Below are 144,179 nucleotides of genomic sequence, written 5' to 3' on the forward strand. Positions count from 1 at the left end.
AAGTTGCGGTTTAAAAGTGCTTTTTTTCTTGCCAAAAATGACAATGGCTTCGCCAGACAAGACCCTCACGCCTCGCCTGAGATCATTTAGAGTCCTTTGAAACTGCAATTTTAAACTGCATTAAAACTGTTAAGTGTTGGGATCCATTAAAGTCCATTAAAATGTAAAAAAATCCTGGAATGTTTTCCTCAAAAAACAAAATTTCTTCTCGATTGAACAAAGAAAGACATCAACATTTTGGATGACATGGTGGTGAGTAAATTATCTAGATTTTTTTTAAGAAAATAGACTAATCCTTTAAATGTGTACTTTTTGAAAGGGTAACCCTCCGGTAACAGCTACACTATCAGAAAAAAATGATATCAAACTGTACCAAGTTTTGTCACTGGGGTACCCTACGTTTTTGGACCTTTACAAGTATACTAAACATAATACAATGTTGTACTTTTTTGGGTACATTACTGTACCTTAAGGATATATTGCAAACTACAGTTAACTGGTTTGTACCCTTAAAAGTTAACTGGTACAAAATTGTTTCTTAAATTAACACTTTTTTGAAAACAGACTCATTTTCCAGCTCCCCTAGAGTTAAAATTTTTTTACCATCTTGATATCCATTCAGCTGATCTCTGGGTCTGGCGGTACCACTTTTAGCATAGATTAGCATAATCCATTGAATCTAATTAGACCATTAGCATTGCACTCAAAAATGACCAGAGTTTCAATATTTTTCCTATTTTTAACCTGACTATTGAAAATTACAAAGGGGACTATTTTCAGGCACTGCGTAGTATCATTGCGCCTGCTGCAGCCATGGTAGGGCAGCAAAGTCCTTGATTATTACTCCAGAATGAGAGTATAGTTCCTAGCAATATAGGCCTAGAAAATTAAATAAATTTTTACACAGAATTTAACTACAGAAGAGTCAAGTTTTAAAAATATTAAAACTCTTTGGTTATTTTTGAGCGAATTGATAATGGTCTAAGGGAGCTGGGAGCTAGGGGAGCTGAAAAATGAGCATAAAGTGGAGTGTCCCTTTAAGGTACACAATAGGTCCTTCATATTGTACCCCAAAAGGTACAACATTTCAATGTGTTGTACACCCATAAAGGAGATAAAATGAACCTTTAAGGGTACCACCACAGCGACAGAAAATACAGTTTTTTATCTTTTCTTCTGAAAGGACCATTTTCATAACGTTTCTAACATTTAAACAAATTAACTAATAATCTGTTAAAATGTATATTTTAAATATATATACACTATCAAACTTATGTTATGTTATGTTAACTTTTTGACAAATCTTGGAGGCCTCCGGATTTGGTTGAATGTTTTTGTTTTTTGGTCTGATGATGATAGATTATTCTAACAACAAGAGTCTCTCTAAAGGATGAGCGAGAGGGCACTGATCCCTTTTTAAAGCTTATAAATAATAAGCAACCCAATAAAAGATGCTTAAATAATGCATGAGAGCCACTCGGATCACATATAAACTTCAGATGCTAAAAACAATACCAATGCAGCACACTGTTGCTCATGATGGACTGTAGATTGAGATACTATGGCTGCATAGTCAATTAACCCTAATAAAAACAACAACGTGGTTAAATAAGGAAAATGCAGAGTATTCATCTATGTGGTGTAGGAAATGTGATATTGTATCTGGCAAAGGGTCAGTAATTCCTCGAAGGTACACAATGTTCAGTGATGCAAAGTGTGTATGAATTGGAGTGGTATAAAATAGATTAGTGTATAACTGCTATTTCCTGTTATAGAGAAGCCACAATGATAGCGAAACTGTGATATTTTGTATTGTTTCTGATGGTATTCAGAAAAGATAGCAGGTTGGACAGAGTGTCAAAAAAAAAGGTCACTGACGCTGGTCCACTTTATAATTGATAGATCTGCAGAGTTGGGTTTCAGGGCTAATGTTACAAGACCAAGTTGGATCTCCGTCAGGTAGGGCTACACTATCATCAGAGATCAATTCATCTTTTTGTCTTTATATTTTTTTAAAAGTTAATCCACACAAATTGATCGATACACACGTTGAGGGAGGGGCAATCAGGCATTTCCAGTTTACCTAACCTGCACCTTTTTGGACTGTGGGAGGAAACTGGAGTACCTGGAGTAAACCCATGCTGACACAGAAAGAACATGCAAATCCCACAAAGAAAGGCCACCTGACCTAACCGCTGTGCTCTCCCGGAGTACTGTAATGTGACACTTTTGTTAGACACTTTGTACTTAGAAGTGCTCTTCAAAGTTTTTGAGTTAGTTGGTGGTGGGTTTTACGTACGGTCTCTTACCAAGACCAACAAGTCCACATAAAATCTTGGTTGTTGTTTCATACAGACCGCCCAATATAAAGCTAGCAAAGATCTTGTTCTTTATCATTTAAATGTATGTAAATGCATGTGTTTAAAAAATACTATCACTACTGTTGAATTCAACATTTGGTTTCCTTGTCATTAAAAAAAAATTTTTTAAAGGGGACATTTCACAAGACATTTTTAAGATGTCAAATAAATATTTGGTGTCCCCAGAGTACATACGTGAAGTTTTAGCTTAAAATACTATATAGATAATTTATTATAGCATGTTAAAGGTACAATCTACTATTAAAAAAAAATATATATACTCATTTTCCAGCTCCCCTAGAGTTAAACATTTGAACTACAGAAGAGTCAAGTTTTAAATAGGAAAAATATCTAAGCTCTTTGGTTATTTTTTAGCGTCATGCTAATGGTCTAATCAGATTCAATGGATTATGCTATATGCTCAAAGTGATAGTGCCAGACCCGGAGATCAGTTGAATGGATTCCAAAACGGTAAAAATCAAAATGTTTAACTCTAGGGGAGCTGGAAAATCAGCATATTTTCAAAAAAAGTGGAATGTCCCTTTAAAATTGCCACTTTGGTGTGAGCAAAAATATGGCTTTTTGTGTGTTTCCTTTAAAATGCAAATGAGTTGATCTCTGCACTAAGTGACAATGCCATGGTTGGATAGTGCAGATTAAGGGGCCGTATTATCCCCTTCTGACATCACAAAGGGAGCCAAATTTCAATTACCTATTTTTTCACATGCTTGCAAAGAATGGTTTACCAAAACTAAGTTATTGCGTTGTTCTTATTCACATTTTCTAGGTTGATAGAAGCACTGGGGACCAAATTATAGAACTTAAACATGAAAAAAGTCAGATTTTCAGCATATGTCCCCTTTAAATACAGAGTTGCTGAATTGTCCAAAATGGACAAAAAAACATTGCTTTTGCATTGTATGCCATTGAATGTTGCGTAACTATACAATATAAATAAGGCAAATAAAGACAGAATGCTCTGTGCCTTCACTGGTACTGAGACTGGTACTTTTGCTTAAAAGTTTTTTTTTACCAGATTAATATTTTATGAATCATCATAAACTGTTGTGATGCATTATGGAACAAACCAAATAAGCAGATATTTTCATATAATTTATGCAACCATATTTATTTATTCTCAGTGAAATATTAAATTAATTCTATCAGTCAAAAAGTGAATATGAGAAAAAGGTTTTCACCCTGATCCAATATTTTGTTTTCAAACACACTGAAAAAAATGATTCATTGAATTTAATAATTTTTAAGGTAAGTGGTTGCAATCAATTTATTTAAGCTACATTTAAACAAAAAAGATTAGTAAAGTAAAATAAAATATAAAACTTTTGTTTAAATGTAGCTTAAATAAATTGATTGCAACCACTTACCTTAAAAAAATTTATTACATTCAATGAATCATTTTTTTTCAGTGCATAAAGCACTCCTGTGATACTTTATAGCATTATAACTTGGTGAAATCAGAGACCGTCTCTAATATTTCCTTTAAATGTCAATGTGACCGCGTAACTGAAAAGGTATAAAGTATCAACTCACTCCACACTAACATTACTACCTGCAGTCACTTAAAGGTTGACAATATATTCGTCATTGTCAGAGAGATGGGATTTCACTGAATGTTTCATTGAGGAGTATAAGGTAACAATATACACACAAGAAACAGCCACAATGTCATATCACTGAACTAATGAGTTTATTTTTAACTCACTGATATTTCAATTGATCAAATATAAACAAGAGTAATATAATTAGAAGAAGATGCACAGTATATTATCAAGTAATCTGACAATTATCTAATATATGTATATTGCTGTTTTGAGCAAGTTAGTAGTGATAATAACAATTAGCAAAATATTAAAACATTTCAAACATATTAACTGCAAAATGCTAGTATCATGTTAGAACATGTTAGCAGCATCATAACTCACATTTTCTTTTTGTCTAGTTACTAAAATAATTATTTTACTGTAATCCCTTTAAACAACAATGAAAGCACTAACCCGTGCAACAACTACAAAGAATACTGCGACAAGCAGATCTCACATTTCAAAATCTTTTAATGCTCTCATAAAAGTCAATAAAAAACACAAAACACGACTTAAGGCTCCACATTTTTCTGTTCAGACTGAAACAACAAGCCAGTTTGGGGTGGAGCCGCTTTTATTATTGCGGCTACTTTTCTGTTGAATCAGCCCACGGGGTTTAAGGATGTGGTGTGTTTTGATTGTCAGTCTGTGTCAGCACAGCTGAAAGGCCACTTTTAAGGCTTTCTTTTACATTCCACATTTTCTCTGGGCCACTATAACCCCTGTTTCCTAACCATGTATACCACTTCAGTTTAAGTATATGTTTCTGTCCTGCACAAGGGGCCAATGAGATGTGGTGAGATGTTTATGTTCACTTGGATGTGGAATGGCCTATATGGTTTCAGCAATGAGAAGAATGAGAACTTTGTGCTGCTGACATAAAACTATGAATGCAAGACGCAGTATGAAAAAGTTTGCAATTGACATGACATATTGCAAATCATAAATGTAATTTTCCTTCTGGGAGATCTAATGTCATTCATATGCCAAACAAAGCTTTTTGAATGATATCAAACGCAGTAATGGGATCCATTAAGGTAAGACTGAGATTTTTATGATGGTTCAGAAAGCAATTAAGACATTATTGTGATCCTAATGTAGCTTTATCATCACAGTTTTATTGATTTTAGTCTCTTACTACTATAAGAGAGTGAACAGGAAGGTTACTGAATCTCAATGCATCTAGGTTTTGACAAGGTATGTTTTGGACACCGCAGATATCACAATGTTCATGCTGTTTATAACCAGAATTTGCATGTTTTTGAAAGCAACAATGCAAATATTATGGCTAAAGTCAAACTAGTTGATTTGTCAACACATCTGTTCAATGGCCATTGGATAGACTGTTCTTTAGATCAGTTGGTACCTTTTTACTTCATGTGCAGCTGGGTTTATTGTTACCAGACCCTTTGTTTACTTTAGATTTACATTACCTTTGTTTGATTCATACAATAGTCAGGTGGATTTAGGCATGAATATACTTTATAAACTGTTCATTTAGATAATAACGCATACATATGAAAAAGATTTTTAGGTTACACTTTTAAAAATAAAGGTGCTAAACGATGCCATAAAAGCATTAAAGAGCACCAATGGTCTGATTCATGATTTTACATTTCCTTTGGTGTGTAAGTGTGTATTAGTACAAACCCCAAAGCAAACAATGATGCAAGTTATTGTCTACCAACGTAAATCTCAAAACAAACACACGGATTGTAGGCAACAGTTTAGGATTGGTGATGGAGACAAGACCAACATTATCATAATTCCTCCCGCTTCGGACTCATAACCTGTAAGTTAACTCCTGTTAGCATTGCATAGTGAGCGAATCTTTCAAACATGGTAAGGAGCGTCACATTTCCGGCTGACGTTCAGGCCAATCACAATTTACAGATTAGCTGGCCAATCAGGGACACAGTGCTTTTCAAGTTTTGTACAAAATCCGTCCGTTTCAGGAAAAAAGCGAAATTATACCAAATACACAAAATAACAATTTTTTTAGCAATGAAATAGGGGCTCTTTAAACATCCGAAGGTTCTTTGTGCCAAATAAGGATCTTCAGATTATAAAAAGGCAAGAAAGAAATGGTTCTTTAAAGGTGCTGTGTGTAAATTTTAGTGACATCTAGCAGTAAGATTGTGAATAGCAATCACCAGCTCAGTCCACCATTTACCCCTCCCGTTCGAAACACATAGAGAAGCTACAGGACTAGGTAGCCACCACAGAATAAACATGATGTCATCAACGAAGTGATGAAATGAACTCTGTAGAGCAGTTTGTCCTTTTAGGGCTCCAGTAGGCGGCACAAAATGGTGACTTTCATGTAAGGGGACCCGTGTATGTAGATAAAAACAGATCGTTCTAAGGTAAAAAACAACAACAATACAGTTCATTATGCAATATAGTTTTGTATACTACGGGTCTGTTGAATGCTTGAATCTGATTAGTTGATGAGCGTTTTGAGGTGTGCAATTATTTTCTGGGAAACGCACGGGCAACGTAGTTCCAGGCAGCTCTCGTGACCGCATTAAGCCAAAAGTATACTAGGGACGTCCGCGTATGCGCGCCGTCCACATGACGTCATTTTCGTCATCAAGAGGGTCCGCGGCCGGCCGTGCGGACCGTCCGCGTGCAGCCCAAAATTTGAGACCGCGCGGACAGTGCGCGTACAGTCCGTGTACAACAGCGCATGCGCGTGAACATATTTAGACAGGACACTCCACTATAAACAATTTTACAAAGGAAATAGACAGCATTTGCACACACACTATCGTTTTTCTTCTTTAACTTTTACTTCTTCCAAGAACAGAAAGCCCTGGAGCATGTTTGTTTGATTCCTGTTCGTTGTTGTCTTATTGTTTGTTCTAAACTGTGTTTGCAATGGTGGATCAGTTACTTTTCTTCACCTATCCTAATGTTTTAATGTACTGTAAATGTCGCCAAATCAGTGCTGCCCTGACAGCCTGTTAGACTAATAATTTGAATAAGAAATCATTTGTATTGCGTATAGTGTCGAACACGGCCATCCGCGTGTAGCCGCGGGGAGTATACTCGAAAAGCTGCGCGGACACGTGCGCGCGCGAGCCGGACGCGGAGAAAGGTATACCCCGGCCTTTACAGTTCTATATCACTTCTCATAGTTAACTGTAATAACGGACTAACAAAAACAACATGACAGATGATTTTCAGAGGCAATAACAGCGCTGTTTAGAGACGCACAGAGGTAGCCTCTCACACAATCTCTCTTTCTCTAGCTCTCTCTCTCTTGCTTACTCGCCCTCTCGCTCTCTTTCTAATAACTTCATTAAAGGGATAGTTCACCCAACAAAGGAAAATTCTGTCATCATTTTCTCGCTCTCATGTTGTTATGAACCTGTATAGATTTCTTTGTATTGATAAACACAAAAGAAGATATTTTGAGAAATGTTTGTAACCAAACCATTCGTGGACCCTGTTCACTTCCATGGAAGGCAAAATGAATACTATGGAAGTAAATGGGGTCCACAAATGGTTTGGTTACAAACATTTCTCAAAATATCTTTTGTGTTCATCAGAACAAAGAAATGTATACAACATAAGGGTGAGTAAATGATGACAGAATTTTCATTTTTGGGTGAACTCTCTCTTTAATAACTGCATTAGAATGCTATTAGAAAGCATTAGAAAGCCTCCATTGCCAGCTTTAAAATGACGTTTTGGAACAAGCAAAGGAGCCGTTGGATGAGATGCGGAAGAAATAGTCTTACTCAATGGCCCGTCGTCAATTATTCCTTAGGTATATTATATTGCATTTCTGTCATAGATCCTTCTAAGATTAACATATTGCACCTTTAAGTAACTTTTGACTGAATGCTTTTTTGAGGAACCAAAAATGATTCTTCTATGGCACCGCTGTGAAGATCCATTTAAGCACCTCTATGTTTTAAAAAGTGTACATTAAAATACACAGATGCTATTATTTGCAAAATGCGATAAGCTTTTAACCATAAAATCACCATTATGTGGGCAATGAGTTTTGCTTATAATATTTTCGGAGTCAGAGCGGTCTCTATAGGGGGTGACCTTATCAATCCCTACAAAAGGAACTTCATAAGACAGTTTAAGCTTGTCTAAAAATTAGGATTTAATATGGGAAATCTTGATAAACATAAAATGTTTCGAACATTTTGGGATATGTCAGCTAATATGAAAACATAGTGACCTCATGCATGAGTGTTTATTTTTTATTGCTGTAGCCTTACGATCGGCTACCCGGTAAGCTGATTTCTGCAGTGGTTGTGCAAGAGCTCTATTTAAACTGGGACAGTGGCGCTGCTTAATTCTACTTGGCTGCTGGATTAGCGTGTGTCATTACAGTGAAGCCAGACTGTGATTACCTTGGTTTATAAAGACCAGTATTAACTAAACAAATGGATATTTGAAGGTCTCTGGATTATGAACCTTTTACCCAGAATGACCATATATCCATTAAGATTCTGAGGTTTAGGGTAGCTGCATTTTTGCACATCACTACACTCTCAAACAAAGGTACAGAAGCAGTCACTGGGGCATCCCTGCTGAAAAAAATAGCATCAAACCAGCATGGGTATTATGCTGGTCTATGCTGGTTTGAGGCTGGTTTAACTGGTGGTCACCAGCATACCAGCACCAAAACACTATGCTGGTCTTGCTGGTATGACCAGCATGGGATGCTGGTGCTAATGCTGGTTTGGTGCTGGTTTAGCTGGTGCTAATGCTGGTTTGGTGCTGGTTTAACTGGTGTTAATGCTGGTTCTGATGCTGGTTTGGCTGGTGTTCACTAGCAAACCAGCACCAAAACACAACATATGCTGGTCTTGCTGGTATGCTGTTTTTTCAGCAGGGATACCCTCTCAAAAAGTACACATTTGGAAATATTTGTACCTAAATGGTACATATTAGGATCTTTTTAAAGGGTACTATCCCAGTGAGAGCTTTTTTCCCTTTATTTTTGACAGTGTAGATATGTATCATCTATTACATGTGAGCTGACAAAATGAAAACAAATACTGCATGCTCCCGCCATTCCTAAATGGTTTTAGTAAAAGCCTCTTGTTTTACATGAGCTGAAAGATTGTGTGCTGAATACTGATTTAAAGATGTGAACTCTTCACAGCAATTCAGACAAAAAGGACATTCATTTCCTGGATTTCTGCGCTGAGAATGCACGCTGTAATGGGTTAAATTACATTAAACTGAAATGTCTTGTCAGTCGGAACATACAATACCTTGTTGTTACACCATTTAAAGCTGCCTCTGATTTATTTCCTTACCTAACAAGTGAGGACTAGACAATGTGTTACAAATGCTAAACACCCGGTTCCCCTGTGTCATTCCCCCGTCAAGCAGTTGCTCTGTCTGACCCGTGCATGACTCCTTAAAAGCCCTATGAGAAATCTGTGATGTCATGGTTTTCAATAATGGATCATGATATTTTGATCACATTAACAAAATCACACATTATTATTTAGCATAGTTTAGCATAAAAGTGTTTGACTACACATAGATAATACAGTTATGTTAATACAGGTGACCTAATTAAGTCACTTGACTTAATCACAAAAACATTTACACTCTTAAAAATAAACGTGCTTAAAGGGTCCCTTGCAAGCGATGCCACAGAGGAACATTTTTTTAGTATGTGGAACACTTTACCGTGGCAAAAAATCATTTTGTGTAAAAGTTTTGTGGATATTAAAGGTTCAACCAAGAAACTTTATTTGTAGCTATGTGTAGCTTTGCATTCTTGGTGAATCATAGTATAAGACACTATAGCTATAAACTGAGTGTTGAGGTTTTTTCACACTTAAAGCAATAATAATAATAATAATAATAAATGTATTTAAATGGCGCCTTTGTACAGACTCAAGGATGCTTTACAATCAGAAAAAGATCAGAGAGACGTAATCACAAACAACAAGAAACAAAGACATTGAAGATAGAAAACAAATGCAATGTCTATTTTTAAACTCGTAAGAAGGGCCATGATGGGTTTAAGACAACAGGTGGACATGATTTATTGCTGCTGGGTTACATCATTTTATGGGAGGGTTATCCCAACACCCCATGGACTATAGTTTTAGGCTGTTCTCTGAATCATTGCCCTAACCCTAGCTTATTAAAAATGACATATTTTAATACATTTTGTGTTGTTAGCCTTTTATTTTAAAATTACTCATTAAGGACAGTAAGTTATAACAGTATACAAATAACAAAGTAGGAACATTTATTTGGTCCAATAAAAATCCATTACCATTGGAAAAAAAACTTTTGTTGATAAATTTTGATGTAGTCACTAGGATTATTTTGTAATTAGTCATTGATGTTATTGCTTAATAATACTATAAATACACCACGGTCCAATTACAATCACACAGATATTAATTTCTACAGTTACTGACGGTGACTTATTTTTTCGAGGGTGCGCGATGCGAAGTTCGTCACAACATATATGTTGCCCATCATGTGTAAATATGTGTTCTGCGCATCGAGTGAACCTATGTGCATCACGTGTTTTGTCAAAATAAGTGCCTGCTGCAGACGCGTCTAAAGGGTTTATGACAAAAGAGACGCTCACGGTTGCCAGATACTCACATAATCTCATGCGTAATCAGAGTTTACCGTTAAGGGAGTGTCTTGCGTGTCTTGAACGTGAGCGTCTCTTTTATCATAAACGGCTTTGACACATGTGCAGCAGGTACTTATTTTGACAAAACACGCTATGCACATGGTTCACATGATGCAACAAACACATATTTTGAAAACACGAGCAACACACGACACTCCGAACACACATTTTGAATTTGCGCCCCTCGGAAAAGCAGTCATGAGCCGCCACTGTCTCTAATGTATCTTATAAAAAATCTGCTAACTTACTATAAATAACACCATTTTCTATAATACGAAGCATTCTGTGTTTCATAATTTTCCTTTTGTCTATTTCTTTTTTCTTTTCTTAAAGGTGTAGTGGAGGATTTTCTCAAATTTTAGAAAAGAACGGCCTTCTCCACTTTTTTTAAAAATGCAATTGCACAACACTCCTAATTGACAAATAGGAGGACCAATAGTCTTGATGATTCACCCGGAAAAAAAAATCCTTCGCAATACCTTTAATACTTTTTCTGGTAACACTTTATTTTTACAGTGTCTTTGTTACACATGCTACATGTAATTATTATAGTAATAACAGTTAATTATGCATAGTTACATGGAACTAACCCTAAACCAGACCCTAATCCTAACCCCAACCCTATAGTAAGTACATGTTATTAATGATTATTACTTAGTACTTAAATGTATAATTACACTGTAACAGTGATGGCGTAAAATAAAGTGTGACCCTTTTTCTTTGTGTCTTTTTGTTTGTTTTAATACACATTTTGTGTAAAGATGCTTTGCAACAATGCAAAATAAAATTCAAATTTAATTATTATTCAATTCAATTTATCATTTATTATTACTATATTTACTATAGCCTACTATACTTATAACAGAAACATATACTATAAACATATTTATAAGCTCAGATTTGTTGCTAAACACTGTAAAAAAAGATTTGTTGGTCTAACTTAAAAAAGTAAGTGCTCATGCTGCGTTAATTCAACTTAAAATATTAGTTTACCTCATAAAATTCTTGAGTCAATATTTTTAAGTTGAATTAACTTATAAGTTTCAACTTGATGTTAACCTTAAAATTGACTTTTGCTGGTGTAACCTTTTTTTGGTCAGATTAAATGATATGTTTGACATGATTAAAACCACTTATGTCACATTCAAGCATATTTTAAACACGTGTTATAGTGTAAATTACGTTTAACACAGCTTTAATGTCAAGTGGAAAGCACATCACACATCGCCCACCCCATGCATTATCTTGGCAGTGACATCATTGTGGTGTCCATAGGTGGAGCTGTGGGGGACAAAGAGAGGGACCACACAGCTGCAAGTTCCTCAAGCTCAGTTAACTCTCTGAAGAGACTCGCACCACACGACACGATGCTGCTCTAGAAAGCACGTTTCCCACATCTCTGCGATCTTTTAAGGCGTGACCACAGATGAAAGCCATCGGATGATGATCTGCGTGGATCTGGAGGACAGTGAATGAAGTATAGACGGGAGGAGGCGTAAGAAAAAGACACGAGAGCAACATCGTGCTTTTCTTCGCGTATAACGTTTCACGGGATTTTGTTACATTGTTGGAAACACATTGCGTATCAGAGGATCCGGATTTATTCAGAGCTTTGTTGTTTTATAGACATGAAGAAGAACAATTCGGCAAAGCGGGTAAGACATCGTGTCTCATCTATTGTCAGTGCGGAGTCTTTGTACAGCAGTATTAAACAATGCACAGTTAAACACGGTTTGTACTTACTTATAAACAATAATTGTACAATAATGCATGCGTTATAATCGTTACATTTCAGCCATATTGTATTCCTGCACTTAAAGTCTACATTATATTGGCTTCTCCTAGTCAAAGTACAAATTGACAGATAATGATGACTTTATATTGTGTGTTATGCGTTACTAAATCGCTCTCCGTTAGGTGTCAGCGTACAATTGTTAAAGTTAATCATTTGATTTAGTTTTGCATTTTCAAAACGTTTATAGTCTAGCTCGTACTCTTTTCATGCATTTATTGATATTGTTATTGTTATTGTTCGTTGTGTAAAATTGTTAGTATTTATTTACTCCATATATCGTCTTGAATAACACGCTGGTAAAAGTAATAGCGTTTCCTCACTCATTTTTTATTTGTTCATTATACTTTATAATATCATGAAAGTGACGTGTGTGCTGTGAGAAAAGTAAGCGCCAGGAATGTGATCTACATAACAAAGACATTGTCTACAAGAAAGTCTCCCCCTACTTGAGTCTGTGTTTCAGACCCTAGTGTGCTGCCTACCTAGAAGACATGGTTGGGCGTCACAGGCCTATGCACGTCCAGAAATGCTGTCTAGTTAATAGGCAGTTCACTAGGCTTTGAGACACCCCACTTGGATCTCTGGAAACCTTTTAAAATAATCCACACTGTTGTGTCTCTGATTTCATCTTTGTGCACGCGGGGCCCTCAGGACGCCAATCAACAGCATGCGCAGCCTGAAAAAACTGGGTGGATTCGCAAGTTTTGTGGCAGAGGGATTTTCAGGGAAATTTGGAAAAACAGATATGTTGTATTGAAAGGAGACCAACTGTACATTTCTGAAAAAGAGGTCAGTTTGGGACCGCTTATTCACCTACTTTATGATTTCATCATGACAGCATCATGATTTTATTGACGAGATGTTAAAGGGATAGTTCACCCAAAAATTAAAATTCTGATATCATTTTCTCATTCTCATGTTGTTACAAACCTATATAAATTTCTTTGTTCTGATGAACACAAAGGAAGATTATTTTGAGGAATGTTTCAAACCCATTTACTTCCATAATAGGAAACAGAATACTATGAAAGTGAATGGGGCTCATGAACATTTGTTTGCAAACATTCCTCAAAATAACTTATTTTGTGTTCAAGATAAGTTATTTATAAAGGTTTGTAACAACATGAGCGTGAGTAATGATGACAGAATTTTCATTTTTTGCTCAATTATTCCTTTAAATATATAACATATATAAACCCTGTATCACAAAATTATGTACATAATAATCACGTAAATTTGTGAGTTTTAAGCGTGACACTGACACGGTTTTCCACCTGTTGCGTGAAAATGTCGCGCATTTCTGTTTACGTGTCACTGTCATGTATTTGTTACTCAACTGTTTTATCCTATTTTCAAACCATTAGCCCCTTTCACACAGTAATTCTGGTAAATTACCATGAATTTACCAGAATAGAAAATACAAAAATGTGCTGTTCACACATGCCGTGACGTTCCGCCTTTTTACCAGTAAGACATCATTCACACATCGGTATCAAAATACCGGTAAACTCGGAGAGAAAGCGGAAGTTACCTGTGGCGCGCGGAAGGCGAGCTCCGTGTCTTATTTGTAAACAATGGTGGGTTATGACTTAATATCCACGGTCCGTATTTTGTTGTTTTCACATCTGTGGCAAACGGTCGCGAAGTTGCTCGTGACCAAACAACATTACGTTAGGCGATGTCAAACGGAACCTGCGTTGCACATTAGGCTTCACAGAGGGTGTGCTAAGGACGTCTGCAATTTGGCAAATAAATTATAAGCTGTTTTAAACAACTTTGGTGAAGAAATGTGGATGTGCTCGACTTTTAAGCAGCGTGTGTGTGGAATCATCCGTAAACAGTGCGGGGGTAAACGCGTCACCTGTTTAAAAAACTTTCTGATTGGCCCGATCTGTCAGCACGGTCTGACGTCGTCCGTTCTTAATGCCGGTAATCCTATATTTTTTGTTCACACATAGCGCTTACCGGTAAATTACTGGTAATCTTACAACCTGTCTTACTGGTAAATTGGGAGCACTGATTTACCGGAAAGGTTTTGTGCACACATGACCTGTTAACTGCAATATACCAGTAAATTACCAGTAAAGACCTATGTGTGAAAGGGACTAATGACTCTTCGGTTTAGGGTTAGATTTGGTGTTTGGGTTAGGATGTCACTTTAAGTATTGGTTTATACCTTTTTTCATGATTTTTTATATTTTCTAATTTTTAAACCATTGTCGCCTGGCGTTAGGGTTAGAGTTGGGTTTTGGTAAGGATGTCATTTTATGTATATCTAACCCTAAACCAAAGCGGCAATGGTAAGAAAACAGGAAAAAACAGTTGAGTAACAAATATGTGACAGTGACACGTAAAACAGAAATGCATGACATGTTCACGCAAAAAGGCGAGAAACCGCGTTAGTGTCGATGACACGACTCACAATTTTATGTGACTATAGGTCCGTAATTTCGTGATACTGGGTTGCATTATAATGATACAAATTGGTGTTTCTAACTGACTTAGTAAATTGACTTAGTAAATTAGTGCAAAATGTTTTTGTAATGTTTGTCAGAGTAGCAAGTCTTTAACTTACAGTTAGTGTAGGTGATTTTTATGGCACATGCCTGCTAAAGTCCCTCATCTGCAGTGTCTGGCATCCCAAGGGCCGCCCGCTCTCGCCCACTCTTAGACCAAGTTATTGCAAAGCACAATTTTTTCTATTTCCATTGTGGACATTAAGACAGAGAAGTTAGGTAACACTATGTTTGTGCATTTAAAGGCTTCTTGGTATCAGTTTTAAAACCAGAAAGTCAAACATAAACCACTATCTATGTATCTATGCATCTACGGTATGTATCTATGTATCTATGGTATGTATGTATGTATGTATGTATGTATCTATGTATGTATGTATCTATCTATCTATCTATCTATCTATCTATCTATCTATCTATCTATCTATCTATCTATCTATCTATCTATCTATCTATCTATCTATCTATCTATAGCAGCTTGATGAGTCAACTGAGTCTTACTGTGGTCTTAGTGCCTAACACCTTTATCCAATTGCAAACATAGTTCTGGGATTAGAGCCGGACATGATAAAAGATCATTGAATAAGCCGGACAATATTGTACACGATGTAACACTCATCATTTACCTTAAGCCACCATATGAGTGATATTGTGTTTTGCAATGTTCTCCTCATTTCTGGACCAAGTATTTTCTCTGTGGAGGAATATGAACATAGTCTCTTTGTTTACAAGCTCAATGTTTGTCTTTACTGTGGCTGAATTACTGCAGTGTGGGAGTATAAGAGAAGCAGGATTGAGTTTAAATCATGGTCACGCACAAGACCGGTTGCTGCGCTCAGCATCGAATCAAACAATGCAGAGGAAGCATATGGGCTCTGGCTCGCAGCTCAGAAGGAGGATTGACCCTTTTAGTGCCTAACAGACTGAGGTTTCATCATGCTGGTGTCTAGATGTTTCCCTCCAGCTGTCTAGACAGACAACCGTTTTAATGATCTAGTACTGTTGTGTCATTGTATCAGATAAACAGCAAAACGATCCTCATTTGTGTGGTACAAATAACCCAGCTGGAGTTGGTTAACATATTTCTTTAACATTTACCTAGGTACACTGTCAAAAAAATGGCGCTTTTTTTGAAATGGCATTGCACACTACGGTTGGGTTTGGGTCAGCTTACTTTTGGGGGCTTTTCCACTGGGTGCAGTACGTAGTACCCGATACTTTTTTTTAGTACCACCTCGGTTGGGGTTCCAAGCAACCCGAGCTGATACCAAAACGTGATGCGAAAACACTGTAGATCTCTGATTGGTCTGAGAGAATCGTCACTACCAGCCTCATCGCTATAATGTAAAAGATCAGCTTTACCTTCATGCTAGCTTGCGCTGTCTCGAGTAAACCTATTGTTATCCATGCTTTGCTGTATGTTCCCAAACTTCCTTTTAGTGATGAAAACATCCACACATTGAGAATCAGGAACACCATAACATATTTTCCAGACTTGCAGTTTGTGGCGGCACATTTGTGATGCGCATGTCCGCATATATGCTTAAATGCAACTTATAGGGCTCAGCGGAGCGCGTCGACTAACGCCACGGGTGTTTGTACAGAAACTGTCATGTGAGACAGAGGTAGTGATAAACGTTATGTGCAAACATCTATTTGTGGTGGTCAATTTTATTTTTGTGTTGAGAAATAAAAAAATGTATGGGAATGTACAACGACGCTCTCACTTGTATGATGTCACAGCAGTAGGCAGCGCAAATATGACGACACGCCTATAATCCCTCCCACTCCGAAGTGTTACTAAACTCGATGAAAAAGCTAACCAAGCTAAGGTGAGGTGAGATGACCCGACCTGACCCAAACCAAACCTTGGGGTACTATGCAATGGAAAAGCGCCAAAAATGGTTCCTAGCTGTCACTGAGGTAGTACTCTATCTAAAAGTACACCTAAAGTGTTCATATTATTAATACCTCAAAGGTACACGTTAGTACTAAATGTATACATATCTATACCTTTTTAAATTGTACTGCCCCATTGACAGTTTGGGACCATCTTTTTCTGACGGTGAATCTGATGTTATTAATCTGTGTTATGGACAATGTATACTCCTTGCAAAATGCAAGTATGAACGTTACAATATGAACTGATGGGTGTCTCTAAGCTTTAAAACGTCTCATAGGAGCAGATATCATGAGATTGTTGTCCGGTTTCCCAGTCTGGTCTAGGGATCAAATTCCTGGGAATTGATGTGGCAGATGTATAGAGTGTGCACAGTAGTGTGGGAGAGTCTAGTCTCAGTCGTCGTCTTAGCACATTTACCCGGTTATATTACTATCTCTCGCTGGCTGCAGGTTTTACGTATAACATACATGATAGCTCACAGTCTTATTATTATAAATAAAACTCGTATTCTGTCCTTGAGATGGCATCTACAGAACTTTATCAAAAAAGAGAACGATAAGCTATATGTCTTCTATCTACGCACTTAAATCTTAACGAGGAAGTTGCGGTCTTATCTATATTGAAACTGTCAGTCCTATATTTCTCTTCTGCTTTCATTTAGTCTGCGTCATGTGTAGGTGGTAGATCAGGGTGTAGTGGTCTTACTTTTTATTTGTTTTGCCTTCATTAGCTTAAAAAAAACTTTATCAGTCACATTACTAGTTAATAGCAAGATCTCCAATGCTGACTCTATACATTTCCATTTATTCCGTCCTTGAGAAATGAATGTTGTTTTTTAGACAGTAATATGCTTTATGTAAAAGTGTATAAACAGTATGAAAATATACCGTTCACATTTAAAGGAATACTCCACTTTCATAAAAAAAAAATCCTTCGGGTAATTTACTCACCCCCATGTCACCCAAGTTGTTTATGTCTTTCTTTGTTTAGTCGAGAAGAATTGTTTTTCAATTTAAGATACTTTATTGGACCCCAACAGTTTCAATGCAGTATAAAATTGCAGTTTTAACGCAGCTTCAAAGGGCTCTAAACGATCCCAAATGAGGCATAAGGGTCTTATGTAGCGCGACCTGGCATATTGCGCAAGCACGCGTCACATATGTAAAACGCACATTTGCGGGCCATTTTAAACAATAAACTGTAACAAAGACATTAATTAGTATCATTCCACATACTACAACGTCGGAATGGTCCTTTTTTCCAAACTTGTAAACACTGGAGTGGGAGTTTCGCATACGTCATGACGTGTTTACGCAATATGTAAGGTCACGCTGGCGCGTCCAAGACAAGAAGTTGTGGTTTAAAAGTGCATATTTTATATTTTTCTTGTGAAAAATGACAATCATTTTCCTAGATTAGACCCTTATGCCTCGGTTAGGATCATTTAGACCCATTTAAAGCCGAGTTGAAATTGCAATTTTAAACTGCATTTAAACTGTGAACTCTTGCGTCTAATAAAGTCTATTAAATTGAGAAAAAAATCCAGGAATGTTTTCCTAAAAAAAAAAAAAAAACGTAATTTCTTCTCGACTGAACAAAGTAAGACATAAACATCTTGGATAACATGTGGGTAAGTAAATTATTGTGATTTTTAAGAAAGTGGAATATTCCTTTAAAGCCCTTAATGATCGTATTAATGTTGCAGTTTCCACTGAGGTTTTTGCTATGGAAAAATTAGACAGTCAAGTATATGAGTTCATGCACAGTTTATCGCACAGCAACTGGGTTCTCATACTGGTACATGTGTATTGGATTTCCTAATAAAAGTAGCATCAGATGTGGCTGATATGGAGGGCCAGATGTCAGATGGGCCGAATGTTTCTAGCAGTATGAATTGGTGTAAATAGAAAGCGTAATGGAATGATGAGGTCATGCTGTGCAAATAGTAAAAGTTAGGAAACCCAATTGCACACTTGAACACATGTGCAATCCTTGCAGGCGTTACAGCAAATGAAATAGGAAAATGAATGAATCAATTTGCGCATCGCTTCCTGGCATGAGTCTGACTCACTTTCTCTAAAGAAAAGACGAGTTGATGATGTCGTGCCCTCTATGGTCATGTGATTGCTTCTGGTTTCTTTAGTGTTTCTCTTATGTTCTGGGAAGTTTCACAAGAAATGTTGGTCACCCTGTCAGATGCCTATTACTGATATACAATTGCAAGTTACATGGAAGTCAAAGGACAACAGGGAATGCAAGTTTTTGTTTTTTAAATAGGGATGCATAACGAATAGCAGAATAAAAGTTCATATATGTGTGTGAACTGTGTATAATAACTTTGTATAGATAAATGCACACACATGCATGTATATATTTAAGAAATGTTACATTTGTATTTGTAAATACATTTGTATATTTATGTATAATTTATATTATATATAAATATAAATACTTAATATATAAATATATTTTTTCTTAAAATTATACATGCATTTGTGCATATTTATATATACATAATACACAGTTCCCACACACACACACATATATATGATGTAAACAAAAACTTTTATTATGCTATAGATTAATCGGGATTAATCGTTATTCATCCCTAGTTTCAAATTCGTGTTTTACACTGGAACACAGTGTACAAAATATCTGTCAGTTTGCAAATGAAATGATAAAATGCAAACTTTTGTTGTTGATTTTGTCTGATAAGACTTGGTACTGGCAAAAATTATTGGCTGCCAAGAACAAGTCTTCATGGATTTAAAATCAGAGAACATATTAGAACAAACAAAACCTTGTAATGCACTGTAAGTAAGTCACTTTGGATAAAAGTGTCTGCCAATGTGTAAATGTAAAACAGATATTTAGATAACAAAATTGCCTAATTTCATAATTTCACATTAATATGTATTTTTATTTACTTTTTTTCTGCATAAAATTATCCTACATAATGTAAAGAACATTATATGAAAATATAACCTTGATATCTTTATTATTGACTAAGTAAGGTCATGTTAAAGTCTTGAATTTAAAGATGTAAAACCTAAACTCCTAACTCTTAATGATGCTCCTAATCTCAAAAGACTAGCCTGGATTTCACAGACAGGGTCAGGGGTCACATATAATACTGCATAATTTATTACAATATCCATAAACAACTTTTGAGTATATATTTTTATTAAATTTAATTTTGGTACTGTGTTGAGTCAAAACTTGTCCAAATCTTAAAGTAAGAACCATTTGAGCACTGGAAGCGAGAAAGGGAAACATCTTCAATGTTTTTTTTACTGTTTTTGTTTGTTAGAGTCACAAACAGATTTGTTGTGTCAGTGTGTCAGGCCTGAAAGTGAAGCAGATCATTTTTCATTCCTCATCTGCCCTTTCTGTTCCTCTGTTAGACTGAGCAAACATCATAAAGCACCATTGACCTCATAGCTGCCTCATCACAGATTTCTCTTTAAACATTTCATCATGTGGGCCAAGGGCGACTCTTTCCTTTGGAGTATTCGTTTCAAATTTCTGTTGAGGGTATTTGTCTTCTATAATGCACCCTGAAATGTTTTGTGACATTGATCAACATTTCTGAAAACGTTGACTGTTTAATGGGAAAGTAAATATGAAATTGAATAGCTGCATGTGATTTGGACTTGACCCGTCGTTAGTGAAACGTAAAACGAGACTCTGAAGGATTCACCTGGCCTTGTATTGAAACTAAATGAATAAAGTGACCCTTTATGAATAAACATTGGAAGCAGTGTTGTAGAGAAAATGTTTCAGAAGCAACCATTTTAACTGGCTTAAAAAATAGAAATTTTAATTTTTGCTAACGTCATTTTAACTTTTATAAAATTAAATAAAATTAAAACTTTTTTAACGTCTTAATGAATTGTTCAGGTTTAATGCAAGTTAAAGGAATAGTCTACTCATTTTCAATATTAAAACATGTTATTACCTTAACTAAGAATTGTTGATACATCCCTCTATCATCTGTGTGCATGCACGTAAGCGCTGGAGCGCGCTGCGACACTTCGATAGCATTTAGCTTAGCCCCATTCATTCAATGGTACCAATCAGAGATAAAGTTAGAATTGACCAAACACATCAACGTTTTTCCTATTTAAGACGAGTAGTTATACGAGCAAGTTTGGTGGTACAAAATAAAACGTAGTGCTTTTCTAAGCGGATTTAAAAGAGGAACTATATTTTAAGGCGTAATAGCACTTTTGGGAGTACTCTCATAATGGGAGAGGGAGGGTGTTACTGCGCCGAGTCGAAGTACTCCCAAAAGTGCTATTACGCCATAAAATATAGTTCCTCTTTTAAATCCGCTTAGAAAAGCGCTACGTTTCATTTATCAAAATATTTCTTCTTCACTTATCATAATACTTCCATAATATGTTTTCCTACTATGGAAGTCAATAGTTACAATTTGAGCATGAGAAAATGATGACAGAATTTTTTATTTTTGACAGAATTTTAACTATCACTAAGCAAACACTGTGTATGTTTAACATTTCCAGAAGTGACAACTTTTATTAAAGTTCATTACGGTCAACACATTTAGTTTGTTGTTTTCAGACTGTGACTAAATTACTTTCTGTGGTAATTGACAGCATGCCACAGATGCTCTTTGTAAAGTTTATTTAAACTCAGAAGATTACTTTAACATCACACATGACAAAAATACTGTTTACAGCTCCAGACAGCTTTAGTTATAAAAACAGAAAGTAGTCTGATTATAGCGTATATATCAGACAGCCTGGAAAGACTGTGAAATTATTTTCACAGTGGTACATTTTTTTACTTTTGTTTCTTCGTGGTAAAGAAAACAGTTTGTCAACCAATTTAAACTTTTCTTTTAGAAGTTAAGGATGCTATTTTGTTTGTTGATTTTTAATGATTCTGCTTAAAGTTTAATGGAAAACACATTAAATATAGATAACTATCTTTATTTACGATTAGAAAGGTTAGCAGCTTCATCAGCTCTTGTCAATTCTGTTTTAAAGAGATGAGTCTATACATGGATCCAAACATGTTAAATCCAATCCAGCACATTCGTTCAAGGAATTTAGCATGCATGCGTTTTCATTTGGAGGTTTTTCAGAATGATCTCGGATTACAAACCGTGCCAGATTTGGTGTCAAATATACCAGGAATCATTTTACAGGTAATGACAGTGGGAAACAAAAGCCCTTGATCTCCGAAAATAAAGCTTGAGGGTCTCCTTCTCAACCACTGTATGTGTGTGCATGAGTAGTGAGAGCAGCAAACTTCAATACAACCTAAAATGAGAACTTTCCAAAGTCCAGCATTGACTTCAGATGTACTGTGCCATAAGTGTCCTCGCGTGGAAAAAAGGATTGGATCAGATTGTCAGTTAATTGCTGCCTTTGTGCTGTTGGAACAGTAGATTATTGTTCCATTTCCATATTTCTAAAGCCATTGCCTGTCGTGACACCCATAGGGCACTGCGTGCCATGCCAATATTTTTAAGTACTGCACTGTAGACCGCGGTTTGTAGTGCACCAAAACCAGCAGTGGCCTTGCATGCATGCAGACAGAGTTTTATCTTTAGTGCAGCGCTAATGGAAATTGATTGTGATTTAATGAGAACATTTGGGAGGTGATGCCAAATTAGTCCATGTTGTTCCCTTTGAATCTGGGGTAAAGGTTCTGTTATTTGGCATGTCTGACTCAGCGCTGCCTTAAGTTGTTTGTTTGTTTGTGAACTTAAGCCATGCTTGAACCTTTAACATTCACAGAAACTTTCTGTTGCACAGATGGTTCTTTGTGGTGGAAAACGTTTCTACAGATTATAAAAAGGGAACAAACACGTACCTTTGACTTGCATCGCTGCAACAAAGAACATTTTGTTTTTGGCAAAACCAAGCATGACACAAGATTACAGACTTCTCTTAAAGGATTAGTCCATTTTCTTTAAAAAAATACAGATAATTTACTCACCATCATGTCATCCAAAACGTTGATGTCTTTCTTTGTTCAGTCGAGAAGAAATTATGTTTTTTGAGGAAAACATTCCAGGTTTTTTTTTATTTTAATGGACTTTAATGGGCCACAACACTTAACAGTTTTAATGCAGTTTAAAATTGCAGTTTTAAAGGAGTCTAAACAATCTCAAATGAGGCATACGGGTCTTATCTAGGGAAACCTATAAAAATATGCACTTTTAAACCACAACTTCTCTTCTTCCTCCGGTCCTGTGACGCACCAGCACGACCTCACGTAATACGTCATCACGTCAAGTGGTCACGGATGACGTATCGAAACTACGCCCCAGTGTTGACAAGTGTGGAGAAAGAAAACCATTCCAACGTTGTTGTATGTCAAATGATACTAATTAATGTCTTTGTGTCAGTTTATTGTTTAAAATGGTCTGCAAATGTGCGTTTCGTATATGTAACACGTGCCCTTTCGACGTCATTACGCAATTATGTGAGGTCGTGCTGGCGCGTCACACGGCCGGAGGAAGACAAGAAGTCGTGGTTTAAAAGTGCATTTTTCTTGTCAAAAATGACAATCGATTAGCTAGATAAGACCTCGTTTGTGATCGTTTAGAGTCCTTTGAAACTGCAATTTTAAACGGCATTAAAACTGTTAAGTTTTGGGGTTCATTAAAGTCCATTAAAATGAGAAAAATCCTGGAATGTTTTCCTCAAAAAACACAATTTTTTCTCTACTGAACAAAGAACGACATCAACATTTTGTTTGACATGGTGGTGAGTAAATTATCTAGATTTTATTTAAGAAAATTGACTTATCCTTTAATACAAATACAAGTTTCCACATTTTTACACAGATAAGATCGTAGAAGATAAACTTTTTGAGCAGTTTTAAACCACACTAAATAAACCAAATCTCTTCTTTCTTCTTTAGGTTAAAGATGAGAAGAAAATCCAGGAGGTGGTGGACCTCACAGACTATGAGAAGTCTGAGGAACTTCGCAAGGCCAAGAGCAGAAGCAAAAAAAACCACAGCAAGTTTACCCTCCTGCGGTGCCGGCAACCAGGAAACACGGTCAGTCTTCACAGGAAGTTACATTTTACCACACACACAAAAAAAAGGATTTTATACATAGACGCGAATGTAAACGGTCAGCCTTGCAAAGTGTAGTTTATTTGACTTGTACCTATACACATACGTTTGACGCGTGCGCATTGCGACAAATGCATCTCTTGAGTTACATACAGTACTGCATTCTCCTGTATAGGCGCATGCGCGAGCTATGTGTACAATGTACGCGTAAATTGTGGCACACGCACTGTACGCAGACCTTTACATACACGGAAAAAATGGATTACATTTTGGCCTTTAGACTAGAATACTGCTGGGCTAGTTAGTTCATTAGTCGGTTTAAAGTGAAACTGTTGGATGAGATACTTCTTGATTTTCACTCATTTGAGTGAAAATGAAAGTATATAGATTTGTAGGGAAATTTTACATTATTTTGTTGGGTGACTGAGATGCATTGAGTAAGGCACTTGTTGCTAATAGCTTGCACGTCATTGGCCTCTGAGCTCATACTTGGACTGACCTCTGCAGTTATCCTGTCCGGCCGTCCTGTGTAATTGGCTTTCAGTAAGAACGTCTCAGCTTAATGCGTTTTACTAGCACACCACAGGCATCCGTAAATATCCTTCATCCTGTAGACCAACACAAACAACATGTTTTTGAAAGTGAAGTGTTTATTTTAAAATGTTTAATGTTAAAATACTCTGTTGCCGCCCCAGTGTAGCAACAACAAGTAAGCTGAATTAAGAAATAAATGTAAACATCCTAAAACCCTCACCTCACTAAATTGTTTTAATAAACCATCCATATTTATTTTTCACTCTTTTTTAGATACAAACAGAACATACAGGAAATATGTATACACAAAAAAATGTACACAGTTTTCTAATGTCGTAAATCCTATTTAAAAAAATCCAGAATCTGAGGGTGCAAAAAAATCACCTTTAAAGTTGTCCAAAGCATTAGTTGTCAATTGGCAACTGCATTGCCCACCCAAATAAAGTTTTTATATATTTACAGTAGGAAATTTACAAACTATCTTCATGGAACATGATCTTAATATCTTAACGATTTTGATCCATACAATGCATTGCTGGCTATTGTTACAAAAATACCCATGTGACGTAAGATTGGTTTGATGTTCAGGAGCACAATTTACTGTTATTGTATTGAGGAAGCTGGTATCTCTACTTCTCATTAAACACATTTTTTTATCTAAAAGGGAACTCTCCTTTTAGAAGTCTTTAAGATATGTTAGATCACTTTTCTGAAAAACTGGACATGTTTTAGGGGATTTCTGAGAGTTAGGAAAAACATTAGGGTAACGTCAGGCCAATCCTTTAAAATCCAACACTGAGACGAAGGATTAATCCTCACGACACAAACATGGTGGGTCTTAGGAAAATCCAACAGTACCCCCCTTCCCGAACACACCCCTCTATACACAAACACACAAGCACATGGTTTAATATGTCACCCTGCTCCACTTACAACAGCTGTTGAACATGCAAAGCTCAGTGGTGGAGCAATGCTAATGTATGACCTCATGCAAATCATCAGATTTATTTGACCTTCAAGACCTTCTTGGTTTTAAAGTCTTTGTTTAGCACCCGATTTTTACATTTTTGCATTTGATGGACGCTTTTATGTAAAGCGACGTCCAGTTTTACCAGTATGTGTCTTCCCTGGGTAACAAACCCATAACCTTTTGCAGTTTACATCATTTTGTTGTTATATTGAATGCAAATAAAAAAAATTGTTTTACAAATTAATAAGATGTATTTCTCTGCTCATGTTTCATGAATGAGGCAGTGCGATTTCTCACTGTGTTAGCAGTGCAAAGGTTGTGGGTTCGATTCCCTGGAAACACATAGTAATAAAATTTAAACCTTAAAGGAATATTCCATTTTCTTAAAGGAAAAATCCAGATAATTTACTCACCACCATGTCATCCAAAATGTTGATGTCTTTCTTTGTTTAGTCGAGAAGAAATTATGTTTTTTGAGGAAAACATTGGAGGATTTTTCTCATTTTAATGGACTTTAATAGACACCAACAATTAACACTTAACTCAACACGTAACAGTTTTTTCAACGGAGTTTCAAAGGACTATAAACAATCCCAAACGAGGCATAAGTGTCTTGTCTAGCAAAACGATTGTCATTTTTGACAATAAAAATAACAGATATACACTTTTAAAGCACAATTTCTCGTCTAGATCCGGTCGTGATGCGCCAGGTGACCCCACGCAATACGTCATGACGTCAAGAGGTCACAGAAGACGAATGCGAAACTCCGCCCCAGTGTTTACAAGTGTGTTGAAAGAGGACCGTTCCTACGTTGTTGTATGTCAACTGATACTAATGTCTTTGTGTCAGTTTATTGTTTACAATGGTCCGCAAATGTGCGTTTTATATATGTAACACGTGACCTCCCTACGTCACTACGCATTTACGTTAGGTCGCGCTGAACCGGACCTAGACGAAAAGTTGTGGTTTAAAAGAGCATATTTTTATTTTTCTTGTCAAAAAAGACAATCGTTTCGCTAGATAAGACCCTTATGCCTCGTTTGGGATCGTTTATAGCTCTTTGAAACTCTGTTGAAAAAAACTGTTACGTGTTGAGTTAAGTGTTAATTGATGGTGTCTATTAAAGTCCATTAAAATGAGAAAAATCCTGCAATGTTTTCCTCAAAAAACATAATTTCTTCTCGACTGAACAAAGAAAGACATCAACATTTTGGGTGACATGGTGGTGAGTAGATTATCTGGATTTTTCTTTTGGGAAAATGGTATATTCCTTTAAACGCACTGTATGTCCTTTTGGATAAAAGTGAATATAGAAGCGAATGGAGAGGATATGAGAGCAACAGTTGATATGACATTAACAGAAGTGTTGTGGTCATCACATGTGCAGCAGACGCTGTTAGGAAGTCTCGCAGTGTTGTTGCCTAATATGGTGGTTTCTGACTCATGCTGTTGCTACATCAGCTGTCCGTAGGCAGAGCCATATGGCCATACCTGCTGACTTACACTTGGGCCATTACATTTTTGCGTCTGCTTTCTGCAATTTGTTCATTTCATCATTTTTCCTCAGCCAGAGGCAACACTATTGAAACATTAAACTGTTCATATTCAGACAAAACACCATACTGTTTTAAAATATATGATATCTCTCACCCCCTACATGCAGGTCCCAAATCTAGTGTTTCTGGCTGTCAGTCCGGAAGAGAAGGAATCATGGATCAGTGCTTTAAATGGAGCGATCACCAGGTCCAAGAATCGCATTTTGGATGAGGTAAGCTAGGCACACCCATCTATTTCCATCTTAAATATTTAATGAGAATATTAATGATTGCAATTACTGTTGCTTGTATATTGATTAACTAATCATAGAGCCTCAGTATAAATCAAAGAAAACAAGATGCAGAAATAAATGGGGAAAATGCATCGCTCAACATGGCCTTTCTAGTAGAAGTCCCGCCTTCCAATAAAAGAGCAAATTATCATTCATTAAAGACTGATGATTGGCCAAAGACCAATTATACCAAACACGTTTAAATGCTTGGAAACGCAAGGGGCTGCCTTTTTGGTCACTTTTTATAAAAGAGCAGTGCGGCGCGGCTTTTAATGTCACAGACAGTAACGGAAGGCCCGCCTCTCCCCTTATTCGATTGGACAATGGAAAAACGATTGGCATTGGGTGCGTTTCCGCTTTTAGAGCTGGTTCAAAAATGTGTGCTGCAGTAGGTAGCAAAAAAATGCAAGGCGCGCATAACGCTCACTGTCCATAGAAAATCATTCAAAAAAGGTGCCTGCAACTGCCATTAATGGGTGATTCTCACGAAATCCAGATTTAGGTGTCCAGCCTCAGAATTTTTAAAATGCCCTTGAAGCCAATTTTTTTGCACATATAAGATTAAGGTCTGAACTTAGTATAACCATTATTTTTAGAGGATTTAAAAAATATTTACTATAGAATTATTTACATTTTTTAGATTATTATTATCAAAAATTATCATTATCGCAACATGATATTACATTAAATATATGCATTTACAAACTCATGTTTCGGTAATGAGAACTAAAAAGTTGTCTAGGTACTATGACAAACAAAATTTTAAATTTTATCTGGAGAAAATAAGAATTGCTTACCTGGTAGCCATCTTGAGTGTCACAGTCAATTATGTCCCCTCCAAAATTTTTTTTTAAATGTTAGTTCCTTGAGGGCTTAAACAATGATTGAAAATTGTTGCGGAGGATGAGAAATTTGGTCTTGGACACATTTATATTCCTTATTATTGTCAAATACCACATGGTCTTTAGTGTAAATGTTTATAGTATAACATGCACTGAAGCTTTTTATTTTTTAGATTTTTTAATTATAAGTATTTCCATGTCAAAGAACCCAAATCCAGTCATGGACACGTTGCGGTAATGAAAATTTTGGTAAACAAAATTGGTTTGTATGATGTCATTTGAAATCATGTGCAAAATAGTACATGAAGAGATGTTTTTGTGATCAGCTCCTTATGATTCTCTTAGAGAGAGGCTTTGTACTACGTGGCAGTCTTTGCACATGCGCAGTTGCTGGAGTGACCTGGAAAAAACAAATTTATCGTATAGTTGATTTAACAGGTTTAATAGGTGGTTGGAAATATGTTTTTTATTGTATAGTCTTCCGTCATTCGAATTGATAGGACTTGAAAGGATAGTCTTGCATTGTCCGGAGGCGTTGCAAAACAGGCCGCTGAGGGTTGAGACTTCCCTAAATGACTTTCATTAAACTTTGCTCCAACGATACCATGAGACTGGGGGAGTTGAGGTGTGATATACTTTTGTAAAAGGTCAGACTTTATTTTTGAATCGTAAAAATCTCTATAGACTTGCATTGAGGAAGGGCCCTAAAATAGAAACAAAAAATATCACAGTAATGTCTTTGACTTTTTTTCATAGTATGCACCTATCAACCATTTAAAACACCCTAGCAACCACGTAGAAGACCTTAGGATTCATATAACAAGGCCTTCGCAACATTTAAACACATCAGTAACCACATAGCAATACAAGAATAACTCGGATTTAGGACTAGACAGTACATAATCAGGAAGTAGGTATTAAACAGTGAAGTATGTACTTTTAAAGTATACATTTTTGAATGCGGAGATTAGCAACCGCATATCAACACCCGGGCAAGCACCCAAAACACTTGCGCGCAATGCGCGGTAGTGTTGAGCTATGCACAGTTCAGCACTCTTTGTTTCAACCACAAAGATTATAGGTCATTCACGCCGTTGGAGAAGCCACTTTTATTAAAAGTTTTAATCACACAGACATCTGCCCTCTCCTTCCTGATCTTTTCACGGTTTGTTTGCAAAGGTATTTGCTCATTTTAAAAGCGGGTCTATAATCACACTCGGCACACAGTGGGAGAAAATGAATCACTCCACCAAAAATAGACGGCAGTCATGACTGAGAGTATATCCTCACCTTTAGTTTCCTAGTTCTGCAGATCAAATATTCAGTTCAGCATCTATGTCCATGCTGTCAGTTTCCTTTTAAAGGGAAAGGGATATTTGAAAATATGCTAATTTCCAGCTCCCCTAGAGTTAGACATTCGATTTTTACTGTTTTGGATCCATTCAGCTGATCTCCGGGTATGGCGCTAGCACTTTTAGCATAGCTTAGCATAATCCATTAAATCTAATTAGACCATTAGCATCGCGCTAAAAATAACCAAAGAGTTTTGATATTTTTCCTATTTAAAACTTGACCCTTGACTCAGTATCTTTCAATAGCAGGGGATTATTTTCAGGCGCTGCGTAATATCATTGCGCCTCCTGCAGTCATGTTACGGCAGCAAAGTCCTTGATTATTAAGCCAGAATGAGACTTAGTTCCTAGTCATATCTGTCTAGAAAATCACAACTTTTAATTTTGCGTCTGTCTTAGTACACGATGTAACTACAGAAGAGTCAACTTTTAAATAGGAAAAATATCGAAACTCTTTGGTTATTTTTTTGCGCAATGCTAATGGTCTAATCATATTCAATGGATTATGCTAAGTTATGCTAAAAGTGCTAGCGCCAGACTCAGAGATCAACTGAATGGATTCCAAAACGGTATGTTTAACTCTTGGGGAGCTGGAAAATGAGCATATTTTCAAAAAAGTGGAATGTCCCTTTAACTCAACATGTGACTCACGGCTGTATACACACACACACGCACGCAAACGTGCGCATAAGCCTGTAATATATACATTTACAGTTGTGCATTTGGCAGATGATTTTATCCAAAGTGACTTACAGTGAATTCAAGCTATACATTTTATCAGTGTGTAATGTATGTATCAGTATATAATACAAATGTATACCTTTACACTCTAAAAACAAACGGTGCTATATAGCACCAAAAGTGGTTCTTTGCTCGTAATCATAGAAGAACCATTTTTAGTGCCATATAGAACTGGTGAAGCACCTGTGAGGCACCCGTGTAGAAACATATAGTGCTATGTAGAACCATATGTGGTGCTATATGGCCCCTATATGGTTCTACACAGGTGCTTCAGCGTTGCTATATGGCACTAAAAATGGTTCTTCTATGATTACGAGCAAAGAACCACTTTTGGTGCTATATAGCACCGTTTCTTTTTAGAGTGTAAAGGTACATATGTATAATAAATGTATGTTATTTGTGCATATTGAAATATTAACATATGGACGTGGTTAACTTACAATTATTCCACAAATGCCTCCTTTTGTAGGGTTTGTTAGTTGATGTATTGTTATTTGCGCATGCATCTCTGTATTCACCAGCAATACACCAACAAAGTGCACAGACAGTTTTGGTTGCACTAGCAAATGACTACCTATTTTTTGTTTAAGCCGGACCTCCTTATCAGATAGTGTGTGTCTGTGTGTGACTTTTTTCACACGGTTCCTAAATATGGGCTTGCGGGGATCCGCGACACGGGAATGATAATTCACTGAATTTCATTGTCTCTGTACTTGTACTCTGCACAGTGACAATAAAGGTGAATCTAATCGTACAGTTAATATGATACATTATATACACACATAATAAATGCCTGTTGGGTTTATATTCTTTATCAGGGATCAGTATCAGCAGTGAATTCCCAAATCAATTCAGATTACATGCTCTCAATGCACTTCAATTTTGTACACATTCAATGTTGACTTTTAATGTTTTGATTTTTATTCAAATACCAATTTGTTTTCATTCTGTTTTAGTTTCTACATAATCACGTGTAGTGTGCGGTGCATACTGTGTATCTCTCACACTTTTGACTTATAACAAGTGAGATGGCTTATCAGACAGACACGAATCGAAGTGGGACAGGAAGTATAGCACAGGAAATAGCCTACGATTTATTTTTAATAAAACAAGTGAACGGTCACATAATTTAGAGAAGTTTCAAGCCCATTAAACTGATGTGATAGAGAAGTAAAGTGTGCGTTTGAGAGCTGTGCGTGGGGGTGGATACCAAGATCTGCAATTGACTCGAAAGCAATTGTGTGATTTGTTGCGCAGGAGGCACGCTATAAATAATGTTTAGCCACAATTTTCATGCATCCACTGAAAAAGCATAGATGTTTTATACTTCCGTCTTTGGGATTTTAATAAAAATCGAAACTGTTGGGTGTAAATAATGATTGCTATTAATAGACAAACCACATTTTCCACCTTTTGCTGCTCTTGTTGATTTTGCAAACTACAGCATGTCAAAGTGCAGCTTATACGATGCCAAGCACTGATGCATGATGTGTAGGCAGGTTAAGAAGCATAAGACTGGTAATATGCAATCTACATATACAACATCTAGCACAAATATACGCATTTCTGTTTTTTAGAAAAATGCACATAATTTGCCTGACTGTGTATCAGGGGTATGAACACTATAATAGTGATGCTTGTCTAAGCAAAAGATACTAAAAATGATGTGTGTGAAAGTAAGATGTATCTATGAAGTTTGTTGGATTATCTAAAAAAGTGTTAGATGTTCAAAAGTGGATTTTGTAAGAAACAAATGTAATCTAAAGCTCTTTGCAATGTCTGGTTTTACTGTGTGCCACCCTTTCCTTATTACATAAACCCTGACCAGTCACAGCAGGATTAGTTATAAGCTCTTAGCCAATTGCAAGCCATCACTAAACACACAGTCTTGAACATTACAGTTTACAGTATAAGCTTTCTTTTAAACGACATGCTTCGATTTGTGGCTTGAAGTGTCTGGGTAGCAAATTTTCCAACTGAGCTTGACTACCAGTACTGAAATCAAACCCATACATACACACAAATAATAAACAGCCTCATTGATTGGTTAATCAATACACAGGCCCCTCCTACTTCCCATGATGCCGCAGGCTGATGTAAAACATGCACTCTCTTATAGGTCCCATGTGATTTAAATGTTCAGTTTGGCTTAATTGTACATCTATATATCTGTAGGTGACGGTAGAAGAGGAAAGCTTGTTGGCACATCCGACGCGTGACAGAGCTAAGATCCCCCACACTCGCCGCCTGCCCACCCGTGGACACCTCATGGCTGTGGTAAGCAGTTCATTTGTTGTGAAGGTCACCTCGTTGAACATGAAGTGTGTCGCTTTTCTCTGCTTATTCATTAAAGAACTCCACTTTTTTGAAAATATGCTCATTTTCCAGCTCCCCTAGAGTTAAACATTTGATTTTTACCGGTTTGGAATCCATTCAGCCGATCTCAGAGTCTGGCCATACCACTTTTAGCATAGCTTAGCATAATCCATTGAATCTGATTAGACCATTAGCATCACACGCAAAAATAACCAAAGTGTTTCGATATTTTTCCTATTTAATACTTTACTCTTTTGTAGTAACATCGTGTATAAAGAATCGACAGAAAATTAAAAGTTGTGATTTTCTAGGCCGATATGGCTAGGAACTATACTCTCATTCTGGCGTAATAATCAAGGAATTTGCAGCCGTACCATAACTGCAGCAGGCAAAGTGATATTACGCAGCGCTCGAAAATAGTCCCCTTGGTAACTTTCAATAGCAGGTGACTCTTTTCGGGCACTGCGTAATATCATTGCGCCTCCTGCAGCCATGTTACAGCAGCAAAGTCCTTGATTATTAAGTTTTGAATAGGAAAAATATCGAAACTCTTTGGTTATTTTTGAGCGCAATGCTAATAGTCTAATCAGATTCAATGGATTGTGCTAAGCTATGCTAAAAGTGGTAGCGCCAGAACCGGAGATCGGCTGAATTGATTCCAAAACGGTAAAAATCTAATGTTTAGCTCTAGGGGAGCTGAAAAATAGGCATATTTAAAAAAATGTGGAGTGTCCCTTTAACATTAGAAAGTTAAACACCATGGCTAATTGAAATAATGGTAAAACATTAAAGTCGCCATGAAACGGAAGTAGCGTTTGCCTTATTTTCCCCGTGGTGACGTATATCCGAATGAAACGGCTTTTGAGATGAAATAAGGCAGGGCTGGATTTGAATTTGTCCATCGATTGGATCTTTTGAAGTTGTGTTGTGTTGCTAATTGCTAATCGCTGCGATCTTCTCCCGGACCCCGCCCACCAGCCATACTTATGACCGGAAGTGAAGAGAGATCATTTTGAGAAGGGTAGAAGATTTGCATTTTTGATTAAAGATTATGAGCACACATGAATTTTTAAAAAAATAATGAAGCTTACAAATAAGTCATTTGTTAATAATACCACAATATTAAAATATATATATATATTATATATATATATATATATATATATATATATATATATATATATATATATATATATATATTATATATATATATATATAGTTTTTTATTTCAATTTCATTGCGACTTTAAATGCTTGTGCATGATTAAATGCTTTATGTCAGGGGTTTTCAAACTTTATGATGGCAAGGACCCCCAAATATGATAAACCTTATGTAAGGGACCCCCATCCATTTATATAATCTTTGTATAAAATACATTTTAACTCTGTTAGATAAATATAAATTTTGATATTATAAAGACAGCATATTGCTTCCAAATAATTGGCTAGTAGATTTTTATTTCATTTTGCTTTGTCTTTTTTCCTCAAAAATTTTCCTTAGAGCCTTTTGGGGGATCTGTGGGGGTCCCCGGACCCCAGTTTGAAAACCCCTGCTTTGTGTGACTCTGACTGTGAAAATCCAGCTAATGTCATTTTTGGTGATTTACTACACAAAAGCCGAGCAGGGTCACATATTAATATAAATGAAACAATAAAAATCTTTTTGCCATGTTGGTTAAGCAATGGTATTGTAAAAAGTATTGTTTCAATTTAACGCTTTCCCCGCCATTGACGAGTTATCTCGTCAATTAAGAGAAAACATTTGCATAAAAAATATGTTTCTGAAGAATTTTTGTGTTACTCTGCAATACCGCGATTGTTCACTAGATAATTTATGAAAAACTGAAGCTAAAACGTTATTTACTAATTTTAAACTCTGTATGTTTTGATAATCGTTCTGAATCTGATCTCTTAACAAAATTCCTTCACAGAAAAATTCAATTATTTTAGCTTTTTGCTTAAAAAAATATTTTAAAGAAAATACCCATATTGAAGAGTTTATGATCAGAGAAAAAATATAGATGATATGAAACTTTTTTTTTCCGTTTTGTTTGTTGGTTTGAATGCAGAGGGTCTGTTCTTTCATTTGATATATTTGTATGTTTATATATTTTTTAAACAAAGTTTTCCTGAAAGGCATTTTGTGAAAAATGCTGGCGGGCAACTTTTCAAAAAATGTCTGGGGGGGAATGAGTTAACATCACTTGTTTTGCATATAATACACAGTTTATCTTAAAAAAATGTCAGAGCATTCAATAAAGTGGTTCAAAATCTGTCTAAAATGTCATTTTGTGTCACTTGTATCATTTATAGGCTTCCACCACCAACTCGGATGGTATGTTGACCCTTGACCTCATACAGGAAGAAGACGTCTCCACACCCGATGGTTGCGAAAACAACCTCGACAAAGCCGACTCGAAGCGAACCCCAGATTCCCAGTGCTCCAAAATAGACACTTCAAAGCTCTCGATCAGTAAGGAGACCCCTGGAAAATCCCAGAGCCTGCCCCGTAAGAATGAGATCTCTTGGGACTGGTCTGAAAACCAGGCACAGACGCCGCAGCTTCAAAAGAAAAAGTCAGAGAAAAATCGCTGCGCTTCCATGGACGAGATCCTCACCCATTCCGAGACGCGGGCCATCCCCCACTGCTCGACTTCGGCACCCGTGCAGCCCGTCAGCCAGCTGCAGGACTTAATCACCCAGAAGCTCGAGAGAACTCAAGAGCTGCTGACTGAAGTACGGGCGCAGGGTAAGGGGAAGTGCTCGCCGAGTGGAAAAAGCTCAAGCCCAGAGGGTCAGCGGTTAGAGGCGGAGCGACTGCTGGAGGAGGCGGCCTCCACCTGGGGACAGGCACGGGATGTGCTGGAGGAAGTGAAGGAACTTAGAGCTCTCTACAAGCAGCTTGACTCCGCCTCTCCGACCTCACTTAGTCCATCGCAGAATGGAAAACTAAACGGCCCTCAACAGACAAATAACAGGAAAAGCATGATGTGAGGACATGGATCTACGAACGCATACAGTAAAACTGAACGTTCTCAACTCAAAGCATCTTTTTTTTACTAGACTCTTCCTCTTTTGCTGGAATTAACTATAATGATTAACATGAGCTATACTGTATATATAAATGTATGTATGTATGCATCGTTAAAGAGCAAATCTAGTTTCTTCCACTCCCTAAATATCAGCTTCATTCAAACAGAAACAAAAGAGGCCTGGTGGTTATCCAAACACAAGCTGTTGCGTTGTTCCCCGCGCTATCAGTTTTCACAGGGACACTCACAGCGTGGAGTCACCGCGAGAGGCCCGTCAGGGTAAAACAGGGTGAGAAACACCAGACGGTGATGATGCTGTTCAAGCCAGTGTCATCTCCACCAGCCTATCACAATGTGAATGTTTCAACATACACTGGAGGAGCTCCGAAATGGGTGTAGACCCCTCAGGTCTGTTGTACTCACTGTACTGTACTAATAATAATTTCCCAGCACACTTTCCAAATCATAATAAGATGCAATCAGGGTGTAGCCGAATGCGTTACGGCTAATTCTCACGCGGTCCGGCAGAGCTCTGCGTCCCATCCGATGGACTCTAACTAAAGCCATTTGTACTTGTATGAACGTGAATACATGTGACGTCTGGTGCCAGTGTTGCTGTGGATGGTGATGGGAGACACAGCTGCCATTGATGAGACATGCAGTAGTGGCTGGGAGCATCTAGCTGCAAGGAAACGATTAATAATAATTACACATTTGCACTATGGAGGATGCTGTAAAACGAGAGTGACGCTGGCAAGCTATCTTTTCAAACCTAAGAGGCAGAACAGACAATCTACTGTATGAAGAGGAAATATGGGTTGTGTAGCTCCAAGTCTTTACACCTAAGTGGTATTTTCTTATAAACCATTTCAAATACAAAACCTGCCTTAGTGTATTTTCAAAGGGCACATGCATATTGCATTTCAGACTCTCTGCTTGTGTTTCGATTACAAGTTGCCTGCGCCTCAAGAAACGTCAGCAGAGATGCTTTATAGCAAGAGTTTATTTTGCTTGCGCTTTGCTTTTGTAGAATTCGTGTCTTTGGGGAACTATGCAAGATTGCATGGGTGAATCTCACGAAATTACATGTGTTAGATTTCACATAAAAGAAAGAAATTATATTTTGCTTTAAAAAATGAAACTTGCTTTAGGGGTAGCAAGATTTTAAGATAATGTGAATGGATCGTTATGCATTTAAAATTTTTGTTTTTTTTAATAAATGTTTAAAAAAGCCTTCCACTTTTTTGAATATATGCTCATTTTCCAGCTCCCCTAGAGTTAAACATTTGCCTAAAAATAGTCCCCTGCTATTGAAAGTTACCAAGGGGACTATTTTCGGGTGCTGCGTAATATCATTGTGCCTGCTGCAGCCATGGTACGGCAGCAAAGTCCTTGATTATTACGCCAGAATGAGAGTATAGTTCCTAGCCTTGAAAATCACAACTTTTAATTTTACGTCGGTCTTAGTACACGATGTAACTACAGAAGAGTCAAGTTTTAAATAGGAAAAAATATCAAAAATCTTTGGTTATTTTTTAGCGCGATGCTAATGGTCTAATCAGATTCAATGGATTATGCTAAGCTATGCTAAAAGTGCTAACGCCAGACCTGGAGATCAGCTGAATGGATTCCAAAACGGTAAAAATCAAATGTTTAACTCTAGGGGAGCTGGAAAATTAGCATATTTTCAAAAAAAGTGGAGTGTCTTCAAATATTGCTTAAAGGTGCAGTGTGTCGATTTTAGTGGCACCTAGCAAGATGGGTGCAAATTGCAACCACTGGCTCAGTTCACCACTTACCCCTCCCTTTTGGAACAAATAGAAAAAGATACGGTAGCCACCCCAGGACATACATGTCGTAATCAGAGATGCACTCTGTAGAGCAGTTTGTCTGTTTTGGGCTACTGTAGAAACATGGGGGTGCAAAACGGTGACTTCCATGTGAGGGGACCCGCGATGTATATAGTTAAAAATGGCTCATTCTAATTCTAATAAAAACAAAACGTTTCATTATGTATATTATTTAGCATTTTTGTCAAACGATCCTTCTAAAATTTACACACTGCACCTTTAAGTAGTATGCAAAGTAAGTTTTTAATACAAAGTACAATTTTTCTTGGAGGTGAAATGTGACCCATCTTCATGAGATTCACCTGCACATGGAAATATAACCTACGTGTATTAGGATTTACTGGCAGTTTGCAGTATGGTATACAGTTTTAACAACCAAAGGGTATGTCTTGCCAGTATACCACACTTTGTTTTACAGTTAGTAGCTTAAATAATGTGTTTGCACAATGAAATGGGTACAGGTCAACCTGTTCTGTCATTGAGACTTGATTATAAACAGTGTTATATTTTTTGTACGTTATTGTAAAGTGCTTTTTTGTAGAGAAAGACTTGGAGGAAAGTTTTGCTTTTAAAATGTTCGACTCAGTAACCACTACCCCGAAAAAGACAACCTTGTCATGTAAAAATGACGGAATTTCATTTCCAAAAGTAACAAAGCACAACGCCTACGACATAGCCTCCTTATAGCTTTTTTTAAGAAATACAGGTAAATGATTCACAATGATATTTTCAGAGTCGCCACACAGATGCCAAAGGTTTTCTGTATCTCATACACTCCAATGTTGTGTGATCATTTCATGCTTAATCAGATGAATTGGTTTGTTTTGTCAGCTGACTGTATCATGATTTGATATTTTTACGGAGATGAATGTAATTACCTGACCATCTGTCAGGTGCTGGCATTCATCGTTCAGACTGACCGTGATCAGCAGGGTTCATATTAGATCAAAACCAATCCCACAGGTCCTATCATGCAGGACACCCAGCATTTTTGATTTAGTCTTTTACGACTATGTTTACTCTGTGTTGACATCAGAAACCATGTGATCGCTTAAAGCTGATGTTTGTTTCATGCTGTTTGAACTATTTATGTACGCCATATGTTTGTTCACCTGTTGTTGCTATTCTTCTGCACTTCTGCAGACCTTTGATAAAATGTGAATCTATAACAATGTCTTGTTTGGCTCTGCTCTGTCACTGACTAGTAGTTTTGCAGTGGGGATACGGTTTTCATAATGTGGTTTAGGATATTAAACTAGATTAATACTGAAATAAAACTGTCACTGATTTTTAAGGCCAATGTAGCAATGCTGTAAGAAAGGGCACATTAGAAAATTGTGTTAACAATTCAGTATAACAAACACATATTCACTATTTATTTGCCTCATTAAGCTAGTTAGGTATTTATTGAAAAGTTTAAGTGTAGGTATGGGGTACAATCAAAAGATAAAAGAAAAAAAGAAAAATATGGTCATGGATTAATATGAAACTATAATTTACGGCGTAATAGCACTTTTGGGAGTACTTCGACTCGGCGCAGTAACACCCTCCCTCTCCCATTATGAGAGGGAGAAGGAAGGGGAGCGGACTTTTCAGGCGAGTCGAAGTACTCCCAAAAGTGCTATTACACCATAAAATATAGTTCCTCTTTCAAATCTGCTTAGAAAAGCGCTACGTTTTATTTTGTACCACCAAACTTGCTCGTATAACTACTCGTCTTAAATAGGAAAAACGTTGATGTGTTTGGTCACTTCTAACTTTATCTCTGATTGGTACCATTGAATGAATGGGGCTAAGCTAAATGCTATCGAAGTGTCGCAGCGCGCTCCAGCGCTTACGTGCACGCACACAGATGATAGAGGGATGTATCAACAATTCTTAGTTAAGGTAATAACATATTTTAATATTGAAAATGAGTAGACTATTCCTTTAAGCTAATCCCTGTCCAGGAAACCACCCCATATTATATGTATTATTGAAAAATGTTTATTTTTCGTACAATGTTTGCTTTCAATTTTTGGGGTCACATAGACCCCAAGGGACAGTGTAAACAGGTAATGAGGACCATTTGAGGGTTAAAGTGTATAATCCCTTACTAGTAAACTAAAGTTAATAGTTGTTTTTATTAGTGTTGACCACAGTTTAGCTAAGTAATTTAAATGTCAAACAGAAAAAAGTACACTGCAGCTGAAAGAACACACAAACCCAGCAGGTGTTGTGTGTGCCAAACCGCATGTGGCTTGAAACATAAGCAGTCCAACAGACAGGTGACAGCGGAAGCCACAGTTGCCATGGTAGTTTAGAAATGTGTCACCTAGTTAGTACTGTATAGAGGTGTTAATGAATTTCTCACGTACACCAAATACAAATGAGATGACTTATTGGGCTGTTCTTTACCACCGTTTCCTACCAGAGTCAGGTTATTTCCTGACTAATCTATATAAAGATGGCTTCTCTATCTTATTTCAATATCTCAACTTTAGCAGAATGCATTCTGTCGTCAGCTATGTAGCCTAAAAGTCACTGAATGCATGCAGCTGAGCTTGCTATCTGAAATTTTAGGAACGACACTTTTATATACCGTAACAACAAAGCAGAAACTGACAGTTGTGAATAACTCAGTATCGCTGCCGTAAAAGCATAAGTAAACATCTCTGCTTGTTTAGTCATGAAATAAAAATAATGTTTCCAGGTGCAAGTCTCCACTCATTTAAATAAAGGATATTATTTAAACAGCCGTTTATGAGCATTATTTATTCATATCACAGATTTAAGCAAAACATTTCATAAACTCACAGTGTACACTGCAGTCTCCAGGCTCACCGAATCACTGACAACAATATATTATTTATTCGTAAAAAAATCCATGTCCAGCAGTCTGGTCATCTCAGATTTTGTTAGAGATAAAAATTTGGATAGGGTGTTTTGGTAGGATTGCACTATGATACAAGTGTATATAATGGTGATTTTTGTTACTTGCATATGGCATTTGAGGTCGGTTGGACCCGAAAGCGGTGCATGACGTCAGAGTTAACAAGCGGATATGATAAAAAAAATCCTGATCTGCAAGGTCATCATGCACGGACAAAAGGCTGATTGTGGGTTAATTTGAGCTAAAACGATCATTTCATTAAACAACTCATTTACACTCTAAAATTTATGACATGAACCCTTGTGGGGTGCATAACTTTGAGGCTCCCCCAAAGAAAATTCATGGCATAAAACAATCTCAAGCATACAATTTAAATGAAACAAAAAATATTAAATTATATAATTTAGTGCTGTTCACTGTAAAAAAAAATCTGTAGAAATTACAATGTTATTGCAGCTGGGTTGTTGGTAATTTACCCTGGATTTGAATTTATGTTATTTACTGGCAAGAGTTTGTTCAAAGTTAAATAAATTTTAAATATTAACAAGTACATATTAACTATACAATAACAGCCTCATACAAAGCATTCTGGGAACCAGAAATCATCATCAACCTTTTTTTGTTTTTTTTTGCTTCAGATTTTGTTTACCAGAATGTTTTGCTTGATGCTGTTTTTTTTGTTTTACTCTAAAGACAAAGACTTGTAAATGTTAAATGTTCATTTAACTTTGAACAAAATGTTGCCAGTAAATAACATAAATTTAATTCGACGGTAAGTTACCGGCAACCCAGCTGCAATTTCTACTGATTTTTTTTTACAGTGTTGGTTGGTAGCTATATTTTTCTAAGGTTTGATTTCAGAGAATTTACAATAAATTAATGGATTTGATAAAACTGGGGCCAAAGGGGGAACCACTTTAAGAACCACTGCTCTGAAAATGCTTGGTTACGGTATTTTTATTTTATTTTTTACCTACACTTAGCGATGCCATAGAAGAACCTTTTTGGTTCCTCAAAGAACCATTTCTTTATATATTTTTTTAATAATCTGAAGAACCTTTTTTCACCTTAAAGAACCTTCTTCAGATGTTTAAGGTGCTTTAAAGAACCATTTAGAAAGAAAAGGTTCTTCTGTGGCATTGTGTGAAGCACCTTTACTTTTTAAGTCTTTAACATTGGGTCTAGAAGGGACGTATTACATTTTTGGGTTGTAATTTAACCTATGCTGGGTTGTTTCAACCCAAAATGCTGAATTGTTTTAACCCATTGTTGGGAGAAGAAAATTTTTTTCAGCTGCCTTTCTGACCCAACGTATTTAGGAAAAAGACTATGAAGTTATGGTCACTGACTATTAATACAAATATTTTTTGTATGTGTTAAAAATAAGACAACCAATTGTTGTTCAATCATCATGGACTATTATTGTGTAAACCCAGTCAGGAGTAGGCTATGTTACCTCAGACAAATGTGACAATATCTTTGCTGTAGCAAGTTTCACTTCTGCATTGTTCCTATTATTAAAACTTTCGACAAAACTCAATCTGCTGACAGTCAATCACTCACAATCACATGCAGAAGAACCGAGATGCAATCCTATTCCTGATCCCAAAATCTAGACAATGAACACATGAGTCATGAAACCAACGGAATAAAATTGTCCTCAATTATACAATATTATTGTGCATTAAAACCTCATGAGAAGGGTTTCCATGGCGACAATTTGGGAAGCGATGTATTGGTGGTACTAGGCAGTAATTAATCTCAGGAGTCCAGAAGGGCGGAACCCTACAGCTGTTGAGCTTGTCCATATGTTCCTATAAGGCTTTACACCCCACAGATGGACTGGGGGTGTCATTACAATGTATCATACATTAAGAAGACACAGCCAGTACTGTTGCTTTGTTTTGTCTATATTAGGTATTTTGTCAGTCTTTTTCACTATCCCTGCGCACCCAGTATAGACTTCAAGGTGTCTTTTATAGATGTAGTATTAAATAAGTAAATAGGTAAAGTTTTGGCAGATGTTTTCATATCCAAGTGGCTTGCAAGAAATACCAATACAATGTTGGTGACAGTCATGCATGTTGGTAGCTACAGTACATGTACAATATTACAAAAAAAAAAACAACAACACCACTGTGCACACACTACAATACAACACAACATAACATATAGAACCAATATTTTGCAAAGGTATAAATCAAACACCCTTTAAATAGTGCAATCAATAATGACTGAGTTTGATACCCATGAAACATACTGATAAAATGTCAAAAAAACATCTTCCAAATGCATAAATGTAAATGTTAAATAATTAAATAAGTGAGGTTTAAATTTTAAAATCTGAATGACCTGACAAAATCTAAATGATAATCAAAATGGTATAAGTGGTTTATGTTAACCATATAAGGTATGAAGCCACTTAGGAGGAAGGAAAACACAAAGGGGCGGGGTCAGCCCAGCAGACAGTAGTGTCATTAATGAAGTATGTTGACTGGGACTCATTGTGTGTCATGCATTTTTCATTCCCCCATTTGTCTAATGCTAAATGGATGGAGATGTTTAGGAATACCTCCTTGGTTAAATACTGTACATGTCATCTAAACAAGACCATTCTTTGGCTTTGAGATATTATTATTAAATACATACTGATTGATTTCTATTGAGTAAGTACCACTACAAGCATTCCTTATTTTATTGTATTGGAAGAAGATTGGTGACATGTATGTTGATTGTTTAATTTTAACATGGTGGGTGCCGAATTAGACACACAGTTGCCCCGCCCAGCATTTCTAAACCCTGCAATGTTGCTTAGAAATAAAACCATCATTGAAAGTTGGGTTCAAAATCACAACACAAGTTTACTACACCAAAGCATCATTATTCATTCAGATAGATGCAGCTGTACTACTCCAAAAAACAAAGTGCAAGTTGGATATTTAAAACTCTCACATCTAATTAAACAGTTTAGTTGTTTTATCCATGTTAAAGTTGTTGATTGTTGAGTGCACTACAAATGATTAATAGATATAAAGTGTACATTAATCACAGAGATGATACAGTGGTGTATATGGTCTGGGACCTTTAAATGTGGAAATAAAGTTTAAGGATTTTGAGAAATATTTTAAAGAGTAACTAAACCTCTGGCATGACTCCACCCACTGGCAATATTTGAAAAATGCAAGAAAAGTGGGCAGACCCCAACGGAGATAAAGGGGACGAACTGAGCTCGTACCAAGGGTGTGGTGAGCGTGAACCTGCTTACATAGGGTCGTACCGCTTACGTCTCGCGTTACCGCAACATCCAACAGGAAAATTCAAATGCAGTAGCCACCGTTCAACCTGAAGAGGGCAGCACTCATATGTTTTTACACCGTATATTGTAGCATTGAAACACTTTAAAACCAATGAACAGCACTAATAAAGCCCTATTCTTACAGGTGATGAGGACGAGACCGCCTATGCAGAGTCCGAATCAAGACTGAGTCTTTGAAGGGTCGAGACCGTGTCGAGACCGAGTCTGTTGGTTTTCAAATAGAGTCGAGTCCGAGTCAAGACAAAGGCTGCGTCTGAAAACTCTAAATTGCTGCCTTCTGAGGCAGCTTTCCAAGGCAGCAAGGCATCAAGGCATGTCCGAATTCAATGATTGGTTTACTTCCTGTCTCCTGAGATACCTATGCGTGGACATACATTAGGAATGTGATTGGTCGAGCCTGGTCGAGTTCGAAAAAATAAAATGGCGGCCAAGGACGCGACTGGACCACCAATTGAGTGTAAATAAAGGTAGGATTTCACTTTTTACACCTTTTAATTGAATTTCTAGCGAGAAATTAGTATTGTAGTTTTCAAATATGTGATTAGTTATCACAAAGGTGCTCTCTGTTAAATTTTCAAACACGCTGCCTTTGAAGTGTGTCCGAAAGTCTTTCTCTGAGGTGCCTTCATGCCTCCGAAGTCATTTCCTCATGAGGCAGCGAGGCAACAAGTCACTGCCTTGAGTTTTCGGACGCAGCGAGAGTCTTTGAGGAAGCAAGTCCGAGTCGAGACCGAGTCCTTTAGGAGTTGAGACCAAGACCATAAAAACATGTCAGTTTTCATATTCATGATTTAATATCACCTCAGTTAATAATCAACAGTTAGGCCTACAGACTAAGCTAGATTGGGAATTGTTTAGAGGAGCAGTCTTAATATGGACTATGCTTTTACTATCATTAAAAAAATCCCTATCACAAGCATCGTCTTCTGCCTATTTTTCTAGAGATAAATAAACGGCTCTGATGGCAGTATCTTTGCATTGCACCATGGGATGTCATTTTCAAATAATGCCCGTCAACATTGCATTTTATTATTGTTGTTATGTGTTGTGTGTTTTTTTATATGAACATAAAAAAATTTTGGTCTCAAGAAAGCAGAAATTGGACTCGAGTACTACATCACTACAGATCATTAAATAAAAAAATTTGGTTTAGGGTTTAGTTACTCTTTAAATTACAGAAAAGTTAAATAAATATCTAGTCTTGGTCTTGACTCGAACTCGACTACGACAATGGTTTATAATTCAATTAAACTTTATTTACATAGCGCTTTTCACAATTGTTTAATTGTTTCAAAGCAGCTGTACATTAACAGATGCAGGACAAAACACAGAAAATAAACATAATAAAGCAGTAGAAACAGCGGCTAAGATTAAACCGTACTAGCGTGCATAGTAACGCATAGAAGAGGGTGCTAAGTTAAGCCAATGTCAGCTGACTCTCCAGGGGTTGAAAAATTCCCTTAGGAGAAAAAAAAACTCCCAGCTTTTTTAAGTCAGGAGGGAAAAGTCCTAGAAGGGAAAAAAATATAATTGATCAGATTTTGCTCAAACATGCCAGTTAGAAAATAATAATACAAAAAAACTTTCCTCAGTAGTCTCAGGCTTATTCCATTATACATTTATAAGCCTTCTACGCTAATAACATGTCTCTTGAACAATTTTGGTAAAGCTAAGGAAAGTACAAAATCAATAAAGACTAAAGACTGTTAAAGCAGTTTTACAAGTCATAATTTAAGTATATAGCGCCATCTTGTGTAGATTCTCACACTTGGAACCAGTCTGTCAGTTTGCACATGAGATCATAATTTGACTCACATCTCAGCTATGAATATTTTACGAGCTTAAATTTTTTAATAGTTTTTGAATAGCATGCAAGACAGCATCCTCACCTTGGGGGTTAACGTATTTGGAACACACCATATCAAACCGGTTCAGTCAGCAAACACTTTACCTAGCACAGTTTAGGATATTCAAAGCAAACCCTAAAACGACCTGAAGTGATGCATGGCAAACAAAGGGGGTTACTTTAAAGATATTTGTCAGAACTTGTCTCGTGATCATTTCTCGAATCTAACTGCTCACAGCTATGAAATGTAACTTGGAAAGCAACCAAAACTTTCCTTGTTTTGCTTGATAAAGGTAATACAAGGATGAAATTGTGCCTTATTTAAACACACATTAAGATACATTTTCCATATAAATTTAGTGATTAGTTTTGAACTTGGTTACATTAATAGAATTTAACCCCAAAAGCACAACAATGAATTTGTGTGAACATTCGTCAAATGTTTTCTGATCTAAAAAGTTACTGAATGCAATGCTAAAAGAATGCAACATAATTCAAACAGAAATATCATCTTTCACAAGGGTACCTGTCTCTATATTATATATTTGCTTAAAAAGCATCCGTTAAAAGCCTTCTAACTTTCCCAAAATCCTTTGTTTTTCATACTGTCAGGGTAAATGTAATGTTCTAATGACAATAACTGTCAGTCCATAAGAGGAAAACGTGTCTTGATGACACTACTGATAAATGTCTGAAGCATGTTTGGATTTGCCAATGTTACACAATCCTTAAACTGTAAGAAAGAGCTCTAATTATATGTAAAGAAACATGTGAAAGGATTTTAGTAAAGCTATAAAAAAGAAATGCATACAATTTTCTCTTTTGAAAGCTCTGATTAATGTATAAACAAAACGACAAAAGAAATAAAAACAAAATAAATTGAAAACTGAATCAAACCCGAGTACAAATTAATACTATTGGGTCGAAATAAAGTCCAATAAAGGATGTACAGCGTTTTCACATCTGGCCCCTAAACTCTGGAATAGTCTTCCTGACACTAATCGGGATTCAAAGACTCTCTCTCTCAGTTTAAATTAAAGACACATCTACAGCCAAGCTTGCCAATTGTTGTATTCCACCTACATCAGATTAAACACAAATAATTATCTTTGCCTGAAACATGAACAACAGCAATAATTTCTCCATCTGCTTTTCTGTCTCTACCGTTTTTCGGGATGCCCCTCCCGAAGTAACAAGAAACTTCACCATGCTTCAGTTCAGCTGTCAATCATACATCTGCATGGTTTACTGCATTATATCCAGAATCTCAACCCATTCATGCACATCTTTTTTACAGCAAGGACAAAAATGTTAAAATAGTTTGCTTTAAGTATTTATAAAACATACAGCACACTAAAGCAAATCAAAAAGTATTTTGTGAAGGAAAACAAGAAAAATTTTAATATTAAATAATTTTACAAATTTTGCTAAAACAGCGATGATGACAGTAAAAATTGTCTAGAGCTTCAGGCATCAAACCTCTTATGAAAACTGCAGACGACCCATCATCTATTAATCATCTATCTATTATTGCTATAATATACTATAATTATACTGCTATAAACTCTAAACACTGTCATTTATACTCTCTTACAACTTTTCTGTAAAGCACCTTTGAAACAATATTCATTGTGAAAAGTCCAAAACAGAAAAATTTGTATTGAATTGAATTGTTATGCAAATGAAAATGAATGATCTTTAGCAACAGTAGTTTTCCCGTAAGCAAATCTGGCCCTCCCAAATCTAACCTCCCACCCCTAGACTTCAACATGCGCTCATATATAGACACTAGAGACACACCAGCCAAAAGCTTTTCTCTCCTCCAGCATGTTCACACAACTTCTCTCTTTCTGGGTGACGGGGGCTTTGCTGCTGGCCCTGAGCTATGGTAAGTAAATCCACCCTATTACCCTGCAAAACCAACAGTCTGGGGACACTCATGCAAAGATTGTATTAAGAATGTGAGTGCACTGTTGCTGTAGATTATACGTTTGTTGCGGAATGAATCATAGACATACATTATGATGAGTATATCTCAAATCATTTTATTTATTATACATCTCTGCTATATAGGATCTCTTGATAATAGCTACTTAATACTTTATTTGGTGAGAGAAAATGTTTGAGTGATTTTTATGTTCTCTTCAATATTTTGTTTAATGCATTATTACTGTACATTTGGAAAACAAAGCTACGGGTGACGAAAGAACACAGAAGTCCCAAAACCCACAAAATCCTGTTTCAGTTTCTAAGGCAATCTGTCAAAACGTTCAAACCAGTATAACAGCTCTGCATCTTGTTTCTAATGTGTCTATACTGTAAATATTGTACACGTTGGTGCCTGTCTGAGGGGTTACACAAATGATCTGGCATTTGGACCTTATCTGCAATGCGAAACATGACTGGCATTGCTAACATAGATGGGATTTGCTGGGAATTTCCACAGCAATATACTGTAGCGCATTTGATTTTTGGATATAGCCTTTAATCCAGTCAATATCATCTCTAAAACGACACTGCAGCAAATATGCCCGAAGCACTAAAAAGAGAAACTGTGATTTAAGAGGTGAAATATGGGCCAAGTTTTGCAATGACAAATTTTTACAGTAAGTGTATGTGATACAGCCAAAACACATGAAGAAACATATCTAGAAGAGAATAAAAAAAATTATACCTCAAGGTAGTGTTTATTCATAACAAGATAGGATATACAGTACTGTGCAGAAGTCTTAGCCCCCCACCACCACCAGACTTGTTGTTTTAGAACTTTTAATGTCCATCCATATTTATTTTTCAATCTATTTTAAGACACAAACAGAAAATATAGGAAATATGTACAAAAAAATCAAATTTTCAGGACTAAATGTCTTCTTTAGGTATCGTAGGTGTTTGGTGTGACCTCTCTTGGCACTAAACACATCTTGAGCGTTTTTGAGCAGAATGAAGTAAAAAGACTAATTTCTTTAAAATTAGAAATTAGGATTTAATTTGTTTTAGGTTTAAGAGATCCTGCCGTTTCCTGCTATTGCTCAAGTGGAAGGGGAGTTTACCCTAAAAACATGACACAGCAGTTTACATTTTTATACAGTTTTTAATACTATATACACGTTTCCTGTATTTTCTGGATGTATTCTGTTAAAGAGACCGAGAAATAATTTTATATGATCAATATATAACATTGCAAAAACAACAAATCTAATTCTGGCATGGTGGCCTAAGACTTTCAGTTTTTATTCTGCTAAGTCTAGAACAAATCCAGATCGTGCCTAAACTTGTCGAAAAGTAAAGAAACCGGGCTTTGCAAAAATGGTAGTGTGTGCCAAAGCTAGTCACTTAAATTTATGCTGGGACTGATATCAAATCTTTATGGTAGATGTCTCATTTTAAGGTTATGACATGAGATATTAAAAGTAACAAGAAGTTTGACTACATCTTTACTTTGGGAAATTTTAAGATTGGGGTAATTATTCCCGGATTGTTGCTCAGTGGTCTTGCAATGACACATTTGGGAGAAACTTTAAAATGAAAATAACAAGACGAGTCAAAGAAAAATGTGCAGGTCATCTTAACTTGGAAGTGATTTAGCAGGGAAAAGTTCATGTGAATGAGAAGATCCATTACTCAAATCTGGATCTTGTGACTTTCAAAAAAAACAAAACACCACTGGCTACTGGAAATCACATCACTAATCACAGATTACCAACTGTTTTCTTGGGTCCGTTTCAATATTACACAATTTCATAACATAATAAAGAGAAAAGCCCTCTCCCATTGTGCTGTCTTTAAACATTGAGCCTATCTTATCAGCAACACTTCAACACAAGCCTCAGGGAATTTTTTTTCACTCTTGGCAAATATTTTTCACTCTATACAATTTCTTATAAAGCAAAGCATTTTTAATTAAGAGTTGCACAACATGACACGGCATAAAACAGTTCTGGTGAGATGACACCCATCTGTTGTTTTTATATGCTTATTGTTGCTTGTAAGCAACGATGTTGGATTAGTTTGGTACCCTGTTTGGATGTTGTTTACCGCCCCAAAACAGAGAAAGCTAGATCATACCTTATATTGTCGTGATATCGATGATTCTTCACCAGAGGGCATAGTTTAGTTTCCTTTAATTTGTCATAAAACACTGTTTACTAAACTACCACAGTCTCTTATTATCCATGTTTGGCGTTTTTGTCCATTTAGCAGCAGAAACAAATAACAAGTGACCTACGCAAACGTTTAGCGTGTTTGGCCGATCTGCGTAGCGTATGACGGCAAAAACCGCGAGAGCGCAGCTTTCGAATCGCTCTCGCGGTACTTTGATGTCATACACCGATCGGTGCGCAAGAACTCCCCTGTTGTGTCCATTTATTGCTTGGTTATCCCGTACTTTACTAAAAAAAGTACTTATTAAAGATTACATTTAGAACAAATGACAGAATTTTTTTTCCACAAACAGATGTCGTATCTTCCAGTGAAGATGATGACTACGTGACACCAACGCCAGACTATGACTACGAGAACATGACTTTCGAGTACTATTACAGTACGTTATTGTAGTATTCTAAAGTATTCTACTGGTGGTGAGTAGATTAAGTCAAAAACGTTTTTTATGGCTTGTCTCCATTTCAGATGAAAGTTCGCGAAGTTTAAATTATGATATGTATGAAGTTCTTCACGATGATAAAAGTCAAGGCAATAAGGTACAGTGCATATTTGTTTTATATATGTTTTTCATATAATCAAACGTGTGATAACCCAGCGTCTTCTATTTTCTACAAATAACAATATGCTTGCAACAATCAGATTAATTTACGATGTTTAACCCACATCAGATTAGCACAAATAGAGGGTATGCACATGACGTCACCGTCGGCGAGTGGAACTGCGGTTACGCTCACTGAGTGGCAAAAGACAGAGCGGCAGCATTTGAGTACAGCGTGAGATCGACGAAAACGGGTCGAAATGTGAAAAAGCTGTTGTGCGATAGACTGTACTAACAGCTTAACAAGAATTCGGAGCTATCGTTTTACAGACGGCCAAAAAACACCGAAAGGAGAAGTTAATTGATCGTTCATTCCAACGTCCACAGACCACAGGTGGGTTGACAAGTTGCTAAGGTTACTATCAAGCAGAGGTTTTACTTTCTACTTAAAGTAAATTTTACTTAAAGTAAACTTATTTTTTCAAATATTTGTATTTTATTCGTGTTTTTCTTTGTTAAACATACATTTCAAAGCATATTATCAAAATTTTTACTCTATTACATTTCATAAATAAAATAATACGTTTTTGTTTTAATATTTAAGTACATTAACATACTTTTACTCAAGTAAAAGCACACAATTTTAGTATAATTAGGTATTAAATAAATTTTAATATGCAATATTAAAGAATATACAGTATGATCCTATGCTTTAGAATGTAGGGAAGTAATATTTTTTCGAATACAAACAACCTAATAAAGCACAGATGGTTGGAAAATGTAACTAATGTAACCAAGTATTGTCCACCTCTGCTATCAAGTCCAACTAAATTCAATTTAATCTGATAATAGTCAGTTTTACTGGCATTTTCGCAGCAGCCCCTATGAAAATCAGCCATTTTGTTGAATGTTTGCCACTCAACAGGGCGAGTTCTAACGTGGTCACGTGGAAAGTGACGTCAATGCATACCCTCTATAGCAGATCAAAGATGTTTGCTCAAACTGGCTCTCAACCCTTTGTTGTTTTCTAGGACTCTCCAATCTATAGACACTATCTGATATTATTTGGACTGTTGGTCATTAAAGTCTGCCAACAGACATAATTAGACAGTCCATGGTGGACTTAAAAGGTACGTATAACCAACCAGTTCTAAGATTTTAATTTTTTTCACGAATTGCATAAACAATTTTTGACTGTGCCACCTGACAAATGATGATATTACAACTGTTTCTTACAGATTTCCTCTCTTTATAAAAAAAATAAGATGCTGATGTAGGAGGAAGTGTCAGAAGACCTGCTCACTGTCTGCACACTATTTTAAAAAAAAATATATACCCAGCAAGCAAAAAGCGAGGCAGTGAAATCACGGCTAACTAACCCCATATAGTCTGGCTATGTGTAACCCACTTTTACCATAAATAACCTTGAATTTGGTTTCATGCGGTTTTTGCCTGAATAACTTTGAGAAGTACAATATTCCATCATGTAAGCAAAGTCAACAGGTGTTTAAGATGTTTGCTTTATTTCTTTTACATGTTCTAAACGTATACGCATCGTCTGTTGTTGGGCTATGGATAGACGTTTATTAGACGTTCACTGACAGCCCAAATTTTGCCTTGTTTTAGTCAAAATTTCTTGCTGGGTATCCTTTATATCTGATGTAAATTAATGACCACGTTTTGCAAGTGTTTTGGACCCAAGGGTCTATATACTATCCAAGTCAATGTATCATTGTCTGAAGAGCTTTTTTGAAAAATGTGTTCACTTTCTTGCTCTTTGCATAAAACAGTCAAATAAAAATCAAATAAAAATACCTGTACTGATTATCTGCACAATTCTGTGTGACTGCTTTCCTGCAGCACAATTAATTAGCACACAACAACAAATAACATGCATCTCATTGACTGTTAAGACAAATTCCAAGGCACCACTACCAAGATAAAGTGTCAGCTTGCTGCCTAATGATGTTCAGTAGTCCCGCTGTCTAAATAAACCGCACACAGTTTCTTGAGCAGATCAAGTAAAAATGGGCTACAGTTTTCAGTGTTCTTGTCACAGTAAGAGGGTCTGCATCTTGATGATGTCCGATCAAAAGAATGATCAAGTCTAGTAATATCAATACAAAGCATGGGCATGCTGGTACCCTTAGAGACGGGGTGCATGATTTTTGAAAAACACTTTGGAAAAGGGAGTCGGGACGAGTATCAAAACACAGTTGTAGCCAATCAGCAGTAAGGGACATGTCTACTAACCGACATTGTTGCCTGGGTTGAGTATGTGTGGAGCGGGTCTATCAAAAGAAGGTCCAAATTCTATTGGGGTAGGGGCGTGTTTGTTTAGGTGATTTCAAATGTCAACACTGGCTTTTTAGAGATCATGCACCCCGCATTTAAATGTGCCATAGAATTAAAAACTGTATTTACCTATAGTCATAGATGAATACAGGGTTCCCACAACTTGATTAACTTCAAATTCAAGGACCTTTCAAGGACCTTCCAGGTCCAATACCCTCAAATTCAAGGACTAAATGTGGGGACACATATTTTAAACAAGGTTACATCATGTTACCTTTAAAGATACATTGTTACAGTTCCCTTTTGAGGGAACTCCCGCTGCGTCACTGCGGTGAATGTGTATATCAAATTCAACCAATAGTGAGGCTTAAAGGGGCTGTACGTAAGTTCAGAAATTTCTAACCGTTACTGACACCAGTGGCCGTTATAAAAACTGCATTCTCGGTGGGCACACTCGTACGAGCACGACCACAACAACCAGTGTTGCCGTAGCAACCACAGACAGCTCATTGAGATGCACCAGCATGTTTACAGATGTAAGAAAGGTTACAGTACTGTAAGGTTATTGTTTGACAGACCATATTTTAGTAAAATGTTGCAGTGCTACTTTATATTTTCAACAGAAGTCTACTTCTAAAAGTTTTGTAACACGACACTGTAAAACACACTCCCGACACTCAAAATCTTAATGCACTCGTGCTCTGAATACAGATAATTCATATAAGAAAGTAACTTTTGAAATGGTCCTGTGCTACATGCTATCGTCAGCATTACACCACAAAAACAATTCTATCTTTAGCATTTCACCACAAAAACAATAAAATAATATATTACAGATGCCCTGTAACTATGTCTTACCTTTGCAGTAAAAAGAAAGCCAGCTCGAGGTCTGTTTTCATACCCAGCGCTGACCGGAGCTCCCTCCAAGAAACAAATGCCAATCTGATGTTTACTCTTGTCCTTGCCCCCCGACGCCGGTCACGCTCTATTTTGGCCGCACTAGATAAGGATTTTTTTTTTACTTACGAGAAGTTTCCGTGAGTGTCTAGATTGTACTGGAAGTTTGTCGCTTCTTTCCATCTACAAAGTCGATTTGAAACATGCTAGCGATTGCCGCTGTTTACTAATGGCTGGCGTAGGCGTCTATATGGAACGCCCAAGTAGACGAGCACAAGCATGAAGTCACATTTTGAATTTCGCGCCAATTCGGACCCGACTCCTCCACACACAAAAGAGCCTACAGGCTGATAGAGACAACCGTGGAGGACACTCAAGGTGTCATTCTTTCTATTACATTATGGTTGGCTCATAAATATACAAATGAAAACTCTATCGTAAAGATTTTTTAAAGTAATAACCTACATTTAGCCCCTTTAACGACAAAGACAGGGTGACGCGGGAGCCAGGAAGTATATCGTTATCTGAAATATTGCCAAAGATGGCGTAACAGGGACGCAGGAAGTATGGCAAGGGAGACAGTTACATACGTAACGCGAGACGTTTTCATGTGTCAAACACAACTATGCAAAAAACATTTTGGTTTGAATCAACATTCGCATACAGAAGATAAGCTTTTAAAGTGAACAGTTTAGCATAGCACGTGTGCTTAATAGTCTAGAATTTTTATGATATTATCCTACACTACACAAGGAATAATATGGATTGTTTTCCAGAAAACTTCTTGCATAAAATAGATTCAAACACTTTCAATGACCTGTATCTATATATGTACATTTTCAAAAACTTTCCAGGGCCTTGAATTTTTTCCCCCAGATTCACAACTTTCAAGGATTTCAAGGACCCGTTGGAACTCTGTGAATAATAAGAGCTCCGTACATCGTAATGACGTATCGTGAGCCTCAAACGCATTTGTTTCCTCATTTTTATGCAAACATTGTGCACGCAAAAGACTGCTGGAAAACAGGCCAATCTCAACATAACATCAACTCAGTCAAGATGTACGCCCCAACATTAAATTACAGATTAAATTAATAACAAAGTTGTTAAAATGCTAAAAACAAATTTGTGACTGCTGGGTTAGCGCTACATGCTAATTAATGCTATATGCTAACATTTAGGCTGAAGTTCTACTATTGATGTTACAGTTATGTTTGCATAACTGGAAAAAAAACTTACCACTCAGAAATGTCCATCAACAATCTCCAAACAATGAGTTGTTCCTCAAAATCTGTATTTTCGTCTGATACAGGCTCAAGCATATAAGGTCTGTTTGCTAATGTGAGCTACTGGCATGAGCCACAGAGCAGAGAAATCAGAGCAGAGCTCAACCTTATTATTCATGACCCTTCCAAATAGACCATTTCATTCAAATGACAAATCCTAGGGTTGTAAATTGATATGTAAAAACGTTTCTGGATAATGTTTGCACTTAATAAAGCCACATTGTATGTAGATATCAAAGAACAATTAAATGACAACGATAAACCAAGCAAACACACGCATTATATTTATGGATAATTTTTGCATTTAATAGACCCCTTCACAGTTCACGTCACAGCCGGTTCCCACTGCGCATGTCGGGGTAAGAAAAGTCATTACAGCAGATTGAGTTGCGTATTATTCGGTATCGTCAAAAATGCCTACTTGCGTCGTGGGCTTTGAAAATCGCACAAGGTCTGTCGTTACGTTTTTCGGGATTCCTGCAGAATCTCAAAAACAAAAAAAATACAACATGTGGCTGCAAGCAATTAAACGTGCAGACTGGGACAATGCAAAGATCAAAGAGGCTTGTGTTTGTGGTGCTCACTTCATTTCAGGTAAGTCATCATTTTTCAGCGCTGTTCGATTAAATTATAAAGCCTAAATGGTATGAACAGTTTGACCCCATGCTGCGCGCGCACCCGATAGTCATTCAATGTTTACAAAACTTGAAGCGGTCTATAAAGCCACATTATATGTAGATATAAAAATTTTTAAATGACAACAATAAACCACGCAAACACATACATTATACCAAATACACAAAATACACATTTTTAGCAACGAAATAGGTTCTCTTTAACATATTATTTCAATGCATTCTTTGGCACCTGTAAGGAGAATTGTTTTCCTTTCAGACTCATCCCTAGCGTGAAATCTTTCTTTGTTCTTTCAACATGATATATGTGCAGTATTTTTACATTTAGCACACGCTTTTATCCAAAGTGACTTTAAAAAGCAACAAAGATTAGGAAACAATCAAGCAATTTGTCATTTTGAGGAAATACAAGAAATGCTTGCTGATACCAAGTTAGTTTTCGCGATTCTGAAATAGAACCTACTGAGAGAGAGCAAGAGATGACAAAAGTCAATTTTATTGAAGCTATTTTAGGTTTTTGCATACAAAATAGCTGCTCAAAAACAAATACCTAAATAAAAAACACATTATGACAAATTTTGCCATCAGTATTGCACATTATTAATGGACATTATTGATACAAAGAAAAACACATTAGAGAGAGGGAGAGAGAGAGAGAGAGAGAGAGAGAGAGAGAGAGAGAGAGAGAGAGAGAGAGAGAGAGAGAGAGAGAACCTGTACAGTATGTGAGGGGCATAGATTCAGTGTCAGTTAATAGTCTCCATTAGCGCGCTCTCTGGTGCCTCGTGTGGCGCGTCCTCGCTGCTCGCGTGAAATTTCTTCATTCAAACGTAGACGAAGAGTGCGTGAACGAGCGAGATACGTGATCTCATCTCATTCTACACCGGCAACATTCAGCTCGTGATCGCGACGGAGACTCCCGTTGTTGGCGCGCACTTTCCCAGCTCCACGAGCAGCTGTGAGATTTCCACACGATCATAACAATGAGACAAAACCAGCTGCAAGATTCATCTGGCAAATGCGACTACACAGTCACTGAACTCTGATGCTTTGTTTATTTTGTAAAGCTGTTATTATCAGTTTAAAATGCCGAGGCTGCAGTATTTAAATAGCACGAGTATGCCAAATCACAATTATGAATGGAGCTATGAATATTACGACGATGAAGAGCCCGTGTCTTTTGAGGGACTCCGAGCACATCGATGTAAGTCTGCGTTTTCCCTCAATGTATTATTCTGTTACAGTCCTGGATTTAGGATTTAATTATTTTCTTATCTGTTACAAGCCTGATATAGCCTATTGTATATATTAACATGATTTATGGGGTATTTGTATATATTTAATAAAGAAAATAGTTTATCCAATACAAAACTAATACTAATTTGTAGGCAATACATACATCTTATATTTCTTTTACACACAATATTCACAATAGTTTGTGTGATATACAAGATTAATGTCTGCCTACAGATAGATAGACATATAGAGAGAAAGACATAGAAAAAGAGGTAGATAGACACATAGATATAGATAGATGGATAGATATAGACTTAGATAGAAAGAAAGAAAGATTTAAAGAGATGCATCTATTACACAGTTTTTTTAGTGAGTGAGTGAGAGATATACAGTATATATATATATATATATACACACAGTATATAGATAGATATACCTACAGTATTCAAGTACATACTGTATAATAACAAAATTTGCACAGACAGGCAAACAGATAGAGAAAGTGAGAGATAGACAGGCAAGGCAGACAGACAGATGCGTAGATTGGGTGATATGAGTCAACAAAATGTGGGTTGAATAATAAATGTTAGCATAAATCTCTGTTTTCTCCTGCAGATTCCATTGTGATCGGCTTTTGGGTGGGTCTTGCAGTTTTTGTCATTTTCATGTTTTTTGTTCTTACCCTCCTAACCAAAACAGGAGCTCCACACCCAGAGTAAGTACATTTCTACAATGCACTGAACAATACAAGCTTTGCGAATCTAATCTCATACCGAGGACAAAACCGAACAATTGAAACCAAAGGTTGTTTTGTAGATTATCTCTGTGTATCTGTAACACAGGCTGTACTGGATGCACTTTCAAAACACTCAGTATTTAGTTTCCAGCTGCTTGTGCAGCATTTCTGGTTAGCCTGCCGTCTCATTACCGTTTTATTCTTTGAAACACTGCGTGCGTGATTCTGTGTCTTGCCTCGATCTCATTAGCTGTCTCTGTAAAGTCGTGTCCTCCCCAGAACACTGGGTTTGACTATCAAAAAATCTTAAAAAAAAACAAACAGATTAAACCGACAGCTGCCTGCGATCCAATTAGAATAAGGTCAAGCCTGACAAACTGCGTTACATTATTTCATGCGATTGCAATGCGATGTCGCACAAGCTTTGAGGACTGAAAGTGAGATGCTTGTGGATTCATTATCCATTCTGTCTGCTTGTACATAACTGAATATTTAAATTATATCTGCACAAATGCATTCAACTGTTAACTGCACAAACATGCCACAGTGTACTACACCTGCATTCCAAATCAAATTAATTCGAAAGGAAATTAATTACGAAAAGTGGGCTCACTCATTTAATATTTGAATGTATCAAACAGATAATATTAAAGGGGGTTATAATAGGCTGGCATGTGCAGTAATTAGACTCCGTTCTAATAGCAAGCCATCCTCCGATCTTACAGAGCCCAGAAAAGCTCAGAGGGACAAGCTGGCTGCCCTTTAATTAAACCGCTCTGTGTATGAGTCATCCATTAGCCCAGCACAGAAGCAGATACCACTTACTACCCAAGATCACTGAAAAGAGGAGGAAGTAATAGATGCTCTTCCATACACACACACAGTATGAGGATACACTATGAGATGAGGCTAAGGGTACTCCCACACTCCAAAAGCACAAAAGCTCCTTTCACCCTTCCACTAGAAAGGTGAAATAATGTTTTAAAATGCTGCCGATGAGGTTTTGCTCTCATAGCTTCTGCTATGCGGTACATTTTCATGCCTTAATACATCCACCCATCCAAAAATCTTAGCACGTAATGACTAAATACTGTTTGTAAACGATTTGCTCGAACAGATGTGCTATGCACTTGTGATGTGGAAAACTGGATTTTTAAAACAGCTTTTCTTCTGTCATTAAAATATTTTCTCTTCTATTAGTCAATCTATTAAACTAACAAACTCAAGGTCCTTAATGACATCATCCTTCAGGAAGTAATCATTTTTGGTGGATGTAAACATCACAAGCAAGAAGGTTTTTCCTGCATAGAGAATTTGGAGATGGTCACCTTGACCAAATTTCGTGCTGCCTCAGGCTCTCGACAGGTGTTTATGTCATGTGTCGTTACGAAAAACACAAATATATTGACCGTTGTGATCTCCCTTATTCTCCCACAATAGCAGTGACGCATCTTGTTAATATTGATTATCTTTGAAACAAATCAGTCACCAAGTGAATCAATCAGAGCTCAGTGAATCTATCAGTAAACCGCAGAAAGGGGGATGTAATGAAGCTTTTCTCCACATTTCCCCGCCAGTGGTTTTTTTTTTTTACTTAAATTTGCCAGCCAGCGCCAGCATTTTTATGACTTTTACAAGTTCAACAATTTGCGCAAGTAGATTACAATTCAATTCAATTCAATTTTATTTATATAGCGCTTTTCACAATACTCATTTGTTTCAAAGCAGCTTTACATTAATAGAAGCAGTAAAAGCACAGAAAAACGACAGATAGCACAACATAATACATAATAGCATAAACAGTCAAATTTGCTGCGGCTATGACGCGACATTATGAGCGAGCGTATTACTAATGTAACGTCTAGGAGAAGAAGCTAAGTTAAGCCCAAGCAGGCTACCTCCCGGAGTAAAAAACCCCCTAGGAGAAAAAAAACAAAAACCCCGGGTTGTTTAGCCGAGGAAATAAAAATAAAAGTCCTAGGAGGGAAAAACCCTTGGGAGATATACATGTATACACACACATATAAACGGATAAGGAGCTTAAGCGGAGATTAAGCGGAGATTAAGCAGAGATTAAGCAGAGATTAAGCGGGTCCTGCCGGTGGTCGTTGGTCAGGCATCAGCTGGGCATCACATTGAAGGACGACCAGTAGATCAGAGGTGTGCCGACTTTCACATCTACCGGAACTGGGTCTGTTTGTCCCATTGTCCTCAGGGTCAATGGGACCCAGGGACGAGACCGGGAGAGACTTTACATACAAAGTCAATGCAAAGACACGATCAGACGAGCCCTTGCATGGGGCGATGCGAATGACGCAATATGGGCGGCGCGTTTGCCACGAAAAAACGCGCTATTCGCCCTCAAACGCGTCTTTGTTCAAGTTGAAAATATTCAACTCGAGCATTTGCCAGCCAGCGCCAGCATTTTTCACAAGCACTTTCACAAGTTCAACAATTTGCACAAGTAGATTACATACAAAGTCAATGCAAAGATGCGACCAGAAGCGCCCTTGCGTGGGGCGATGCAAATGACGCAATATGGGCGATGCGTTTCCCACGAAAAAAAAGCGCAATTCGTCTCAAACGCGTCTTCGTTCAAGTTGAAAATATTCAACTCGAGCAAAAAATTCGCATGACACAAAGTTAAATCCCACGAGTAATCTAGAGCAAGTAACGCGATGCCCCGCATTTGGTGTGTAAGTAGCATAATGCCTTTTAGAAAATGTTCTTCTTTAAATTTATTAACATACAATATATCAAACGAACAAACAGACCTTCTCCTTTCAAAAAAAAAAAAATGCCTCAAAAACAAATACGAGCGCCGCCTGGTGGATAATAGCGGAAATACGGATTGCCGGAAAAACTCGTCATTGGCAGGGAAGCGTTTTCTCTTAATTGATGAGTTAACTCATCAATGGTCACTGTTAACTCATCAATGGCGGGGAAAGAGTTAATAAGACCTATTAGTTAGAAATCACATTTCAAATAAGTTTCTTCAAAAATACAAAATTTTGAGATAATTGCAGTTTTGTAAAGGATTTTCGATAGAGGTCAGATTCAGAGAGATGATCAAAACATACACGTGTTGCTTGCTTCCAGGTTTTATAAGCTGGGTAGGAGCGAAAATACGGATTCCCAGAAAAACTCGTTATTGGCAGGGAAGCGTTTTCTCTTAATTGATGAGTTAACTCATTAATGGCGGGGAAAGAGTTAATAAGACTTATTAGTATCATGAAAATGCTAAAATGACAAAATAGAATTTAAAAAAATACCAAAATGACCTTTTCATTGAAAAAATGAATCCTGCTAGGTATCTAAAATTTTGAGTAGTCTAAAAGTCTGAGTCATAGATTTTTATAGAAACAGCCTTGAACTCATTTTTAATTTAAAAAGTTGAAAAGATACAGCAGAACTGGAATGACCCCTGTGCTTTCTTCCTCCTGCAGAACTACAGAGCCTTATGAGAAACGGATGCGTCTCACCAGCTGTGCGGAGGGCCTGAGCCGTCAACGTAACACAGACGCCCGAGCAGGTCTCTCTCGGCCCTTACTAGACGAATCCCGCTCTCTGTTTCACTGTTATATTAATGAGGAGGAACGAGAAGGGGTCAGGGTCTCCTTAGGCGATACTGACACGGCCATCAATGGATTTACGGGCAGCGGTGGCTCCAACGGTCAGGTGGAGACGGTCGGTCTGGTGGTTCAGAATATGGTCATGGAGACCCGGGCTGAAAGAGAGGCTGCACTGTTGGCTCATTTCAACATTCCCAACTTTGTGAACTCTGAACTCTCTGCACTCGGGGATGAAGATTTACTGCTGGGCGATCCACCCATCATAATGGAAGAGGCGCGTCCTCGTTGTACTTATCACATCATTGATTAAATCAACTTTGTGGAGTTTGAAGATGATCAAAGATGCCTTTATTCACTTGTTATGGTTCCATCATTGTCTTAGCCTACAGTCTATAAATGTGAAGACTGTGGTGTTTTGCGTCAAAGGCTCCATACTGAGCTGTATTGTAAGATTACTAAGAGCTCTAGCGCTGGGCTGCTTTTCTATATTTAAAGTTTACAGTAAATCTCTGAGAGGCCTGATGGGGGTTAGATTGTGTCAGACTGAAAGATCAAAGATATCAAATAGGATTTCGGAAGCGTATTCTTGAAAGCAGTGTGTGACATTAAGGCGAGACAAAGAGAGAAGAAAAACAGAACAAAGACAGAATGACTGTGTTTGAAAGCCAGTTGTTACAATGGTGTTGTGGGCATATTTGAAAAAAATGAAATCATACTCCTAACGTCATAATGCCTTATGCATTGATACACTTAAATTTGATCATCAGCATGAATCAAGATTTTTTTGGTAAAAAAAACGTTCAACACCATCGTTCATATGTAGCCTAAAACTGCAGCAATTTGGTTTTGCACTGCCTGATTCTCTCTGGCTTGTTGTTTGAGCAAATGCGCAAGTAGAAAATAGCTTACAGCCATCTGCACCTGTTGGCTGAAATCGTGGCTTTGCATCCGCAGTGCACCTGCATACTAATTCTGTAATTGTCTGAATTCTGGTGCCTGAACAAGTCAATACTTCAGTTCATTCTCACACCTGTATACCAATAAACAGCAGCGAACTGGGACTGATAAGTTGGGCTTTCTCCATCAAAGCAGCCCACCACACCCTGCGCACGAACATAAAATTGACTTTTTCTTTAATTTACTTAAATTTACTATAATTTACTTTTAAGGAAATCAAATTTATTACCAAATAATGCATTTGAACTATCTGCCAATGACGTTTTACCAACGATGACATAAAAGAAAGTTAAACCAGAGGCTTTGTGTTTTTGTGTCAGATCTGAGGGTGATGATCTTTCAAGTTTTATAAATCATTATCGAAAACAAATTAATTTTCTTAAAAGCTACCAGAAAAGCCAGGTAACCAAAGATGTGAACAGAATTCTTAACACAATTTACGTATCTGTATAGCGCCGTTTTAAAAATGGCCTGATGTCTTCCTCATTCTATGAAGTCCCTCCTTCAGAAATACGTAACGAGTTCTGATTGTGTAGTTTGTTTAGTGTGTTGTGATTCGATAGCAGCTTAGCTTGCCATTAGCTTAGCTGCCGACTGACGTATTCCTGTCGGCGGAGCTTAATCAAAAAACTGTTCTTGTGACATCATTAAAACAGGAAGTAGAGGGCTGTAGTCCAAACCGGCCGTTCGCTGTAGGCTTTGAAAGGTGAATTCTGTATAGGAAAATATATCGCCTGACAGTAAACTTTGAGCTTCATCATTTCACAGGTATTATTTATGCTATTAAATAATACCTAGTATATTACACAATAACTAGGGTTTAAAAAATGGAATCAGAAAGAATGTGACCTTTAAAGGAGGCAGCAATGACAGCAGTGAGTTACAACTGGGTCCAAAGAAAAACACAGTTTAATTATTATTATTTCTCTATACGTGCATAACAGCGAACCGGCTCATATTGCCCCAAGCGCCCCGCTGGGAACAACCAGTGCTCCAGAGCAGTTCGCCCCTGCGTACGCGTAACATCTGATCTGTATACAGTATATAAAAAAATCTGACCGGCCCACATTAAAAACTATTGTCTGGCCCCTCTGGCATTTGCTAGAATTGCAAGATGGCCAATCCGCCCATGCCAGTAAAGTCAGTGGAATTGTAGGACCACATGCCGAACAGCCCTTTTTAATAACTATGAGATTAACTGTGGAGAAAAATGTCACCTGCTCTATAATTTTCAGTCATACTGACCCAAAAACATTTTCATGTCAAGATTTTTCCTTTTATGATTCTGGGTCAGAGTGACTTAAAATGACATATAAGGTCAATTAAAATGACTGGTGACACATTCAAAACAACGTACTGTCAGAAATAAATGGTCCCAAGCTGTCACTGGGGCAGTACCCTTATAAAGGTCCTAATATTACCATTTAGGTACAAATGCAGTGTGTTTACATAGGGTGCCATTCTTCCCAGATGCGTCCTGGCCAGGATTCGGTGCGTCTTCCGGAGGTCGTATTTGTTGACCGCATAAGCCATTCAGCTTAAACATAAGACATACAATCGTAGTTTCATTCTTACCTTAAAATGTAACAATTGGGTTTCTGTAATAATAATAATAATAATAATCCTCTATGACGTATGCGGTCGACAAATACGATTTCCGGAGGACGCACCCGAAATCCTGGACAGGATGCGTCTGGGAAGAGTGGCACGTATGGTCACCCTAGTTTACATCTGGTACCAAAATGGACCTTGGGGGCACTAATGAGCTCTTTAAAAGGGTCCTGCCCCAGTGACAGCTAGGGACCATTTTTTTACCTTTCTTTGTGGTAGTGTATTATACAGAAGATATTTTAAAGTTTATTTCATTTTTGATCATTTTAAAATGGTAAAAATTTGGCCTTTATCAAATTCAGTGCTATCATCTATTATCAGTGACCGACCCCAGCCACTTACGCATTTTAAGGCATTCATTAGCATTCAAGCCGTGTGAACTGAGCCCAGTTATGAGACAAGTAATAAATCATGACGTTTACATTATTTGCATTAAGTTGTGTTCATGCATTTTTAGGTGTACGTTTAAGAGTATTCTGTGGTGCAACAGATTTCGGAGTCTAAGCTGTTGTGAAACTAACTTAACAAGTAGCTTAACAAGATGAATTCAAGTAAATAAGAATGAACTTTAATACAAAATGTTGTTTCTTTACACGCATAAAACATACAGTATTCAAACACCTACCCTGAATGTTCCTGAACAATAAATTTTCTTCGTCATTACACACACGCAAAACATGTTAAATATTGTGCAGCCACAAATCCGACGCAAATTTGGCATGAAGTGTCCCTAAGTGTGGTGACTGGTACATACAGCTCAGGATCGTAGGGGCAGGTATGCATGAGCAGAAGTGGAGGCGTGTTCCGGGGCGGGAATAACCACGCCCTGTCTCTGGAGTTCTCGGAGCACATCCAGAATAGAGTCCAGCTCCAATCTGAAAGCCTCCAGTTCTTTAGCCCTGCCTTGAGCGACTCTCCTCCAGCGATCCACCTCACCCTGCTGCTCCTGCTCCACCACCCGGCGTGTGTCTGCGATCACCTGCACCACAGCGAAGCCAAACATCAGCGTACCAGCACAAATTGTATAACGCGCGCAAGCGGGTGGGTGTAAATGTGATTACCTGCTGGAGCTGTTTCTCACGCTGACTGTAGCGAAGCTCCATGGATTGAATTTTCTGCTCGAGACTGGTGAAGTGTCTTAGTTCAGGGCTATGACCTTCTTTGGCCTGCTTCAGCTCTTCAAGAAGCTTAGACAGCTATTGACGTGCATGAGACAGGAAAAAATAGAGAATTATGATGAGACTTTGAAAAACCTTGTTAGGAGTGTGAAATAAAAGCCTTTATACCTGATTCTGCAGGGTTTCTTCTCTAATCTTAGACACGGCTAGTGCTTCTCTGGTACTCTGGAGCTCTTTCACTTGCGCTTGTAAATGCTGTATTATGATCTGCATAAATAAATTACATTTTCATATTCATCTGCCAGATGCTTTTTTGAAAGCGCCTCCCAATGCATTCATTTTTTTTATCAGTACTTAAGTGTTGTGTGGGGAAATGAATTTTTTTACGTTGGTGTGTGTAGTGCATAATAAACATACACAATTATCTGCTAGAGAGACTTAAACAGCTAAGGATCATAAAAAAATTATAACAAAAACCTCTTGTGTGTTCACTTGGTTGGTGATTTCAGCCACTTTGGATGAGGAATGTTCAAGGGCATGGCAAACCCGGAGGCGTTCGATCTCTCTATGATGTTCAGCCTTGACTGAGGCGAGTTGCTCTGCATTCTGCTCCTGAGCCCTGACAATTTCAAAGCAAAGGTCGCGCACATTTGTACTATTTGTGCATCATTAATATCGAGTAACATTTCATTTCATAACCAAAAGAAAGAAATATGAATGCGTATTCATACAAAAAACATACCTGTGGAGCTGTGCCTGCGCATGTGTGACAGCAGCTTGCAGGGAAACTCTTTCTTCTTCTCTCTCTATCTCCATCTGTTCAAGCCTCGCCCGCAAACTGTCATTTTCCATCTGCACTTCTGAGATGTGTGACCCTGAGAACGCACCGGGATGGTAGTCCTTCTCATCCTGGGTAGATGGAAAAGTCTCAGCTGTTTTTTTGGCCTCTTTAGCTGCACCTGAATGCTGTCTGCGCTCGGCAGCATTTCGGTGGACGCCAGGTGTGGACAGCATGGTTCTTCTCTCCCTTTGCAGACGCTCAACAGTGCGACTCAGCTCTTGGATGGTGCGGCTCTTGGAGCTCAGCTCCTGCGTCAACCTCTCGATGCGTCCCGCTTGCGCAGCCTCTGCATGTAACTGGTGACGGGAAGGGCTGCGGGCGGGTTTGTCCGCACCCGATGAAGCCTGAGCCTGGTGGAGCAGCTCCTGCAAAGATGCAACTTCTGCCTGGAGGTCAACCTCTCGTTTCTGATGGGTCTTTTTCATTTCCTCTAGCTCGGCCTTTAACGTCTGAATTTGTGATTCGGAGACTTCGGATGTAGCAGTTGGATTTTGGCTTTTCTCAGCCAAACGCTGCTCTAGATCTGATATCTGCTGTTCATACTGGAGCTGAAGAGATATGAAAACGTGTATCAGATGCAGACACTTTTGGATGTTATTTTGAGGGATCTAATTTACTGTAAGATTGCTCTTGACATTGTGTCAGCAGGACTCATTGCTAGAAAGACATTAAAGAATGATTAGGAAATGTCAGCATCGGATGGAAACGATGCAGCTCATATACTCTCCACTAAGGACTTTAAATAGAAACTGAAATTTCTTTGTTGACTCATTTCGTAGAATTAGTCAGATAGATTAGATAATTTGAGTTGTTTTTGCAATTTCAGTGCTATAGTGAATTCAATTAAAATTAAGTATTAAAGCGGGTACATGAGGAAACTAATATAAGAAATCTCATTAACTGATTTAATGATTTTTTCCTTGTGAGGCACTGCTCGGATTTTGCTTCAATCTGTGCTGAATCTGAGTTAAGTACTTTTATCCTGTGATACTGTTGCTCCATTGTCCTGAGACTGCGTTTGGCAGCTTCATCACGGCCCTCCAGCTCTGCCTCCAGGCGATGGACGCGTCTTTCTAGCAGGGCTGCCGTCTGGGAGGATTGAGGGCCGGCAGGTGGATGGACGTCAGCTACACCCTCCCTGTCACCTGCAGTTGCGGCAGCAAAGATCAAGGCTGGCAGGGAGTTCGGGTGCCTGCTCTTTAGCAGATCCTCCATTTGTTTGAGCTGTAAAATAAAGAGAAACATGAGTAATTGATGGCCAGAATACAAAAAAGTGAACCTGCCCAATGCGCCTAAGCACTGTCTATGCGTTTACATTGCATAAAGACACAATACCATTGTATAACTATACCTGAAGGGCCAAATAATCTAAAATACAGAAGAATGATTGTCAGTAAAACCTACAACGGCTAAAAAATATATAGTTTGATCAAGTACGAATTATTTTTTGGTTTCTCCTAGTAGTGTAGTACATTAGACAGGCCTTGCACGTTTCAAGACACTTCAGGGGGCGTTTAACAATGAACACCAACCAACCCACCAAATTCAGGTGGATTTTTTCAGTGACAACTAACACAGTAGCCACTTTGGCAGGAGAAATTTTATATAATGTATTTGGTGTGTTCGACCTCATGTGGTGTTGCACAGATGGATCGGCGTGTGACATTAAAGTACCCCAAGAGCCATTCTTGAGCAGGTGCACTGTGTGCTTTTGAGTTTTATTTTTTATACGCTGACCGCATGAGGTCGAACATGGTGCTTGCTTAATGGACCATTTTCAAAGAAGCATAATTGAGTTTGTTTAATAATGCATTTTGTTCGTGGGAATACACAAGTTTAAGTACAGCTAACTGTAACAAAACTAAAAGGATGACAGGCTACACAATGTTATTTATTGTATATTAATACCATTACAACATAAATGCAATTTTTGCTAAATAAAAATAATTTATATATTACTTTTAAAAATGAGGACATCCCAGTTGAACGTTTTTATAGATTTTACTTTATTTAAAGGATTAGACCATTTTCTTAAAAAAAAAATACAGATAATTTACTCACCACCATACCATCCAAAATTTGATGTCTTGCGTTGTTAAGTCGAAAAGAAATTATGTTTTTGAGGAAAACATACCAGTATTTTTCTCATTTCAATGGACTTTAATGGACCCCAACACTTAACAGTTTTAATGCAGTTTAAAAGCATTCTAAACGATCCCGAATGAGGCATAGGGGTCTTATCAAGCGAAACGATTGTCATTTTTGGCAAGAAAAGTGGGGAATGTGCACTTTTAAACCACAACTTCTCTTCTTCCTCCGGCTGTGTGGCGCGCCAGCGCGACCTCACGTAATTGCATAATGACGTCGAAAGGTCATGTGTCACATATGTGAAACGCACATTTACGGACCATTTTAAACAATAAACTGACACAAAGAAATTAATTAGTATCATTCGACATACAACAACGTTGGAACGTTCCTCTTTCTCCACACTTGTGAACACTGGGGCGTAGTTTCACATACTTCATCCGTGACCTCTTGACGTAATTACATAAGGTCGCCCTGGCACGTCACAAGACGAGAAGTACTTTTCATGCCAAAAATGACAATTGTTTCGCTAGATAAGACCCTTATGCCTCATTTGAGATCGTTAAGAGTGCTTTGAAACTGCAATTTTAAACTGCACCAAAACCGCTAAGTGTTGGGGTCCATCGAAGTCCAACAAAACGAGAAAATCCTGCAATGTTTTCCTCAAAAAACACAATCTCTTCTCGACTGAACAAAGAAAGACACCAACATTTTGGATGACATGGTGGTGAGTAAATTATCTGGATCTTTTATTAAGAAAATGGACTAATCCTTTAAAGAAACTTCTTAATTTAACTCCATATTTTTGTACCCAATTATGAATTGAAACTCAACCCTGTATTTTTATTGTTTGAATCCTACTTTGCAAGAAAGTGTTGCCAATCTAAAAGTTCTGATTGCCCCCCAGTCCAGCAATCCTAGTACCCTGCTTGTCATATGACCCGTCTTGCAAAATATAGAAATTTGTTTCGCAAAACACCCATAATGTAACTCCTCAGTCAAAAACACAATGATCTAACAGGTGTTCTGCCCACAGCGTGTCACATTACATTGAAACCAGTTCTAACTAAGCAGATCACAAGTAAAAAATTGGGAATTACTACTGAGAAGAATAAAATTGCTTTCTGTCTGACTCTCTAATTCAGACAGATGATCTTGAACTGGCAGATGCAGCTGGATAATTTTAGCTTTTGGGAAACAACATGTACTATGTGCTACATTAGCTGTACCTGCAAAACGAGTGAATAGAAAAGTGTTGAGAAGCCGGTAGCTATGACTGACCTGACGCTCCAGGTCCTGGATTCTTTTAGCTTCACTCGCCCTCTCCTTCGCCTTTCTCTGCTGTTCATTGGCTCTCCTGTTGACCTCCATCTTAAGCTTTTCCACCTGAGCAAGTAACAGGGTCAGATGCTGAGATAAGACCTCTATTGCATTCTGACAACAGCATTCTAGCATGGCCCTACAGTACCTGCTCAGCTAATCTTTGAGTTTCTGCCGTGGCAGCCCGGAGTCTGCCCGCATCTTTGTCCAAGAGCTCTTGGTTCTCAGCATACCACTGCAGCCTCTTCTTCAGCTCCATCATCTCCTCCTGATGTTTCTCCTGGAGCATCTTTATCTCGAAACCTTTATCACCTGTCGGATGCAGCCAGATGTCAAACTGACAAGTGCATTCCTGAAAATAGTCCGTACCACCTCCACCCCAAAACTCCCACCTGATGTGTAGACAACCTGAGCTTTGGCGAGGTCTCGTTCTTTTTTCATCATCTCCAGGTCTACGTGCAATGCTTGTTTCTCCTGTTTAAGCCTGCGGATCTCATCTTGCAGTCGCTCCTCGTTTCTCTGCACACAAAATTTGATGTGATGCAATATCTAGGCCAATTCCATGTAAAATATTAGCTCTGTTATTAAACCAAGTGAGCTGCCAATTTTAGCATTTATAGTCCTTAGATCCTATAGACCTTTTCCTTGCTTTGTCCGCCATCTTGGGTGAACTTTTTACTAAACTCACTGCAATGCACTGTGGGTTTGGGTGATTCTCACGAAATTAGACTTATGAGGTATCATAAAACATTTTGATAAAAAAGTAAATGCTATCAAAATAAGAAGCATACAGTTACAAACATCTCTTCATGTACTATTTTGCACATGATTTTAAATGACATCATACAAACCAATTTTGTTTTTTTTCTACATTTAAGGGGAACATTTTCATTACTGCAACATGTCCATGACTGGATTTGTTTTTTTTACATGGAAATATTTTTTAAAAATTAAAAAATCTAAAAAATAAAAAGCTTCAGTGCATGCATGTTATACTATAAACATTTACAGAAAAGTAACAATGGTATTTGGTGACCATTGGTAAAGGTAGAGACAATAATAAGGAATATAAATGTGTCCAAGACCAATTCTCATCCTCCGCAACAATTTTCAATCATTGTTTAAACCCTCAAGGAACTAACATTTAAAAAAAAATAGTTGGAAGGGACATAATTGACTGTGACCCTCAAGATGGCTACCAGATAAGCAATTCTTATTTTTTGTTTGTCATAGTACCTAGACAACTTTTTATTTCTCATTACTGAAACATGAGTTTGTAAATGCATATATTTAATGTAATATTATGTTGCGGTAATGATAATTTTTGATAATGATATTCTAAAAATAATTCTATAGGATTTTTTTTAAATCCTCTAAAAAAAGTGGTTATAATAAGTTCAGACCATAATCTTGTATGTGCAAAAAAATTGCCTTCAAAGGCTTTTTAAAAATTCTGATGCTGGACACCTCCTAAATCTGGATTTCATGAGAATCACCCGGTTGCATTCTGAATGAATTTGAAGGCAAAATAAGGTTGCTGCTTTCCTTTTGGAACAAGGTTTGTATCAAGGCAACTTTAAAGTGTACCTATTTCATTGCTAAAATCAACATTATTTTGTGTATTTGGTATAATACAAAATGTTCACGTGATTTATGGTTAAAAAACACATTATTTTCCACATAGCGTACATTTTTGTAGCTCCAGATTTCCCCCTCTTCCTGAAACGCGCAGATTTTGTACAAAGCTGTCCCTGATTGGCCAGCTAATCCTTACGTTGTGATTGGACTGAATACCTCTGACATCAGCTGGAAATGTGACAATCCTTACCATGTTTGAAAAAATTCGAGCACAATGCAATGCTAACAGGAGTTAACTTATACTGAGTCTGAAGCGGGATGAATTTTTAATGTCAGTCTTGTCTACATCACCAATCCCAGCAAGTAAACTGTTGCCTACAATCCGCGTGTTTGTTGTAGTCCAAAAAAGAGATTTACGTTGGAGACGATAACTCATGTCAACATTTACTTTGGGGTATGTACCTTTTTCATATCGTTAACATGTACTAATACACACTTACACACCAAAGAAAATGTAAAATTGTGAATCGGACAATTTATGCTCTTAAAATGCTATCTGAGTAGGCATTTCACAAGTTAAAAAACGCTATTGAAAGGTTTGGACTACATACCTGGGCGGCTTGCACCTGACCTGTCAGCTCTGCAATGTTGAAGCTTTTATCAGCAATGCTTTTCACTCCAACAGTTCTTTGAATACCGCTCATATTCAACCGCTCCCTAAGAGGGAAATGAATATTCAGTGCTTTATATATCAGCTGCTGGAAAGAAAAGTGCCATTTTGAAAGTCTGCTACGATTAGTATTTTAACAGTCTACTGGTGCATGTAGAGTGCTGACCTGGTGCGTGCTAACTCATTCTGGAGCCGCTGGTTCTCCATGAACAAAACCTCTTCGTTTTGTTTGCTTTGAACCTGGAGAGCTTTCATTTGAAGATACAGTTTTTCGTTTTCCTATATCGTTGAAAATATCAAAAATATCCGACAGGGTCTCTTTGCAGCACATGAACACAAATGACCCATACTCTGCATGTGCACTGAACTGAATACAGTTTCGAATAAGAATTAATTGGATGTGCTGTGTGAAAAGGCTATGGGTTCTTTTATATTTCTTTTGTAACATGTGAACAGTGATTATCGACAGTGTTATTATCTGCCTGCAATGATTTGAAAACTAAGATGCTTCCATGTTTCGAATGGAATAAATTACAAAACTGACACATAGAAGAAATAAATGACAGTCAGTGAAAAATGAATACATGTCTAGTTGTCGTGCATCAGCATCCCTCATGGGGAATGACTCACCTGATGGTAGCCTTGAATCAAAGTCTCTTGCTCCTTCATCTCTTTCTCTATTAGCTTTAGTTTCTCTTCAGTTACCGGGTCTGAGGCTTCACCAAAACACCACTTCTGTCTCTTACTGACTTCTTCTGCACTGTGCAACTAGAAAAATAACATTTCACAGCGCTTAACGGGAGATTTTGATTTTCCTCCCAGATACTTCAACTGGCAAATGTTCAGACATAAATATTTTAGGTCTGTCATGTTTTACATCCATTTCCTTAAATGGAGACATTATTTCAAATGAAGTTGTGGTAAAAATGTAAAAAGCTCCAATGCAAAAGCCGCAAAACATCACCTCTGTAAAAAAATATAATGATATTAACTGAACGCTCTTGGCACATAATATACATTTATTAAACACTTTCGCTTCAAATTAACTTGAGCCATTCAGAAATTCCAATTTGTTGGCAGATCAAAAGTGTTAAAATGTGGTTAAGTATCTTATTTTTACATTTAAATTCTGACTTTCATCATATAAAGGGCCCTTTCATACACCCGGCGCAATGCAGCACAATTGTTTTTTGCTAGTTTGAACACAGAGCAATTATAATTTTCACGTCCAGCGGCACGTTGTTTAAATAGCAAATGCATTTGCGCTCAATTTTGCGCCCATGGGGGTTCTGGTCTGAAAACAAGGTGTGTTCAGGCGCATTGTTGGCACGTTGCTATTTTGAGGCAACTAAAATAATCTATGCAATTGACCAACTAAAACCTGGTCTAAAGTCAATGGCACAATATTGTTTTTGTTATTTAACCTTCATAAGACCTGATTTTCCTGTATACGTTATAGTTCTACGGGGTGTAAAAATGACCCTAGAGATTAAAAAAGTGATTACAAAAAATATATACATTTTTAATTATACAAATAATCTATAATTTTTTTATTTACTTCCCATCTATACATTAATGCTGTGTTTTGGGAGATATGAAGTACTTTTATACCCGTTTACCACTCAATTACTTAACTTTAGCTTGCCGGAAAAATATAATTATGATCTAAATTTGATTTAAATTGTTCTTAGATATTGATCTAGATGTTATGTGTTGAATTCAGCCACTTGTTGTTTAGAAAATTATTATATAATTATATAATATTATATAATAAAGAATTATAGTTTAGGAAATAAATCACTTCGACCAGCAGAGGCCCATAGAGACCCATTCAATTCACTGGATGTAGCCAACTGCTCACATAACTACTTTATTGATACATTTGTGAATTTATGTTTATATAAACATTAGAAAGGACATTAAAAATAAATATTATTTCAAATAGTAGAATTTTTTGTAGTTTTTGATGCATTTTGAAATGTGTGTGTGATTGAGCATGTCTTTTCTATATTGCATTTGTGCTCTAGTTCCAGGCCTACCTTTCTAAGTTGAAATTTTCAGATTTATGCTGGATGCATTGATTTTTTTGACAAATAAAAAGAATTTTTTTTTTTTTTTGCATTTCCCATTCATTTCAATTGGGGTCATTTTTACCCCTAAAGGGACTAATTAAGTAAATTTTTTTACCCCTCTTTAGAATGAGCGAATCAAGCCAAATTTTTTAATATGAATCTTGACAGATAATCTGGAAAAGTCACAAAATCTTATTCCACTGAGATGAAGGAAACCATGTTTTTAAACTAAAGAAAAGTGACTTGGGGGTACATTGACCCCAAGGGTCTTATTAGGGTTAATGAGCGTGTTAGTAATATGCGCCTATAAAGTCACAACAACCTGCGTTTGCTTATCACACACGTGGAAGCTCAGAAGCACACAAACATTTTAAATATGAAAAATCAAAGGATTAAAATGAAAAAGATTATTATTGAGTCTCTTGGACATAAATGAGAGCCGATTATGAGACGTTAGATTGCGTAAAGAGCTGCTTCGCCTAATGTTTTGCTTTAAACAAATGCACATATTGCATCTATTTTAATTTTGTTTTTAAATGCTACTTTGTACCTCTGGATATGGTGAGATGAGAACCTTTTAAATGTAATCCTTTTCAAAACACTCACGGCGCTGTCCGAGTGCTGAAGGCTCTCCAAAAGTTTTTAAATTATTTATCTGTTTGTTACAAATAAAGTATTTTTACAGTACAAACCTTTTCTGGTATATTTGTAAATTATTTTTTGAGATCACACTGATCATGTTGGCCAGGGGTAAGCAAAGTCGGCCCTGGATTGCCAATGTCCTGCTGAGTTTAGCTCCATCTCTAATCAAGCACACTTGAACAAGCTAATCAAGGTCTAAAAAGTCACCTGAAACTACAGGTAGCCAAGGTTTTATAAGGGTTGGAGCTAAAATCTGCAGGACATTGGCACTCCAGGACTGATGTTGCCTACCCCTGATGTAGGCTATCCTTCCATTAACAGCAATTAAAAGCCTGCTAATTTTACTTCCATGACTAAAAGTAAACGACTTTGGTGGTCTTCCTCCTCCATTTAGCTTTTCAGTTTACAAATTCTGCCATCTAAATAGGGAATCGGCATGGCACGAACGCAACTGGCTTTCAGAGAGATGAGAGCTCTCACTGGTTTATTGCACGTTACGCCCAAAACACACCCATTACTCATTAAGAGAATAACTTACGCCGCATTCAGACAGCCAGCGATGTTATCGCTGTGTGTCGCCCGTCTCTTTCAATGAGGTGTTTCGAAATCTGCTTGTCATACACAAATTAGAGATGCGCGGTTGGCGGTTACAGCCGCGGACTCCGCGGATAAACCGCGGATCGGGCGGATGATGTGACGAAAAATAATATTTTAATTAAATTCGGGCGGGTGGCGGATCGACAGCTTGTTATTAGCTTTGTCCTTCAAAGCATGCGACCTTAAAGGTGAGCACTATGTCTATCAAGGTGGCAGGCTCAGAAGTTCGCGAAGAGAACTGAAATGAGACGGTCTAGCCTTCTGAGGACCCATAATTTGGGTCACCTGTTGCACGCACCCCCAGTAGCGCCCATCGCGCCTGTCACCAGAAAACAGCGGAGACATTTCTGACTTATTAAAATAAATATGTAATCAGAAAAATATGAATTTATTTTAGAAAATATGACACATTGATGTAGATTAAACTATTCAACAGTATATCAAATAATCAACCTTAGAAATATACGCAACATAAACCGAATAATATTAACACAAAACATAACTTATAATACTGAAACAGTGACAAGAAAAAGTTTTCTAAATACACTTTTATATAATAAAGGTTTTAATTGTTTGGGATAGGCTTGGCTGTTAAGGATCCATTCGTTCTATCATTAACAGCGCGGAGAAATGAGGATGCATTTTGACACAGCTCTTATCAACGCCGGCGAAGGAGGTACGTGGCAAACTCAAAAAAAAAAAAGAGATTTAAAAACAAAGGAAATAAAAGGTCAGAAAAGGGTTGCCTGGAATAAGTTTTACAAAGTGGTAAATCAGGATGACACCAGTGCAGACTATGTAATTTGTGCGTTTAATTTAGGCTATTTATTTATTTATTTTTGTCTCATGTCATGGGCGCCGATCGGAGACTGGTCTTTATGATTTAAAAAGAAAGCATTTAAGTGAACAGTAGGCCTACTAAACGAACTTGAAGCAAAAATAAATTTCAGCAAATGCAAACTTCAATCAAACATATGAAGAGGTGAAGTATAGCTTTAGCCTACAGAAATGCTTATTGCATTAATTTTTAAATGTGTGCGAGGTCCGTGCACGCCCTCCGCTAGCAACAAGTGGCTAAACAAGCATTAAATATTAATGACGTTGAGTTTATTGTTTTATTAATTTATATTCACAAAACTTATCAACAAAACATCGATTAAAATTAAGAGACAAATTATCTGAAACGAAATTCATTTTTAAAGTAGAAAACAAAACTTAAATTAAACTCGAAAATAATGTCTGACCCATTAAAATTCTCCCGTCATATTGGCCTTTATATGCCCTATATGGCGTTTAAAATTACAGTCTATCTTTCGTAATAAGCTAACTAAATTTAAACAAAACATAAACACATTACAACAATATTCAAACCCAACAATACTCAAACATAAATATAAAATAGACATTATCTATGATGATCCATGTTAAAACAATCCGATATAGCGTGTATAATAGCTGGTTGGTAGATGTTTACTATTTATACCTCCATTTACCTGAATAAAATTATTTTTACTTTGAAAATTATGCGCTGTCACGTTAACATCAGCTGTTCGTTTACATAAGACTCCATCTACATTTACACTCAGCGCAACGTCTGAGTTCTCAAACTAAAACAGGGTCTCCAGCGTTGACGAACGAATCCATTTATGAGGGTCGAAAACGGTGATGTAGTGTAGATGAAAGGCGTAAACGTAGCAAAAGTAACGCTTTTTAAAGGATAAACGCATTAATGTAAACATAGCCTGAGTTCACACACTGCTTATATTCTAGGGCTTTCTAGTCTCGTGGCTGTCATCAGCAGCGGCTGTCATCAGCAGCGCCTTGCATCGCCCAGTCAGCGGATGGCGGGCGGGTGCGGTTTTGAAAACTGGTCAGAAACGTTGGTGCGGATGGATGGCGGACGGATGATGAGTTTTGTGATGCGGTTGCGGATGAAATAATAGCCCATCCGCGCATCTCTAACACAAATGAGTACCATACACGCCAATAACTGACGAGAGAAGGATGACGTGAACTCCAGTGCTTCGTTCTCATTGGTAGTCGCTCCCGAAATTCGCTCGACATTTGCATAAAGTTAAACTTTTCTTAACTTTCTCGCGTCGCTGGACACGCCCATACGGTTGCCAACAGTCACTTTCGCTCGTACCGCCGGAAGTCGCCCGGTTTCCGTTGAAATGAATGAGATCATGTCGCTCTGCTACTGCTGCTCGCTGGCTGTCTGAATGGGGGGGTTAATGGTTGCCGCACAAACTATTTTTCCCGTTGTTAATTTAGCAAAAGTGGATTTGGAGATGCCTGTTTAGACGATGCGCTTAGATCATTAAAATAGGGCACACAGTGATTCAAGTTGCATCTTACTGATTTTGCAACTGTTTAGTATGTCTATTTTTGGCAAAAAGCTTGCAGGCACGTCTACAGTGAAAGATTTGTAAAATAACAATGGAATGATTAAAGTGACATTTGTCAAAATAAGGCTTTTCAATTACTGACTAATAACTGTTTCATTGCCATTAAAGTAAAACGACTGAACCTAATAAATAAGAGACTAATAAAAAATGGTAATTTACAAAAAACTAGACATACTGTGTGGCTTTAGCTATGTAATATTCTCAAGGGCTTTCACTTGCAATTTACTTGCAAACACACGTTGTCCTTGAAAATGATTGCATGGTACTCACATATCGTGTTACACAATGCAATTTGATAAATAAACACTTGAAGAGCGAGTTGAAGGCTTTCTATTGAATCTTAACAAGAATATAACTGTACTTATTCCAGATTGTGGAAGAACTACATTTATTCAATTATTAGCTAGTAATATAGCTAGTTTTAATGAAAATATATTTTTGCAAAGCTAAAGAATAGTCCATGACTGAGTCAAGTAACACACAAAGTAGTGAATCATCAATTTTCAGACTGTATCAGAAAGTACAGCTACAGAGAACAAGCTTACTTTGCTCTGCAGCACATAGATCTCCTGACAGAGCGATGCTTTCTCTTTCTCGTGTTCCTGTCGCAACTGTTCTTCTCTAAGGTGAAGCTCTTTATCTTTCTGGGCAAGCTGCAGGCGGAAACGCTCCAGTGATGTGTGCTCTTGGTTATAGGATGGAGCAAGTTCCCTCTCCTGCATTACTCGATGCTGGCAGACAAACAGAACATGACAGGAGGTTAATAAATTGGGTGATTTGATCCTACGCTCCTATTAAGCTCCAGCTAACTCACTTCTGTCTCTGCTTTTGGTGTGATCCCATCTGCTTCATGTGGGCTGTCGTTCTGTACAGTATTAGCCTGAACGTGATGCTGTAGGAATGTAGCAAAGGACTCTACTGAAGACACCAATTCACTGCTCAGCTTTAAACTTGCATCTAAACCTGTAAGAAAATGACAAACAATTTGGCAAAGGACAGATTACAATTTATTAAATTCAAGAAGGTATCTTTATAACTGAAAAAGTATATTTTTTCAACCAGTTGTGGTATGAGGTATCTATTTTGGGCTCTTATTGGCTGCTTCTCTTCTAATTCTTATCATTATTTCTTTGTTATTTAAACATATAAATAAATATACACTGTATATATGAAGAGTTATACTTGGATGCAAAACCATCCAAGTGTGTCTGGCATGTTTTCTTGTAAATTAGCACGTTTTAGATTTTAATGGATTCCTATATTTATAAATGGCCTGAGGCCAGGATTAAGTGGTGAAGCAAAAGTATTTGATGAATGTATAATACGAACATTAATAAGAACATTCGGTTAAAGGGATAGTTCATCTAAAAATGAAAATAATGTCATTATATAAAAAATCATCATCAAAGTAGTCCATGTGACATCGGTGGGTCAGTTAGAATGTGTTGAAACATCAAAAATACATTTTGGTCCAACAATAACAAATATTACCTCTTTATTCAGCATTGTCTTCTCTCTCGCGTCTGTTGTGAAGTGCATGTGCGAGACTAAAGACACGTGACTGCAGTGACACGACTGATGTGTTTTTCTCAGTTATCCTTTTTTTTTCAAACTTACAGCGTGCATCTCCCTCAGACCGTAAATGAAGCTCGGACACAAAAAAAAACAGCCGGGGCACACCAGATAACACGTCAGTCGCTTCGTACGTCATCCGCGTCACTGCAGTCATGTGACTTTAGTCTCGCGCATGCGCTTCACAACAGATGCGGAAGAGAAGACAATGCTGAATAAAGTCGTAATTTTTGTTATTTTTGGACCAAAATTTATTTTTAAACACATTCTATCTGACCCACTAATGTCATATGGACTACTTTGATGATGTTTTTATTACCTTCCTGTACATGGACGGTATACTGTACGTAGATTTTCAATGAAGGGTCAGCAAGCTCCTGGACTAAATATAAAACATCTTAAACTGTGTTCCGAAGGTGAACGGAGGTCTTACAAGTTTGGAACGACATGAGGGTGACATTATTTTCATTTTTGGGTGAACTATTCCTTTAATATCATAATATTATTTTTGACAGAAGTGCCGATAGGTGGCTTTTGCATCTAAGCTCCTCATACATACATCCATGCATACATCCATATAATATATAAAAAAATTTATTTATTTATTCATTCAAGATTCCTATGCAAAATCTGATTTTGGAGCAAGAACATAGTCTTCAATGTGCCCCAGCACCTGAAGTGCAGGTACCTTTGACCGTCTGTGTTTGGCTGAGGTTCTGAGGCTTTTTGGAGGCTTGGCTCTGAGCTCTTCTCTGTGTTACAGGAGATGGAGGTTTGCCAGCGTGACTGCTTCTGCCGGGTGCTGGTGCTCTGGGTAATAACCTGCTCTCTGTTTTTTTGGTCCTTAATAATGGAACAGGAGCTTTTTTAGGTGCTGTTAGATGTGCAGATACACTTGATCTAGCAGGAACCTGAGAGGAAAGTTAATATTATCAACACAGCCATGTAAAAAAGTAGGAAGGAATTGCCCACCAACATTTTACTTCATTTAGAGTTCATCTACCCTTCAATTTCTACAAATTTAAACAAAAGAAATGATTGGATCCGAGGCTAAATTCACACTCCAAGGTGCCAATTTCTGAAGTGTCCAATTTTTTGCATGAAGTAGCAGAAAAATGACTAATAACAGACCTCTGACAAGGTTTTGCTCACCGGAAAAATTTCTAAAGATTAGATTAGAGGGTTTGATGTGAATTTCTCATGTCACTTTACAAAGCAGACATTTTTATCTAAAGTGACAATCCATTTAAGGAGAATGTGGAACATAAGAAGCTATAATGTAGTAAATTCAACACACGCATAAAAAAAATTGCTTGTGAGGGCGCTATCCTGCAGAAACTCAATATGCGCTGCAGACAAAGAACCATACACACGCAGCTATGGCACGCAGCTCCAGGAAATAGCTTAAAGGGACACTCCAATTAGGGCTGAAACTATTCATCGAGTTACTCGATTAACTCGATTCAAAAAATTCCTCGATGCAAAAATTCTGCATCGAAGCCTCGTTAAATTCCTATGACGCGCACTACACGCGCCGAGATCTGATTCACACGGACCGTTGTTCAATGTTCAGGAAGCATATCATAGCGCAGGGTACATTTTGAATTTCGTTGGCGCGATGGCGGAGAGCGAATATGTCCATAAACGCCAGAGAGAGAATGTCTAAAGTTTGGGATCATTACATTATCATTACATTCAGCATCTGAACCGAAAACATCCACTGCTGTTTCACCAAGTGTCGATGAAACAAGGAAACGTAGCTTCTTCTGATTTTAATCCCATACTGTATTTGTAGCGATGTCGTTATGCGGTTTGACTGGATATGATGTTTAGCTTTGATGTTTTTAAGTAGTAAACGTATTCACGTTCAATTGCAGGAGAGTATAGCTTAAAAAGAACCCCTTCACACACGCATGCACTTTACAGGTGTGTGTACCAAAAAACGGCACCACAGTGCAATCATATATGGGCAACTTGTAATCTGACATATTTTGTTCAATAATAATAATCTCTGTTTTATTGGAGTTTAGCATAAGGAAGTTATTCTCTCTCACGCGAGTCAGACCGATCGCGCAATGCATCACATATGCTTAAACTTATGTAGCCACGCAACAATAATTTCAGCTGCATGCATTCACTGTATACAGCGGGACGTGATGTTGTGATTTTTCAAACGGATTCTTAACCTAAAATGCACCGCAATGCAAGTGATGCGAACCAAATGCAGCGTTCTATTGAAAATGAATGTATGTATTTCTGCCATACCAAAATGCAATGAAGCAACTGAACGTCTGAGTGGGGTGTTACTCTTCCTCACGCACAGCACACGTGCACACACAAACACAGGTGCACGTGCGCACACACACACAGGTTGTTACCATAGCAAATAGGCTCACCCCAGAAATAATATATTATATGTTAGTAGCCTAATGGGAAATGCTGCAGGTGTAGAAATGTACATAAACCAGATATTTACTTTGATGTCAGGGCTAGATTACAGCATGAAACCTGTTGTGCATATTAATAAATTAAAGTGCTTAATTGTTGGCACTGGCACTAATAAACACTAAATGGGTAAAAATTGAAATAAATAGGCTTATTTTTTGGAGCCAAATACCTCTGTTTATTTTAGAAATAAAAGCCAAATGCTTGAACATTTTACAGCCACGTCATTTTCGTTATGCATTATTTGTTTTTGTTGTTTAAAAACACACACAAAATTTTATCCGATTACTCGATTAATCGATCGATTCAGTGCTAGATTAATCGATTACAAAAAGAATCAATAGCTGAAGCCCTAACTCCAATTTTTTTTAAATATGCTAATTTTCATATATGAAGAGTTTTGTTGCAAAATGAGAAAAAACAGTGCGTAATATCACTACGTCTGCTACAGCCATGTTACAGCAGCAAAGTCCTAGATTATTACGCCAGAATGAGAGTGTAGTTCCTAGCCATATCGGAAAAATATTAGAACTCTATGTTTTTTTTTTAGCGCGATGCTAATGGTTTAATCAGATTCCATAGATATGTACACTAGATGTCGCCTTGGCTACGGCAGTTCATTGGACCGAATGCGTCAACTAGAGCCGCCATCTTGAAACAGGGGAACCCCGCATCAGCGTCATTGTAAGGCAATGGTGTAACGGAAATAAAATCACCATAAATCACCATGAAAGTGATTTTCCTTTGGTTTGTTTCAATAGTCGGACATGTATTTAGCATTGAGTCCAGAAAAAATTTAAGTTTTGAAATTATGAAAAATTACTTTTTCTAACTATAATGCATATTGCTAGTAGACCTAATATCCATACGCAGCACAAAAGTCCGGCATCGTCCATGAATTCGAAGTACAGGCGGAGATAGCAGCTTTACCTAGATACTTCCTATGACAAGACCCCCGTTCTAAGATGGCAGCGGTTTTGACGCATGCTTAGAACCCCATGGCGACATCTAGTGTACATATCTATGATCAGATTCAATGGATTATGGTGTGCAATGCTAAAAATGCTACCGCCAGACCCGGAGATCGGCTGAATGGATTTTAAAACTGTAAAAATAAAATTTTTAACTCTAGGGGAGGATGGAAAATGTGTATATTTTTAAAAAAGTGGAATGTCCCTTTAAGGATATATTTATATTCCTGTTCTTCAAACCTTTTCAGCTATTTTAATGATAATAAAGAATATGTATAATGATTATGTTTGACAAGTGTTGCTTTTTCAAATGCATGTTATAAACGACTCAAACTAACTGCGATTTCAGATCGATAAGGACTTACTGATCAAAAGTCGTAGTACATAAAATAGCTGTGAATAATATTGTGCGATATTATCAAGTAACACTTATTGCTTTTATAAAACCATTACCAATCAATACATATATGTATATCAATACAACTTTCATGAAGTAAAATAACCAAAAGCCTTCCTTTTGCTGGAAAAAATTGTCCCTGTCCCACTGTGAACAACAACAGAATGTCCCACATGTTTAAGTTTGCTAATGGTGATTGCTAAGAGCCACGTAGTGATACACAGAATTGTTGGGTGCAGAAGTCTTTGGGCACACTCACATTATCCAAACCAAACCATGCCCCAGCGAGATTGTTCCCCCTCCCTACTCCCCCAGAAGCATGCACTCAAACTGCACTTTTATCAAACCGATCCCGGGCGTGCTTTCGTCATTAGGATGTGATTGTTTTGAACAAAACAGGAAGTAAAGCGCTCTCTTAACACTGGAACCCATCATAATGTTGAGTCTGTGATTTTTATTCAGAGTCGTTTGTTGCGGGATGACACACAGACCTCTCACATGACATCGTATTGCTTAGTTGGTCTGTCACGTGTGCAGCTCGGACATTCACGTAACCCTGCTGCAAGCATCAGAAGGTTTTTAAGGCGGCAGATGACGGTGAGTGGTCACGCAATTGACGTCTCTTCTTTTGAATCACGCTCAGGCGCGATTGCACTAACACTATAGCCTTCCACGCATGAGCCCAAGTGAACAGCGCTCCAGCCCACCTCTGCAAGCCGGCCAGGGCGCAATTAACCTAGGCACAGTACAGAGTGATCACACTAGTCAAACCAACCAGGTTTAGGGGTCAAACATGCCTGAACGTGGTTTGGATAGTGTGAGTGTGCCTTAGCTGTGCTTTATCGTAAATAAAACATAGCCATTGACCAGTTAAAAATCATAAGAATCGGAATGAACCTTATTATTAATATATATATATAAATATAGCATATTAACTTATATAAACATGGCACCTATAGCTCTGTGCGTCTCACCTGCCGTTTCCTGGGTTTGGGAAGTTCTGCATACGAGCTGTCCTGCTCCTCCATGAGCCGTTTGATCTCCTCAGCAATGCTTTTCTGTGTGTCCTGAAGAGAGTCTAGATGTTCACCTCGAATTAGGCCATTTCTGTTATCCTGTCCACAGCTATCATTAGCTGAACTGAAAGGGCTTACATCTGAAGATACCCTTAATGGACTATGAGTCTCGCTGTCCTTTAGCGCTGCCTCACTGTAAGACAAAAGGCTTTTTGAGATACAGAACCAGAACAAAGGGTACGTCGTTCAACACTCTCATAACAACGAGTAAATGTACCTTCCTTTTTTAATACTTAATATTAAAATGTAATAAATTATTTGTAAAAATTTATTTTCTCTTAAATCATGTTTTTATTCCATTAAAAATGAATGGAAAAGCTCTTTTGGTGGAATTCAATAGTAGGGATTTTAAATTCATTTACTTTATCTGCAATAAAAACACGACACCTGCTTTAGCTTTCCACTTTTTATTCCACCGTGAGAATGATCTCGGCAGTATCTATTATTGTCTTCAAGGTGAGGTGACTGACATCTGAAATGAGTCAACAACTCGGCATCTGTGCTTTTCACATAAACGACTGTAACGAGAAAATATGTCTCCAGCTGTGTAATGGAGACGAGTGGACTCACATTATGGGCTGGAGAGAGAAGCCGCGGGTGAAACCAGAATCTGGTCCTATTGGACGCATCAGCTCCTCAGCAGTGGGTAAATCTGAAGTACACAAACAAGAACCCGGTGACATGAATCTGTGAAAACTGGCATCCCACAAGCCAATTTAGCAAACACATTTCGGTCATTAAACTTTACTCATGTAGCCGGCTGGTTATCAAAAGGTTGTGTGTCTAAATCTACATTCTCAGCAGATAAACTCAATGCACGGCTGACTGCCAAACTTCCAATTTGTCTGAAATTATCGCTGGGAGTCGCTGTGCAAAACTCTTTTGGCAACCAAGGAACTTTGTCCCACACTGAAGAACTGAAATGCCTTTTTTTAACTTCATCCTCACCAAATACAAAAGGCAATTATAGCAAATGCTTATTGTTTCTATGGTGATCCTGTAACTTAAACTAAAACTAGGAAAAATGCATTTCAATTAAACACCCAAGGTTCAAATTAGGGATGCACGATATATCGGCCAACATATCGTTATCGGCCGATAACTGCTTATTTTTAATATATCGGTTATCGGTCTGATAGCAAAATTAGGCCGATAAATGAAAGCCGATAAATAATGGATTATTTTGGTTTGTTTAACCACTTCACTTGCTCATTGCTGGCCATGTGGAGTTTTGATTAGGGATGCACAATATATCGGCCGACATATCGTTATCGGCCGATAACTGCTTATTTTTAATACTATCGGTTATTGGTCTGATAGCAAAATTAGGCCGATAGATGAAAGCCGATAAATTATGGATTATTTTGATTTGTTGAACCACTTCACTTGCTCATTGCTGGCCATGTGGAGTTTTGATTGGTGCTTTCTGTGACATAGCACGAAGATGACACGTGTTGCGGGCTTAAGAAGAGTATGCTAGTCTAGCGCAAAGACAAGATGTCCAAGATATATATACAAGATATATATATATATATATATATAGGTTATCGGCCCTTAAATATAAAGAGTTATCGGTTATCGGTATCGGCCAAAATTTCCATATCGGTGCATCCCTAGTTTTGATTGGTGCTTTCTGTGACATAGCACGAAGATGACACGTGTTGCGGGCTTAAGAAGAGGCTAGTCTAGTGCAAAGACAAGATGTCTGCGGTCTGGGAGTTTTTCATTGTGAAAATAATATGAATATTTTTTCGGGTGAATATTTATCGAACACCCCAAATATAAAGAGTTCTCGCTTATCGGTATCGGCCAAAATTTCCATATCGGTGCATCCCTAGTTCAAATACAAAATACTAGGGATGTAACGATTCAATCACGATTCAATCGCGGTCCTCATTAAAAATGCCTGTCTGAAATCGATTCTGAATCGCAAGGCTGCGATTCTTTGTTTTATACACAGCTTGTGCCTGTATTACGGCATTTGGTCAGTAGGAAGTCCTTATCAATCTAAAATCATTATGAGTCGGAGTCGTTTATAAAGTGCATTTATAAAATCAAAACTCGTTAAAAAAAAAAATTAAAAATATTCTTTATTATAATGAAAATACCTGAAAAAATTTGAAGAACAGCGATATGAATATTCATGTGTATACATTTCCTGGAATAGCGTTTGTAATGCTACTTCTTGTGTGGCACAAAGGGAGTTTCTGCACGGGAGCGCCCTCTGGCGTTCGGATGTGCCGGGATTTCACCGTAATTCATTCAAATTCATTCATTGAGAAAACGCGCATTTGCACGATGAATCGTTACACCCCTACAAAATACATTTAAAGGGTAAAGTTAGATCAAAAACACTTCTCTCTATTAGTTTTTATTCACCCTCTTCTATTTTCTGAGACCTTCATATGGATTTGCTGCCAAAACGGGACATTTAAAATGATTGAGAGTGAGATCGACAAAACAAAAATAAAATATGACCAAAGATTTGTTTCTAGACATCTCCAATCCATAAAACACGCTACAAACAAAGCAACTGGCAAAAACCTCACGTCCTTTAAAATAAACCATTACCGGAATTCTTTGCTGTTAACCAAAAGGTTATAGGCGCTGGCATGAACACATTGACAGACAGCTATTAGCCTAGTGCCGAATCTGACCTGACTCTGTGGTGGAGGCAGGTTGGAGAGTGGAGGGAGAGAGGGGGGTCCTGGTGCCCTCCACTCGCCTGTCCTCGCACACCCCCACCGAGCCGCTAATCTGCCTGTATGCCTCCCGCAGAGCCTCCATCTCACTCTCCTCGCTCTGACCGTATAATTGCACTTGAAAGACATGGTGAAGAGAAAATGTGACATCACAGATATCACCTGTTACCAATACAAGAAAAGAAACTGGATTCCAGACCTGCTGGTTGATCAGCTGGTTCCTCGATGATTTTAGGGTTTGACCATTTATCTTTTTCTGGGGAGACAATGGCAGCAGGAGGGTGTAGAGCTCCATCAGTGGAGTTTAAAGAGTCATGCAGTGACACTGGAACAGAGAAGTTTCCAAAATGAGACACAACAAAGGAACAGTTTGCTTAAAAATATTAACTCAGTCATCATTTACAAGGCTTTCAACAAATAACTACTTATCTTTGCTCTCATTGAATAAAATCCAATACAGTGGGATATTTTAGAAATGAAAATTTTGTCATCATTTACCTCATCTTTTTTTAAACTTGAGTATGAGTTTATTCTGTTGAACGCAAAAGAAGATATTTTGATCATAGATGGCAAGCACACAGCTGATGGCACCCATTGACCTCCATAGCATTTGTTTTCCTACTATGGAAGTCAATGGGCACTGAACAATCAACCGCGTGCCCACAATCCACGACATATCTTCTCCTGTGTTCAACAGAATAAAGAAACTCATACAGGTTTTAAACAACATGAGGGTGAGTAAATAGTGACAGAATTTTTATTTTGGGTGAACTATCCTTTCCAGGTCCAATACCCTCAAGTTCAAGGACTAAATGTGGGGACACATTTCAAATGAGAGCAAGGTTACATGGTGTTACCTTTTAAGATATATTGTTACAGTTCCCATTCGAGGGAGCTTGCGCTGCGTCACTGCAGTGACACTTTGGGGACGTCTCCAGTGGTAAGTGCGTTTGAATGTGTATATCAAATAAATTCAACCAATGGTGAGGCTTAACGACAAAGACAGGGTGACGCGGGAGCCAGGAAGTATATCGCTATCTGAAATATTGCCAAAAATGGTGTTACAGAGACGCAGGAAGTATGGCAAGAGAGACGCAGCGTCTTGTTCCCTTCTCAGGAAACAACAGTTACATACGTAACCCGAGACGTTTTCATGTGTCAAACACAACTATGGAAAAAAGCATTTTGGTATGAATCAACATTCTAATACAGAAGATATAAGCATTTAAAATGAACAGTTTATTACGTGCGCTTAAAAAGTCTAGAATTTTTATAATATTATTATTCTACACTACACAGGGAATAATAGGGATTTTTTTCCCCCAGAAAACCTTTCAATGACCTGTATCTATGTATGTATATTTTCATAAACTTCCCAATTTTTTCCCCAGATTCACACACTTTCAAGGACTTCAAGGACCATATGAATTTTGAAATTTGATTAGCAAATAATAACAAAATGTTTCATTTAAATACATGCTCACCTTTAGCCAGCATCCCATGCCTTTCAGGTTTCTGAAAGTGAAACAGTAAATGTTACAAATAAATAAACTGATTTAAATTAAGAGGGCATGATTTTGAATAAAATATACATTATGACCATTTTGACACATTGCAAATACTGCTTGCAAAACGTACAATATGTGAAGCCTTGAATTAAATTAGCTGTCCAAGACCTCTAATCTCACATCATCAACTTGGTTACTCTCTTTAGGGCTGTTTACACTTGGTATTAAGATGTGTTTTCATTGATCGGATCACAAGTGGACGAGAGAGACACATTACGTTTACACCTGGTATTTAAATCTGTCTCTTTTGTCCACTTTCGACCCCTTCTGTCCTGAATACTATGAGGGGGTGGTCTGTGAGACAGTGGGCAAGTCTCGCCGCTGTCATTCAAACGCGAGCGGGAGTAATTATGAGTTTATATGGACGCAAACTAATATTATGTCGGAATCCACTGCTTGTTTAGCAAGTAAACATGCTGCACAGTGTTTTTTGCCTGTGTATGTAAGAGCTTTCTCTGAATTTTCAGCGCAATTGATGAAATAGGATCGCGCAACTTTCACACGCTTTCAAAACAAAACAACGAATATCAGCCGCTTAAGTTTTATCAATGAAAGGCTAAAAATAGCGCTGTTCACCCTATGTACACCCCAGAAGTAAAAAAAGATGTAAAATTTGTGTTTCATACCTCAGATTAGATAAATGGGCGGAGAGAAGGCGGTCGCGTGTGGCTGTTCGAACGCATTCAACCACATGTACGTTCCGCAACTCCAAAGCGATCCGATCGAAAGTGGTTTCAACCACCTCTGGATGTGGTTGAAAGTGGTCGAAAGTGGACGAGCTCAAAAAGTTTTGAACACCGTTTACACCTGGCATTAACGTCGTCCACTTGTGATCCGATCGACGAAAACACATGTTAATGCCAAGTGTAAACTGCCTCTTTCTCTCTTCTATCAGCTTTCCAAGGTGCAGTTACAAAAACTTCCTGAAAACAATTGCTGTATTCTCTCTTCAAATTCCTCCAGTTATAAATGTAAAGCACATAATACAGGAGCATGTGCTTTAAAACATACATTCACCTTCTCTTGATGCTCATCATCAGTTTTCTCACTGGCCTCTTCCTCAAAATCTTCACTATATGCAGGAGATGCTGTAATAGGAACGACAGACAGTATGCATACATATTGCTTTACAAAGTAATAACAGCAAATCATCTTTTTAATTCACTCATACCAGCATTGTCTTTATTTTCCTTGTGTTGTTCTTCATTTGTTGCATCCATTTCTTCTTCCCTGAAAGAAACACAATGAAATCAAATATACAGAAATATGCAAATGCAATCTGAGTCACATTCAGTTGTTGAGCCTTTATTCTCTACAGGCAGCACAACCACACCTTCGGAGAGAGATGGGAGTGGAGACCTCGCGTTCTTGTATCGGTATGGAAAAGTCGAGGGATGAAGACTTCAGGTTAGATAGAAACTGGGTCTTCTCCTCTGCGTCTGACATGTCTGATCCTAGAAAGCCAGGGCTTTCTCCTGGTGCAGACGCCATCAAAATATCTATGAGCAAATAATCACAGATGGTGTTGGTAAACAAACAGAGCTGTTAGGAATGTGGTGAGTTCAAAGATAGGCTTGGTTGAAGGAGCAAAGCAAAACAGACAGACCTTCGGGTTCAAGGCTATCCCTGCTGAAGATGACAGGTTCTCGTTTGCTATCATCTTCTAAGATAAGCTCCTTCTGTTGCTCTTCGTCAACCTCTTTAATGGATGGAGTCTTCCTTAGAGACTTCAGGAAGGACTTTCCTGTTGTTGACATCCCTACAAATTAACATTATGGAAACTTAATTTTACTACTTTTAAGGGTTAAATTGGCCTCAATGATTCAACCCTAACTTCTTATAATTTAGCTTTATTTAATATTATTTTATTATTGGGCTACTGTATAGCTCAGTGATAGATTATTGCGTTAGCATCACAGGGTTCAAACCATAAACTGTAAAAAATATGGACGTGGTGTCCATGATGTCACCCATTGGTTTGTGAATAGCATTTTCGCAGCCAATACTGGGTGGAGCCTGCCATCACCATCTTGGCAGCGTGTCGCCAGGTATCACTAACGGATAGCCAAAAATGGGTAAAGAGGCGGGACGTGAGTAAAATTGAGGTGGCTGTTGCAGAAACCATACCTGCCTAGCTCAACGGTAGTGACAGCAGTGACAGTTCACCCGTCACTCAAGTGGCCACACCCTTAATTATGCAAACCTTCAAGGCTTAATATAATTTAAATGGATGAGTTACAAAAAAATTGACCCCCCTCATAACTGTCATCAATATGTCTACTATATAGACCAAAAACACTTTTTGTACCTGGCTGTAAACACATTTATGTTGTAAAGTTGGCCATTTTAACATGGGGTGGGGGGAGCCGACCAATCTTTAGCGGCCAATCGATGAATTCCAGTTTAACTCAGTTCTGTGTTGGCTTCACGATCGTAAGGTTGCCCCTTGGTTCGAACCCAGGGAACACACATACCTTGCAATGCACTGTAAGTATCTTTGGATAAATCTGACAAATACATACATGTAATCTAAACCTAAATTATTTTCCTCCCTCTTACTGATCTGTTAAATAGAAAAATCTTGCTCCAAGTATTAATAGGCACAATTGTTACAAATTCAATTATCTGCATTACTTACTTTTGAAAAATGGACCCGGCATGTTTTGCATGCAAGCTAGATATTTACATAATTGATCAAACTCTAGTTATAAAAGAGCAAAACAATTGTTTTCCACCGAAATTGTCCTTGGGGATGTTTCAGCCAAAATGAACTCTGTTTTGGCCAAGAATGAATCAGATGAAAACAACATCTGTTTGATACAATGCCTTTCTATGGTGCATTATCATTCTGGACCACACATTTTCAATTAACCAGACTTCATTTACTAACTGTCAGAGTACATGCTCTTCAACAAGCAGGAACCACATGTACCCCCTAGACCACATGTACCAAAGACTAATTTCCTCAATCCAATACATTTCTGATGGATAAAATCAAATCCCACCCTACACGATTTTCTAAATGAAAGGCTATAAAACTATTTTTCACCACAATGCAGATCTTAAGATGATGCAAGGTTACAAGTGCTATTTTAAGTGTCCTTAAGCATTTTCAATAAAAAAAGAGTCACAAATTCATCTTTTTGTAATAATGTCTTTTTAACATTAAACACGACTGATATCGCATTAAGGGGGCGTACATACCAAAGTTTTTATGTTGGCGGCCAGGTATGTTTTCAATGTAAGCGCAGCATTTTTTCCACGCTGAAAGCCGACTCTCTGCGGATTTTCCATACTCAGCGCCGAACGTCGAGAGTTGAAAAATATTCAACTTTGGGTAAAAAGCTCAGCTCGTCAATGCCAGTTCTTACACAGCGTGTCCAATCACAGTGGAGGCGGGGCTGGACAAATATCACAAAACCAAATCGACGCAACGTTCAACGACTGATAAACAAAGCAGAAGTATCACAGCAACCAAAGTGCTCGGCTAAAGAAAGCTGCAGTCGGCATCCGCCAGGCATTTTTCAGCCGCGTAAAAAGCTTTGGTGTGCACGCCCCTAAATCTTTCTTTACCATGGCCATTCTCAAATGACTCATCATTGCTGCTCTCCACGGACACCTCATTAGAATTGTGAGGGTGAAATGGACTCTTCTCTTTGGATTTACTGGAGGTGCTATAAAGTGCTGGACTCGAGACACTGCGGGGGTCATCCTCTGAGACCCTTTGTCCCTTTAAATCATTAGGTGATAGCCTCTTTTCCTCAACATCGTCATGTTCAGGACTCTGTCTGCATGCTTTGCCAGATGACTTCTGATTGGACGGCCGAATATTGGACAGCTGATTCACCCTGTCAAGAGCTTTGCTACGAGGTTTAGGGGTGGGCTTACAAGGGACTGTGGTGTGAAAGGGTTGAGAGACAAAGGAAGAACAAACAATACAAAAATTAAACAAAAAAGCAGAGAATGTAAAAGAAGCCTCCCAACAGAGGCTCATAAAATCAAATTAAACTAGATTAATCTAAAATAAAGCTAGAATATCTAGATATCAGGGACACTTGCCGACACAAATTTGAAAAATCTAAGGGAATATCCTACTGGAAGACTAACAAATAATTGAGATGTACCCAGAATAGGATTTTCTTTCTCTTTGCTTTGCACCAGAGGATTTACATCTTCTTGGGACTTTTTAGCTTTAGTGAATCGACGTTTAGAGGCTTTTTCTACAAGAGTGGTGGGAAGAAGACACAGAGAAAATACCAAAGATGAGACAATTGATACAAAGAGAAAATACTGCACCTTGGAGTCACATTTGAAATTGGAAAATTATATAATAAGGGAAAAATGCTGATGGCAGGGCTGATCCAACTGCTGGAATGTATAACAGTAATAGCAGTAAATGATGCCTCTGTGAGAAGTACATTAACATTTCTTATAGCATTAGAATATCTTTCATGCTGCTAAAATTCTTAAAATTCCTAATAAAAAAAGATTTTGATAGTGCTCATGTATAGCGCAGTGGTAGAGCATTGCATTATCAGCAATAAAGGAAGGTCATGGGTTCAAACCCAGGAAACACACCTACTGATAAAAAAGCATACTTTGGAAATCGCTTGTAATAAAAGCACCTGCCAAATCCATAATTAGAATTAATTTAATTCTGTTTGATCCAAATTTATTTAAAAAGAATATTACTGAAATATTCCCTAGAAAACAATATCTGTTTAGTAAGCATATTAACAGATTTTAGTCAGGATCTCATACAGGGCAAGATCTAAACTTGAGATTTAGTACACTTATGTTTAACACGGTTATGGTTAAAAAGAGATTAGTTGCTGCCACCTTCATTATCTATAAGCATACTTAAGCATTGGTACTTGTTTGTTTATACGCCTATCTTGGGTATGCTGCCATCATATCTTAATTTTTCATTTAGAAGAAAAATTATAGGTTGTATAGACCCCTTCACAGTTCACGTCACAGGCAGTTCCCGCTGCGCATGTCGGGGTCAGAAAAGTCATTACAGCAGATTGAGTTGCGTATTATTCTGTACCGTCAAAAATGCCTTCTTGCCTCGTGGGCTTTGAAAATCGCACCAGGTCTTCCCTTAAGTTTTTCGGGATTCCTGCAGAATCTCAAAAACAAAAAAATTCTACATCTGTGTCTGCAAGCAATTAAACGTGCATACTGGGACAATGCAAAGATCAAAGAGGCTTGTGTTTGTAGTGCTCACTTCATTTCAGGTAAGTCATCATTTTTCAGCCCTGTTAGATTAAACTAGAAAGCCTAAATGGTATGAACAGTTTGACCACATGCTGCCTGCGCACCCAATAGTCATTCAATGTTTACAAAGCTTGAAGGTGTCTATAACTCAAGTTCGCAGAATTTGTATACCTTTCAGTGCCATTTGTACTAACTAATTTTGGAAAACAATCTTTCCAGGATGCTGCACTTAATGAATTTAACGCTTTGCAAAACGCCCTTAATTATGCAGAAGTTTAAGGTTTAATATAATCTAAACGGGTGAGTTACAAAAAAATTCACCCCCCTCACAGTTGTCATGAAGGGCAAAATTAGCTATATAGGCCAAAAACACTTTTTGTACCAGGCTGTAAACATATTATTTTCTACTGTGAAGTTGGCCATTTTTAACATGGGAGTCTATGGGAATTGACTCCCTTTTGAAGCCAGCCTCAAGCGGCCAGTCGATGAATTGCAGTTTAAGTCACTTCCGTGTTGGCTTCATTAGAGAGATCGGAAGGTTGCCCCTCGATCTCAACACATTTAACTTGTAAATGTAAATAAATAAAAATATAAAAATATAAAAAAACACACAAAAGGCCTGATGCACTTAGAAGACCATCATTGTAAACCCTGGCTTTAGAAAACATAATATGAGGTTTAACATAATTTTCGTTTTTTGTATCATCCAATACTGCACTACCACTGTATTTAGTTATGTTTTGTGCTAGGGGCTGACAGGCAAAGGAAATTTACAGGCAATTAAGTAAGACATTGTAAAACCCATAGAAGAGAAAACAAAGTTATGAGCAAGACATCATGAGAAAAATATTTGAACTGCTAAACATAAAGTAATTAGGCTGCTTAGATGACTAACATATCAACAAAACACATGCATCATTTATTATCCAAGATTATCTAACAAAAGCACCTATCCACCTTGTTCTAATGTGCCAGGAAAATTGCAATATAAGCTAACATTTTAATCATCTATCCTATTCTACATATTCAACATAGAAATATACAAAATGCTTTAATATAGTTGAAAATATAGTTGTATTTTGCATTATGTAAGGTGATTAGAAAGTAAACCATTGAGTTCATGATTAATGATACAACTTATAAACATATTTTTTGTATCTTTAGGGACCTCGAGTTAAAGAGATATAGAGCCCCTAACTGGATGCCAAGACTTAATATTGATTTACATTATCTACTGCTTTGAGCTTGCTGCCCTCAACTGGACAAAAACGTAACATGCACTACATCTGTTTTTTCAAGACACAATTTATATACAGTAGATATTTGTCTAATGAAATCTGACACTTTTTTTTTAAAGAATAACAGGATACTCAGGGGGAGCACCCCAGGAGAAACCTAGAATTAAAGCCTCATTTACATTAATGGAGTAGTTCACCCAGAAATGGTCCCCATTGACTTGACCATGGTAGTTTTTCTTCCATACTATAAAAGGCAATGGACCCAAATTTTGTAACCGCGGCACTCACCAGTTTCTTCACTGTCCTCATCATCAACATTCTGCCACCAGGGCACAGACACTGGGCTCTTCTTCACTGGTTTGATGGGTGGTTTACCCAGGCTGTCAAGAATACTGAGGTGCTTAGTGCTGGAGCCCAGTTCAAATGAGTCATCAGATACAGACTGTAAAACAGAGACCGACGATTAGTGCATTGCTGCACACATACATATACTGTAACATTACAAAATGCATGTATATATATTAGCAATTATAAAGCAAACAACTAAATACGTTAATAGACTAAAAACAAACATGGCTAAACACACAACAAGAACTGTGAACTTTACCTCTTTTAGGAACTGCTCAAACTGTTGATCCAATTCTTCTTTAGTCAGTCTATAAGCCATAATTCACTCAGACTCACAATGAGACAAGCTGAATTATAAGTGTTGTTGTACACAAGCGTTATTAGCTTGCTAGCTCGTTTGTCATGGCAACCGAGAAGCGATTAAGCTGTTAGCCGAACATAAGTAACGTTAAACACTGAAAACAAATGACACTGACTCACAAATACAAAAGAAGCAGATTAATATTTATATATTGTAAATCTTTTAATGTTCTCATGATATTGAAACGCTACTGTTTGTTGACGTGATTATCCGAATGTTTCCCGCGACAACAACCGGGGATTACTGACATGTTATTGGTCATATGACGTCATACACATCTAGAGATTCGATTGGCCGGTTAAGTTCCGTCTGTCCGGTTGCCATGTTGGACAAACCTAAGAATATATGAAATCATATACTTATAAATAATTGTATTAAAACACATTTTTAATGAAAAAAAAAATATATTTTTTTTACATTTATTTGGTAATGGCAAAAAACATTGGTTTGAAAATGTGTACCACCTAAAGAAAATTGTAGTAATTTTGTGTTGAATTTCACACTGAAATATTTAAACTTGCAAAAGAACCTTGTATTTTTACTTTCAACATTTGCCAAATTAAAAATTTACAACAAATTATGTTGTAGTAGCTATATGATTTGCCAATGGACAGAACAGAAGATCAACCAATCCTCATTTTTCTCAATACATTTTCCACACTACAGAATTAGTTAATACACTTTAGTCTATACACACTCATTTATTTTACATTTTGTACTTACTTAAAGTCATGTTCAGGGGCAGCATCGCTCCACAAATGATTTCTTGCTCTCTATGGCCTGTTTCAGATTTGTCGTAGGGGTGCAGTTACAAGTACACACATCAATAAAAATGAATAAAATCAGACTTTATTCATTCGTTTTTATGAATGTCTCCCCAGCAAACAAAAATCCTGATAATATTCAGCCATGCAAGTAAGCTTCTCCCCTCTAGGTGTCCAAGCTATATTTACAGTCAGAACGCCAGGGCCTTACAAAATTACAGCCACCAGCTGAAATATAACAGAACAGCATGTGCTATACAACTGGCTGAAACATCATTTAGTAACAAAATATCAATCCCAAGGCACAACGCTCGCCTCATCATTTCTGTTGCATTAGCCCCCTGATGGGTGCCCGAATTGGACAATCAGCGTAAATTCATAAAAGCAAACATCTGAGGGCACGGATCATGCTCATCTCGGATTTGTCTAAATTAATGCATTCTAATCGTGACCCTGGTGTCATTGAGAGCTTTATTTGGCTCTCTGAATAAGATAACTGAATGAGTGATTAGGATGTAAACGCTTCTCTAATGCATTGTTTCTCATGTAAATTTGCCCTCACCATCCACTGTACCTCTCCACTAATGAAGGCAGTGTCCTCTCCCATCTGCCTGACATTGAATTGCTGGTGCACTCGCTGATAACCGAACCTATCCCACCATCACAGTAATGCAAGGGCCTGTGAATACAATGGGGTGTACATCTTGCAAGGTAGGGGGCTCCATTACAGATAATTGGACTGACTTTCAGTAGTATTTCAGCCGCATGTACTACTTCGACATTGAATGTCCTTTACCACACTATACATTTAAAAGCCATGTGGAATAGATTGCAGTAGGCTATGCTTTTTGGAGATTGCCATGTGTCCAAGTTTAAAATGAATCCATTATTGATACCCAGTTCTATAGTCATAGGGAGAACCGTCCTTCTGGTAGGTCATAACATGAACTTCATACTCCTATACCTAAAAATTGCCACGGAAATGCTTCTAGAGATTATTTATTGTTGCAACAATACATTTATTTTCTAACAAAACATTATCACACCTTATATTTCATTCATTTAGCAGATGCTTTTATCCATGAGAAATACAAAAAAAGCATCATAAGGGGGCTAGAACCAGAAATTCCTAAAATAAAAATGAAACTAGTCCTTTAATTCTCATTTAAAGGGGACATATCATGAAAATCTGATTTTTTTGTTTAAGTGCTATAATTGGGTCCCTGGTGCTTGTATCAACCTAAAAAATGTGAAAAAGATCAACCCAGTAATTTAGTTTCAGAAAGCATGTAAAAATAGGTCATTCAAATTTGGATCTCCTTGTGATGTCAGAAGGGGATAATACCGCCCCTTAATCTGCACTATCCAACCTCAGCACTTTCATACAGTGCAGAGATCAGCTCATTTGCATTTTAATGGACATACCCCAAAACATCACATTTTTGCTTACACCTACAAAAATGGCAATTTTAACATGTTATAATAAATTATCTGTGGGGTATTTTGAGCTAAAACTTTACATATGTACTCTGAGGACACCAAAGATTTATTTGACATCTTAAAAAAAGTCTTGTGAAATGTCACAAAAATATAGTCAAATACAGAGAAGATATTTTTAAATAAATACATTAATGCATTAGGGATTCAGTCAAGTGCTCGTAAAAAAGATGATTATAGCTCATCTTTCAATGACATTGTGAACATTCACAGAAAATGTGTGCCCTGTTGTATGATCAAGGCCTGTAATCCCACTTCAAAATTCATTTATAGTAAATATATTGCTTGGATCGATTTAAAAGAAAAGAGGCGATAAAATGTGATTCTGATGGATCTAGAAGTGCCAAAGAAAAATAACCCAACCCATGCAAGAAGAGATGAAGCCCATTAGACACCGAACAGAATGACAGACTCTACAGACATCATCCCCTTCACTCAAGCTCTCCTATAGCTGATCAATTACTACGGCCTCCTGAAACACTTTGGCGAGAGAAACTGCAGACTGGCAGCCCGCTTCATCATCAGCTTTCTGGGGTTGTTGCCTCAGGCCCGTTTCTGCCACAAGGAAGACGAGAAGAAGCTGTTTATGAAGGAAAACTTTGGACATTGAGGTGTGCGTGCGTCAGCTCCCGTCATGACCACACACATACACACATCTGAAAAATTACCTGCTGCATTGTCAGTAACCGTGATTCATGAGGTTTGTGTGCATTTATGGTAATCTTTCATAACATCTGTTGATGAAAACAAAGTATTTTCCGGGTTTGTATATACAATAGACAATTTTGTGTGTGAGGAGAACTTTTAATAGGCTTTACAAAGATGATCTGTATTTATGTTTAAGAGTAGGACTCCCATTAAGCATCGTAGTTCTATAAAATATTTATTGCAGGACAGATACAAAATTTAAGCATTAAATATTTACTATGTTGTAAATATTTAATACTGACCCTTTACCATAGTCAGATGTTCACTGGCATTTCACCACGGTTTTTAATTTTTGCAGGTCTCCAAGGAATAAAAAGCAGACTTGTGCTGGCAAACCACATTGCGGGGAGTGCAGATGATCTTTCTCTCGTCTGTGTTTGGCCATTGTCCAGCGTATCTGTTTGAGGCCGATAACATTCAGTGCCTTTGATTGTTATTAGTCACACACTGCATGTGTCAAAAAACACAGAGATAATATGCAATAAATAAAGATATATCTCCTGTTATTATTTTTATTTGTCTATACTCAGCACCAAATGAGTGTGAAAAGGCCTAAGGGGGATTTTTTTCTTTCACACTTCTATTTTGGCACCTGAACCTCACCTGTAGTCTAGGCTAGTCGGTGCCCCCGCCGAAACGTTTGAGAACCACTTTGTCCACAGAACTCTATATGTAGAACCTTTATTTTAAGAGTCTACTTATATTCACTTCTATTTTACATGAAATATTACATAATCTTTAGTATTTAGGCAGTCAAATGAGAGATTTCAGAGCTAGAGATGAGTCTTTTTGTATAGAGCAAAAATCAAACCAAATATGTTGATCTAATTTTGACCCTCTGTAAAATCCAGGATAATTATTTGATTAAAAAGTTTGATTTCAATCTTTAACATGACATTACTAAGTCAATATTAAACATATATAGCTTATATTTTCATTGAATGTTCTTTACACTCACCCAAAGGATTATTAGGAACACCTATTCAATTTCTCATTAATGCAATTATCTAATCAACCAATCACATGGCAGTTGCTTCAATGCATTTAGGGGTGTGGTCCTGGTCAAGACAATCTCCTGAACTCCAAACTGAATGTCAGAATGGGAAAGAAATGTGATTTAAGCAATTTTGAGCGTGGCATGGTTGTTGGTGCCAGATGGGCCAGTCTGAGTATTTCACGTTCTGGTCAGTTACTGGGATTTTCACGCACAACCATTTCTAGGGTTTACCAAGAATAGTGTGAAAAGGGAAAAACATCCAGTATGCAGCAGTCCTGTGGGCGAAAATGCCTTGTTGATGCTAGAGGTCAGAGGAGAATGGGCCGACTGATTCAAGCTGATAGAAGAGCAACTTGGACGGAAATAACCACTCGTTACAACCGAGGTATGCAGCAAAGCATTTGTGAAGCCACAACACGCACAACCTTGAGGCGAATGGGCCACCGGGTACCACTCATCTCCACTACAAATAGGAAAAAGAGGCTACAATTTGCATGAGCTCACAAAGATTAGACAGTTAAAGACTGCAAAAATGTTGCCTGGTCTGATGAGTCTCGATTTCTGTTGAGGCATTTAAATAGTCAGAATTTGGTGTAAACAGAATGAGAACATGGATCAATCATGCCTTGTTACCACTGTGCAGGCTGGTGGTGGTGGTGTAATAATGGTGTGAGGGATATTTTCTTGGCACACTTTAGGCCCTTTAGTGCCAATTGGGCATCGTTTAAATGCCACGGCCTACCTGAGCATTGTTTCTGACCATGTCCATCCCTTTATGACCACCATGTACCCATCCTCTGATGGCTACTTCCAGCAGGATAATGCACCATGTCACAAAGCTCGAATCATTTCAAATTGGTTTCTTGAACATGACAATGAGTTCACTAAAATGGCCCCCACACTCACCAGATCTCAACCCAATAGAGAGTCTTTGGGATGTGGTGGAACGGGAGCATCATGCCCTGGATGTGCATCCCACAAATCTTAATCAACTGCAAGATGCTATCCTATCAATATGGGCCAACATTTCTAAAGAATGCTTTCAGCATCTTGTTGAATTAATCCCACGTAGAATTAAGGCAGTTCTGAAGGTAAAAGGGGGTCAAACACAGTATTAGTATGGTGTTCCTAATAATCCTTTAGGTGAGCGTACATCGGATGATTTTATAAAGATTAAATCACCATAAATAAATAATTATAATGATTTTTCACAGACTGGTTCACTATGACTGAATAAATACGAAATTGTGAAATTACATTCCCAACATATTTCAAAAGGGGGCAGGATTGCTCCATGCCAGCATGTTCAGCTGTAACAACCCATTACAAACAGTCAGGCACACTTGGCTTCTGTTCATCTTTTTGCCGCTCTCTATCCCTGAGGTTTAGAAATAATCCTCTGAGCATACAAACCTGCCCTCCGAACTCTCCTTCCACTGAATGAAGCTTATTAATCATCAAGTGTAACTCTTTTAAGACTGCTACAAAAATGGCCAGACTGCCCACTATTAAAATAACAATACTCAATATTGCTCATTATCTCCAAATTATTTCATCTTCAGACCACACCTAATCTCTCACATGCTTCTCACCTCTCCGGTCTTTTTAGGGAAGATTCATCCTGCACTTAACATTTACTATCACTGAGTGTTTTGATGGCACATTATCATGCCATGCCATTGACCGAATCTTACAGCCCATCATCCCATCATCGCTTGGCGGCGAGACGCAGGGCTGGAGGGTGGCCCTGACACCGGGGGACAGAAGGGAGGGAGGGTAACTCATGAGAGGAAGGAGCAAAAAGCATGGCGCACGGCTCTTCAGAGGAGAGGAGGAGAAGCACATTAATCATCAGAAGACATCTGTTCTTTCTGCTGCTTTAGAATCCTGTCAAAGCGCTTCTGACTCGCAGGAGCTGCATAAAGAAAAAGAGAGGTGGAAGAGAAAAAACACAACAAAAAATGTTGCCTCTTTGTCAGTTTGAATGAAACGTGTGGTCTCATTAAATCCCAATTTATTTATACATGAGTCATTGACAGGTGAACTCTACTGGGCATTTAAGATGCACCGAGTAATTGTACGCTCATTAAAAAGTTTTACACATACAAAAATAAATAGCGCTTTAAAATTGGTTTAAAATTATGTACGCTAGACTGAACACCTTTGGTTGTAGAGTGAAATATTGGGTGAATTAAATACAGTTGCAGTACCTGTTTATTATGATTCACTTACTAGAAAAGTACATACAAAAAAATGCTGTGTTATTTTTAACCCAGCGTTGGGTCAAAGTGCGTCGAACCCAACCTGTTGTGTTGTGCTGGCTTGTTATTTTCAAATATAAATATTATCTAGGTTAATTTAACACAACGGCTCGGTTCGTCTCTTTTTAACCCAACGCTGGGTTGAAAATAACAGCATTTTTTATAGAAGAGTGTATGTGAAATGGTTTTGATAATAAAACAACCTGATATTTAAGCATTTCCTAATAAAAAGCGTCACGTTTTACTGACACTGGAGTGAATTCACTTATAAACAGATATTCCTTAAATTATTATTTTTTGTGTTTTCCAAAAAAGAAAGACATTTAACTTAATTGGATTTGAATGCTGGAAGTTACAGTAGTAGCAACTGATGGATTAAAGTACAAAATAACAAAAAAAGGTAAATGCTCTCACATTTTTTAAGTCACTTTGGATAAAACCGCCAGCTAAATGAATAAATGGAACTCTCTTTCTCTCAAACGTGGCGTGTGGGCATGTTTTTCTGGGGGAAGTGCCCATAAAAGAAATGATACGCAAGGTCTACCCATGCTACGTAAGATCTACAGTACCCATGTTCAAAAAAAACCTTTTGAAACTTGTACAAACCCTGGTGAAGTGCATTCGGCACAGAAATACTCTGTCACAAGTCCAACTTTTTTTTGACACTTTGCCTATGTTAACCATGAGGAATCCAACTCTTATGGTGCATTTCCACCAGCCGCGGTAGAGGCGGCAAAAACTCGCTATTCGCGCGTATTTGAACACTTGAACATTTGAGTTTACTCGCTTCATTCATTCCTGAAAGCTGCGCGTGAAATTCTAGTCATTCGAGACATTCAAGCAGAAATTCGCATTATGGGAGAAGCTTCTGCGAGTCCGCTGAGACTCCGCCTCGCTTCCTGCAATCACGTCACTACTACAGCAAGGTCCTGATTGGTTAACGCGGCACGGAAATTTGCCAAAGTTCAGATTTTTCAACTCGCGCGTTGATGCCTAATCGTGTCTTTGCATTTAATTAACATGTAAATCACTCGCGCTTGCCGCCTCTACCGCGTCTGGGGTGAACCCTGCATTAAACTCTTAAAGTCCGAAGTGGGAGGAATTATGATAATGTCGGTCTTGTCTACATCACCAATCACAGGAAGTAGCCTACCATCCATGTGTTTGTTTTAGTCCAAGAAAATAGATTTATGTTGGAGACAATAACTCATGTCATTGTTACGTTGGGGTTTGCACCCTTTGGATATCATTAACATGTACTAATAGACATCTATACACACCAAAGGAAATGTAAAAACGTGAATCGGAAAACAGGTGCCTTTTAACACAGTTTAAAGGGACACTCCACTTTTTTGGAAAATATTTTCCAGCTTCCAAAGAGTTAAACATTTGATTTTTACAGTTTTGGAATCCATTCAGCCGATCTCCGGGTCTAGTGCTACCACTGTTAGCATAGCTTAGCACAATCCATTGAATCTGATTAGACCATTTAGCATCGCGTTCAAAAATAACCAAAGAGTTTTAATATTTTTCCTATTTAAAATTAGATTTTTTTGTAGTTACATCATGTACTGAGACAGATGGAAAATTTGAAGTTGAGATTTTCTGAGATTGGCCTAGACAATGTACAGATTAGCTGGCCAATCAGTGACACAGTGGAAGAAACTGAAATCTGGAGCTACAAAAAATGTACGGTATGTGGAAAAACGTTTTTTTTTTTTACCTCAAACCACGCAAACACATTGTATTATACCAAATACACAAAATAACGTTGTTTTTAGCAATGAAATAGGTGCTCTTTAATAAGTCAGAATACATGAAATACCGTTGACCCCCCCATTTAAGCATTTCCTAATAAAAAGCAATACATTTTTGGGTTTTCTGAAGAAGAAAGACATTTAACTTGAATGGTGGAAGTATAGTACAATATATTTATGCAACTGATGGGGTAAATGACAAAATGTAAGACAAAATGTTAAATGCTTTCTCATTTGAAAGTCAGATAAAACCATTTGGTATAATGACCCTCTAATCACTCAAAAAATGCTGGGTTATTTCAAAATGGGATGAACCCAACATGTTGGGTTGTATCTACTGGGTTGTTTTAACACATTGTTGGGTCAAATATAAACATTTTCTGGGTTAAATTAACCCAGCGGACAAGTTTGTCCCTTTTTGACCCAAAGGTGGCTTGTTGAAAAATAACCCAGCATTTTTTAGAGTGAAATGTAAATGAATAAAACAGGGAAGTGGAATTACAATGGGGAAACACAGAATAACAAATCAGAAATGAAAGTTCACCTGAAAATACGAAACTGAGAATGCTAAAAAAAAGACTGTAGGGGTCTGCTGTGGGGAAACAAAGGAAGGACATTTTGAAAATCTTAAAAAAGTTTCAATTGACATACATTTTATTCATTTTTTAATGAAATGATGCTTTGTGTTATGAGTTCTGGAGTTGCCTTAAACTATCAATGAGATTGTCCCCTAAATTAAAGGTTCTGGGTGGATTATAGTGTTCTGATATGTAAATATCCTCAATTTTATTTTTGTTCATGTTGAGCTTGACAATGACTCTGTCCATGTTGCTCAATTTATTATGGGGATCATAGTATTTTCTCACTTCATAGGGTAGATCCTCCGCATGCTTATAGTGAAGGTTTCCTATGGTGAAGTATGCATATGTGCGTTTGTCCTTCAGCGGGGGAAGCAGGAGTCCAGTGTTGTGGAAAACGTGGAATCCAAACACTCCTGCCACAGGGTCGCAAAGTGCCACCATGTTATTGTCGATGCATTTTTTCACATACCAAGTAAGTAGGGCTAGTCCGTGTCGAGGTGGTGGATAACCAAAATGTGTGTCCCATAGCTCCTCTTCAGAGTTTAATGTTTTTAAAGAGGATGTGATGACCAGGAGGATAAGCACACGGCTGAGATGTTCTCTCATCATTGCTTTGTGCAGACTGAATAGAGAATGTGATAACAATGTAACATCAGAACAGCAGACTAGAAGCATTCAAGTAAACACGAAGCTGATATTATTTACTTTCCTAATTCATATTCTTGGTCTTCTTGTGCACATTATTTCTAAGAAAACGAATAGTATTTGTAGTCATTTGTAAAATTAATTTAACATTACAGCAACATTACACAAGTAAAATGGATTGAATTGTGACTGTAAAAACATAACTTTAAAAGCTCTTGACATTTTTTTGTCATGTGTTATTATAGCAGTAAAAAGAATATGCGGATCATTTTAGCATTTTGTATTTCTACATCACTTTCCCTGCAGGGGCTCTTTTCCCACATATTCTTAATATATGATAGCCAAACACACTTGCTAAACTTAAACAGGAACACAGATCACATTTCACAGTGTTAATGGCTAAGACCTTCCATCTCATTTACAGCTTTTTAAATAAAGAACATCAGCAAAAATAGCATCCTGTATTAAACATTTTCTTTAATGTTAATTTACCTGAATGAGTCAGCAGAAACTGGAGGTGGATTGTCTCAGAGAGGCTGTGGATATTTTGGGAGGCTAACTGAATCTCTAAGGATGTTCTCGGGGTATGTGAGCCCTTATAAGGTTACGTTATCTAGCTTATTTCCTTCCCCATCTAACAGGAAGAGGTTAAATTTGTAAAGCTTACATGACAGGTGCGTTCTTCCCCTGTTGCATAGTTTCGGTTCCAGATTATTAGTTATCAAAAGTATCTCAAGTATTCAATCTGAACTCACGATTCATAATTAAACAAATAATGTAAATTTTTTTGAGAAAAAACAAAACTGGCATGCAATAGTCTACAGATGATGTGAGAATACACGGGGACATAAGAACAAAGCAGAATACATTGTCAGAAAAACGGGTAAAAAAAATGCTCCCTAACTGTCACTGGGGCAGTACCCAAAAAAGTAAAAAATTTCAAACATTTTACTGTTTGGAAATGCTAAAATGTAACATTCCTCTCACGTTCAGACAACCAAAAAACATTCTTAAAACATTACAAAAAACCTGGACACTTTTTATGTTGGCAGAACGTTTTTGAGAAAGTTGGGAACTTTCAAGAAATGTTCTTAGAACTTTTCTCTGTTAGCTGGGTTGGTACCATGCATATCACTATACATATATCTGTACCTAAATGGAACATATTGGGATCTTTAAAGGTACACATTGACAGCTTGGGACCATTTTTTGAACATTTTATCTGAAAATGTGAAGGGCCATGCATCTTTCCTTACATTTCAAATGGGCCCTTAGATAATTGATAATTTTGACTTGCAAAAAAAATGCATGTTTGAGCTGAAATTTATTTTAAAACATATATAACATATATCATTGACAATAATCCATTTCACACATGCAGTCTTTACTGGTAATTTACTGGTAAATTGCAGTTAACAGATTATGTGTCAGAACAGAACCTTTTTTGTAAATCAGTGCTGTCAATTTGCCAGTAAGAGAGGTTGTAAGATTACCGGTAATTTACTGGAAAGCGCTATGTGTGAAAAAAAAGATGACCGACATTTCGAACGGATTACGTCATAACGTGCTGACAGCTTCGGGCCAATCGTAACATTTTGATACAGATGACGTGTTCTGTTTACGGACGTTTGCACACGCACGCTGCTTAAAAGTCAGGCACAACTGAAATTAATGTTTACATTTTTTCAAAGTTATTTTAAACAGCTTACCATCTATTTGCCAGATTGTTGACGTCCTTAGCACACTTATTACTGCTGTTTAAGACGCAGGTTGTGTCTCTTCCCCAGTTCAGTTACGTTAAAAGTCATCTAATGCAATGTTGTTTGGTCAAGAGCAATTTCGCGATTGTCAGCGTTTGCCAAAATACGGACCATGGATATGAAGTCATAACTCCCCATTGTTTACAAATAAGACTAAGCTCACCGGCACAGGTAACTTCTGCTTTCTCACCAAGTTTACCAGTATTTTAATACTGATGTGTGAATGATGTCTTACTGGTAAAAAGACGGAACGTCACTGCGTGTGTGAACAGCACATTTTTGTGTTTTCTGGTAAATTCATTCTGTAATTCATGGTAATTTACCGGAATTACTGTGTGAAAGAGGCTATTGTTTTATCTCAAAATGCACACCAGTATTGTTTTTTGTAAGATATGTTTGTGAAAACTGCTTAAATGTGTTAATATAACTAAGGCCTAGTCTTGGATTAATCAAAACCCTGTCCGGGAAACCGCCCCATAAGGTTTGTGGTTAACAACAGACTTTTATGCAACAAGATCTCACGAAAAGTCGTGTTAATTAGATCAATTTATTCATGTCCATGGCACGAAATTCAGCTTTTTTGTGTCTTGAGCACGAAAGTCTTTTTTTGTGACGCTCGCACAAATTTCTATAAATAGTTTCTCGTGTCTGTGGCACAACTTTATTTTTCATGTAATTTTTTTGTATTGTTTTCGCTTTTTTCCTATTTTTAAATCATTGTCGCTGGGGTTGTGGTTAGATTTGGGGTTTGGGTTAGGATGTACATTTATGTATTGGTTTCTACATGCGTTTAAATCTAGTCTTGTCTGGAATTGGGGTTAGTGAGAAACTATTTATAGAAATGCGTACGAGTGTCACGAAAAAGACATTACTGCTCAAGGCACGAAAAATTGCTGAATTTCGTGCCACGGACACAAATAAATTGATACAATTTTGCATGACTATAACACGATTTGCCGTGAGATCAGTCTGCTTTTGTTTTTTAAACACAGAGTCATTCATCATATATGAGTTTTGTTAAGTTGTAAATTTAAATAAAATTAAACTTCACTCTAAAAATGCTGGGTTATTTTCACCCCAGTGTTTTGTGAAAAATGAAAAACAAAACTTTCGGATTAAATAAACCCAGAAAATGTTTATATTTGAACTATTTTATAGTTAATGGGTTGGGTTCATCTCTTTTTGACCCAATGCTGGGTTGAAAATAACCCAGCATTTTACAGTGTAGCAACTTATGTTTCTAAAATGCACAAAAGTCTTAAAATATATGTTTAAAATAATACTTCATATTATTTATATTGCCTCTAGTAATCCTAAACACTAATGCCACCGCTCGGAGCGGACCACAAACGTTGTGAGTCACGCCCCTTCCTAACTTTCACCTCAAGGAGGTCCCAAGAGCACCCCAATGACCAGACACACGAGAAGGATAAGTATACTTAAAACAAACTTTATTTAAATAGTTAAAAGTGATTTGGGAAAAGGGAAAGGAAATCTAAAATAAATCTCCTCTTGTCCGCAGGAGAGGCCTGGGCCTGAGAGAACGGGACGTCCAAGGTAAGTGCCCACAGGGGGCGAGGGGCGGGACGGAGCTCCTTCGTCCTTTTTCACCAAACTCGTCGCTAGCTCTGCTTGGTTTTTGTTCCCCGTGGCGCCCTTCTCCTGAAGGCAGAGTGAAACACACAATGAATATTGGAGAGAACAGAAATCGACTACCTGCCACAGAGGGATCTTCAGTTCCCTTGGTGGGACGTTCCTGGAGACACAGGTGGATGGCAAAGGTAAGTATAACTTCAGTGAGTCCTCCAGACCCGCTCGGGGCCAGACAGTCCTACACAGCAGGCCGGTACACCGTCGGCAACTAAGGCTGGTTGCTGAACACACAGGAAATACACAGGGTAAGTAATCGCTCAACTCGTCCTCTCAAGTAAGTGTTCTGTGGTGTCTCTAATCTTCCCCTTAGGTCTTTACAAGACTTAAGCGGGGTAAGTAACACTTGGCTCGTTCTCTCAGGTAAGTGTTCTAGGGTATCTCTATTTCTTCACTTTAGGGCCGTACAGGACTTAAGCGGGGTAAGTAGCACTTGGCTCGTTCTCTCAGGTACGTGTTCTAGGGTATCTCTATTTCTTCACTTTAGGGCCGTACAGGACTTAAGCGGGGTAAGTAACACTTGGCTCGTTCTCTCAGGTAAATGTTCTAGGGTATCTCTATTTCTTCACTTTAGGGTCGTACAGGACTTAAGCGGGGTAAGTAGCACTTGGCTCGTTCTCTCAGGTAAGTGTTCTAGGGTATCTCTATTTCTTCACTTTAGGGCCGTACCGGACTTAAGCGGGGTAAGTAGCACTTGACTCGTCTCTTAGGTAAATGTTCTAGGGTATCTCTATTTTCTCACTTCAGGGCTTCACGAGACTCGTATGCTGATCCTAACGAATAAGTAGGGAAATCATACGTCACCTCTCGTCGTCGTTCCAGGGCAAGGAAAGGACTTTACCACTCCAACTGCTGTACGGGGGGCCAGCTATGGCCGGTGAGGTCTAGGTCGATGGGTCCAGGCGGCTACACACCACAGGTCCGTGCGGCGAGATGGCACAGACACCTCCTTTCTTTCTGGGAGTAAGGCAGAGATCTGGGTAATAGCATGGGCCACTAGGCTCACTTCACAATACAGCAGTTCACACCACAGTCAGTCTCTCTTGCATCAAGTTCCACTGATTTCCCTTTCCAACAATACGATCTTTTCCACAGTACCTTCACCAGCGTTTTCACTCTGCTTCCATCAGGTTACAGCCGGGGGTAGGCGTTACGGACGGACAGGTAGGTATTAGATGGCCATCGCCTGCGGCAGCTCACGCCTTCTCCTACCAGGTTCCTCTCAGCCTGAAGGGCGAGTACAGACATCAAAGGACACGGCACAATACTGCAAAGCTTCGGGTGCACACACGTCAAAGGTAAACTCACCCCACTGCACTATACACACTTCTGTGACTTTAACAAGGTCCGTACTACACACCTGGACGGCGGTTGGCCCCAGAGGGGAATTCGGTCCCTGGCACAGGCAGTGATCCACTGGTGGTCAATAATTCCCAGCTGCCCCACTTGACTTCGGCTCGCCCACCCGTTCCTCCACGATGGGGCCGCTAGACAGCTGTACACAGTTCAACACAACGCTATGCGTTCATTTCCACAGGTAAATGACAAGGTAGATATTCCACTTTACTCACTATTCAGACGATCTTAATCCTCTTCCCTCTTCGTTTCTTTCTCCCGTTTAGCAGTCCTCCGAGTGCCCAAGAGAGAGACGTTTCTGCTCCGTCTTGGCATCAGCTCTCCACAACAACCTTCAGTGCAACACACACCACTGGTAAATACACTTTACATCAAACTTCGGTTTTATTCCAAACCTGTTCAAATACTCTTCCCAGTCGTCACATTTGCGTAGTGAATCCACACAGTACCGCTGCCTGTATACCCCTACTGCAGTACTCCAGTACTTCGTCCCGCCTGTACATTCGTTGGCCCAAACAACAACACTTCCTGTATCTTGCATGCTGCTTTTATCCTCACCACGGCGTTCAAATCACCCAATCAGCGATCGCCACGTTGCTTGGTACACCTGTTACAGGTTACACTTGATTTGGGGTTCCCCGGGGTTACCCGGAAGTGGCGGTGTTTGCGCAAATCAGCCCGGGCGGAACCTTTCTTCCTATTTTTTGGTTCTGCCCTAAAACTCACTCGTGACACAAACTTTTTTAATTCATAAACTAAAATACATTAGAAATCTGTGCAGTAACCCATGAAAAATTAGTCATTCAATCTAGCCTACAAATGACATAATTGAAAAAATAATTGGCTCTATATTTTTAGGTGAAAAGTTCTGTACCGGGCCCACAAATTGTCACAGCACGTTATCATTTCAGCATTGCTTCCATTACATAAACAACATATTCAACATATTCCACTTTTTTCCTTAGCTTTTACATGTCAGTACAAATTGTTACTTTAGCATGTGTCTTAAGATGAGGAGAGGCAGTGACAGCTACTCTCTTGTAACACAGGAACAAGTCTTTCTTCTCCACCGTAAGCTCATTCCAAACCACTGTGTCATATCAAAGCCTCCCCACTTCATTACCAATAAATTATACTTTCAAATGATCTCAGCATGCAAACAAGCCCAGCTCTTAACGGAAGGTATGAATATAAAGAAAAAAGAGGGAGATAGAAAAGAGATGTGGGGGGCAGACATTAGCATTTCATTTCTTCAGATTTAACACCAAATAATGTTCCATTTTACAGCTTTTATTTATTTATTTTGCCATCTTCTGGCTTACATTGATGCACACATAAAAGCTTGCTATGATAATCTTTCTGGCAAGGCGGTCGCACTTGCTCGTGGGTAAATTCTTTAATTCCTCTGGTGTGTGTAGACATGACTTTAGGATCACACCCTGTTAGTTCCCCTGCCTCTGGGTGCTATAAGCTATCCGAAGCTGAACGGAGTAGAAAGATCAGTTTTCTCCATTTCATGCTGAGTGTGACCTAAAGTTAACCAGCTGAGACTTACTGAAACCGCTCGCTGAAATACAAACTCTCTGCTTACTAGCTGGATATTCATGGACTGAACAGTTTTAAGACCTAAATACAGAATAAGAACGATGACCTTGGTTAAAGGTGTAAAAAACATTTAATGGACTTGAGAGGCTTATGTAACACTGATGTAATAAAGCATGTTTAGGCTATTTGCGCAAAATCTCTCTTAACTGGACAAATTCTACTGCTGCTCTGCAACCTAAGCAGCCTCCTAGCTGCTACAAGCACACTATGAAAGTCCAGGTGGAGGGTAGAGCACACAGCCCCGCCCCTCCCCCTGCCTGCAGAAGAGTGTCTGATACCTGGCACTGTTGCACTTTTCAACCACATGGGGGAGCCGTAAGTCAATTTTACATGGAAACTACATAGTGTTGCTTTAACCAAAGAGAAGTACACTATATACAGTCCCTCCAGAAAAACGTGATTATGCGATTCAACTCATAATCAGCCAAAGTCCGCATATTTATGCGGGGGGGTTCAAATATGGCGCACTTTCGCAGCATAAATTGCATGATGTCATAATCCCCGCATTTTCATAGCAAAAATCGCATAAAATTGCAGAAATATCCCACATATTCCATTGCATTTTTTAAAGAAAACGTGCCGCAAGATCAAGGATTTTTGCACGCAACAAATATTTGTCTGTTAATATTTTTCTTAACAATAATAAGTTCAACCAAACCAATCAGAAGCCCCATTGACATCCACAGTACAGAAAAAGAATACTATGAAAGTAAATGGGGCTTTTGATCGGTTACAAACATTCCTTAAATATCTTCCTTTGTGTTCATCAGAACAACGAAATGTATACAGGTTTGTAACAACATGAGAGTGAATAAATAAATGATGACAGAATTTTAATTTTTAGGTGAACTATCCCTTTAATAACTTGTTAAATTAACCAAATAATTAATCTTCACATATTATCTTCACATATAGTAAATGATTTTGACTAAGGTTGGATTTGAAAGATTAAAACCAGGGCTTTGAACCAGACTTTTATCCCAATTGGTTCGCTCCGAACAGAAACAGTATTCAGTATTCAGTATTCCAGTTTTTGGTTTAATTTTAAAATTGATGTTGCTGAACCGGTTAGAACAAAAAATATAGTTCCCGAACCGGTTAATAACGTTCCATGTCAGCTGTGGGACATACAAATAAGTAGGCTGATCATTAGGACATTAAACTTAAATTATTAGTATATTATAATGTCTGGTCATCGAACATTAAAAAAGGCTACATTATGTAAGCGGCATAACAGTAATTCTGACATGTCTACATTTGTTGAGTGCACTTAAACACGTGCGCACACTCACAGATGGAGGACGCATTTCAAACGGCGCTTCGGAAAGAAGATGCAGCATAAATGTCCCTCCACATAAAGTGAAAATTACGTTGTTTTTCAGTGCTTTATTCGCCAAATGTATTTTAAAGGACTACAGTATGAGACACAATTGCACAACTCTCTCAAGTTTATGATCAAGAGTTCTGATCTTTGAAGGGCATAGGGATAATCACGTTTGATTGGAGTTGTACCGGACAGATTCAACCACATGTGCGTCTGTGCGTACAGAAAACTGCTCACTTTAGTGCCTTTTGCGGATAAATGGTTACAATTATTTAAGTGGTAACATTTGCAAGCCTTTGAAACATGTGCAAAAAATAAACTTTCACCCTATTTAAATTTGCGTATTAATCTGCGAATCGCATGCAAGCTGAACTGTGGGTCGTGATCTAGATCACGAATCAACTGCGATCCGTTTCAACATTAATTGGTATAAAAAAAACATCTTGAGACACTTGGTACTACCAAGTTGGTAGCCTACAATATTAACCTCTTATGATTGAGCATTAAAGACTTGGGCTTGAGTAGGCCAATGAGTCAACGACGACCGGAAGTGAACTTCACTGAGTATTACACAGAAATCTTCTCAAAGAATGAAAAAAAAATAACGGTAACCGGTTATCATTATTTTAAATAAATGATTCTGTTTCGGAACATATATATTTTTTTAGAGTTTCTTGTTTCGTTTCTGTTCCTTGCAAAACATCAAAAGTTTCCGGTTCAAAGCCTTGATTAAAACCGACATACAAACCCACTGCCAATATTTGTGTACAGTAATTAGACTTTGACTCAAAACCACACATTTACTGATGTCCTTTTGACAACTAGCCCCCCTCCCCTATTTATATCTCTGATGAATTGACAGGCGAGTCTCACAGAGACACAATAAGAATACAAGCTGGTGAATCCTTTAGCGTCTGTCTGCATTGACTGCGGGGGCCGGAGAAGCAGTAAAAAGTCTCTCATAAGCGTGTTTGACACTTCTATCGTGCTGCTGCCAAGTGCTGCGGGCTCTGCTTTATATTTTATCCTCTCGATGCAGTGTCAGCCTGCAAGAGGAGGCATTTCTTAAATTGCTCTGCACACTCGATATACACTGTTTCTCCCCAATGAAACGGGTCTCAGTCAAACGCGCAGCAGTTGCCACGTGTAATCACTCTTTCATGTAGTGACACGTAATGAATCTTGAGTGCATCATCATATTCTATGTCTGATTTGAGTGCGTGATGATGAGGATCATTCAGTAGGTTGTTATTACGTATGAGCGAATGCAGGGACAAGGTTGTAAGTGGCTGTGCGTATAAATATTATGCAATATTGCTCAGATATGCTTTGACTGGTGGATCTGAATGAATGTATATAGCCAGTGAAGGTGATTATAGAGTTATTGGGTCCATTTTTTGATATTTTTTCTATGGCACGACAAGAAATTTGTTTTTAAAGAGTAACTAAACCCTAAACCAACTTTTTTTAGTTAAATATCTGTAAGAATGATGCTTTATTAGTGCTGTTCATTCATTTTAGTAAGTTTTTTTGACATTTGTATATAAAGTGTTTCAATACTACAATATATGGTGTAAAAACGTCTGAGTGCTGTCCTCTTCAGGTTGAACGGTGGCCACTGCAGTTGAATTTTCCTATTGGATGTTGGGTCCAAAAAGTAACTCGTGATGTAAGCAGATTCAAGCTCACCACGCCCTTGTTACGATCTCACTACACACTTAAGTTCTTCCCCTCTATCTCTGTTAGGATCTGCCCACTTTTCTTGCATTTTTCAAATATTGCCAGTGGGTGGAGTCAGGCTCTGACCAGGGGTTTAGTTACGCTTTAAGTGCATTTTTTACTTTTAAAGGGACAGTTCCGGTAGATGTGAAAGTCGGCACACCTCTGATCTACTGGCCGTCTTTCAATGTGATGCCCAGCTGATGCCTGACCTACGACCACCGGCAGGACCCGCTTAATATCCGCTTAATCTCTGCTTAATCTCCGCTTAATCTCCGCTTAATCTCCGCTTAAGATCCTTATCCGTTTATATGTGTGTATATACATGTATATCTCCCAAGGGTTTTTCCCTCCTAGGACTTTTATTTTTATTTCCTCGGCTAAACATCCCGGGGTTTTTGTTTTTTTTCTCCTAGGGGGTTTTTTACCCCGGGGAGGTAGCCTGCTTTGGCTTAACTTAGTTTCTTCTTCTAGACGTTACATTAGTAATAAGCTCGCTCATAATGTCGCGTCAGAGCCGCAGCAAATTTGACTGCTTATGCTATTGTGTATTATGTTATGCTATCTGTCGTTTTTCTGTGCTTTTACTGCTTCTATTAATGTAAAGCTGCTTTGAAACAATTGAGTATTGTGAACATCGCTATATAAAATTGAATTGAATTGAACTCCACTTTTTTGAAAATATGCTCATTTTCCAGTTTCCCTAGAGTTAAACATTTGATTTTTACCGTTTTGGAATCCATTCAGCTGATCTCCTGGTCTGGCTGTACCACTTTTAGCATAACTTAGCATAATTCATTGAATCTGATTAGACCATTAGCATCATGATAAAAAATAACCAAAGAGTTTGAGTTAAATTTTTGATATTTAAAACTTAACTCTTCTGTAGTTACATCTTGTACTAAGACCGACTGAAAATTAAAATGTGATTTTCTAGGCTGATATGGCTAGGAACTCTACTCTCATTCTGCATAATAATCAAGGACTTTGCTGTTGTAACATGGCTGCCAGAGGCGTAATGATATTACGCAGCGCCTGAAAATAGTCCCCTTGGTAACGTTCAATAGCAGGGGACTATTTTTGGGAACTGCATAAAATCATTGGGCCTCCTGTTACCATGTTACAGCAGCAAAGTCCTTGATTATTAAGACAGAAAGAGAGTATAGTTATCAGCCCAAAAAATCGCAACTTTTAATTTTCAGTCGGTCTTAGTACACAATGTAACTACAGCAGAGTCAAGTTTTAAATAGGAAAAATATCGAAACTCTTTTGTAATATTTGAGCGCTATGCTAATGGTCTAATCAGATTTAATGGATTATGCTAAGCTATGCTAAAAGTGGTACCGCCAGACCTGGAGATTGGCTGAATGGGTTCCAAAACGTACCCTTTAAAAAGGTCCTAATATGTACCATTAAGGTACAGATATACATTTGGTACCAATATGTACCTCTAAATTACTTATATAAATTCTTTAAGTGCAAAGGTGTACTTTTTTAAAATGGTACAGTATACCACCTCAAAGGGACGTTTTTTTTTTACCTTTTTTCTGACAGTAGAGCAAACTAAACAGCTTCTCTTGTTTATGTGCCGGGTTCAGTCTTCAATTTAATACATGAGTGCAGACTAGAAAGCATATCTTTATTTGCCAAACTTTTAATTGTGCAATGACATATTTCCTTAAAGTCCATAAACATCATACGGCTCGTAATTGCTTTTACAGCACAAATTCCTACCATTTGTAAAACAACTTAAATTAAATAGTTCAGTCTTGGTTAATTTAGTCTTTGTATTGTTCTTTATGCTCTTTCTATTTTTTAAGTCTTGAGCAGAGGCCCTGAACCAGAAATAAAGCTGATGTTTGAAATGAAAATGACTCAGTTTAGTTTTACAGCCGAAACACAAAGACTTAATTTGGTTTGAATGAAGAGGTGCTCTGCCCAAAAACAACTGAGTAATTTTTTTTTACATAAAATTAACAAAAAATGATAAACGCATCTTTTCGTATGACTTGCAGCAGCACTTTTTTGGAATGTTTTGCAGTCATTTAATTCAAATGAGGCTCAACCAACATGTGACTGAAATTCATTAAACAGCCCTGTGGCACAGACCAGGGTGCCATCACAGAAACTATCATTTTGAGAGCAATCTTACTGCCTTCTGTGTAGCCACCGAAAAATTATTTTCACTGTCATTTGGGGAAAACAATTAAACATTTGTTTTAACAAGAAGTCACAGCATTTAAAAAAATAAATGAATAAAATACTAATAGCATGGGCCAATTATAATCCTTTATATGGTGGGATTGTATCTATGATGGCGTGAATCCCTCCGGAGCAGTGGAACATTAATAGATGAGCTTTTACTGTGTGTTTGTGAGAAAGATGTGGAGGGCCGGCGGTTTGCCAAGCATGTTGATTCGGCCAGATAAAAACAATGGAGGGAAGATGGGAGCGAGACTTCCCTGAGGCCAAGTGAGAGTAAAGCTATAAAGAGATAAATGAATACTAATGGAAAGATGATTGGCACAGGCGATGGGACATAAATGAAAGTGAACGAGGACAGAGGAGAGTGAGTGATCACATAGAAACCATCACAGAACTGCCTACTGTGTACACATAGATGCCCTTGCAGAGGTCAGTCTGAAAACACAGAACATACAGTACAGCCAGACTGTCATTGTTCACACAAATACAAAAATCCTGTTATTATTTAGTCACCTTCAGGTATCTGCATGCTTTCTGTCTTCTGTCAAGCATAAAATGAGAGATTCACACTACCTTTGTCATATAATAAAAGTGAATGGTGATCATGGATAAACATAATATACTCGGCCGTAAAATAATGATCTAAGCACATGGCGCAATTGCATTTAAGGCATGTCCAAATCCACTTTTGCTAGTTAAACGACGGGAAAAATGGTCTGTGCGCCTGGCGCACAGTCTAAAAGAGTTGTTCCTATTTTCGTATTGAGTAATGGGTGTGTTTTGGGTGTAACGTGCAATAAACCAATGAAAGTCTAATCTCCGATCACCTGTAAATATTAAATATAAAAAATATTTTCCATAAGTAAAAATACTTTATACTTGTAACAAACTGGAGATAAAGAATTTATGAATGTAAATCAGCACTGGGACAGTGCCGTGAGTGTTTTTAAAAATATTATCATCTCACCATATCCAGAAGTACAAAGTCATCATATACAATTAATCTGTGGGGTAGCATTTAAAAACACTTCAAAATAAAAATATTTGCACTTTTTAAAAGCAAAAAACCCCATTACTAGGCTACAGGTGAAGCTCTTAAAGCCCTCTAAAGTCCAGTAATCTGTCCTTATGTATGTCCTAGAGACACAATAATAATCTTTTACATTTTAATCCTTTAATTTTCCATAATAAAAAATGTTACGTGCGCTGTCGTCCCATTTATAGGCACATATTACTAACACGCTCTTTAAATAACTAAACAAATATTGCACCATTGACTTTAGACCAGGTTTTAGTGGGTCAATTTTATGCCGCGTTCAGACTGCCTGATTTTAGCCTTGATTTTGATTCGCCGACAGGTTTTGAGAAATCGCTGACAAATATCCGAAATCACAGGCAAAACGATGCTCATGCACGCGAGTGACAATCACACAGTGTGAATTATCAAAGACGCGATCTGAACGAATGCTAGATATCTGAACCTGTCGGCGATTCCAAATCATGCCGTGCGAAATGTGTTTTGACTGAAAATAACATCGGCGATGACCTATAGCCAATGCAAGAGCAACATACAGGACAGCTGGAAGTTTGGGGAGGAGTCTCTCCAACCATTTCCTCCTTCATAATCTTTATTTATTTTTTTCTTTCTGCTGCAAATGTGCGCACATGCAGGTTGTATGGTAAGCTTCTTGCGGGCTCCAATTTTTAATAATAGTCCCAGTCTCATGTGAGAACTTCGGTCTTGCACGCGTGACCTCGCGTTGTTTCCTTGTCACTTCTCGCTTCCATTTGGTTGTGAGACGTAGTTTGCGGACCGGGACAAAGTTGTCGGCAAATCTTGGTAAAGTCATGCAGTGTGAAACCCCCTGTTGCCAATCCATCATGCAGTCTGTAAACAGCAGCGACTGAACGCTACCCCAAATAGTCATGCAGTGTGAAAAGATCTGTGACCCGACCAGTTTGAAAATCATGCAGTCTGAACTCTGAATTAGTTGCCTCAAAATAGCAACGCGCAAACAATGCGCCTCAACACAATATCTTTTCAAAGCAGCACGTCCATGGGCTTGAATGCATTTGCCATTTAAACAACGTTACACTGGATGTGAAAATGATAACTGGGTAGGGCTGAAACTAGCACAACTGCGTGGCGCTTTGTGCGCCAGGTGTATGATAGGGCCAAATGTATTAATTGTTAAAAGCATAATATGTAATTATTACCACTAGAGGTCGATAAAATGTCCATAAGAAATGATCCGAAATGAAACCTGTTCATGGATGATGTATTGAAATACAGTTTTATAACCGTTATATTCGAATGTAAACCCCACAGCGATCGGCCTATGACATCAAACTATCACGATAATGATTAAAAAAACAATACACTTGCAATAGTTTCGTATCATACGCCTATTAATATGTGTAGTGACACATGAAGTCTAACACACCTATGACTTCTATGACAACAAAAGCAGAAATCGAGGATAACCCATGTTGCGTCAGAAACCTATACTTCCATAATATAAAGTAGGCGAAAAGCAGTAGGCCCGGTGAGTAGTATGTCCGAATTTATAGTATTCGAAAAACAGTAGGCGAAAGTACCTGGATGACCTACTACTTCTGGCAAGATCCTGAGTTGTACATTCAATGGACACTTTACAATCCAGAAAGCCCCCAGGAGAGGATTAACCAACGAAGAAAAAGACAGAGGGGCGTTGTTTTATCAGTTGATTAACTTATGTCACGTATGTCACGTGTATTGCGAATATTTTACGTCTGAATTAATTTATACTATCCATATTCATACTTTTTTAAGTCAGTACGTACTGTCACAATATGCAATTTCGGACGCAGGGCCAGACATGACAGCATTAGCAGGTGACCGTATGAAAAGGGCTGTTTTTAAAATAGCAGATTCTCACATTTGGGATAATGTTTTGAATATTTTTAATGCAAAATCTTACATATTGTCCCATTTAAATATACTAAAAATAATAACAGTTTTTTTCTCACAAATTATGTATGTTTTGGAGCTTTATTGACCCCCATTAAAGAAGATAACATAATGGCAGTTTAATATTATTAACTAATGCTCAACTGATGACATGAAATCACATACATCTGGGATCACATGAGAGAAACATGAAAGAATTTTTATATTTGAGTGAACTACTCTTTTAAGGATTCTTGAAACACTTTATGTGAGACGGTGAATTCCTAATTCAAGGATTTCAAAGCAGGTACATTCAGTCCCCTTCCCACTAACCCTAGTTCACTTAATTTTCACACCAAGGGTCATTTAAGCAGCGGGGCAGTTTTTAATGGCTGTTTGAATACTGGGGCTTTTTCTCCTGATGACTTGAGTGGAGCTCCACAGTAAAACAATCATTTTCCTTTTGCTTTAAGAGGAATTTTATTACAGCGAATAAAAATTGAGGTCGCCAGTAAGCACTCAAGAGCCAGTTCGAGCGGCAATTAGTTTATATTTATCCATTTATTTTAAATGTTTTGTCCCAGCCTTGAGCTCTCAAGAATTCCCATCGTTATTATGAGCCGACACTAGAGACTCAAAATTCATTAAGGCACTGACCGGTTGGATGAAAATGGAATCTGATCCGTTCATTAATGCTGTTGTCACAGGTCAAAATAAATAAAGTTCAAATAATGTATGTGTTACAGCAATGTACTGTATAGTGTGATGGGGAATTTATACCTAAAGCCAAATCAAATGTGGTTAGATTAAAGAAAAGTGTGTGTAAACATATGCAGAGTGATTATTTATTTGTTGTCTTATAAGATAACCAACCTACAGAATACAGAAAACCAAACTTTTAAAAATAAAGGTGTGAAAAAGATTCTTCACAGTAATGCCATAGAAGAACCGTTTTTTAGTTCCCAAAAGAACCTTTGAATCATATAGTAGGTTCTTAAAAGAACCATTTCTTACCCTTTTATAGTCCAACCCATTTCCACTTACGAAACAAAAAACGTTCTTCAGGTGTCAAAAATGGTTCCTTATAACATCATGAAGCACCATTACCAAAACAATTGTTGACAACTCATGGTTATAACCATAGACTCAGATTTCTTTTTGTGGAAACGTCAAACAACACTTAGGTTGCTTAGCAACAGCAGACGCTATGGGAGCGACCAAGCGCTTTGGAAAGGAGGAAAGCATTTATGTTTAAAGGTCACATTCTTTCTGATCTCATTTTTTAAAACCTAGTTAGTGTGTAATGTTGCTATTATAGCTTAAATAATACCTGTAAAATGATAAAGCTCAAAGTTCACTGCCAGGCAATATATTTTATTTAACAGAATTTGCCTTTCAAAGCCCGGTTTGGACTACAGCCCTCTACTTCCTGCTTTAATGACGTCACTAGAACAGTTTTTTGACTAAACTCCGCCCACATGTCAGTCGCCTGCTAAGCTAACGGCAAGCTAAGCTGCTATCAAATCACAACACACTAAACAAATTACACAATCAGAACTCGTTACGTATTTCTGAAGAAGGGACTTCATAGAACAAGGAAGACATCAGCCCGTTTTGAGGACAGTAAAAACAGCGGAATACAGATAAGTAAATTGTGTGAAAAATACTACGTTTTTTTACACGTGAGACATGAACACATGTAATATTGCGCACTGTAAACACAATCAAAGCTTCAAAAATACAGAAAGAATGGAACCTTTATAAAAAAAATAAAAATAAATAAAAAAGGGTTTCCGTGTGGTTTTAGACGAAATGTGAAGTGCCTCTTATTCAGCTTCAAAACATTGTAGATATTGCAACTTCCGAGATCCACCAATTAGAGAGGCTCACAAATGTCAAAAGCATTTTCATTCAAAATATAACTGCCGTTTTTCTGTGGAAAACGGATTGGGATCGGCGCCTATGATTTTAACACTGGGTTGGTGGCAATGGTGGATAACACAAGATGAAAATAGATATAGAACTAGACAAACATGAAAAAGATGACTATTGCCAAAACAAATAAACATAAGGGCTTCTTCATAAGCTGTGACAGAGGGTCTAAACATCAAGACTGCAGGTGTAAAAATCACATCTGTCTGTGAGTAGAGAAACAATCACAAACAGATTAAATGTCAGTCATTTTAGATTTCATTATCTTACCACCATAGTCAAAAACATGTCTGGAAAAGCAGGTTCTTAACCTTTATGACTCAAATGCCTGCCATTTTCAAATTGATTAATCAAAGAGCCTTTAAAACCCAGTATTCTTGTAAAAGGATCTTAAAGAGGCACAACAGTGTAAAAACAAATTAATTGTAAACAGGTACACTGTGAACAGAGTGGGAGGGTGTTGAATAAAACTCACTGAGATGGAAAGTAGTGAAAAATTACCACCCCTAAACATTTTTTCTTTATTTGTGACCCTCTAATATTAAAGTCTCATAATCTAAATATGAGTTTATAGGAACATCAAAGCTTGATCAACCATTATTTTTTTAGGGCCCGAGCAAAGAGGTGCGAGTATTCTTGCACGCACGCACGCGCGCGCGCACGCACGCACGCACGCACGCACACACACACACATACACACACACACACACAAATAAATACAGGTGCTGGTCATATAATTACAATATCATCAAAAGGTTGCAAAACACCTGCAAAGGCCTTTAAATGGTCTCGCAGTCTAGTTCTGTATGCTACACAACCATGGGGGAAGACTGCTAAGTTGACCGTTGTCCAAAAGCCGACTATTGACACCTTGCACAAGAAGGGCAAGACACAAACGGTCATTGCAAAAGAGGCTGGCTGTTCACAGAGCTCTGTGTCCAAGCACATTAATAGAGAGGCGAGGGGAAGGAAAAGATGTGGTAGAAAAAAGTCTACAAGCAATAGGGATTACCACACCCTGGAGAGGATTGTCAAACAAAACCCATTCAAAAATGTGGGGGAGATTCACAAAGAGTGGACTGCAGCTAGAGTCAGTGCTTCAAGAACCACTACGCACAGATGTATGCAAGACCTGGGTCTCAGCTGTCGCTTTCCTTGTGTCAAGCTACTCTTGAACAACAGACAGCGTTAGAAGCGTCTCAAAGACAAAAAGGACTGGACTGCTGCTGAGGACTCCAAAGTTATGTTCTCTGACGAAAGTAAATTTTGCATTTCCTTTGGAAATCAGGGTCCCAGAGTCTGAAGGCACATAATCCATGATGCTTGAGGTCCAGTGTAAAGTTTCCACAGTCAGTGATGGTTTGGGGTGCCATGTCATCTGCTGGTGTTGGTCCACTGTGTTTTCTGAGGTCCAAGGTCAATGCAGCCATAGACCAGGAAGTTTAAGAGCACTTCATGCTTCCTGCTGCTTACCAACTTTATGGAGATGCAGATATCATTTTCCAACAGGATTGGCATCTGCACACAGTGCCAAAGCTACCAGTACCTGGTTTAAGGACCATGATATTCCTGTTCTTAATTGGCCAGCAAAATCGCCTGACCTTAACCCCATAAAAAATCTATGGGGTATTGTGAAGAGGAAGATGCGATATGCCAGACCCAACAATGCAGAAGAGCTGAAGGCCACTATCAGGGCAACCTGGGCTCTCATAACACCTGAGCAGTGCCACAGACTGATCGACTCCATGCTGGGTTGTTTTAACTCAACTGCTGGGTTATTATAAACCATGGTTGCATAACAACAACCCTACATTGGGTAATTTTTAACCCATCACATGTTCAGTCCTATATACCCATTATGGGTTAAAAATAACCCGGACATTTTAAGATTGTAACATTTCTTCAAACCACTGCAGTTTTAAATGCCATTTCCATCCTATCAAGAATACATGAGTCTAAGACTCTCAGATCGGTGGCGAATATCAAAGGAAACGACAGCAGATAAAAGAGAGACGAGTTCAGTCCTTCTTATCCAATGAAATCCAGCAAAGCTTAATGATCTAAGAATCCCATCAAAACTAAACGCCCCCATCCATTCCCTCTGCTCTTTCAACATATTTCACACACTTTTTAACATTAGATTAAGCGATAGCTTTACGAACAAAGTCTGAATTTACTGTCTAAAATGAGAAATACATTGATTTGTTCCTCTCTCTGAGCCCGGGCTTTGAAAATTTATTTTTGGAGAGAAAAGATATGATGGTGGGGGGAATATGAAAGTGTGCGAATGAGAGACAAGATAATAAATTGTATCTATCAGGGGGCTGAGACCACAGATGAGGGTTTCTATCTCCAGATTCAAGGTTAAACGAAGATAAGGAAAGGAAATGTGTGAATTGTGGGGTGGGGGTGGAAGGGGTCTCTTGCCGCTAGTAAAACCTATTGGGCCATCGAACGTTTGAACTTTATATCTTCATATCTTTCTCCTGGACCATCAATCACTGTTTGGACTCGGACATCCTTTGACCTCTGTTGAGGGATGAGCTTAGTTTTGTTCAATAAACTTTTCAGGAAGACCCAAATGTGGTTATGAGTTAAATAAAACTAAATTGAAAGTTAAAGGGAAAGAAATAAACATACAAAGTTAATGATGAAATAACGAAATGGTCATAAACCTGAGAAACACAATTTCTGTTCCAACCTAAATCAGAAAGACACTATTTACACAGAAAACTGGGATGGTTTCCTTTTAAAAAGTACACATTTGCATCATATTAATACATCAGAGGTACATATTGGTACCAAAGAGTGCATATATACACTCACCAAAAGGATTATTAGAAACACCCGTTCAATTTCTCATTAATGCGTTATTGCAATTATCTAATCAACCAATCACATGGCAGTTGCTTCAATGCATTTAGGGATATGGTCATGGTCAAGACAATCTCCTGAACTCCAAACTGAATGTCAGAATGGCAAAGAAAGGTGATTTAAACAATTTTGAGCGTGGCACGGTTGTTGGTGCCAGTATTTCACACTCTGCTCAGTTACTGGGATTTTCACGCACACCATTTCTAGGGTTTACAAAGAATGGTGTGAAAAGGGAAAAACATCTGCGGAAGTCCTGTGGGCGAAAATGCCTTTTTGATGCTAGAGGTCAGAGGAGAATTGGCCGACTGATTTAAGCTGAAAGAAGAACAACTTTAACTGAAATAACCACTCATTACAACCGTGGTATGCAGCAAAGCATTTGTGAAGACACAACACGCACAACCTTGAGGCGGATGGGATACAACAGCAGAAGGCCCCACCGGGTACCACTCAGCACGTGCTCACGAAAATTGGACAGTTGAAGACTGGAAAAATGTTGCTGGTCTGATGGTATGGTGTTCCTAATAATCCTTTAGGCAAGTGCATGTACCAAAACTTTACATGGAGTAAAAGTACATTTTTAAAGGGCTTGGGAGCATTTTTTTTACTATTTCTTATCTGACAACCTTCTGTTTCTTGTGAATTTCTATTTTAAGGGATATTGGAAATCTGTTGGAGACCTGGGAGAGATAATTAAAATTGCTGCTATTTAAAAACAATTAACATTCAAAATATGCTGCATGGACATCACTGCAATATTCTTGCTCTGTCTTAAAAAACCTGAGCATATAAACAGCATTTTAAGGCATCTTAGGCATGCTTTGGGAGCGCATGTATCCCTTCAGGGTGAAATCCCATTTTGTACAGCTTCAAGGTCAGTAAACCAAAAATAAATCCAAGATGCTGAACAATATGAGAGGAATTTATATTATACATGTCTCTTAACAGTTTTACTCATTGTATTTTACAAAACAGAGCTTATAGGAGAAAATACGTGAGTTCAAATTTATAACTATCTGTATCTGACATTAAATGTGACATGCATAATTACTGAGCACCTGTCATACATTAAAATTCAATGGGACACGTATGAATGCCGAACCTGCCACCTTCATCATTATTGTTCATGCAGAACTTCTCATTATTAGTATAAAACGACCCTGAATAAACCCTCTTTGTAATATTACAATAACAGTACTCCAACAGAGGCGAAATAATAAAGTACGTCATAAGCAAAATTGAAGCATTTTACATGAAAACTTGATGCTAGACTTCATGGCTACAGAAGAACTGATTTTGTTTTTAATTTAAAAAATGAACAGCACAAAGGAAAATGAAAAGACTGACAGAAATGCCAGTTGAATGAAAAGTGCTCCTTAATGCTCTGTACGTCACCAGTGTTTGTAGCAGTTTGCACAAAATCAATTTGGCCGATGTTTCAGACTACTTTAAAGTGAGAAATAGTAGAGAGTTTTTTTTGAGGAATGTTTCAGATCAAACTTGTTTATGGATGTAACATAATGTACCTCGAATGCCACCTTTGCTTTCGGCTCTTAGATAACATTTTATTCAATTGACTTGTGCTTTTGGTTCTGATTAAAAGCCACTCAGCAGAGTCTGAATTGTGGAAAACTGCTTTACTGTTCTTCATGTATACGGCATAAAGTCTAATTCTACTCACACCTTGTAGGAGAAGTAATATTTCCCACGTATCTGCAAATTTCCAGGCGGTATTATTCATTATGTATAGTTAAACCTCATGGAACGGAATCTGTTAGACAAAATATATCTAAATGAACTTCTGTAGATGCCAATAAACTGTGAATGCAGTACATTTAATAGCACTATTTAGAGGTATCTGATAAAAGTGAAAGAAACATGGTTTGGATAAAACTAAAACGCTTAGATTTCTTTTGTAGTATAAATAAACCAGTCAATTGCCAACAGGATTTTTTGGTACAAGATTTATGGTACAAGATATGTGGTTGTAAAGGAAAAAGAATCTTATCTTATCTATCTATCTTTGTTCAATATCTTAATAAACAATATTTTTGAAGTATAGGTATAGATACATGTAAATACATTGTATCGAAACTTGATGAGTTATCTTGTCAATTACAGTTTTTCTAAGTCACTTTGGTACATTTCTCGAACCATCCTCAACATTTGCAAAACAGTACAGATTAGGGCTGTCACTTTTGAGAAAAATCAATTATATCTACGTGCCCCCCACGCGCATAAAAAACACCCTAATAGAGATTCAATTACAAATTTATTAACAGTGACAGCCATAAACAGGACTGTCTGGATTATAATTTTTTTACTTAATGTTTGAAACAGCAGGTTATCAACTTGTATGAATAACAACTTATATGAAGTGCCACAATTGGGCAGGAAAAAAACCTGATTCAGAACAGGCACAGGTAACGCTTTAGATTACAGCCCGGAAAGCACTGTGCAAGTACAGCGAATCCACAGCTCATGCCTCTGCAATTATAGGATACTTATGAAGTACATACGTGTTATTATAAAGGAACAATTTATAATATTTGGGGAATAAAGGGGTAATAACCAGGAAAAATACAAATAATGCAGTAAAGTACTGTGTAAGTACAGCGAATTTACAGCATATGCTTCTGTAATTATAGTTTACTTATGAAGTACGTACGTGTAATTATAAGGGAACAATTCATAATATTTGGGGAACAAAGGGTTACAACCAGGAAAAATACAAATAATATATGCAGTAAATATTTTATAACTAAGGGCTAACTATTTTAATATTACATGATATGTATGACTTATATGCTAAAAACGTGGGAAATTACAAATTATTAATACAGTAAGTAATTCATAACTTCAGACTAACGATTCAAATACAGTCTAAGTCAATTTTTTACCCCCTTGTTTCACGTAGTTACAGAGTAAGTATAGCATCTGCGGGCTGTAAATTAAAGTGGCACTTGTTACCACCTTGTTTCACATAGTTACAGAGTAAATACAACATCTGCGGGCTGCAAATTAAAGTGGCACTTGTTACCCCCTTGCTTCGCATAGTTAAAGAGTAAATACAACATCTGCGGGCTGTAAATTAAAGTGGCACTTGTTACCCCTTTGTTCCCAAAATATTGTAAATTGTTTCCTTGGAAATGCACGTATGTGCTTTATGGGTGCACTATGGTTACAGAGGTGTATGCTGTGGGTTGGCTGTGCTTATGCAGTACTTTGCTGCATATAGTATTTGTATTTTTTTCTGGTTATTACCCCTTTATTACCCAAATATTATAAATTGTTCCCTTATAATTACACGTACGTACTTCATAAGTAAACTATAATTACAGAAACACACGCTGTAAATTCGCTGTACTTACGCAGTACTTTCCGGGCTGTAATCTAAAGCGTAACCCAGGCACAAACAATAATGTGACAACTTAAACAGCAGCAGGAGTAAGGCATATAGCCCGGCCCAAACCAAACGGTTGTTATGTTTAATATAAAGTTTACATTGCGTTGTAAAAATGATAAAATTATCTTCATACATGCAAATTTCATAATGAGAACGAATTAACACAAGCTTTTTTATTCTGCTATAATATATAACACTATAACAATATGTAATTTTATATACAAACTTTAATTATATCTTGACATGCACATTAGGCTATCTGGTTTATGTCGGTTCAATTTAATTCAGAGGACTCATTGGTTTGGTGTATTAATTTTCATTGTAAGCCTTTAAAAAGTCATTATTTTAGATGCAATTTTGCAATATTTACAGCTTAAATTATCTAATATAAAACATTTAAAATCATTCTGCAGATTTTTCAAAAAAAAAATTTCCCTAGAAAAAAGTCTACAGTTGCCGTCAGTCTCACTCTCAGCTTCCTTACGAGGTGCTAGACTGTAAAAAATGCGCTACACATAGCATTTTAAAAACGGGATAGTTTATTTATAGTTCGAATACGGATATTTCACGTCATGTTAGAATGCATATTCGAATAAAAAGTGACAGCCCTAGTACAGATGTGGCCTTTAACTGTAAGTGCATTTCTCATAACAATTTGTACAAATGACAAAACATCATGGATTAGCTGCAAAAGCCAGTCTCGTGCTCAAAATCCTTAGTTTATCTCTCAAAAGTAAATATCTGTGTCATGTCAGTGCCATCATCAAGCTTCCCTGACAAATTTTTTAAGTAATCTATAATTCCACTATCATCCACTAGCGGCGCTCTTACTCAATTTATAAAAAATGAAGAATCAACTAATCTAACAACATTGTAAACACAGTGTATCTGATCTCTAAAAAAAGTCCTTAAATGCAACTATTTAAGGTTTTTGCTCAAATTTTGTATTTTTGAAGAATCCTACCCATATTTGAAAGGTTATAAAACGAGAACAAATAAAGATAAGATGAAACTTTTTTCTGTTTTGTTTGTTTAAAAGCAGAGTCTGTTCTTTCGTTTTACATACAGTACTGTGCAAAAGCTTTAAGGGGATCGCACACCGGCCGCGAAGCTCAGCGCCGCGCAGCACCGCGCCGTTCTATAAAAATTTGACACATTGTTTTCTATGAGTGTATGCACACCGGCGCCGACAGGTGGCGCCTGTCCGCACCGCCCAGCTGTGACTCAGGAAGTTGCTCAAATCCCTGTTGCGCCACACAGCGCCACTCACAAAGTTTAATATTAAATAACATCATATTTGTCCCAAATCATTAACGATTAACATTGGCTGCTAACGTATATTTTGCAAGTAGATGCTATCTGACGAAGCTCGCGCTATTTAATGTGCACTTCCGGTTTACAATACCTCCGAGTTGTCCTAGACGCGACTCGACGCGGCGCTGAGCTGCGTGGCCGGTGTGCGATCCCCTTTAGGCAACCACCACCAGACTTGTTGTATTAGAAGTTTTAATGTCCATCCATATTTATTTTTTATCTATTTTATAATAATACAAACTGAAAATACAGGACTAAATGTCTTCTTTAGGCAGCGTCTGTGTTTAGCGTGACCTCTCTTGGCACTAAACATATATTGAGGGTTTTTAAGCAGAATGAAGTAAAAAGTATGATTTAATTTTACTTAGGTTTAAGATATCCTGCAGTTTCCTGGTTTTGCTCAAGTGGATGTGGAGTTTACCCTAAAAACTTGATACATCAGTTTTTTACATTTTTATACATTTTTTTAATACTATACACATTTCCTATATTTTCTGGATGTATTCTATTAAAAGAGACTGAGAAACAATAAATGATCACTATCACATAGCAACAAATCTAATTATGCCATAACACTTTGGCACAGTACTGTATATTGTATGTTTATATAATTATACAAGAAAATGTTCCAAGACGGCATTTTGTGAAACAGGAATGTTAAAGCAACACTATGTAGTTTCCATGTAAAAATGACTTACAGCTCCCCCATTTGGTTGAAAAGCGCAACAGTGCCTGGTAACAGAAACTCTTTTGCTGGCTGGGGTGGGGCGGGGGCGGTGTGCTCTACCCTCCACCACCACTTTCAGAGTGTACTTGTAGCAGCTAGGAGGCTGCTCAGGTTGCAACAACAGTACAATTTGTCCAGTTAAAAGTTGTTCTATCACTGAAATAATTTTAGAGACATTATTTAAAGGTAAAAAAACTACATAGTGTTGCTTTAAATACCCATTTCTTGAAAACTACCAAACCTGTCCATTTGTGTAGCATATAAGATGTTGCTTATCATAGCTGTTCATACAGATTGAAATATAACAACCTCCTGAGGTGCTGACCAACTAAATCTCTATTTTACAGGTATGAACTGCTGTGCCTTGTAAGAAAAATGTGGGTTTTAAAACCATGCTAATTTTAAATCTATAAGCTAATTCTGGTCCCCAGTGTCAAAAGAAAGTCAAAGACAAAAAGGAAAGTGGAGCTTTTGAAACCGCAAATTAGTGGAAGAATTAGCGGGTGCAGCTATAGATGAAAAACCTTTCGCTTTATCATGTAGCACACCTGGTAAAATGAAACGTGTTATTAAAGCTTCAATCAAACGAATGAATAGACAGAAAGAATAAGACATGAAGAACAGACCAAATTAAAGGCTTGATGAAATCAGGCGTGGATGTATTCTAAAAGCATCTACAAAAATCTTAAATAGCTGCACGTTTCTGAGAACTTGAACTTGGCAGATCTTACACTGTAAAGTTAACAAGGCCAGGTGTTTGCAGGCTGACATGTGGCATGATAAAAAACGAAGCAGCGAATGGAGCAGGAGTTGCAGGAGGGTATTTATGACTGAAGCTCTTGAACAATCTGAGGTCTCCTCAATCAGAGAGAAACTCTCAGTTGATAAACAGCCAGAACTGCCATCATCTGAGCCTGGCGCAGGTGTGCCTGTCAAAGGCTCGTGCAAACCTGCTGTCATCAGAGAGCACAGACTTTCAGAGCAGACAGTCTCAGCATCCTCATCTGAGGGACCAACAAACCCAGAACAGCAGGTAAAAGGATAATCGACTTCTGCCTAAGTGACAGCCAATACATCGCCTAACCATTTTTCACCTCTTATAAACACACGCATATTGCTCAGATATGTTTAATTTTAAATGTGCAATGTGTGACTTTCAGAAGGATCTCTTGATAGAAACGCAATTTAATATACATAACTATATTATCATTGGTTTATAAAGACCTTACTAAATGATCTGTATTGTTTTTATAAGCTTAAAATTAGCTGTTATATCTACATACGTCACAGGTCCCCTTAAGTGGAAGTTGCCGTCATGTTTCTAAAGTAGCCCTAAACAGACAAACTGTTTAGGGCTATGACTTTGGAGACATTAATGCAGCTCAAAGAAACTCATTTGGATGGCCTTCAGAGAGCACATTTGTGATAACTAATCCCTTACTCGAAAACTACAATATTAATTTCTCGCTAGAAATGCAGTCAAAAAGTGTAAAAAGTGAAAATATAACCTTATTTACAATAAATTTGTGATCCAGCCACTTTCTTATCCGCCATTTAATTTTTTCGAACTTGACCTGGCTTGACCAATCACATTCCCCGTGCACACATACTGTACACGCATAGAATTGTGGGACACGAGACGAAGGTATCTCAGGAGTGAGGAAGTAAAGCAAACATAGGATTCAAACGTGCTGTGATGCCTTCCTGCCTTATGCAGCGTTCACACCAGACGCGGTAGAGGCGGCAAGCGCGAGTGATTTACATATTAAGTCAATGCAAAGACGCCGCAAAGACGGTCGGTGCGAAACGCAAATTGACTGAGTTGAAAAATCTGAACTTTGGCGGATTTTCGTGCCGCATAAACCAATCAGGACCTTGCTGTAGTAGTCGTGATTACAGGAAGCGAGCGGAGTCTCAGCGGAGTCGCAGAAGCCCCTCCCATGACGCAAATTTTCATGTGAATGTCTCGAATGACTAGAATTTCACGAGGGGCTTTCAGCGAGTAAACTCAAATGTTCAAGCGACCAACTATGCGCGAATAGCGTGTTTTTGCCGCCTCTACCGCGGCTGGTGTGAATGCACCATAAGAGCTTTCGGACAAAGCCATTGTCTCAGACGACAACATGTCTGTCCCGGCAGCTACTGTAGCTGCTCTTTGCGCTTTGAAATTGAGGTTGGTTGCACTTCGCAATCTCATTGCTAGATGCCGCTAAAAAACAAGCTGGACCTTTAATGTCAATTAGTTGGTATCTGAAAATGTGTCTGTATCTGTAAAAGTGGTTTGAGAAGCAAGTGTTGTGTGAAATCACTGTAAACACAATTACTGTAAGTCAATGCCCTATAGCCTGGATGACATTACTTTGAAAGAGCTGCTTGGTTTCTGACTGATCTTTGCACTTTACAAACTTCCTATTAAACACAACAACGCTTGCAACAAATAGAGTGTGTTCATGTTAAAGTTTTTCTGTAGCTCAATTGGTAGACCACTGTGTTAAAGTAGCATGACACACTGACTTGTGTGAGCCATTATTTCTGTTTGTTGTGTTATTAGAGCTGTCATTTTAACCCAGTTATATAAAAATGTCTACAATACACATGAGAAAAGACCAATAAGATAAATACGTTAAAAAAGAAAATAACAGACAATAGAAGTAAACTGTCAAAAATTATTTTTTAAATATTTTAGTCCCAAGCTGTTGCTGGGGCAGTAGCCTTTGAAAAAGTCCTAATATGTATAATTTAGGTACAGATAAGTATACAATTGAGGTACTAATAGGCACTCTTTGGTACCAGTATGTACCTCTGAGGCACTAACAGGTGGAAAGGTGTACCTTTTGAAACATGTACCACCCCAGGGAGGCGCGTTATGGTTTCTTGACCATTTTTTCTGATAGTATACCACTTTTCCCGAAAGGTAATTCTCTGTTTATGTTAGAAGGATTAACTTTGTCTAGGACAGTTCCCACTAAAAAGTAATAACCTTAAATTATGTATTTGTTGCAAGACAACCAGCCAGTGGCGGCTCGTGACTGCTCTTCCGAGGGGCGCAAATTCAAAATATGTGTTCGGAGTGTCATGTGTGTTGCTCATGTTTTCAAAATGTGTGTTTGTTGCGTCATGTGAACCATGTGTATCACGTGTTTGTCAAAATAAGTGCCTGCTGCGCACGTGTCAAAACCGTTTATGATAAAAGAGACACTCACGTTTACAAAATACACGTAAGACACTCCCTTGACAGTAAACTCTGATTACGCATGAGATTATGGGAGTATCTGGTAAACGCGAGCGTCTCTTTTATCATAAACCCTTTAGACGCGTCTGCAGCAGGCACTTATTTTGACAAGACACGTTATGCACATAGGTTCACTCGACGCGCCGAACACATATTTTGAAATGATGAACCACACACATGACGGGCTACATACATGTTGTGACAAACTTTGCATCACATGCCCTCGAAAAAAGAAGTCAACAGCCGCCACTGCAACCAGCCAAAAAACCCAAGCAGTTTCAAAGCAGTGCATAAAGTTTTATTTACAGTAGCACCTAATAAAACGATTTCATCGTGAACTGTCCAATTAGTTTTCACAATAGCTTTAACAAAGTTTCAACAGAGGACTGAGAGAACAAGCAAGACTGATTTAGATGGTCAATAAAACAGCTCTCCCTCACATCATCCAATATATGTACACATGAAAACTGAAGCTGAGAAGCAGAACTGAGACTCCAAGTATTTATTGATCCACCCGTGACAGACAATCAAGACAAATATCATTCTGTGGGTATTTAGTGATATACTGAAAGACCATTAAGCAGTTTTAAGATGTGATGAGCCAACAGCAACTGTCAGCATTTGTTTCTGAAATTGCCTTTTCAGGCTTATCACTTCATGCGATCGATGAGCTGAATAAGAGGAGATTAATTGGCTTTTCTATGCACTATGAAACTAAACCAACCTCGCTTAGTCACAGTCATCGCAGACAGGCTGTTTGCCATTATAATTCTGTTTGGGCTGAACACATTTCGGTGCACCACTTATTGGTTGATATGAGAAGAGTTTACATGAGATACATATTGTATGAAGGGCAATGTTGTAACTAAAACTCAAATGCTAACTTTCCAATTACTTTCAGAATAGCGTGACAGCGTCCTCCAGTAAACTCAAAAAAGTGATGGGTTGCTTCTGTAAGCATACTGTATTGTTGGCTTGCTCATGCTGGGTCAAATGAGCTGTCAAAGATTAATTCATAGCTGAATGACATCTGATTGGGTTATTTTGACCCAGCTACTGGGATATACGGGTCATTCTACAGAAAAGGTGGAATTCGGGTGATGGACATTTGCTTAAATGAACTTTTTTCAACATACCCAAAACTTCTTTAATAGCATTAATTTACTTGTCAAATCTATGAATCTGCAAAAACGGGGAGCTTAATCTATTTTTAACTTTTTAATACATTTTAATTAAGAATCCATGAGTCATTGATTTGTCATTGGTGTTACCTATAACGATAATTATAACGATAAATATATTAGTGTCCACATCATAATGATAACTTCATGCTAATTCGCTCAACGAGCGCGGCATTACCTAATATTGGATATTTCTTGTAATAAAAACTTTTTTGAAATTGTTTACATGTCACTGAATGTATGCTGTTCTTGTTGCATTTACACAGCGGGAAACCAGCAGATGTCCTCAACTCGCTGTGTTTCGCGTAACTAAACAATGAATGTAGTAGGTTAATATCTTACCTTTTGGCGTAGTCAGTGTGGTAGAAAAATTTCATAGCAACAACTGCATCAGCTCTGGATACCTGAGGTAATTTTATGTTATAACCTCAGCAATGAATGAGCTTTCTACTGCATTTTAAGTGTGCGTGCACTTCAACTTCAAATAGATTTGATTGGCTGTCAATGGTTTATCGTTCATCATGTGCCAAAATCACTATCGTTATAGTTGTTGTGTGAGCTCTGCTATTATAAAACGATTTTTAAAACTATATTTTTATATCATGTGAACGCCCTTTACAGGCACTGTCATATTTATATCTTCATCACGGCACCGTATAATGAAATACATCTATAACAACGTGTTTGTCATTTAACGTAAGTAAATTAAAACAGTGGACCATATATGTGAGTTCATCATTTGTGCTCTGCGTTGGGTTATGTGTGAATAATCCGAAAATAAAAACTGCATGTAAACCGGAGTGAAGAGGTTAGCTCCAGTCATGTAAACATCTTACTGCGATTAAGACCTTACTCGCATTATTGGAAATAATCGCATTATTGGTGTGCATGTAAACGTGGTCAATGTCTTACATCCCATATCCAACAACAAAATATTACTAGAAAGTACAAGAAAATACATTCATAACACCAAAACTTGGTTTAACACCAATGACACAATGTAACACTAATGACACAATGTAACACCAATGACAAAATTAGAATATAATAATAGATAATGAATATGATAAAACGTATAAATTTCAGTTAAAGGAATAGTGCTTAGGAAGTACTCATTAGAGAAGTTACACTAATGACGGTAACACCAATGATGATAACACCAATGACAATTTACAGAAAAAAAAATATTTTAACAAAATGGCTGCCATTAGCCATCTGCTATTTCATCAGAGATATCACATACTTATTCAGGATATTGTATTTTTATATAAAGATCTTGACACTCCCAGCTATAAAAAAGAGTAACACTAATGACATCCAAAAAATCTTATCTCAAAATTCTTAGATATATCATGATATTTTAGACAAATAAGGTAAGACATCTCAAAAACCTTTTGCCTTCCTCCACTGCACTTCTTTCACTGACCTCTTGACCCAAACTTCAAAGAGCTGATGCATTGTTTCAAAATAAAAGTGCTTTGGGTAGGGTAACACCAATGACATAAATTTGGGAGACAAATATTTATTTGATATTATTCATATTAATAGTGTATTTTTACCATTTCAGTGTTGTAGTAAATTCAGAGTTAAAGGTAAATTAGATTTGTTTTATAAAAAAACATGGTTTTAAATAATAAGTACACAGTTCAACTTCCATGTATGATCAAAGGGACAGGGCAATTTTCAGGGCCAGAAATTAAAAAAAGTTTTAAAAAAGAAAAAAAAAGAAAATTAAATAAATAAACTTTCTCATCATTTTAAGGACAGTCTATATTTATTAAATATATATCATTATGGGATTATTGGGTCAAATTAAATGATTAAGGGGTCTGTAGGATGACCCATACGGTACATTTTCGATCTTTGTCAGACCTTCTTCACTGCACTCAACCCAAGATTGGGTCAAACTCAGCCATTGGGTTAAATTAACCCAAAGAATGATTATGTTTATTCCGAAAATGGGTTAAAACATTCCAGCATAGGCTAAATTATATTGGGTTCATCCATTTTTGACCCAGCGTTGTGTTGAAAATAATTTTAGAGTGTAAAATTATGAGCTTTGTATGTAAAGGTAACCTATATATATAAATCGAAACTTTGCTTTAATGCTATTTTAGAAAGAGCAGCATCATTAATCCCAAGCTCTAATGCCCATATCTCAGCTACTGTATGGCAAATTTCTCTATATGGCTGATTTCCCTGTGCAGCATATCATTTGAATAAAACGTCCATCTGAGCTCTCTATGAAGGCCATCATCAGTCTGAATGCAGACAGGATGGGATGACGTCATAATAATGATAGATTTCGACTCTGTTTCTATGGCACTCTGGATGGAAAGGAAGCCATTTGTGCTGCCGGCCTTGCCGGTCTTCTCAGGGTGCCACACCGATCTGCTTATTAAAAAGAGATGATGGGTCGCCCATCTCTTTACAGAAACGCAATCAGTGCAGTTGGGTGGAGCTGAATGGTGGTAAGTAGTCGGTCAAGTGCTCTTTAAAGACTTCTGATTCATCTCAATGATTTTATCTCCTTCCTCATTCATCTCTGACAACTGAAAATCTCTTGCAATATAGCCTAGTGCTTACTTTTCAAGCTAAATTGTTTGATGAAACAAGACTGTTGATCAAGGTCATGTACGTAAATTAAGATGCTGAAAGGGTTTTTCACAGCGATGCAATGGAAGAATCATTTTGTTTTGATTTTTTGTAGCCAAAGATCCTTTAAATAACCATTTATTTTTCATTTTTCAATAGTCTGTAGAGGTTTTCATCTATTATAAGATCCTCATGTGCAACAGAAACGTTTTGTATGCTCTTTATTGTACCATATAACTAGAAAAATAACCGTTTGTGAACCTTTATTCTTAAAGGGGACATTTCACAAGACTTTTTTAAGATGTTAAATAAATCTTTGGTGTCCCCAGAGCACGTATGTGAAGTTTTATCTCAAAATACCATATAGATCATTTATAACAGCATCTTAAAATTGCCACTTTGTAGGTGTGAGCAATAATGTGCCATTTTTGGGTGTGTCCTTTTAAATGCCAATGAGTTGACATCTGCACTTAATGGCAGCATCGTGGTTGGATAGTGCAGATTAAGGGGCAGTATTATCCCCTTCTGACATCACAAGGGGAGCCAATGACCTATTTTTTACACGATTGCAGAGAATGGTTTACCAAAACTAAGTTACCAGGTTGTTCTTTTTCACATTGTATAAGTGAAGATTTTTTCACATTGGATAAGTTGACTGTGGACCCAAATATACACTGAAAAAAAATATTTTCAAGAAAAAAAATTCTTAGTATTTTTGTCTTGTTTTCAGTAAAAATATCTAAAAATTGTTAAATTAAGATGCTTTTTCTTGATGAGCAAAACGACCCAAGAAAATAAGTCTAAAATATCAAATTTAAGTGACTTAGCTTACCCCATTGGCAGATTTGTTTTGCTTGTTTTTACTTAAAGTACTCATTTACTTAAAGTTTATATTTATTGTCTAAAAACTAGACTTATTTTCGTGGGTCGTTTTGCTCATCAAAAAGCACCTTAATTTAAGTTTTTTTTTATATTTTTTACTGAAAACAAGGCAAAAATATTAAGATTTTTTTTCTTGAAAATCATTTTTTTTTTTTGCAGTGTAGCACACTGTTTTTGAGTTTTTGTCTTGTTTTCAGTAAAAATATCTAAAGATTCTCAAATTAAGATGTATTTTCTTGATGAGCAAAATGACCAAGGAAAATAAATCTAGTTTTTAGACAATAAATGTAAACTTTAAGTAAATGAGTGCTTAAAACAAGCAAAACAAATCTGCCAATGGAATAAGAACAAATTTCTTGAAATAAGTTTACTTTTTTCATAAACACTTAATTCAAGAAATTTTTTATTTTTATAATTTTTTTTATTAGATTTTTTATATATTTTTTATATTTTTTGTCTAAAAACTAGACTTATTTTCACCGGTAATTTTGCTCATCAAGACAATACATAGTAATTTAAGAGTTTTTACAAATATTTTTACTGAAAACAACTGCAATTGCAACTTATTAAAAGTTGAACCAACTGTTTTTATAGTGATATTAATTTGTACGACCACATTCATGTGTTTTTGTACACTTTGCTTTCGCCGAGACGTTGGGGTTTATGGGTGGGGTTTCTTTATAGGGGTGTCTTTTCTAATATTTTCTCACTTTGTACAAATTCGTACAAATTAGCCAGCTCATAAAATATGTATGAATTTCCGTGTGATGAGGCGGATAAAGCAGCACAGATTATAAATCAAGAATAACTACGATAAACCAATGAAACCATTGATATTTTGAGCTAACACGTTTTAATGTTGAAACATTGGAACAACTGGAATAAAAAAATGAAAGCAGAGAAACAGACAGTCTTAAGCTTTCCAAACTACTTCAGACAGAAAGCAAGAATACAATGTGGTTCGAAATGAAAAGTCATTTCCATGATCCTAAACAATGAGGAAAATCTCTTTCTGTTATGGAAAGAAACCTTTCTTTCATCCAGCTTCCTCAAATTTGGCAAAAAAGTGTTGCATCAGCCTCAGTTGCTCCTTACATTTTGCATGAAAGACACACTGACAAAACAAAACTGGATTATGAATATCATCATGTTCACTGAAGGGACTTTGGTGCTCTGAGCAATTGGAAGGAAAAGAAGACCTGTCTGAAAGAATTGTATGATGGATTCACAAGAGTAAAGGAAAATGTTTTACAGATGCTCTTCTCTGTTGAGGCTTTTTGTTTAATATTTGTCTGTGTGGGAGATTGTAACAGGAGCTCTCCTGTTAATGCTCTTATTGGCACTTTAGGGGTTTCATCACAGCATTCGTATTTATCCTTCGCTGCCTGCTGCTGTAATATTATCAAGAGAATAAATGAAAATAAATATGAATATTTAGCAGTGGGGAGTGTCTCATTAAGAAAAGCTGGCGGTCGGCGTAACTCATTCCCAGACCCCTGGCTTCTTCTTTGATTCTAATCTCTTCTAAGGACTAATCATTCTGGTTTTTAATTTGTATTTGGGTCGAGCGCAGTCATCAATCACAGCCACCTCCTCGTTTCTCAGAGCGTGTTCAGCTTTTGAAGAAAGACAAGATATTCACAGCTGACTGGCCAAGCCAAATATGCACTGTCTAAACTGACAATGACAAATTCAGATGATACAGAACTACTGATCAAAGTCATCACAGAAGTTACTAAAGGATAGCTTTATGGGCTAGAGATCTACTACCCGAACTGTGGGTTTTAGGGAAGGTTCAGGTGTTTTTTATGTATGGGACAATGGGGACTGTTGTGACATAAAAAAGTGTATTTTAGTAACTGTATGTTTTGAGTCAAATGTTCATTATTACAGATGCATTATAACAATGCATTTGCCACAACAGCTGAAAATGCTGCAATGCATGATGGGTAAAATTTTCAAATCCAGAGACCTAAATAAGATAAAATAAGTTGATTCAACTAAAAATTTCTTGTTGAATGAGAAATCATGCAATCTGTGCGTTAAACTTAAACTCCTGCATAATGGATGACATTTTTAGGGTTTAGGTTAGGTGTACTTATTTATTTGGGTTTAAACAAAACGTCTACAAAATTTTCTAAATTAAGTTTTAGCCTTGACGTCTGGGCTGGGTTTGGACAGCTATTAGATGTCTTTTAAACGCATTGTGATAACTTAGTACTGACCAAAAGGTCAACATATGTTAATTCTTATATACGATGATCTTCAACACTCCTCCAACCTCCAGCATGTGAGCCGATCATCCATCTTGAAGGAGATCTCAGATGTCTAATTGCAGGCAAGGGAGGAATGAGAAGGGTTGCAAAGGAGTTATGGCCAAAGATAAACCTGACACGTATACACATTCGCCCCCTTCACATCAGCTTTAAACATGCAATAAGTGAGTATTTAGCATTAAAGGGCACATATTATTCCCATTTCTACAAGATAATATACACTATATTGCTAAAAATTTTGGGACACCTGCCTTTATATGCACATGAACCTGGATGACATCCCCTTCTTAATCCATAGGGTTTAATATGGAGTTGGCCCACCCTTTGCAGCTATAACAGCTTCAATTCTTCTTGGAAGAATTTCGACAAGGTTTAGTAGTGTGTTTATGGGAATTTTTGATCATTCTTCTAAAAGCACACTTGTTAGGTCAGACACTGATGTTGGATGAGAAGATCTCTCATAGTCTCAGCTCTAATTCATCCCAAAGATGTTCTTTTGGGCTGAAGTCAGGACCAGTCAAGATCCTCAAATTATTCTCACAAAGTTGGGAAATTTGTCCAAAATGTTATGATGAAGCATTAAGAGTTCCTTTCACTGGAAGTGATTGAAAGACATGAATTCAATGATTTGGAGGGGGGTCCCAAAACTTTTGGCAATATAGTGTAAGTCTCACGTGTGTCTAGATAGTTTCAACTCAAAATACCCCACAGATCCTTTATTGTATTATAGCATGTCCAAAATGCCTCAGTTTGTGTAGGAGCAAAAATGCACTGTGTTTGTGCGTACCTTTAAATGCAAATGAGCTGTATGACCATTGGCTCCTTTAGCTAAAATTCTGATTCCTGTGAAAACAGTCTGGGGCAATAGTATCCCACTATTGAGAAATGGTGGACAGCGTACAACTCATTGAGGGTGGAAACTATGACCAATGCAGGACTGTCAGTCAGTGGCCATGGGCGGGGCTTTATCAGTGTGACGTCACATTGATAAAGAATCAAAAGAGCATGACTAAAGAGACTGCTTTAGTTTAATGGTGATTAAAAAAGAAGAAATGGGTGGATTTTTTTCATGGCAGGGTGGTTGTGTTTGCACAAAGAAAGGATATGGAACTTACTTTAATTCCTTTGTCCTTTCATCCTTGCATCCCATCAAATCATTTTAATTTTTAAATGATGTGAGTAAAACACCACTTCTAACAGTGGTTTACAGTAAATGTTATAGTACAGCCCAGGAAAATAGGCAGAATACATACTAAATATGTGAAAGAGTTACTGTAGACCTTCCTGGGCAATAATACTTGATCTCATTTGCCTCTGAGAGAGCAAATTAAATGACAAGGCCATTTTAATTCTGAAATAACCTCTCTAATCCTCCTTTAGTGGTCCACTGAATCCAGCCAACACATCTCCTTGAAATCAAATCAAAGCGGTCTCAGTAGGAACCTCAGGGCTTATGCTCTGTGCTCATTTGATAGGCAATTAGGTAACCTTGCTGTTATGATTGTGAGATTGCAAGAAATAATATGCGCATGCTGGGTGTATGAGCAAAGACATTCTGTAAAATCAAATGCAAAACTGCTATTTCAACTCGTCACTAAAACTTGCTCTTGTTATCTGTTTGTGTTTTGTCTCATTATGAGTAACTTAGAGACCTGAAGGAATGTCAAAATCTGATTATTTATTTGTAAAATGGCACCTTAGACGAAACGATCAGACTGACAGTGTAAAGCGCCTGAGACCAAATAAAGAAGAATGGCTTGCCATGAAAAGAGAGGGAGACAAGAAGTGTGAGGGGTGTGAAAGCACCGCAGAGACTGCTAGGATGTCAAAATGCTCTTATTTGTTGTATTAAATGTGAATAATAGTTGGAAGCTGAGAAATATGTGCGGAGGTGTGTTTGTGTGGATTTATGACACTAAAAGTAATGTGGGTTATTTCTGCACTCTTATTTTAACAGTTATTTACATTTTAGGCATTTGAAGGATAGTTCACTCAAAAATTATAAACTCTATCATCATTTTCATCTATCGTCTTTAGTTTATCAAAAATAGTTTATCTCTTTTTTATAAAATACAAAAGTAAATGCTGAACAAAGGCTGGCAAACTTAAAAAATAAAACACAGCACTACAAAGCAGGGTTATTTTTTAAGCCCAGCGTCGGGTCAAAAAGGGACAAACCCAAATCATTGGGTTATAATTTTAACCTATGCTGGGTTGTTTCAACCAAAAATGTTGGATTATTTTAACACGTTGGGTCAAATATAAAAATTTTCTGGGTCAATTTAACACACTGGCTGGGTTTGTCCCTTTCTGACCTATGCTGAGTTGAAAATATCCCCGCATTTACACTCTAAAAATGGCTGGGTTATTTTTTACCCATAATGTGTAAATATTGGACAGAACACACACTGGGTTAAAATTGACCCAATGCTGGCTTGTTTTAACCCAACTGCTGGGTTATAATTCCTCAATGGTTGCATCACAACAACCCAACATTGGGTCATTTTTAACCCAGCACGGGGTAGTTTCTGTCCAGTATTTACACATTACAGGTCAAAAGTAACTCAGCCATTTTTAGAGTTCATTTTTTTGTGTAAATTCAAGTATTCTACAGACATGAAAGACATTTTACATTATAGCTGAGCAGTTTCTTTAAATAAGCCGGATATATACAAATATAAAATAAATATATACAAGTTTGGTTCCAAACTCAAATCCATTTTGACTAATTTCGCTAAAAAGTGTTTTCTATACTAAAAAAGTGACAAGTGAAAACCCCTATTTTCTGTTACAAACTTTCACATAGCATCTTTAGGTTACAATAACATTACAAATTCAAATCCATTATTTCATTTTCAAAGATTTATTATAAAAAACAATTATTTATCTATTGAATCAATATATAAATGTGCATTCATCTTTGCCATGTTATTTTCATTTAGTTGACCAGTGGTATACACTTATAAAAAAATAAACATTAATGGCATTGAACAAAACACTTTGTCATATTAAAAACACTGATATTGCTGCTGTCATCCTTGGGACGTTGTTGCTGAACTTTTCTTGACAGCAATCAGCTGTAAAATGTTTTGGTCCTGCTCGATTTTCAGTGACTTTGTGTAAAATTTTGACTTTGTGTAAAATAATGGAAAGTTTTTCATAAGGTCCCCTGGGGTCAATGTGTTAGCATGAGAGAAGCTTGATGCTGTCGTGTGAGAACAAGCAACAGCCGGCATGTTTCCTTCGTTCGCCCGAATGCCTCTCACGTAAATGCTTTACGCTTCTTCCCCACCACAGAAAACCACCACAGGTTTATTAATGCCATCAAAATTACTATGTTGTTTTTGTTAGTTTGTTTTTTGATAATCACGAAGTACAAAGTAGATGAGGAAAACTACAAATTCCGTGTGTATTCAAAGCACCACCGTTATTGTTTACAATGCGTGGAATGGTGCGCTGTGATTTGTTAAGTAAGGGATAATGTAGAGGCAGCCGGTAGTTATCGGGAAATAAGCCCTGACAGTGTGATCAGGACCCGACGCAAAGCGGAGGGGCTTATTTTCCCGATAACTACCGGCTGCCTTTACATTATCCCGCTTATTACATGGCTACTTGTCACATTAAAAAAAAACGGGCATGAATATGAATTTGAAACATTTTATTGGCATATTTGTTTTAAATTAACATTTTTATCCTTCCGCGAAACTTTGCACAGATGCATAAAATGATCGTAATACCTTATTAAGATCCTCTGCTTCATACTTGTCTGTCTCCATTTTTTTCTGTTTTAGCCAGTCTTTGAGAAGTTTTAATGCCCATTCTGTATTTCTTTGAGTGTTGGCTTCGTAGCTGTCATGCTCTATTTTGTCAAGTTCAGTCTCAGTAAGCTCTCTGTGTCTTGTCGTTGTTCGTTCTTTTATCCACTGTTTAAATGTTTTGTTTTTTCCGTACATGTTAAAATTAATGTCAAAATGTTCCATTCTTAATTGTGGTTGTCTAGTGTTTGTCACAAGATGGCGCCAAACAGTAATCTTTATTGGTCTTTAGTGGCGCGGAGCGATTTTAATCGCTATGCGTTATTACTTTGGAGCGGTTATTATTTGACAAGAACGAACCAGCAAATGTCTCAACTGACCAATCAGAATCAAGCATTCCAGAGAGCCGTGTAATAAGCAGATTTATTGCATTATGCGGAAAAGGAGGACTGGCGTTTGTCGTGGTTTGGAAAAAAGAGAGAAAAGATGACAGAATAACACGGCGGATATCGGATTTTGCTTAAAATGAAGAATTTACTTTTTAATACTGACCTGATACAGTACTAATTTTGGCGGTAACATTTTTTTAAATGGTGTTTATAACATTTTGGAACCAAACTCTTCATATATTTGGGCCGTAGTGCGAAAATCTATACTCTAAATTCGGTAGCACTTTATTTTACAGTACGTGTACTTACCTTGTACATACTGTATATGGTACATAAGTTGTACTTACCGACAAATGTGTGGTACTTACTTTTAGGTATCTACATGATAATTAACTGATATCATTACTGTACTTATCAGTGGTACATACTTGGTAGTTATTATGTAACTCTAGATAAGTACTGGGTAATAACAGATACATACTTATAGTGTAGGTATACTGTAACTAACGAGAAACATTATTGTACTTACAAATAAATGTACAATATAAGTATTTAGTATTTGCAGGCAATTTAGGGTAAATGACAGGTATTTATAGTGTACATATATGATAACTAATATCAAACACTTCTGTACTTACAAATTGTATATACACAATAAGTGTGTACTAGTGAATGTACCTAGTAGTTTGATAGCGTATGATAGTCAATGGTTGGGTTTGCCTCACAGTGACATGTATATGATGCTATATCTTAGGTGGTAGGTCCTATGTAATAACTGTGTAAAAAGCAACACTTTATTTTACAGTCCTGTTTCCATGGAGTTATCATAGATGTACTAGTGATTGTAGCCAGTAGTTAATGTGTATGATAGTCAATGGTTGGGTTTGCCTGACAGTGACATGTATATGATACTATATCTTAGGTGTTAGGTCCTATGTAATAACTGTGTAAAAAGCAACACTTTATTTTACAGTCCTGTTTCCATACAGTTACCATGGACGTACTAGTGAATGTACCCAGTAGTGAATGCATACGGTTATTTAATGCTTGGTTTAAAGGACAAAGATACTGAGTCTGAGAACCAAAATGGCATATCAGTAATGTTTGTTCTTAGTTATCATATAAGTATGGTATAAGTATAACTTACACTTGCCTGCAGGTACCACACACTTATCGTGTATATACAATTTGTAAGTACAGTAGTGTTTCTTGTTAGTTACAGTATACATACACCATATGTGCCTTTCATTAAGTTACACTGGCCTACAGGTACCACACACTTATCATGTATATACAATTTGTAAGTACAGTAGTGTTTAAAAT

General features: G+C 37.5%; 4 protein-coding genes across 8 annotated transcripts; 2 read left to right on the forward strand and 2 right to left on the reverse strand.

The window, feature by feature from the left end:
- The first annotated feature begins 11,866 nt into the window (after nt 1-11,866).
- On the forward strand, nt 11,867-38,517 carry plekho1b (pleckstrin homology domain containing, family O member 1b). The gene is made up of 6 exons (XM_073872336.1): nt 11,867-12,258; nt 13,041-13,191; nt 23,722-23,862; nt 27,049-27,153; nt 32,324-32,425; nt 34,777-38,517. Exons 1-6 carry the CDS (start codon nt 12,236-12,238, stop codon nt 35,455-35,457), a joined length of 1,203 nt encoding a protein of 400 aa, XP_073728437.1. The 5' UTR covers nt 11,867-12,235; the 3' UTR covers nt 35,458-38,517.
- A 17,370-nt stretch (nt 38,518-55,887) lies between these two features.
- mrap2a (melanocortin 2 receptor accessory protein 2a) lies at nt 55,888-61,991 on the forward strand. Its single transcript, XM_055210739.2, has 3 exons — nt 55,888-56,395; nt 57,043-57,142; nt 60,610-61,991. Exons 1-3 carry the CDS (start codon nt 56,278-56,280, stop codon nt 61,043-61,045), a joined length of 654 nt encoding a protein of 217 aa, XP_055066714.1. The 5' UTR covers nt 55,888-56,277; the 3' UTR covers nt 61,046-61,991.
- A 1,858-nt stretch (nt 61,992-63,849) lies between these two features.
- Nucleotides 63,850-94,789, reverse strand: cep162 (centrosomal protein 162). Of its 5 annotated transcripts, none has more exons than XM_073872339.1 (26): nt 94,434-94,789; nt 94,115-94,268; nt 88,975-89,127; nt 88,702-88,867; nt 88,540-88,598; nt 88,386-88,456; nt 87,285-87,315; nt 86,000-86,125; nt 85,756-85,917; nt 83,669-83,750; nt 82,997-83,231; nt 78,883-79,120; nt 77,452-77,600; nt 77,183-77,368; nt 71,549-71,686; nt 71,085-71,197; nt 70,860-70,965; nt 69,063-69,189; nt 68,819-68,982; nt 68,632-68,736; nt 66,238-66,486; nt 65,164-65,810; nt 64,899-65,040; nt 64,590-64,688; nt 64,365-64,499; nt 63,850-64,282 (listed from the first exon to the last, which is right to left on the reverse strand). In XM_073872339.1, the coding sequence occupies exons 1-26, from the start codon at nt 94,491-94,493 to the stop codon at nt 64,061-64,063; spliced, it is 4,119 nt and encodes a 1,372-aa protein (XP_073728440.1). In that variant the 5' UTR covers nt 94,494-94,789; the 3' UTR covers nt 63,850-64,060. The 5 variants fall into 5 exon arrangements, with proteins under 5 accessions (XP_073728440.1, XP_073728441.1, XP_073728438.1 ...); XM_073872340.1 differs by having other exon boundaries at nt 78,898-79,120; nt 88,380-88,456; XM_073872337.1 differs by having other exon boundaries at nt 88,380-88,456.
- Nucleotides 94,790-102,545: 7,756 nt separating this feature from the next.
- On the reverse strand, nt 102,546-104,392 carry LOC129448775 (uncharacterized). The gene is made up of 2 exons (XM_055211378.2): nt 104,238-104,392; nt 102,546-103,722 (listed from the first exon to the last, which is right to left on the reverse strand). The coding sequence occupies exon 2, from the start codon at nt 103,707-103,709 to the stop codon at nt 103,206-103,208; it is 504 nt and encodes a 167-aa protein (XP_055067353.2). The 5' UTR covers nt 103,710-103,722; nt 104,238-104,392; the 3' UTR covers nt 102,546-103,205.
- Nucleotides 104,393-144,179: the final 39,787 nt, after the last annotated feature.

This window comes from Misgurnus anguillicaudatus, chromosome 10, assembly GCF_027580225.2.
Source record: "Misgurnus anguillicaudatus chromosome 10, ASM2758022v2, whole genome shotgun sequence".
In the NCBI taxonomy this organism is placed as follows: domain Eukaryota; kingdom Metazoa; phylum Chordata; class Actinopteri; order Cypriniformes; family Cobitidae; genus Misgurnus; species Misgurnus anguillicaudatus.

Bases quoted from the DNA above. Each gene is read 5' to 3' on its own strand.
- plekho1b (XM_073872336.1), top strand. From the start codon at position 12,236: ATGAAGAAGAACAATTCGGCAAA. The intron at 12,259-13,040 runs GCGGGTAAGACA...ATCTTTGTGCAC, and splicing joins AAGAAGAACAATTCGGCAAA to GCGGGGCCCTCAGGACGCCA. The intron at 13,192-23,721 runs GTCAGTTTGGGA...TTTCTTCTTTAG, and splicing joins TGTACATTTCTGAAAAAGAG to GTTAAAGATGAGAAGAAAAT.
- mrap2a (XM_055210739.2), top strand. From the start codon at position 56,278: ATGCCGAGGCTGCAGTATTTAAATAGCACGAGTATGCCAAATCACAAT. The intron at 56,396-57,042 runs GTAAGTCTGCGT...TTTCTCCTGCAG, and splicing joins GGGACTCCGAGCACATCGAT to ATTCCATTGTGATCGGCTTT. The intron at 57,143-60,609 runs GTAAGTACATTT...TTCCTCCTGCAG, and splicing joins ACAGGAGCTCCACACCCAGA to AACTACAGAGCCTTATGAGA.
- cep162 (XM_073872337.1), bottom strand. From the start codon at position 94,493: ATGGCTTATAGACTGACTAAAGAAGAATTGGATCAACAGTTTGAGCAG. The intron at 77,601-78,882 runs GTGCTGGGGCAC...ATTTTCTTACAG, and splicing joins CAAAGGTACCTGCACTTCAG to GTTTAGATGCAAGTTTAAAG. The intron at 64,500-64,589 runs GTATAAAGGCTT...GCACGTCAATAG, and splicing joins AAGAAACCCTGCAGAATCAG to CTGTCTAAGCTTCTTGAAGA.
- LOC129448775 (XM_055211378.2), bottom strand. From the start codon at position 103,709: ATGATGAGAGAACATCTCAGCCGTGTGCTTATCCTCCTGGTCATCACA.